The 144,179-nt window shown below is 42.1% G+C and overlaps 2 protein-coding genes across 8 annotated transcripts; one reads left to right on the forward strand and one right to left on the reverse strand.

Moving 5' to 3' along the window:
- Positions 1-4,705: 4,705 nt before the first annotated feature.
- Positions 4,706-94,451, reverse strand: KITLG (KIT ligand). 7 transcript variants are annotated; one of them, XM_065560393.1, is made up of 11 exons: positions 94,107-94,361; positions 54,866-54,973; positions 48,038-48,179; positions 36,603-36,665; positions 27,093-27,263; positions 24,412-24,574; positions 21,490-21,573; positions 15,959-16,068; positions 12,545-12,621; positions 10,449-10,528; positions 4,706-9,222 (listed from the first exon to the last, which is right to left on the reverse strand). In XM_065560393.1, exons 4-10 carry the CDS (start codon positions 36,639-36,641, stop codon positions 10,489-10,491), a joined length of 684 nt encoding a protein of 227 aa, XP_065416465.1. In that variant the 5' UTR covers positions 36,642-36,665; positions 48,038-48,179; positions 54,866-54,973; positions 94,107-94,361; the 3' UTR covers positions 4,706-9,222; positions 10,449-10,488. The 7 variants fall into 7 exon arrangements, with proteins under 7 accessions (XP_065416465.1, XP_042715773.2, XP_005279182.2 ...); XM_042859839.2 differs by lacking the exon at positions 48,038-48,179 and adding an exon at positions 64,596-64,747 and having other exon boundaries at positions 94,107-94,246; XM_005279125.5 differs by lacking the exon at positions 48,038-48,179 and having other exon boundaries at positions 94,107-94,451.
- A 1,734-nt stretch (positions 94,452-96,185) lies between these two features.
- Positions 96,186-99,764, forward strand: LOC135974080 (SRRM2 protein homolog rsr-2-like). The gene is made up of 2 exons (XM_065560188.1): positions 96,186-97,163; positions 98,232-99,764. The coding sequence occupies exons 1-2, from the start codon at positions 96,617-96,619 to the stop codon at positions 98,744-98,746; spliced, it is 1,062 nt and encodes a 353-aa protein (XP_065416260.1). The 5' UTR covers positions 96,186-96,616; the 3' UTR covers positions 98,747-99,764.
- Positions 99,765-144,179: the final 44,415 nt, after the last annotated feature.

A 144,179-nucleotide genomic window follows, 5' to 3' on the forward strand; every position in this document is an offset into this window, starting at 1 on the left:
AGGGCCGGACCGCAGACTGGCAGCAGGCTGAGTGGGGCTGGTAGCCGGGATCCTGGCTGGCAGGAGCTGGCAGACGTAACCCCAGACCTGCAGCGGGCTGAGCGGCAGTGGGCTCAGCCACTCAGACCACTGCCGGTCTGGGGTTCTGGCTGCTGGCCCCTTGCCAGCCGGGGTCCCAGCCGCAGGCCTCACTCAGCCCGCTGCCGGCCTAGGAGAACGGAACCCCAGGTCGGCTGTGGGCTGAGCAGGCCGGCAGCGTAAGATCAGCATTTTAATTTAATTTTAAATGAAGCTTCTTAAACATTTTGAAAACCTTGTTTACTTTACATACGACAGTAGTTTAGTTATATAATATATAAACTTCTAGAGAGAGATCTTCTAAAAAATGTTAAAATGTATTACTGGCACGCGAAACCTTAAATTAAAGTGAATAAATGAAGACTCGGCACACCACTTCTGAAAGGTTGCTGCCCCCTGCCCTAGAGAAAGGAATCCTCAGGTAATCCGTGCAAGCAGTTTACTATAGCTGAAGGGTGTGGAAATAATTTAATCAAGGAAGTTTCAGTTCCTAACAGCCAGAAATTTTCTGTTGTGAATGGATCCACTGACTTTCCTTTTGAAAGATCCAGTGTGGATAGCTTTGAGAAGGTCTCAGATGGAGTGAAAGCTGTTAAGAAAGTCGAACAATCTTGTAACCCCAAGTGGCTGTGTTTGGCCAGCTTGTTGGGGAGACAAAGTTGTTGAGAGAGGAATGTCTCCATGCTGATTCTGTAAGTGAACAGTCTGTCTCAGGTTAAGAGGGAGGCCTGGGTAGCTGAGTTTGCAGAGCAGAACAGCTGTGTAGTTAATCTCTTGGGAATGCAGGGGATGGCAGGTATACTCTCATCTCTAGACACTTTGAATATGACTTGTAGTCTCACAGTGAATTTAACATCTGATTCCATTTGGAAGCAGAGGTTGTTAAGGGAAGGACAACAGAACTTTAAGTCTAGCTTGTTAGTGAAAATGGATGGTATCTCTTTAAGACAGAGTCCAGCCTTGGAATTGGTAGCAGTTAAAGATCTAAAAACTGAACTGGCTCCTGTCTCTCGCTGCAAATCACCTGGCTGGCAGGGAGAAGAAAGACTTGCTAATAGTCTTGCGTCTGATGAAGTGGGCATTCACCCACGAAAGCTTATGCTCCAATACTTCTGTTAGTCTTAAAGGTTCCACAGGACCCTCTGTTGCTTTTTGCTAATAGCTGTTAGCAGGGAGAGCACACCCAATCAGCCAGTGAATTCTCTTAAGCAAGAGAAATCAGGGTTTGATCCTTCAGGACAAGGAGGAAAGAGAGAACTTACTTTTGCAAAGGGAAGCCACAGGTTAACCCTAAAATGCCCAAACTCCAATGGCATTGAGCCAAAGGTATGGCATGACACACATGATTGTAAATGGACACTTCAATGAATGTTGTTATTGCTAATGGGAATTTTTGTAACTAATGTGTTGCTATTACCAAGAATAGTAATAATTGTAAAAATGTACAATGTGCCTAAGATTTTGGAAAATCCATTGAACATGTTAAGAGTAATGCATAAAAACATACTTTATATTAAAAGGCCTTGTTATACTGATGTTTCTCAGTTAATGCCTGTTAACTGTATTGGAACTTTTCACAGGGGAAAAGATGCTCCAGACCTAATGTGCTGTATAAAAAGGGAAACTGAGGCTTTTCCTCAGCAACCATATTGCTTTCATGGCTAAATGCCAAAATTCCTGTATTATGGACAACATTAATATCTACATTTCTCTTGATGTTAATTGTTAATGTTAACATTTGCCAGCGCTTGTATGGATAAAGTGGCTATGTTCTTTAGCGTTTGGCAAACTCACACAAGACATACAGGAACCATGCTGCAAGAGCAGATCCAATCCACTATTGTTCTAACCAAGTTTTACCTTGAGTTTGTAAAGAGATTCAATCATGTTGTTGAAGGTGATTTTGATAAACTATTTTTGTTATACACTAGTATGGCTTCTAACCCCATACTAGCTATAGTAAGACAGAACCAAGGATGTGGAGCTCTTGGGATGCAGACAGTGATGTTTGTGTCATCCCTTCCTGCATCAATTTTGCGTTGGGGGTGTAATGTTGACATATAGATCATTGTTGCAACCAAGGTCCTTTAGTGGCACTAAATCTTGTATAAAGGGAGTCAAATAAGGTGTCTAAGACAAGGTTATGGTTTCCGGGTTATGATTATGCTATCTGTACATGTGTATCGTTTCTGTAGTTGAAATTATTAATATTGGCTCTATACTGTTTGTATTTCAAACTTATGCTATGCTTAATTGTTCCAATGGTTAATCATTCTCACTGTTAAAAAATGTACACCTTATTTTCACTCTGAATGTCTAGCTTCAACTTCTAGCCATTGGATTGTGTTATACCTTTCTCTGCTAGGTTGATGAGTGTATTAATAAATATTTCCCCCCAAGCAGCTACATATAGAATTAAATAACCACAGGCTGTACTGGAGTGAAGTTGATCAATCACTTGTCTGATACGTAAGGTACAGCATTATAAATAAATCTAGAAAACATTTGCAAGTTTTGCAGTGCCCCAAAATTGTGTAACTGTACGAAACAAGTAGTAATCTATATCCAGGTGCTACAGAGCAATTTAACTACTTCACTGGGATGCTTTTCATCCAAACTTTGGCAAAGGGGCAATTGCCCAAGAAAATTTGCTGTATTGTTCTCAGAGAGTCATTCAAGCGTTTAGACACTTCCTCTCTGCCTTAGTTGAGGCTGTTAATTGGCTTTGTTGTCTACAAAGGTGAAGGTTGTTACCTGTTTTATTAATGCTGACAGCATTGTCTACCAGAAGGGTGGTCTAAAATATTTAACTTCAGGGACATGACAGGTTAAACAGCCAATGCTAATAATCATCAGTCTCCATATAAGTGATGACTAGGAGAAATTTGTAACATGACATTTTGTTGCTTGTAATAGTTAAATTGATCAAAGCTACAGGTAACCTTTAATTCGGTAGATTTTACTATTCTGAAAAGCACAATATGTAACAAATAAACAAAGAAGCTTTTGTGATCTCAGTGGAATATTATTCCATGAGCTCAAGAAAACAGTCACACTGTGACAAAAAAAGAAAGTAATTGGCCTGTATTTGGCTAGAGGCCCAAGCCTGGAGAAAAATCATATCTGTATTTTTAATTCCTGCTTGCTTGTCATGGGATTATGCAGAAAAGGCCATAAATCAGGCAAGCAGTAATTGCTTATGGGAAATGCTCCTGTATTGTTGAAATAACTTTTTTGGGAGTTTGGTGGTGGTCCTTACTCTCCATACCTCTGGGATTCAGCAGCGCATGTGAATTTCTTTTATACATTTTACAATCTAAACTTTTGATTGTGTTAGCACATGACCAGTGCAGTTAATGGGGAAACTTCAGCTCTTTTAGAATAGTTTTGAACTTTGGAAGAATTTCTACCACCAATAGTTACAGGAAAGGGGTAAGAAGCTGGAACTTTAAGCTACAGTAAAATGTGAAATCCTGAACCAACCCATCTTCATTAAAAATAAAAATTGTCAATTGTTATAATTCAGGAACTTACTTTATATTTTTGCAGAAAGTAGTTCCTGCAGAAAACAATTATGTGCTAACACAAGCTAAAATGATCTTGGAGCCAGTGGGTCACACTCTCAGCTGGTGTAAATAAGTGTAGCCTTAACCTGTTAAACTACATTGCTGTAATGCAATTCATATTGTTATAGTGCTGAGTGTTACTTTTCTGCTAGCTATAGGCGAGGGAAACTCAGTTGCCTTCGACTTTGGGGAGAAATCCTTCCTCTGAGGAAAGAAACAATTATTTTCTTATTCATCTTTGACTATAATATGACTTGCATCTTTTTGGAGACCTAAATTTATGTAAAATAAAGTACAAAATAAAGCAAGTAAGGGATTCTCCCAACTGTATAGAACATTTCAGGCCTGACTATAAATTACCTCTTTCCAAAAATAGACATTATAAAATAGGTTGCGTTCACAATTTTTTTTCATGGCAATTGAAACCAAAGTACCAGCATTTGACCCAAATGATTAATATCTATATGGGACTAGGAAGGTTATCTTAAGTGTCTGAGATTTGTATTTGTCCTCCTTTGGTCATGTCTACACAGCAGTTGAACACCCATAGCTGTCCTGGGTCAGCTGACTGATGCTCACAGGGCTTGGGCTGTAAAATTGTGGTGTAGATGTTCAGGCTGAAGAGGGAGCCCAAGCTCTGAGACCCAGGGAGGACCCCAGAGTCCAGGCTCCAGCCTGAGCCTGAATGTTTACACTGCAATTTTACAGCCCACAGCTAAAACCCATAAGCCTGAGTCAACTGACGCAGGCCAGCTGCAGGTGTTTAATTGCTATGTAGACATGCTATGTAGCTAAGGAGCTATACTAATTTTTAATTTAAGTTTGAGGTTTGGGTGTAGTGTCCTGAATCACAAATAAAAATGTGTGTTGGCACTAGAAGCTTGATCATGGGTATAACACATCTTAAGACTTCATAGAACTTTATTTCTGAAACATCTGCACATAACTTTATAGAGTCTCCATGCAAAAGGGTCTGGAATACCATTAAATCCATTTAAGAATATGCAGAGATTTATGACAGATCATGAACATGACTGAGTCAAGACAATGTACTCATATCATGGCAGTGCATAAAATCTTTATTTAGAACAATAAAGTATATGTATATAATGTAATTCCATTTTCAAACCAGTATAAAAAAGGATCAGGGCCTATATCTATTTTTAAGAGGACATATATATACATACACATCACATTTTATAAACTTTGTTGCTTAACCTTTCAGTCAGAATGTAACTATACAAGTTTTTGTCATTTACATCAAAATTTACAAACTCTCTCACATGATGCAACCACCAATGTTTGTGCCTTTGTCTCTAAAGTGTCTGAAATCTCCACATCCCTTCCATTTGCTAATATAATAGCAACATGCCACTCTTACTGTACATTTATTTTTAATACATAGTTGAATCAACTTCTATCTGGAGAAAATTTTTGGATAATTCTTAAATGCAAATCTCATTAAAAACAGCTATAGTAGTATACTGTTAACTTTTCAATAAACGGTTGTATTGTGTGTGCTGAGCAGTTTCACCATATTACAAAGGGATAGCAACAGAAAATACACAGCTTGTGAAGATCAGAGTCGAGAAAATGTGCAAGTTTAAGATTTTATACATGCCCCATGATACAGCACATTGGTTTTTAAAAGCATTCTTATAAGATGACTTCATGACTAAATAAGTACCATTAGTTTATTCAAGTAAAACACACTTCTAAAAGAGCACATTGAATTTTGCAGTATACCATTAGCTGCTTTTTATTCTCACAAAGCTGCTATTAATAGCATGCAAAGTTCAGCTACTCCCAAGGAAACTTCCAAATGTTTCTTCCTTACAAAATCCACTGAGATCTGAGAACAATTTAGATTGACCTTAATATAACAAAACACTCCATTTTAACAAATGGACACTCATTTTTTCTAACCACAACAATGCATGGTCTGATCCTTCCCAAAAATGAAGGATTTGAAAATTGATTTGTATTCGGGAATGCACAACTACTTACAAGATAGGAAAAAGTAATTAAGGGCTTCATTCTGCCACCATTACTCCCATTGAGTAGTAACTTACTCCCCCGTGATATCAACTGCTTTTTGTAAATTGGCAGACACTATGCATGGAGTAAATTCTACACAACAGGTAGAAGAATCAGGCCCTTTATAAAAATTTACATATATCTTATTAGATTTCCAAATGCCAAACAATCTACCATATTTAGAAATATTTAAATATATTCATGTTTGTGACACTCCTGTAAGAAGGCCCAAATACTCAGTTTAAACCTGTTAAGTCGGATAAAAATGAAGGAAAAGCCATAAGCCGTCAAATGGATTATCCAGCTCACACACTTTGTGCTAATGGACATTATTTACATTCCAAATGAGAACAATTATGATTGTGTAAATTTTGTGTTGTCAGAGGATTGTACATGGGAGTTGTTTCAGTGAGATAGATGAATGTCATTCAGCCTTAAATTTAACTTGTTCAAAGATGAATGTCTGTGGCATTGTTATAAACCCCTACGCTTTGAGATTGTTACTGTTTAGTAGCATTGCATTTGGGGGCAAATTTTATATCAATTTATAAATGCATTATTCATTGTTATCAAGGGTAAAATATGCACTAAACAAACAAAAAAACAACAACCCCGTAATTTGAACATGAAAGCCTAATTTGAGACACATCAAGATTAATTACTGCAAATGCTTAGTGTTTTATTACTGTTAATTTTCTCAAATATTCAGTTTGGCAAAATAGCACCTTTATAAACAATTAAGGTAGTTTAATAATATCGGGTTTTGTTCAATTACAGAATCTAAGAAAACGGCTAAAAATTCCAAATGCATTCATTTTTCTTGAGAATATACTGTAGCTTGCAGCAAATGGGAAATGTTTTTTGTCTAACATTTTTGCCAAGTGTTCAGTGATAGTTGTTGCCATTTATTATGGGCACATTTCCTCTTTGTCAGAACATATATTCAAGCAATCTCAACACAACCAGTAAGGTGCAAGTAGAGCCCTGCATGGGGTTATTTTTTTTTAATCCTGCTTCTGCAATACCCACTCTCACCTGCAAAAACCTTAGATTCTGCAAATCCTGCGTGAGAGAGAGAGAGATTCCCCCCCCATCCTATTAAAAACAAAAACAAAAAAACAGTCTTAACACACACACGTCAGATAAAATTTTTACCACTAAAAGAATAAACAAATCTTGCTTAAACCATGTAAAAATACTTTTAACTCCTGTTATAATAGACCTCAAATCTTTCTATCCCTTATTTAAATTTAAGCATTAAAACCTTTATTTAAAATAAAAAGAAACTTGCTTTACATTGCTGAAATTCTATTTATGACAAACTGATGAGAGATTTAGTGTTTTCCCGCAAATTACCAGTCCTTTTTTTTTTTTTTTTGCCCATCCAATCCTGCCAGCAACAAAGTACATTTTACCCACTCCCACTATTATGGCAGCAGGATCCTAGTCCCACTGCAGGGCTCTAGGTGCAAGTTCGCAAACAAACATTAGGTCATGCTGAGATTCTAAAAGTGGAACTTTTAAAGTAGGCTTGAAACACTAGTGTAAGAAATACAGACACATACATTATTGTGTCAGACGGAGCTGCTATAGATAGAGAATTCTACTGCTTGGTTTTCTGTAGTGCTAAAAGTTGCTAAGGGTCTGATTTTTAGAGGTGCTGAGCTTCTCCCATTTATTTCAATTGAAGTGGTGGGTGCTCCAGCACCTTATGAAAGTCAAGACATTAGGGTCCAATTCTGACTTACACAAAAGCCTCTTGACCTGCTGTAGGGACAGATCCTCAATTAGTGTAGATTATCATAGCTCCATTGACTTTAATGGAGCTATGACAGTTTATACCAGCTGAGCATCACTGCTAGAACATTGAAAACTAGACCCTACAGGGCAAATTTTGACCCCATTGAAATCAATAGGAGTTTGCCATTGACTTGCCAAGTTTCCACCCAAATTGTCTATACATATCTAATCTCCATCATTGATCATAATACTTTTTGTACATTGTGGCACTCAGATGTCTTACTAATTAACTGACCCTATGTATAGTAAATTCCTTTGACATATAGTTCATAGCAGATTAAGGAAATAACTAAAGCATCCATGACAGTTCTTCTAAAAGTATCTCTAAAATAGTCAGCTTTATGAAGTCATTAAAACAAAATATTTTAGACATATTTTAATTAACTGTTACTGGGTTAATGGTCAGCTGTTAGGCAGTTTGTCATTTGGGGTGAGACATTCCTTCTTTCTGCAGCAGACAACATTAAAATAGATAAATAAGTAGTATCCATTTTCTGGAAAGAGACTGTACAAATGGGATGCATAAAACGCACGTTGCAAGTTTCAGCATAGTATTTTTAGTGCCTCCTTAAAAATGCATGTCTGACAAAGTCTTAATTTATTATCAGTCTTGTTTCTGTAGTTCATGTATTTAATAATAGCAGTAGACACTGAGGACAACTGGAAATAAAGCTTTCATACCTTGACTAGAATTCATCTTAAAAAAAAAAAAAGAGGAGGATGCCGGATTAAAAAATAAAACCGTATTAGTCATTTAAAACACAATGCAAATAGCTTTTACTGTATGTCAGCAGTAATTAATAAATTCATTCTCAGTATCTTCCACATTTCCTACATCTTATATAAGCTAAGGAATCAGTGGCATGCATCATCAATATTTAGAAAAGGTTTCATGAGTGTACTGTTATTCCAGATGTTGAATGCAATTCAAACTTTGTTTTCCCTCCCCATTCTATGGCTGGGATTTTAATTGGAGTCTTCACACATACAACAGTTTCTCCTAATGCTGTCAAAGCTCCATCCTGCTACTGTCACTTCCGCTTTACTTCTTTTTGATCCATTCTTTGCTTCTTCTAAATGGAGACCACCAGCCAAGCCAAGTTCTGTGGAGGATTTTTGAGGTGGACGTACATCCACCTGGCACAAGATAGAGACCACATTTCATTTTACATATGACCTTTGCTAGATATGAAACCAGTTCCTTAGAAGTGAAAGGCTAGCACACTGGTCCGGTGCACCACCTGTCTTGCAAGTTTTACACAACAATACTGTAGAGTATGTTTCTGTATCCATTTCTGCATTTTTTTTTTTAATTCAGAGAACTCCATTTGTAGGCATCAGGGTAAGCAAGAGGACACAGGATGTAAATTAAGAATACAAACTTCCTTATGACTTTCAAAGATTACATGTTTCTGGAGGCATTTGAAAGATTTTTTTTTTGTTCAGGCCACGTACTTCCTTTGCCAGAATCAGCTGTAAGGACTGTACAGTTAAATGACTCCCCATTCCACACAAGGTAGGTATTCGAATAAAATACAGTTCTGCTCAGAGCACGCTCTTCTTGATGCTGTTCAATTCAGTGCTGGTTTCACAGTAACAAACACACCCTTCGTTCTCATCTCTTTGAATCAGTATGGATCCTGGGGAGCAATCAATGCAGACTCAGTCTGTCACTCCAGAAGGAATATGAATATGCTTAAAGTTGCTTCATTTATGAAGCAAACATGGAACTGTTGGCTGCCTGCGGGGAAAAAAAGGAAATTGTATTTTTGCTGGTTTCTCACACTCATTACTCAGTAGCAGAAGCCTAGCAGAGAAATAATACTTTCTTTATAGAAATAACTAATGAAATAAATAACTTGCATGTACATTCTTTCATCCCAAAGCACATTGCCAAACATATTTTTAAAGGGGCCCAATTGCAGTTTCACGTACAATTCCTCTAGCTTCCCAATCCTGGGCACAGAATACATTTAGACTCTGTTCCTGCACACACACACACGAGTACTCCTGTTGAATTTAATGGGACTGCTCATGTGTGTATTTGCAGGATTGTTGAACAATTGCAGTACAGAGAAGCCTTAACAAAAGAGTTTTTAAAACGACAACAAAGTTAAGATGATACCCAGAAAAGCGAGCTGGTCTACTAGAGTAAATTCATTGGTTATGAAAAGCATGTAGTCAAAGCAAAATATTTTGGCATTTTCTTTTGTTTGAAAATAAAATCTATGTGCTTTTTTTCTCCCACACAACTAGGTGGCCAAGTTAATACCAATATGATACTAATGCATCATGAATGAAGGTCCCGGATAAATATAGAGTTTGACAATGATGCAGAACAGTCCAATAGCATAGCAGTATAGAGTTTCATATCTGGAATCACATCAGTATACTTTGTTTTCCATACTTTGTTATCTCCCCCATTCACCTCTTGCATTCAGGATATCTTTATATTATAAAGTATTCTGAGGCAGCCTGTCTCTTCATGATAAGCACTGCAGCTGAAGAGGGCCTTGGGCAGTGGGAGTTGGGAATTCTCAATGAAGGGCATCTGACTCTTCAATTGGCTGTCACACCAAAGGAGGAAGCAAGACTTGTCTAGAGTGACCAGACAGCAAGTGTGAAAAATTGGGACAGGGGGTGGGGGGTAATAGGTGCCTGTATAAGATAAAGTCCCAAATATTGGGACTGTCCTTATAACATCGGGACATCTGGTCACCCTAGAGCTGTCCCTCATTTTGGGATCTTTGTCTCCCACTGTGATATTGAGAGGTCTGGCTGCAAGACAAATGACTACGTTCAGAACACAGGATAATTATATGTGCAATAAAACGGTCTTACAAGTAGGCTAAGCTGACTAATACAAAGTTAGCTCTAGATGTGGCTTCACAGAATAGACACCGTAAATTACAGCTGACAAAAGTTATGAAGTTTGGTAGGAATCTGTCATACTGTTTAAGGACTTACCAGTACATGAAACAGTAACAGTGTTGGAAAAAAGCAACAGCTACACTTGTAAGAGCTCTTTTTCTTTTTGCTGCAACATACTGGAAGACATAAAATAAATTTAGTTCCATTGTGCTAAAATTTCCAGGGAATGGTGGCCGCATTTGCTAATTAAAATAAATACATTAACAAGCGTCACCGCAATGTTTGCGGTCAAAGTGTTTGAGCATTGTAATAAACATCTGTAATAAACTAATAATTACTGCTTAATCACAGTAGACGCTCAAAACTTTCTTGTGATGGGTGGTAGGAGAAAATATTGTACATGTTTAAAAAGACTTGATGGGGAAAATAATCAATTTTAATTTCTTAGAGGTCGTCTTGCATTGAACTGTCTTTTTTTTTTTTTTTTTTCTCCTTGAGCCAAGGTTTCATTCTACCTGTGGTGTCAAGGGGACAGCTTTATTAGTCACGGTATTAAAGTGGGATGAGTTATTTGTAGCGAATGATATCTATATTAATGTAAGCCTTAATATGTCAACTAGTCTTCCAGGAATAGGCTGATGTTTATGAATTTGTTTGAGTACTCTGAAAATTTCAGCCTAAGGTGACCAATCACAGTTTGTGAACCCAAAGTCATGTGGAATTGTTTCTTCCTTTTTAAAAATTTTTTTTGTCTAATCAGTGAGAAGAGGGAAAAGATTTCAAGATGAACACACCTACCTGAATATTCACATGAACAGGAGTGGTGCCAGGGTTTTTGCCGCCCTAGGCAGCAGCGCTCCTCCTCTGAGCATTCAGCAGCGGGGGTCCTTCCGCTCCACGTCTTCGGGGCACTTCGGCGGCGGGTCCCGGAGCGAGTGAAGGACCCACCACTGAAGACCCAGAGCGGAAGGACCCCCCCCGCTGTTGAATTTCTGCCGAGGGTGGCAAAATGCCGCCCCCCCAAATCCTGCCACCCTAGGCAACCTCCTAGGGTCGCCTAGTGGAAGCGCCGGCCCTGCACATTAATATTACATTTGAAGTTGGTTCATGTGAATTTTTGCAATATTAATCCAGTGCTTCACAGCACAGTGAATGGCAAAATCTGTTTCCAATTGCTGGTCCCCACATAGATCCAATCACATTTTGGGATTGGCTTGATACCACCCGGCTGCTCCCCTTCCTATATGGCAATCTTTCAGCACTGTTTTACCTTGTAGGTCTGATCATTTCCCCCCTCATTAGCAAATTCCACCTCCCTTGTGGAGTAAGCACAGAAGGAAGAAATAAAATCACCTGCTGGTATCTACCAACCTCCCCTTACAGCTGTTGCTGCTACCAAAATTCCCCAGGGGAAGAGAGGCCACCACAATCTGCCTTCCCTTTCCCCATACTAGGAAACACTGGAACATCTGGCTCCTTCACTCCAGCAGCAGGAGGGCAGGAAGTTGTGAGGAGTGCACCAGGGCCTCCTACTGTAACAAAGGATAGGGGAAGACTGACAGTGGCATCTCTCCTCCACAGGGAAAGCTGACATGCAGACAACCAACTTCTATTACACAGAGGGAAAATTACTGATGGAAGAAGGGGAAGTTAGTCTGAAGAGATGAGCCTTTTCTGTCTCGGTACTGAAAACTAGAGGTGAAGATGAAGGATAATCATATATGATGAAGGGATGTGATCCCAGGTGGTATCCCTTCAGCCTACAAGGCTTTCATTTTTAATCTGATGCAGAAGGAATATTAAATCCATTTTACTCTGCAAAAGATCTCCTTTGAAGGGAAGTTGCTGCCACAGGAAGCAGATTTTGCCATTTGAGAGTTCTGTAGCTGAACTTCCTCCCTTGACGTTACAAGTATGGAACTTCTCTCTGGCTTCTGAGTGATTAACTTTGCAACAATAATGTTCTCCTAATGGAGTTTTTTTTGTATACAGAAAAAATAATAATTACATTTAGCGTAGGAGCACACTTTAAGGAACATACTCTGGGCACAAATTCTATCCAATACATTTTTATGACAAGATGTTTCCAAGTGCATCTTTCAGACAGCAAGAGAAAGCATTAAGAAATGGAAAAATGATACTTGATTTTTCGAAGATGAGATGTATGTAAAGACTTCAGTGAAGCAAAATACCTTATCTCATTATCCTCTTGACAGTTATTACACTGTGTTGTTTCATCACTTTCTGGTCTGGGTGTGCGATGTGTTTTCTAAGAGGAAAGTGCATCAGATATAATTACTGTATAGTGACACTTTAAAAAACAAATGATGATTATTCATTTGTGTCCCTTTCTATTTTCAGTATCAATATGTTCTTGTACAAGATAAACCAAATCCCGCTTTCAGATGCACACATGCATCCCACTGAAGTCAAGCAGAGTTATGCATGCAAGTGTGATAGCAGAATTTAACAATGTATTTTATATGCAATGAAGTGTTATGTTTTTAACCAAGCACAATACCAGGTTAATATCTCCTAATTGTTAGAGTGTGAGAACCTGTCCTAAAAAAACAACTGGGACTGCTTGTGTGAGCAAGATTACTCCTCTAAAGCTGTGCAGGATTGGAACCCATAGAAGCTTAAGTCTGATCTATTGTTAAATGTTTTGCTGGGACAGCTATGTCATTAGGAATGTGATAAAAATCACCCCCTAACTGATGTAGCTATGTTGGCAAAAATCCCCAGTGTTGACACAGTGATGCTGACAAAAGAACATTTTTGCCAGGAAACTTTACATCATTTGGTAACTGTTTATAATCTATACTGGTAAAATCATTTTGTGCCTCTGCTAGGAGGGTTTGCTGGTATAGCTTTTTGACCAACTTGAATAACCTGGCACCAGTTATAGCACCTGCTCTACTTTCAGCTGTAGATGCCTTGCTGGTGTCGTCCTCCTTTGGTGCAAATATGACGGGCTCGTGCCAAAGCCCCCCAGGGGACATGCATCCTCTGATGTCGGCAGGCATGTCTGCAGTACACTGTGATAGTGTATTCAATTGTAGCAGGGATCTCCACTAATCCATCAAAATTGCAATCTGGAATGTTGACAACACCTGTGAAGAGTTGCATCAGGTCATCTCGATTACTTATTGTACATCTTAAACATCGGCATGGTCACCTCGCTGTCATAGTAGTCTGTGCACCGACAGAGGAATCTGTTGATTCAAAGATCATTTCTACGATCAGTTGGAATCTCTAGTACACACCGTCTCTCCACATAATAATCTCATGATCCTGGGAAACCTAAATGCAATTATTGGCTCCCTGCGAATTGGGCTTGAATGGGTCATTGGTCATTATAGTTCAGGTACAACCAATGATAACTCTTGCCACTTGCTCACATTCTGTGCCTCTTAGAACCTTTCCATTCTTGGGTCATGGTTCAAGTGATGGTGCATATACCAGATGTCATGGATCTCTCACTATGGCATCTCTCAGAAGTAGTTGGACCACATCATCCCACATGTGACAGGTGTCTCTTCACCTCCTGTAGAGTATATTGTAGCGCGGAATATGCCCTGAACACAGACCACTACCTAGTGGTTGCCCGCATTGCATTGACGCTCCGACGAGCAGGTAAGCCCTCTGCGATGATGAAGAAATTTGACATCGACGCACTTCTCCGCGAGCCAGTTTAGCCAACAGGTTTTGTAGCAACGTCAGCAATAGATTCTCTTCTTTAGCCGACCTTCCAGATGACATTGAGGTTGCTCTCTGCTCACCTCCATACTCCACCCATTTGCTGAGCCAACGATTGGCTATAAGTAGGATGACCGTATTGCCCTATACTGAATATAGGACACCTGGTAAAATTACTCGTGTTCAACGGCAATCAATCAGAACTATGTCTGGTGTGGAGAAGTGGAACCTTGCCAACTGCCTGGAAGGATGGTATTGTGATCTCCCTTTTGTAAGGGCAAGGGACTGCAGAGTGAATGTAAGAGCTACAGACTGATCACCTTGTTGTCCATGCCAAGGAAGATGTTTGCACATGTTCTGCTGGTGCATTTGGAGCCCCTGCTACAGCAGAAGCATTGCCCCCAACAGTCAGGCTTTACAAGGAACAGGTCCACATTAGACACTATTTTGGCCCTTTGCTTGTTGTCGGAGCTACACCATGAGTTCAAGAAGCCCCCACACACTGCGCATATTAATCTTAAGGCTGCGTTTGATTCAGCTGACCAAGTCACACTATGGAAGGCCTTACAGGGCATACATGTTCCTACCACTCTGCTGGACTTGATTAGACAGCTGCATAATGGAACCACTGTCCATGTACATCTGGTGTCAGACAGGGCTGCGTCTTGACCCCTGCACTTTTTTTTTTTTTTTTGGGTCAGGCAATGGATTTTATAATGCAACATTCAGTCAGGTCAGTAGGCAATAAGCTTGGTGATCTCTCGCTCTCAGACCTTGACTATGCTGATAACGTTGTTCATCTAGGACAGAGCCCCAACAGGTTTCGCGAGGTACTCCAGCAAATGGAGAAGAGTTAGCTAAGGTTGGCCTCCATGTTTCATGGTCAAAGACAAAGCTGCAAAATCTAGGATCAGCTCCACCTGTGACTCCAATCTCTTTGAATAATGAAACTGTTGAAGCAATCTCCAGCTTCTGCTATTTGGGTTCTATACTCACCAATTCCTCCAACTCTCACACAGAGGTTCTCCATTAGATTGGTATTGCAGTGCCTGCCATGGGTCGTTTACTACAAATATGGAATCAAGATCATCTCAGCATGACCACCAAATTCAGGATCTATTCAAGCTGTATCCCCTCCGTACTGTTGTACGGCTGCGAAACATGGACAGTATGCTACTCAGACTGGACAAAGCTGGAGGCTTTCCACACAAAATGCCAATGTTGTATATTGGGCATAAAGTGGAATGACTTCATTTGTAATGCAGATATTTTTGGTTGCTGTGGTCTACAGACTACTGGAACCATTGTTCACAGACTCTTATGCTTTTCAGACATATCTCAAGAATGCCATAAGATGTTCCAACGAACGCTGTTCTCAGAGTGGCTTGTAACATCCGGGATAAAATTCCACCAATGAGGGGTGGAGACGGCCCAGAGGCAGCCCCCCATTACATGGGTTCATCAAGTCTGTTCCGATGTTGGACTCTTGGGCCATGAAGCCCTTGCAGCCGCACAGGAACCGACCAAAAAGGGCTAACAATTGCTATTGCTGATTATTCAGCTAAGCGTTGAAGAAGAGTAAATCCTTTCTAGTGCAGACAAGGCCTCAATAAGTGGAAAAGCACTGCCGCATCAAGACCTAAATTGGGAGAACTGGGAAGTTGTGGGATTTCTAGTTCCTACATTTCAGGCCTAGAGTTATTTTTTTTTTTTTTTTTAATTTGGGAGAAAGGGCAGGAGTGAATTAGGAATTAAAAACAGATTCACTGATTATATACATTTGAGAGTTACATAATTCAATGAGGTTCAAATTATATGCCTCTATTTTTTAAAATCAAGATACTTGTTTGCTTAGGGATAAAATGTAACTGGTCTCTGCCTAACCAGGTAAGTTTGATATTTCTCACCTTCCAGCAGATGGCTCCCAAAGTAAAGCCAATAAGAAGAGAAAACAATGACGGCAGTGCTATGCTTATCACTTTCAGGCTGGGGCTGCTAATGAAGTCGAGTGCTTCTTCTGTAATTAAAAGCATGGTTAGTGATGACAGATTTTCTGGAAAAAAATTATTTTCAGGGTACCATTGTTAACAATAGCTAATTTATGCACATAATATGACAGCTCTCAGCATCCCAGGTAACTGAGATAAATACTGCGAGATATACCTTCAAAGTGGGTTTTTTTTTTGAGGGGGGGCGGGAAGGGGGTTGTTTGTGTTTTTTGCTGGCGGTGATATTCATGCCAAAAGCTTACAGGAATTTTTTTGTTGCTATTGCACAAGTCCTATCCTTCATGCACATAAGCAATTTCCACTGATCTCAGCAGGAGTTATGTGTAGGTGGAGGCCAGAATTTGGACCGTTGGTTAATTAGTTAAGGCAGGATATGAAAAGTCCTGTGGGAGTAGCCTAGGGTTCCACCTTCTAAACTGCAAATTGAGCTACAGGACAATCTTTTGCCTTTTACTTAGTATCAGGAGCTGCAGCTCAAATGGTGCATTATCAGGGTACATGAAAACCTTACGTTGAGTATTGGAAAAGAAATGCTGTGGTTAGATAACTATAATATGCAGTTTATAAAATATAGGACCTGTGTTTAATCATGATTCTGATCAAGTCTGAACTCTACTAGAATCCTGCAGGTGTGTAAACACTAAAGGGTAATTTTAGTCAAGCAGAACTGATACCGGATTATTACATTACAGAAAGAGCAGATATTGTATGGAGAAAGAAAGACAGCTAGACATAGTGGAATAGAGGGGAACACTGAACACAGAACCAACTGGTTAATCTGCTGTCACTGGCTGTTTTCCCTCCATAGCACTTGCAGTTTCTGCTAGCTTAAGTCTTCCAGTAAGTCTCTTCTCCCTATGCACTCTTTTATCAAGCCCTCCCACAATTCACAGAGTTAATGTAAGAATCTGGATTTGGGAGGGGTTTGCTGATGTGCATTTCAGAGATTTAGGGCCATGCCTCAACCAATAACTTAACCCCATATCTAGGACTAGACCCAAGGGGTTTTGGAACCAGAACTAGACCTCTTGAATAAACATGAAAATAATTCATATTGCTGAATACACGCTGAATACACACAGATCTTATTTTTAGAATTTTACTCAGGAAGAATGAAGAATTGCTTCTGCCCGGGTAAAGAAATCCTTATTTTGTTCGTTAGCCATATCTCCTTCTTGGACACTTTATGGTTATACATACTCCAGTTGTACAACATAAACTACCCAAAGCTATGGGTGTTCCCATTTTAAAAACCTTACTCTGTATACTCCAGGAAAAAATAATAATAATAATAAAGGAAGGTATGTATGTTGTTGCAGATCTCAGAGAGCAGAAAAGTTATTTGATAACATGTTACCTAAGGTATCATATATAACCTACCACAAATTCTCCCCCTACTCTACAATGCCAATCTCAGCGTGCAATGGCAAGTGTGTAGACTTTTACATAAAACACTTTTAGCAAAAGTTATTCAAAGTATTCAGCTAGATACAAGGATACCTAGTTAATTGCTACATTTTCACATGTGTTAATGTACATATTTCAACAAGTTTTTGGACCATAAACTAGCTTGATTGAAAAGTAGACACTACTGATTGGAAAGTCTCATTTCTGATAAGGCAAAACTGAATGCTGAGGCCGCCTTCATTTAGCATTTACACAAACTTGAAAGGAATACTCAGTTAGGTTTGTACCTTGGGAGCCAGGGCATATGGGACACAGTCTTCTAAATACATGTCAGGTCATGAAAAATTGTAACTTTTGTAAATTTGTTTAAGATAATTTTGAGTTTATAGGTGGTGGTGGATTTGAGAGACTTGGAGAAACTGAATCTAGTCATGGCAGGTTTTATCATGTCCTATTTATTTCTGGTAATGTCTGCAGAGGGGTAGGTACTTCCAAAAACAAAACACAAAATCCTACTACATGATTCCTGCCCTTCCTGGAGAGAAGATATGGGGAATTGGTACAATATATGCAATTATGTTCAGATGTAAAAAGCAACAGAGGGTCCTGTGGCACCTTTGAGACTAACAGAAGTACTGGGAGCATAAGCTTTCGTGGGTAAGAACCTCACTTCTTCAGATGCAAGTCAGATGTTTATATTCTAAATAGATTATATTTACACTGTTCCAATAAGACTTCTCAAGCTTGTCAGTGGGTCAGTTTTCTGTTGGAATCACAGCACAGATAGGTCTTTAAGAGGGAATCTATGCCAAAGAAGTTAGTAGCCTTACAGATGTACTCAGGAAGAGCGTTCAATTGATAGGGGATGCCATCAAGGAAAGCAGAGGCATTTATGTGAGAAGCTGACAAAGCTCACAGTGGGAGAAGAGGGCAGCACAGAATGAGAGAGGGGAATTGACATCATAGTGAATCTTGTCTAACTTCACTTTGAAAAAATGTTCTGCCTCATTTTACTTCCTTACAATAGAAATTTCAAACCCAAAATATGGTTAAAGTCACCAAGACAACACTTGAGTTTCAGCAGGTTTTAGGCAACCCGCCCTTTAAAAATTCCTAACAGGCTCAGACTCCAACAGTCTTTAGATATTTTGTGGTGTGGGAACAGGACTGGCTCCAGGGTTTGTGCCACCCCAAGCGGCAGAAAAAAAATAAAAAGCCGCAATTGAGATCGGCGGCACTCTGGTGGCAGCTCCACCGTGCCGCTTTCTTCTTCGGCGGGAATTCGGTGGCAGGTGCTTCCCTCTGAGAGGGACCCACCACCAAACAGCCCGACGTGCCGCCCCTTCCCCTTAGCTGCCCCAAGCACCTGTTTGCTGGGCTGGTGCCTGGAGCCAGCCCTGCGTGGGAATGCTTAATGATCTGCTTTTCTCCCTGTCTTTAGTGTTTCTAGTCCAGTTTTCTGGGCCCAAATATTGAAAGGCTTAAGTAATATCATTCATGAATCTAAATACGTGATTATGCCCACAAAATGATTCTCAATTTTAACCTGTGGGCAAAAAATGGTATGTCAGATGGATAGCTAAATGCCTATTTTACATTTCTTTCTACCCTTGATCTTCATTTCCTGTTTGAAACTTGGGTTTGGAGATGCTGGTTTGAAAACAGTACTAAAGCAGATAGATTTAATCTGAGTCCAAACTACCTCCAACTCCAGAGTCTGTCACAAATAGTCTATTTTCTGCCCCTTGCACTAATCACTGGTACTTGGGTATGGTGTGAGGAGTCCTGATCTTGGCTGCATTGCCTGGCATCCATCCCATGGTCACTGTGCTGGTCCAGGCTCCTGTTTTGGGTGCAGGCTGCTCCTCCAGCTATGCCCCTGGCCTGCTTCTGGGCCGACCCCATAACCCTAGATACAGGATGCATTTGGGCCTACTCCCCCCCCAGCAGCTGCAGCAAAAAAACTGTAGCTGTTTAGGCCTCAACTATGTGTGTGGTCTCTCTAGCCCTACCCATGTGCCAGCTGATTGGCTTTGGGCTAACCTCCTGTCCTGGAGACATTCCTCTCTTCCAAAGAGAGGTGGGCTGGCCGCTGGAAATCAGGGGTAGGATTGTCCCAATCTCCTACTTAACTGCAGATCTAGAGAATGAAGGCTCTACACAATGGGGTCGGTCTACAGTTGGGAGCTAGGGGTTTGGGAGCCAGGTTAAGGAGACATGCATATCTGTGCTAGCAAAGATTTCACTAGCGGCTAAAAATAGAGCGTAGACATGAGTGGCAGGAGGGGCTAGCCATCCGATTGTGTGCCTAGTGTCTGTGATGGAACTGTACTCAGGGCAGTGAGTTCCTTCCATCACTTGCGCTGCAGCAGCTACACTTCAATTTTTAGTCCATTAGCTCAATGAGAACTAGTGCAGATATGTCTCCTCGAGCTGGGAATTACACCCCTAGCTTGAAGTGCAGACATACCCTAGATCTCCCCGAACCACACCTCTGAAAGAGACAGCAATAGGGCAGGGAGGGCCTAATATCTGAAAGTGGCAATGGTGGGTGAGGGTGAGAATCTTCTGGAAACTGGGGGCTGGTGTGCAGAGCCACAAGCCAAGCAGGGAGCAGAAATGTAGGCAGCCAAGAGTCAGTTTGCCTAAGGGCCTGTAGGGAGTGGGGGAAGTGCCTTTCTCTTAGTAACTTCTCCTGTCTCATGGCCAAGAGTTGCTTTCTTGCTCATCAGCAAGGCAGGCTGCTACAGGCTTCTCTCTCCCTGTGCCTTCCTCAGCAGGAGCAGCACCATTCATCCCACCAGCTTCCCCACCATACCACATAGTCACCCCAGATACATGGGATGTGTATGGAAAGAGACCTACAGCATGGCACGGTTGTTGATGCAAAAAAGGAGCTGGGGAAATACTGTTACAACCTGGGATGCTGGCAAGAAAAGTAGTTGTTCCTGGAATCAAGCCAGAAGTTACTAATGGAGAGTTACTTTTGTGCCCCAGTGTAAACTCTTTTCCCCATTTTCAGTCTCACTGCAGTTCCTGCAAATACCTGATGACTTCTCCTTCCATTCCAACGCAGCAGCTGGCAGATTCAGTGATGTTCCCAATGCCTTTCACAGATAATTTATTAGGGCAGGAGATGGGAAACATCTTTCTCTCCTATAGGCAGGACACTGAAATCAGGGCTCTGGGTGTTCACGCAGGTACTGCTCTAACTTCTGCCACAAATATTAGAGCAACACCTCGGTCTCCATCAGGCTCTGACAGACCCCTCACTCTCCAGAGGTGGGAAAATCAAACACTTGATTTAAATAACATACTAAGAGTTTGTTGGTTTTATGTTAATCCCCTAAGCTCAGGGTTTACTAGGTCTAAAATTTATTTTGTTTAAGTTACTGTAAAAACTAAGAACCACCCTCTAAGGCTGCAGCAATTTTAACTAAGTTTAAAAGTAGATGTTCTGTAGTTTAATATGTGTAACTTCATCCTTAAAAATGTACCCATTAACCTGGGAGTTGTACAAAGATTGAGAAGAGAGGAAAATGAGTCCATCTGAACATGGCCTATTAGAATGTGCTGTATCCAAATAATCACTAGTTCAGGATTATCAAAATTGACAGTGTAAGGCAACAGAGTTAGTATCATGATGCCAATTCAGGAAAACTTCAGTAGTAGTTTGGAACAGTTTCATTTTCTGTCCATTAGAATTAAATGGTGGGGCAGGCATGGTGGTTGAGGTCATATGATTCGTGAGTCCTAAAGACACTAGAAAATCAGCATACAGAGATTTGCATTCTGTCATTTTTGAAAGTCACCACATAGTTGTAATTGTACGGCATCCCTGCAGTCTGACTGAATCAGGTCATTTCATTTTGATGTAATTACGGAAAATACGATGTACCATCAAACATTAGAATGATCCAATTGCTCTGCACAATTAAGACTATTTTCCCCTAAGTGCTCATTAAAACCAATGTTAAATGGAAATATACATATCAGTTCATATACATATCATTTGTACTTACTGTTACTGTCACTGCTGTCATTCTTAAGGGAACTGGCAGCAACAGGAGGTAACAACAATGGATTTGTTACACTGACTCTTGGATCTAAATAGAAAATGAGTATCAGTATTATGCAACTTAAAATACAGATCCCCCTACATAAGGCACTTGGTTATAGGGCTACTCTGGTCTGTTAACATATGATATTAGATTATGGCTATAGGGGCTGGATCCACAAAGGTACTTAGGCATTTAAACCCCACATTTAGGTGTCACTGTGATGCACTAAACCCTTGCCTTGCTGCTGCCTGACCTTGTAGGCACCTAAACTCACTTGGCACCTAAGTTTTTGCAGTAGGAGTTCCCTAAGTACCTCAGTTTCTGCTTCTGGGCTTGCACACTGCTGCCTTGATTAGCCATCCAGGTGCTTATCTCCTGCCTGATGCTCAGAGTGAACCACAAACCAGGGAAAGAGTGAGTCTCTCTGCTGAGGAGCCTGATCTAGTAGGTGTGCTCAGAGGCCAACTACTGGATTGGGTCCCATTCAAAATCTGGCTGGAGGAGGAGGAGGCGGTAGTGACCTTATAATATTTAGTCCAGTGGTTAGAGCACTAACCCGGGATGTGGGGAACCCAGGTTCCATTTCACCTCCTCACATACACGGGGAGAGAGAGATTTTGAACAGCAGTGTCCTACCCAGGGCTGGCTTTATGGGGGATGACTGCCCAGAGCACTGTGGTCAAAAGAAAAGGAGTGGGGCAGCCCTGGAGTGCAAGGCTGCAGAAGGGAGCTTGAGGCAATGGGGGGTGGGAGCAAGGCAGCGGGTCCAGGGTGCGGTGTTGGGCTGGGTAGTGGGCTGGGGGAGGCAGTAAGGGCCATGGGGTGGGTGGGGAACTTAGGGAGGCAGCAGGAGCCAGGGGGATTGGATGGGTAGGGTGCCCGAGGAAGCAGTGGGGACCCTATCCACTTCCATATCTTCCACCTCTCCAGGAAAGTGCTGTAATAACTGAGAATTACAGAACAGAGGGTCCTGTGGCACCTTTAAGACTAACAGAAGTATTGGGAGCATAAGCTTTCGTGGGTAAGAACCTCACTTCTTCAGATGCAAGTACTTGAGTATTCAAGTACTTGCATCTGAAGAAGTGAGGTTCTTACCCACGAAAGCTTATGCTCCCAATACTTCTGTTAGTCTTAAAGGTGCCACAGGACCCTCTGTTGGTTTTTACAGATTCAGACTAACACGGCTACCCCTCTGATACTTGAGAATCACAGAAGACCCCTGTTCAAATCCTTTCTACCCTTCTACCTGAGGGTGGAATTGAACCTCCATGTCTCTCACATCCCAGATGAATACTCTAATGACTAAAAGTTATAATGTGGGCACCGCCTCGAGCGACTTTGCATAGAGTGAGGCAGGTGCCTAACTCATTCTCACAAGAAACAACTTAGGCGCCAAAGCCACCTACTCCAGGAGAGGAGTTCCCAGTTATGGATCACTAGCAGAGATAAGTGCCCAAGTCCATGAAAGGGGCAGGGCTTAGGGCACATCCTGCTTGCCAGCATCTCCCAGTGGCTAGTGTATGCAGCTCCTTCCTACTGACTTTTGAGGATCCTATTCTTAGGTGCCTATCTCTCCCCATTCATTGTATAGGGAGCCTAGTAGCAAACTCAGGCTTTGTAGATTGCATTGATGTTCCTGTGACTTTCTAGGTGTCTAAAAAAGTTAGGTGTTGCAACACTTCAGCCTCTGTGTGGATCCAGGCCTAAAGTACTTTCAGTTCTTATTTGTGTAACTGTGCAACTGGACATGTTACCCTAATTAAAACAACTATAATAATAAATAGAGATATACCTATCTCATAGAACTGGAAGGGATCTTGAAAGGTCATTGAGTCCAGCCCCCTGCCTTCACTAGCAGGACCAAGTACTGATTTTTGTCCCAGATCCCTAAGTGGCCCCTTCAAGGATTGAATTTACAACTGTAGGTTTAGCAGGCCATTGTTCAAACCACTGAGCTATCCCTCCCTCCAATTAAGAATCATCGTGGCAACAAAATTTAAGAAATTCAAAACATCTATTCATTTTAAGGACTGCAATGGGAACAAGTATATGAAACCACAGGAATTTAACCTGAGCTTGTTAAAGTCTCTATATCATAAATCCATGATGCTATTTAATGGGAATGGGCCAAATTCACAGATGACTTTCAACTGGTGCTATTTACACTTAGTTCCAGACACTCAGCCTATAAACTATGCCACCTTAAGTACCTTTAGACCTGCTTACCAATGCTTAGGGGGGAGGGATAGCTCAGTGGTTTGAGCATTGGCCTGCTAAACCCAGGGTTGTGAGTTCAATCCTTGAGGGGGCCACCTGGGGATCTGGGGCAAAATCAGTACTTGGTCTTGCTAGTGAAGGCAGGGGGCTGGACTTGATGACCTTTCAAGGTCCCTTCCAGTTCTAGGAGATAGGATATCTCCATTATTTATTTATTTAACCTACAGCACCTTACACATTGCCTCTGAATTGGCCCAGTATCCCCAAAGACATTTTCAAAAAGATCAAACTGTCATGGTTAAGCAAAAGTCAAGCGTAAGATAAAATGCAGTACTAAGAACATTGTAAAAGAACAACCCAGGATATTTTTGTTGATGTGAAAACAGTCTGAGCACATACAATGAAATAATTGTAGGCTGTATTAATAAACGATGCTATGTAATGATGCCAGTTTTGCTATCAGGCTTAATTCTATAGTACTAGCAGTGGGACTTCAGCCTTGGTATTAGTAGTCACTGTCACAGATATTAAGAAATATGAAGCTAATAGATCAGATCCTCAGACGCTCTGAACTGACATAACTTTATTGACTTCAAAGGAGTTACACCAATTTACACCAGCTGAGGATCTGGCTCAACAAAAATGGGAACAATTTTATGATCTTACTGTTCTCTGGTGTTTCTGTTGTTGATGGCAGAACACAGTCACTATGATCTGATTTTTTTGCAAAATCCGTGTAGGCGTCAATAGTTCTATTAAAGCGCCTAAAGAATTCTTCAGGAATGAACCTGCCTTCTTCATAAAGATGAACATTTTCTTTTCTAAAATTCTAGGAAAAATACAGAATTCCATTTTTTAAAAGTCCAGACAAATACTCATTTTGGTCAATCTGGCCTGAGAGATAGACAATGGCTCTACCAAGGAATACCAACTGGTGACCCAGAAATGAAGTTAACATTTAAAATGCAGAGTTCTGCTTTACTTCAGGAAATCTCAACCTTAAAAATACCAAAAGCTCTGATCCCAGGATTTTGAATTAATTTCTTTCCCTTTGCAAAGTTAGCACTGTTAATCCACTCTTGAAAAATTGTCACAAAAATGTACAGCCTAGGCTTGAAATCTCCTCACTCATCTTATCCTAATAATGAAAAAAAACCATGAGATTTTAATTCTTAATTTAAAAAAAAAAAGTTGTTTGTTCCTGGGTGTGTGGAATTTTATAAGGTTGTGCTTGACCATTTTAATGTGAAACAGGAACACAATATATTCAGTGTTATCATAAGTGTTTTGGATATTGAAACAAGTAACAGTGGTCCAAGTTCCACTATTGGTGTCAGCCTGCCTCTCTGGAGAGGATCTAAAAAGAAGAGAGGGACTCCATAATTGTGCAGCCTGATGGATAATATGTTGTGCCAAACTAACTGAAGACCCTGAGATCCATGTTAATGCTATTTTTTTAACCCATCCTTATCTTTAATGACAGCAGTTATTTATCCCAGCAATTCAAGTTTGGCCAGGGGCTAGTTTTTGGTCCTAATAAGTGTGGCAGGGACAAGAGCATCTTTAAATCATGCACCAAGAAAAGCTACCTAGTGGGCGGTTCTTCAGTTTGTTTTATTTTTCTTGTTACAAGGATAGATCTAGGTTCATTCTTCTTCCAGGAAACAAAATTACCTAGTAGTTACCTCAACGTACAGAGATTACCTTCCTTATTTCCATTTATCTAAAAGTCTTTCTTTTAAGACAAAGATTTTAAGTAAAATCACACTTTTTTTTTTAAATTAAATATCTTGTACCAACAGACCATGGGAAATTCATAGATTGAATTTGCTAAGATAGATACTTTTGAGTGTGTGCTAAAGAACAAAATTAGGATTGTAATGGAAAGGTAATTAAAACCCTAACATACAATCACCATCACAGCAACTACATAATGCACTTAACTGCAGGTCAGGAGATCAGGTTCTACTCTGAGGTTTGTCATAGAGTCTCTGTTTGATAATGGGCAAGTCACTTCACCTCTCTGTGCAACTGTTTCTCTCTGTAAAATGGGAATAATTGCACTTGCCCACATTTGTAAGTTGTTTAAGATCTACTGATCAAAGGTAACTATACACAGAAGGTGAAATCCTTGACTTCAACAGGCCCAGGATCTCACACTTAGTACTTTTAAGTAAGTAATTATTAACAAAACCATTTACTCATACATAGAGTACTCACAGCTGGGCAATGTTACTCAGAATGCAATTAGATATATCAGGGCTTTTACCTAAGTGTTATTAACAAACTTAACTCTTATTACTCTCATTCCTAATAAGGCTAGAATCAGACTCCTGGAGTGAAATTCCTTGAGCACTTCCAGCAACTACTGGAATCAGGAAGGCCCACTATCATGTATAATTTTCCTTGGCTAAATATCCATTAATTCAATATGAAGGTTTCTGAAACTGATTGATTAATATAATCTTACTAGTTCATCACAATTTTTTTCAGATATTTTCAGATTCAAATTAATAATTATGCTCAGGATTCCAGTGTAAGTTAGATGCAAAATGATTCATGCTTATTTGACATAGACCAGTTTGATTTACCTTGAGAATGAGAGTTAAATGTTCGCACTACGCACTGACAATATATTGAATATATCTGTCTGTCTGGGCATACATTGTAATCCCTCTGACGTTTTTTAAGTGGTTATACCTAAAGCTAAGATTTTGTCATGGATATTTTTAGTAAGAGTCACTGATAGGTCATGAGCAATAAACAAAAATTCACAGAAGCCTGTGGTGTGTACATAATTTTACTAAAAATATCTATGACAAAATGGGTAGGAGAAGGGTCTAACACATTCCTGCTGGGGCTCTAAAGTCCCCACACTGCCCATGACAGCGGCAGCGGGGCAGCTGCAGGGGCCCCAGCTTGGAGCCTGGAGGGGCCCCCTTGATTAGCGGTGGCCTGGAGCTCCTGTTGGAGCATCCCACTGCAGTGGCGGCTGGGAGCTGTGGGTCTTGGCTGACAGCTCCAGCCCCACAGCTGTCATATTGGTCTCTGGAAGTCAGATTCCATGACTTTGTGATCTCTCTGACAAAATCCTAGCCTTATCTTATACCTTTTTTCCACTTTATGTCGCCAATAGCTAACATCTCTACATTGTACTCAATATATTTTTAAAGGGGAAGTAGTAGTTGCATTGAATAGGAATTGAAACAAAGAATATAGAACCTAAAGTAGCCTTGGTCATTGGGCTTTTTTGTTGTTGTTACTATATCAAGCCATGTATTCTGCTACAAAAATTCAGATATAATTATGCAGTATAAAGGGAAAAACTCTCTCTTTGAGAAGATTACCTTATTTTTCTCAGAATCTAGACATAACATAATATCATTGATTATCCTCGTGAGATTATTGATGATTGAATAGTTACTTAAAACATCAGACATATCTGAAAATTTTTGCAGAAGATTATGCAGACTCTTTGAAAACTCAGGCACCATCAAATGCAACCAACAGTGATTAGGCTGTCAGGGAAGATAAAAAAGAAGAGAGGCAGATTAAACACCACACTTAACCAATTTTTGCATAAGTAATGCAGAATGTAAAAGTAGATTAAATTGTTCCTTCCAATTTGCATCATCTTGCACTTGTCTAAATTGTAATTCAACTAATATTATGTTGCCTGCTGTTCTCTTGAGTCCTTATGGTGCACCTTGCAATCCTCCTTGATCTTGGCTGACTTAATTATGTTATCAGAAAATGTTGTCAGCATAATGTTACCCCTTCTTCTAGTTTGGGAATAAATGTCAAACCTCAGTTTGAGCATCTGATCTGTGGGCTACTAGAGTATTAACCTCTTTCCATGCCAAAATTGGCCATTTATTCCTACTCTTTCATATCATACCTACTTCTGTTTTTTTTAATGACTTTATTTGACAATTGCTTTCCAGACAATCTTCATTTCACTACTGTTGCTACCCTACACTTATATAGCACCTTAAATCCAGGAGGATCTTTGAGTTAAGGTTCTGTTCTGAAAAATAAGTTTCTAAACTTGGCATTGTGGGATTCCACGATTGTTTTCTTAATTTCTGAGCAACTCTGCATAGTTTACAAGAAACTGCTTCCCCCTCCAGTCTTTTTTTTTTTACTAAATGCCTGCCCTGCAAGCTCATCCTGGGTATGAAAGTCAACCTGAGGTTTTTCCTTCTCATGTACCCTTACCAATAAAAAGAATTAAGAGGCCAAGTTATGACCTCAGTTACAGCTGTGCAGTATTGTACTTCAAACACTTCAAATCATGCCCCAAGTGATACTTGTGCAACCACAAGTCAGTGGGTTTGCACAGGTTTAGCTGATTGCTTCTGTAATTGGAGCCTAGTAAATCATTCTGTTGATGTACAGGAAGTAATAAAATACAGCAGGTGTTGGCTCTGCAGGGCTAACAGGAGTAAAAAGTAGAGAAACCTAAGTCATTATGCTAAGTAGACATGCCTGAATATATACACGGGCAGTAGATCTGTTCAACGAAAAAGGGACAGATTTATATACTGACAACTTTATATATAGAAATCTCTTCACAACAAACCATGCCTTCGTCACACAATGTGCGATTACACGTTGCAGGAAAGATTTTTTAAAAAAGTGAATAATAGATATCAGTACAGTAAGTAAAACACTGGAATTTGTCTAGAACACTAAGCTATTATCTCAGCTCTTTATAAAGTTGCCATGGCATCTTTAGTGACCACCAGTGGTCAAGATTATGTTTTGTATTTCATATGAAACATATGCCTTCAGTAGCACAGTGCCTGTCTCTAACACCTCTTGCAGTACCTTGCATGATATTTGGAGTTCTTCCTTCCAAATACTGACATGCCCGGATTTTCTTCACCTTGTGAGATAGATCACAGTACTAAAGTGTTATATTTGGTATTCCTTAGATGTTCCAAAATTTCTTCTTGTGTTCAATCAGCATCACTTGGAGCTGAATGCTCTTCTAGCCTAGTTTACCTCCTATTCATTACCATTTACCTTACCATTAGTTCACCTTTCTGCATTTTTATGGGGGGGAGAGGCATGCATACCTTCTAAGACTAAATAAACTATTGAGCAGTCTTCAGGATTAGTGAACAGATTCACATTTACAGTTTAGCTTTACCTTACAATCTTCACTAACTGTCATTTTTGTGTAAAAGAAACCACAAAGTAGTATTACAGTATTTGGCATTACAGTATGCCTCCTGGTATGAGTCCCATGTAAGGATGTAACAAGCCGTATGTAATATTGTTGTTGTGTTGGCCTCAGGGTATTAGACAAGGTGGGCGAGGAAATATCTTTTATTGGATCAGCTTCTGTTGGTGAGAGAAGTTTTGAGCTTACACAGAGCTCTTCCTTCCGGTCTGGGAATGGGAAACGTGTAACAAACCATGACATTTTGGGCATTGTGCAATTGACAATGCCTGGCCTTGCCTCTCAGCTCCTTTTGTAGAGGAGCACTAACAGAAGGGCAGCAGAAAGAGCAAAGAATAGAAGGCTTGTTGACCTTTATTCTGTAGTAGAAACAGGTCTGATACTGTGCCCTTCCACACACACCCAGTGGCCCAGACAGCTCATAACCTGCACTGACTCTGCTACCACTAGAGCAGCACTACAAGCAACATCTTGTAGTGTAGAATACAAAAATTCTGTGTTTCCAGCATGATTCTATTTTGTTGCCCTTTCTGCTCAATAAGTGAGATCTCTAGGAGAGTCATGAAGGGCTCTGACTTATAGTGCTGTCAGCAGACTGATGATATTCAGCTCTAAATTTTCTTCTCATCAGAGTCAAGCTGTGCACTTTCCTTGCTTTCTCAGTAGGGAAAGATCAAAGATAGGGATAAGAATAAGCTGGCTGAAGTGTGTTCAAAAACACAGATGTAATAATAGTTGACAGAGAGAAATAGCTAATGGAACTGAGGAATTTACCACTGCTCCATCTGCACTAGTTATTTCAGCCCCTGACAAAGAGATTTACATCTCTGGGTACTTTTTACCTGACTGCTCTTATACTCCCAGGAAGTAGCAGTAGAAGCTTTTTATCTTTCTGCATTTAGCTAAGAGATTGCAGCTTCTTTTCATTGGTTTAGACCATGCCTTTTACCTCCAGGTTAGACTTCTGCAATGCACTCTATTTGGATCTACTCTTAGAGCTATTCAGACACTTCAGTTAGTGCATAATGCAAGAACCCTTCTGCTTAATGGAGTTGGTCAGCTTGAACATGTTACATGCACTGCACTGGCTTCCCATCTGCTTTATATGCCATTTACCTTGCTACTTTTAATCTATAAAGCTTGGGAGCTGCTACAATAGATCCCATTTCCCACTTCATGCACCATTTGAAGTATAAACTAAGGCACTTTCCTCAATCTCTAGATGTGTACTTTTCAGATCTGAAAGCAGGACATTTGCTGGAGAGGCTCCAGCTACGGGTTTCTTTGCTTGCAGGAATCTGTCAGAGCCCAAATCAAAGCCCATTTATTCAGCCAACCGTTTGCCAAAAGTCTCTAAACTGAGGCATTGTCTCTTCCTATTTATGTCTTGGTGAGTTAGTATTGCTGCTCATTGTGAATACATATGGATGTCAGTTTTTAGATGTGATGCAGCCAGATGCCATGGCAATGAAAGCACTGTACTTTAATGAAATACACTGTACATCCAAAGTTTTATAGGCACCAATTCCTAAAGGCAATACTGCTGAAAGGAAACTGGTTGCGCCAAAACAAAACATCATTAATTCTAAACTATATTTAACTAATCAATGTAGGATGCAAACTAGACTAAATCAGATTAATACCTATTATATGATGTTTTGGTGATTACAAAAGTCACATTCTTGTTCACTTTATGAACCAGGGAATCAGGATGGATTAAAAAAAAAATCAATATTTTTTCAATTAAAAACAAATCAGATTAAAAAAAATTAAAGACAGTTATTCTTTTTAAATAAATCTATTTAAAATTAAATGTGAAATTTACAAATTACTTAAGAGCTAAATTTTATTAAAATTTTATATTAAATGACAAATAATATTAAGCAGTACATGTTTTCTGCCAAGTTTTAGAGAAACTAAGAGCACTAAATTGGTGGAAGCCATTGGTTAAGAATCTGGAATTAGAGTTTGCTGAAGTGTTAAACCAGTTTGACAGTAGTAGTCTCTTTTGCAGATGCAGAGAGAATATTTTCTTCAGTCCAGTTCATTAAAAGTAAAAAACAATAGTTGAAAAAGCAAGAAACCTTGTTTTCTTCTTCCAATCTATGAATAAAACTGGGTATGAGAGGATGAGATCTACTAGCTCTAAAATCATGAAGGAACTGGTAACCAGAAACATGTTAGTCTGTATCAGCAAAAAGAACGAGGAAGGAGTACTTGAGGTACCTTAGAGACTAAAAAAAATTATTTGAGCATAAGCTTTCATGGGCTAAAACCCACTTCATTGGATGCATGCAGTGGAAAATACAGTAGGAAAATATATATATACACACAGAGGACATGAAAAAATGGGTATTGCCATACTAACTATAACGAGAGTAATCAAATAAGGTGGGCTATTATCAGCAGGAGAAAAAAAACTTTTGTAGTGATAATCAGGATGGCCCATTTCCAACAGTTGACAAAAAGGTGTGAGTAACAGTAGGGGGAAAAATTAGCATGGCGAAATAGGTTTTACTTTGTGTAATGACCCATTGACTCCCAGTCTTTATTCAAGCCTAATTTAATGGTGTCCAGTCTGCAAATTAATTCCAATTCTGCAGTTTCTCGTTGAGTCTGTTTTTGAAGTTTTGTTGTTGGAGTATTGCAAAATTGAGGTCTGTAATTGAGTGACCAGGGAGGCTGAAGTGTTCTCCGACTGGTTTTTGAATGTTATAATTCTTGACGTCTGATTTGTGTCCATTTATTCTTTTGCGTAGAGACTGTCCGGTTTGTCACGTGTGGCTACAGCAGTCTGTTACTATTTCCTTGTTTCTGGATTATTGCTGTTTGGGACACAATCATAATCTACAATATATTTTAGACCATATAGGATTCAGAAAGGACTCCTTTCTGATGCAAAGAAAATATTTTGTTCTGCTGAGTTTAATTAGCCTAAGATATCAGGTATAATTTGCACTCCTTCAGGTTCAAGTGGGATTTTTGGTTCGTGCAAACCTCCAAGCTTCAATAGAACTCAACAACCATCTATTTTGCCACAGTGCAACACTGATGCCACATACACATTAAGGTTGGACAGACTATTGTATTTTTGGGGTCTAAAAAAAACCCCAAAAGAAACAACAAACCCAAAACAAAACCCCCAGAATCCTCATGGATTTTTGATAAATTCATGGAGGATAGGTCCATCAATGGGTATTAGCCAGGATGGGCGGGGATGGTGTCCCTAGCCTCTGTTTGCCAGAGGCTGGGAATGAGTGACAGGGGATAGATCAGTTGATGATTACCTGTTCTGTTCATTCCCTCTGGGGCACCTAGCATTGGCCACTATCGGAGGACAGGCTACTGGGCTAGATGGACCTTTGGTCTCAACCAGTATGGCCGCTCTTACTTTCTACTTATATATTATATAATGTGCACAATTACTTAGAGACTTGAGACTTTAAGGCCAGAAGGGACGATCATGATCATCTACTCTGACCTTGTGCATATTGCAGGCCACAGAACCTTACACACCCACTCCTGTAATAGATCCCTAACCTCTGGCTGAGTTACTGAAGTCCTCAAATCTTGATTTAAAGAATTCAAATAGCAGAGAATCAACCATTTACTCTCGTTCAAACCAGCAAGTGACCCATGCCCCACACTGCAGAGGAGGGCAAACCCCCTCCTCCTCCTCAGGGTCTCTCCCAATCTGACCTGGGTGGAAATTCTCTCCTGACCCCAAATATGGGGACCAGTTAGACACTGGGCAAAACCCACCAGCCAGATACTTGGTAAATAATTCTCTGTAGTAACTCAGAGCCCTTCCCCTTCTTCTGTCCCATCACCTGCTACTAGCAGTCACCGATCGGCTACATTGTAAGCAGTTTCATATCATCCCCATGACAAATTTAACAAGCTCAATCTTGAAGACAGTTAGGTTTTTTTGTCTCCACTGCTGCCCTTGGGAGGCTGTTCCAGAACTTCACTCCTCTGATTATTAGAAATCTTCAATCAATTTCAAGCCTAAACTTATTGATGGCCACTTTATAGACATTTGTTCTTGTGCCAACTTGTTCCTTAACTTGAACACCAGGGAGGAAGATGAATTATTTATCTTACAATTATATCTTCCCTCAGTCTTCATTTTGTTAGTCTAAACAAGCCCAGTACCTTAAGACTCCTCTTGGAAAGTAGGTTTTCCATTCTTTAGATCATCCTACTAGCTCTTCTCTGCACCTGTTCCAGTTTGAATTAATCTTTCTTAATTGCACACAGTATTTCAAATGAGTCTCACCAGTGCCTTGTATAATGGTACTAGCACTTCCCTGTCTCTACTGAAAATACCTCACCTGATGCATCCAAGGATCGCATTAGCTTTCTTCACACCCAAATCAAATTGATGGCTCATAGATTTGGGTGTATTGGTCGACTTTCTCCTCCTCCGTCACTTCCAACTGATACATCCACAGTTTATAGCAAAAAGTCTTGTTAGTTTCAAAGTGCATCACCTTGCACTTTGCACTGTTAAATTTCTATTTCTATTGCTCCTGTTTTCAAGGTCATCCAAATTGTCTTGTATGATATTCCAGTCCTGGTCCGCATTGGCAATAGCTCCCAACTTTGTGTCATCCACAAATTTTACTAGCACACTCCCACTTCTCATGCCAATGTCATTAACAAAAACATTGAATAAGATTTGACCCAAGACTGATCCTTGAGGAATTCCACTAGTAACCTCCCTCCAGCCTGACAGTTCACCTTTCTGCATGACTCGTTGTAGCCTCCCCAGTTCCTTACCCTCCTTTTGATTCTCATATTAATCCCCATTTTCTCCAATTTAATAAATAATTTCCCACATGGACCTGTATCAACTACTTTACTGAAATCCAAGAAGTTTAGACCGACTGCATTTTTCTTTGGGTAGAAAATTGGTTATCTTCTCAATGGAAGAGATCAGGTTGGACTGACAATCTACCTTTTGTAAAAATATGTTGCATTTCCCCCGAATTACCATTTACTTATATATAACTAACTACTCTCTCTTTCACAATTTGTTCTAAGACCTTGCATATAATTCAGGTCAAACTAACAGGTCTATAGTTTCCTGGATCACTTTTGTTCCCTTTCCTAAATAGAGGTACCATATTTGCAATTCTCCACTCAGTACGACCTCTGAATTTACAGATCATTAAAACTCCTTGCTATTGGGCTAAAATTCATTTGCATGTTCCTTTAATAGTCTTGGATGGAGATTATCCAGGCCCCGCAATTTGGTTCAATTAATATGTTTGAGTTTGACTTCTACCTCGGATGTGGTAATTTCTACTTCCATATCCTTGTTCCCATTAGTCACCCTGCCATGGCCTCCAAGCTCCTCATTACCCTTATTAAAAACTGAGGCAAAATATTCATTTAGGTGTTGGTCCATACCTAAATTATCTTTAATCTCAAACCCATCCTCAATGCTAAGTGGTCCCCTTTCTTTCCTTGCTTTCTTTTTATTTATATGGCTAAAGTGCCTTTCAATATTGGTTTAATTTCCTTTGCAAGGTCCAGCTCTCCTGGTCTTTTGGTAGTTCTCACTTTCCCCCTATGCTTTCTGATCTCCAACAGGTGGCTTCCCATGCTGATCCATCTCTTCTTCCACTCCTTGCAGGTCTTCTGCTTTTTCTTAATAAGCAGTCCGCAATGTTTGTTTATCCAGTTTGGTTTGCAACCCTTACCTACATTTCCCCCCCTTGCTTGGGTTTCAAGCTTCAAATAGCTTCTGTAATTGTCACTTAAAGTAATTCCAAGCCTTCTCCACATTCAGATCCTTGAGTTCTTCAGTCCAGTCCACTTCCCTAAATCTGTAATTTTTTTTTAAAGTTTGCCCTTTTGAAATCAAGGATCCTAGTTGCAGAGGTATTTTTGTTAATTCATTTTAAACTAAATGGAAGAATAAAATCATGATCACTCAAATCAAAATTGTTCTTTACAACCAGTTCTTCTACGAGGTCCTCGCTTCTTACCAATACTAAATTTAAAATGGCATCACGTCTTGTTGGTTTAATGACTGTTTGGTGAAGAAATCTGTCAGCTATCACATCCAGGAATATCTGACCCTACCTTTTATTAGTAGCCCTTGTTCTCTGATATATATCTGGGAAATGAAAGCCCCATAATCACACAATTCCCAGTAGTATTTATCTCATTAAAAACATTAAAGAGGTTTTTATCCATATCCAAATCAGATCCTGGGGGTCTGTAGCAGATCCCAAGCACTATTCCATTGGAGCCTCAGTTACCTTTGTTCCCCAAATATCAGGGGGTAGCCGTGTTAGTCTGTATCTACGCAACCGAAGAAGTGAGGTTTTAACTCACGAAAGCTTATGCCCAAATAAATCTGTTAGTCTTTAAGGTGCCACCAGACTCCTTGTTGTTTTTGTTCCCCAAAGTGTCCCAACAGATTCTGTTTTATCCATCACTTCTAATTTCTTAATAATCTACCTCGTCATTAATATATTATGCTACTCCTCCCCCTATGCCTTTATTTCTGTCTTTCCTGAACAGCACATACCCTTCAATATCTGTATTCCAGTCATGACTATTATTCCACCATATATATTTCTGTTATCTCTATAAGATCTGGTTTCACTTCCTGAAACAGTAGTTCTGTTTCCTCTTTTTTGTTATCCAAACTCCTTGCATGGTTGCACAGACATCTTAGTTGTTTCTGCATGGCTTCATCCAGATTTCTTGCCTAATTAGATACAATCATTTTACTGCCAGTATCGCCTAAGTGACTGTTACTGTCAGTGGTACTGATGCTATCATTTCTCTTGTTCTCCATTCTCCTATCCTCTCTTGTTCCTTTCTCCATTGCTATATCCTCTTTTAATGCAAGTAATGGCTTAGATCATATGGTCATTGGGCTAGCATTAGCCAGGCGTTAGTTTGGTATATTGCTCAAAGTAATTTATACTTTTGGCACTTCTTTCACTCTAAAGATATCTATACCAGGGTTTTCTCAAATCATATATATTTTTTTTAATTTTGAGCTTATGTCTGTGTAGCAATCTTTCAAATGTAATCCTTCATAAAATGAACAGTAGGCCATTTGAGGGAAACTTTAAAACCAGAACTAATATCAGATCACCCTAAGGCAATATTTCCAGGTGTGTATTCTTTAGATCATCACATGATTTATAAACTTTTAAAAAAGCATATTTTAAGAGTGGTTATAAACTACAGTATGATGCAGGAAAAAAAGAGTGATGCAAAGCATTATGTGAGTGAAATACAATATTGTCCTAATCCCTCAGCAGCTTCATTAAGGAAACAGTTACTGAAACAATCAGTCTCTGGATGTTTCTATTTCTTTTAGCAGCTTCTTATGTACATATTGTGGAAATGCTAATAAAGCACATGTTCTTGCCACAAAACATTGTAGAGTATGTTCTCCAACATAAATAAAAACAAGTTATTTATCTAAACAATATGTTCCTCATTCCCACTCAATAAAGTGGATAATGATTGAAATCTATTTCCCAAAGAAAAGGTCTAAAAAAATGAAAGGTTTTGCAAGATTTCTGTAACTAGCAAGATTTTTTGTGACTGAAGCACTGATGTCCAAGACATACAGAGCTGCAGCCATCATTGCCTGGCTATTTTATTGGGATTGATTTCAAGTGATTGTACATACCAGAGTGTCCGTCTTCTGAACATACCTAAGGGTTATCATATAATCATTTGGAAGATTTCCAACCTAGAACAAATAGGTAATAAAGAATATATTAGTGTTTGGTAAGAAAATGAAGGCTTTGTTTTAGTCATTGTAGTTAATATACATTTTATAAAGTATATAACACAATTTCTAGAAATTACTTATCAGTTGCAAATAACTTAAGTCAGTTTTTAGGGATTGTGTACATAAGAACATAAGAATGGCCATACTGGGTCAGACCAAAGGTCAATCTAGCCCAGTATCCTGTCTTCCAACAGTGGCTAATGCCAGGTGCTTCAGAGGGAATCAACAGAACAGGTAATCATCATATGATCCGTTCCCTGTTGCCCATTCCCAGCTTCATGCAAACAGAGGCTAGGGAAACCATCTCTACCCAACCCGGTTAAAAACCATTGATGGACCTATCCTCTTTATCTAGTTCTTTTTTGAAGCCTGTTAGAGTCTTGGCCTTCAAAACATCCTCTGGAAAAGAGTTCCACTGGCTGACTCTGCGTTGGGTAAAAAAAAACTTCCTTTTTGTTTGTTTTAAACCTGCTGCCTATTAATTTCATTTGGTGACCCCTTGTTTGCTTTTCCATTATCTCCCTACTCTTCACAGATCCATGTTGACCTTATTCACAGAGGTCATCTCAAGGCACAATCTAAGATGGTAATACTGTGAAAGAGCAGACAGTTTAAGACTCAGGCTTCAAGCACAGAAGGGACCATTATGATCATCTAGTCTGACCTCCTGCATATTGCAGGCCACAGAACCTCACTCACTCCTGAAATAGACCCCTAACCTCTCACTGAGTTACTGTAGTCCTCAAATCATGTTTTAAAGACTTCAAGTTATAGAGAATTCACCATTTACACTTGTTTAAACCTGCAAGTGACCCCTGCCCCATGCTGCACGGGAAGGTGAAAACCCCCCAGGATCTCTGCCAATCTGACCCAGGGGAAAATTCCTTACTGACCCCAAATATGGTGATCAGTTAGACCCTGAGCATGTGGGCCAGATCTCCAGGCAGATAACTGGGAAAGAATTATCTGTAGTAACTCAGTGCCCTCCCCATCTGGTGTCCTGTCTCTGGCAGTTGGGGATTTTTACTACTGGCAGTTTCCAATGGGCCACATGCCATTATAGGCAATCTCATCATCCTATCCCCTCCATAAACTTATCAACCTCAGTCTTGCAGCCAGTTAGGTTTTTTGTTCCCATTGCTTCCCTTGAAAGGCTGTTGCAGAACTTCACTCCTCTGAGGATTAGAAACCTTCACCTAATTTCAAGCCTAAACTTGTTGATGTCCAGTTTGTATCCATTTGTTCTTGTGTCCACATTGGTGCTTACCTTAAATAATGCCTCTCCCTCTTGTATTTATCCCTCTGATGTATTTATAGAAAGTAATCATATCTAACCTCAGCCTTCTTTTGGTTAGGCTAAACATGTAAGCTATTTGAGTCTCCTCTCATAAAGTAGGTTTTCCATTCCTCGGATCATTCTAGTAGCCCTTCTCTGCACCTGTTCCAGTTTGAATTAATCCTTCTTAAACATCGGAGACCAGAATTGCACACAGTATTCCTGATAAGGTCTCACCAGTGCCTTGTATAACAGTACTAACACTTGCCTGTCTCTACTGGAAATACCTCACTTGATGCATCCTAGGCTGCATTAGCCTTTTTCATGGCCGCATTACATTAACAGCTCATTGTCATTGTGTGATCGATCAATACATGCAAGTCTTTCTTCTCCTCTGTTGCTTCCAACTGATAAGTCCCCATCTTATAGCAAAAATTCTTGTTGTTAGTCCCCAAATGCACTCTGTACTATTAAATTTTATCCCATTTCTATTACTCCAGTTTACAAGGTTATCCAGATCTTCTTGTATGATATTCCGGCCTTCCTCTGTATTGGCTATACATCCCAACTTTGTGTCATCTGCAAACTTTATTAGCACCCTCTCACTTTTTGTGCCAAGGGTATTTAATAAAAATGTTAAAGAAGATTTGTCCGAAGACCGATCCCTGAGGTACTCCACTAGTAACCTCCCTCCAGCCTGACAGTTCATCTTTCAGAATGACCAGTTGTAGTCACCCCTTTAACCAATTCCGTATCCACCTGTCAATTCTCATATCAATCCTCATCTTCTTCAGTTTAACTAATCCCATTTCCCATGTGGAACTGTATCAAAGGATTTACTGAAATCCAAGAAGATTAGATCTACTGCATTTCCTTTCTCTAAAAAAAAAAAAAAATCAGTCATCTTCTCAAAGAAAAAGATCATGTTAGTCTGACATGATATACCTTTTGTAAAACTATGTTCCATTTTATCCCATTTACTGTCCACATCTATGTCCTTAACTACTTTCTCTTTCAAAATTTGTTCCAAGACCTTGCATACATTTGAGGTCAAACAGGTCTGTAGTTTCCTGGACCACTTTTTTCCCTTTCCTAAATATAGGTATTATATTTGCAATTCTCCAGTGATAGGGTACGACCCTCAAGTTTACAGATTGATTACAAATCCTTGGAAGCTTGCAATTTCATGTGCCAGTTCCTTTAATATTCTTGGATTAAAACTATCCAGGCTCCCCAATTGAGTCCCATTAAGCTGTTTGAGTTTGATTTTCACCTCGGATGTGGTAATTTATACCTCCATATCTTCGTGGTCATTTGTTGCCCTGCCACTACTCCTAAACTCTTTATTAGCCTTATTAAAACTGAGGGAAAGTATGTGTTGGGCCATGCTTAGATTATCTTTAATCTCCATCTCATCCTCAATGTTTAGGGGTCCCATTTCTTTCCTTGTTTTCTATTTATATGGCTATAGAATGTTTACTATTGGTCTTAATTCCCTTTGCAAGGTCCAACTCTGCTTGGCTTTTAGCAGTTCTCTCTTTACACTTTGTGTAGTTCTACACTTTCTGACCACCAAGAGGTAGCTTTCCTTGCTGATCCCTCCTATCTTCCATTCCTTGTAGGCTTTGTGCTTTTTCTTAATCACCTATTTGAGATGCTTGCTCATCCAGGGTGGTCTGCAACCTTTGCTTAGGATTTCCCCCCCTTGCTTGGGATGCAGGATTCAGAGAGCTTCTGCAACTTTCACGTAAAGTAATTCCAAACCTCCTCCAGAGTCATATCCTTGAGTTCTTCGGTCCAGTCCACTTCCTTAACTAATTCCCTTCATTTTTTAAAGTTAGCTCTTTTGAAATCAGGGACCCTTGTTGCAGATCTGTTTTTGTTTATCCTTCCTCTTAGTTTAAATTGAATTAACTCATGATCACTCGAACCAAGATTGTCCTTTAGAACCAGTTCTTCTATGAGGTCCTCACTACTCACCAATACCAAATCTAAAATGGTATCACCTCTTGTTTGTTCAGCAACTATTTGTTGAAGAAATCTGTGAGCTATCACATCCAGGAATATCTGGCCCTACTATTATTAGCACTTGTCCTCCAATCTATATCTGCTCAAGGAGCACACAAGAATGATAAGGCCATTGGGAAGAAACTAAATGAATGCTTTGCATTGGTCTTCACAGCTGAGGATGTGAGGGAGATTCCCAAACATGCGTCATTCTTTTTAGATGATAAATCTGAGGAACTGTCCCAGATTGAAGTGTCATTGGAGGAAGTTTTGGAACAAATTGATGAACTAAACAGTAATAATACCATCTGGTCCTGGTGATTTAACGCAAGAGTTCTGAAGGAATTCAAATGTGAAATTGCAGAACTAATAACTGTGGTTTGTAACCTATCATTTAAATCCGCTTCTGTACCAAATGGCTGGAAGATAACTAATTTGAAACCAATTTTTAAAAAGGGCTCCAGAGGTGATCCTGGCAATTACAGGCCGCTAAGTCTGACTTCAGTATCAGATAAACTGGTGGAAACTACCATAAAGAGCAAAATTGTCAGACACATAGATGAACATAAGTTGTTGGGGAAGAGTAAATGTGGTTTTTAAAGAGAAATCATGCCTCACCAATCCACTAGAATTCATTGGGGAGGGGGGGGTCAACAAACATGTGCACAAGGGGGATCCTGTGGATATAGCGCACTTAGATTTTCAGAAAGACTGACAAGCTTCCCCACCAAAGGCTCTTAAGCAAAGTAAGCTGTCATGGGATAAGAGGGATGAGTAACTGGTTAAAAGATAGGAAACAAAGGGTAGGAATAAATGCTCAGTTTTCAGAATGGAGAGAGGTAAATAGTGGTGTTCCCCCAGGGATCTGTATTGGGACCAGTCCTATTCAACATATTCATAAATAATCTGGAAAAAGGGGTAAACAATGAGGTGGCAAAATTTGCAGTTGATACAAAACTACTCAAGACAGTGAAGTCCCAGGCAGACTGCGAAGAACTACAAAAGAACCTCACAAAACTGGGTGACTGGGCAACAAAATGGCAGATGGAATTCAGTGTAGATAAATGCAAAGTAATGCACATTGGAAAACAATCTCAACTATACATATAAAATGATGGGGTCTAAATTAGCTGTTACCACTCAAGAAAGAGATCTTGGAGTCCTTGTGGATAGTTCTCTGAAAACATCCACTCAATGTGCAGTGGCAGTCAAAAAAGCTAACAATGTTGAGAATAATTAAGAAAGGGATGATAAGAGACTACTAAGGGGGAATATGATAGAGGTTTATAAAATCATGACTGGTGTAGAGAAAGGAAATAGGAAGTGTTATTTATTGCTTCTCATAACACAAGAACTAGGGGTTACCAAATGTCATTAATAGGCAGCAGGTTTAAAACAAATAAAAGGAAGCATTTCTTCACACAACACACAGTCAATCTGTGGAACTCCTTGACAGAGGATGTTGTGATGGCCAAGACCATAGCATGGTTCAAAAAAGAACTAGATAAGTTCATGGAGGATAGGTCCATCAATCGGGATGGGCAGGAGTGGTGTCCCTAGCCTCTATTTTCCAGAAGCTGGGAATGGGTGACAGGAAATGGATCACTTTATGATTACCTGTTCTGTTCATTCCCTCTTGGGCACCTGGCATTGGCCACTGTTGGAAGACAGGATACTGGGATAGATGGACCTTTGGTTTGACCCAGGATGGCCATTCTTATGTTCTTACGTTGTTCTTGAAATGAAGGCCCCATAATCACACAATTCCCAATAGTATTTATTTGATTAAAAGAGGTTTCTGTCCATATCCAAATTGGATCCTGGTGGTCTATAATGCACCCCAAGTACTATGTCAGAGGAATCTCTAATAGCTTTCTTCCCCAAAGTGAGTTTGGCCCAAACAGACTCTGCCTAATCCATTCCATTACTTCTAATTTCTTTGAAGTCTACCTCATCATCAATATACAATGCTACTCAACCACCTTTGCCTTTATTTCGGTCTTTCTTGAACAACACATATCCTTCAGGTTTCAGAGTGGTAGCCGTGTTAGTCTGTATCAGCAAAAAGAACGAGGAGTCCTTGTGGCACCTTAGAGAGTAACAAATTTATTTGGACATAAGCTTTCGTGGGCTAAAACCCACTTCCATCAGATGCATGGAGTGGAAAATACAGTACAGTAGGAAGATATATACATACAGAAAACATGAAAAGATGGGGCTTGTCATACCAACTCTAACAAGACAAATCAATTAAAGTGGGCTATTATCAGCAGGAGGAAAAAAAAAACTTTTGTAGTGGTAATCAGGATGGCCCATTTCAAACAGTTGGCAAGAAAGTGTGAGTAACAGTAGGGGGCAATTAGCATGGAGAAATAGTTTTTAGTTTGTGTAATGACCCATCCACTCCCAGTCTTTATTCAGGCCTAATTTGATGGTGTCCAATTTGCAAATTAATTCCAGTTCTGCAGTTTCTTGTTGGAGTCTGTTTTTGAAGTTTTTTTTGCTGAAGAATTGCCACTTTTAGGTCTGTAATTGAGTGTCCAGGGAGGCTGAAGTGTTCTCTGACTGGTTTTTTAATGTTATAATTCTTGATGTCTGATTTGTGTCCATTTATTCTTTTGTGTAGAGACTGTCCAGTTTGGCCAATGTACATGGCAAAGGGGCATTGCTGGCACATGCTAATTTTCCCCCCCTACTGTTATTCACACCTTCTTGTCAACTGTTTGAAATGGGTCATCCTGATTACCACTACAAACGTTTTTTCCCTCCTGCTGATAATAGCCCACTTTAATTGATTTGTATCATTAGAGTTAGTATGGCAATCCCCATCTGTTCATGTTCTCTGTGTATCTATCTATCTTCCTACTGTATTTTCCACTCCATGCATCTGAGGAAGTGGGTTTTAGCCCACAAAAGCTTATGCCCAAATAAATGTGTTAGTCTCCAAGGTGCCACAAGGACTCCTCGTTCTTTTTACGTAACCTTCAATACCTATACTCCAGTCATGACTACTATTCCACCATATTTCTGTTATCCTTATAATATGTGGTTTCACTTCCTGCAGAAGTAGTTCTAGTTCCTCCATTTTGTTACCCAGGCTCCTTGCATTGGGGTACAAACATTTGAACTGTTGCTGCTTGGCTCTGCCCACATTCCTCATCCAATTTGGTACAGTAATTCTACTGTCGGTATCACCTGACTAGTATCAGCACTATCCTTCAGAAGAGTCTGAGTTATTAGTTATCTACATTTCCATCTTTTAACTGAACTTCCGGAAATATCTGAAATCTATATGTGGAAAGTGAAACAGTCATTCTTTAAGTAACATGTAATGCCCAAACAGGTAGACCCTGAATGAGAAATTTTCCTGGGGAGGGGAGGGGGGGGAAATCAATTAAAAAAACTAAACCAGAAATTGCCTGCATCCTGCTCACTAACGCTCCAGTTCAGCAAAGCATGTTCATTTTTGAGCATGTGTTTCAAAGCCATTAAGTCTATTGGATGTAAACACATGCTTGAATGCTTTAACTGGGCCTAAACCTTGTTCAGAAAAGCATCCTCACTTCTTGTGAACAAGAGTCATTCTGTTATGGGCACTTTTACTTAGAAAAGTTTCCTTTTCTGAGTGCTGCTGTAGCAATACCATTTAATTTCCCACACTCACTCATTGAATCCTTTGCACTAGCAATCGCTCTAACTATATAAAAAAATTCAAAGCAGTCACTGTATACACATGGTTCTGGTCAGCAGCAATACTTATTCCTAAATAAGTTCAAAATGTTACTGCATTCACGTCATGGGCTGAGCCATGAGCCTCCCACTTTGATGATCTCCATCATTCCCCTATATATATATGTGTGTGTGTGTGCATGAATAATCACCTTCATGCCCTTATGTATTTATATAATTTGACCCTTATATAATCTGTATATTTTGACTGATTTTTACTTTCTTTGCACATGCACCTTCCAAAAGTAGAGGTTGAAAAGATGCTTCTAAATTCACCATACATATGTCCATATCTATTTCCCTTTGCTTCTTGATTCTGAGGTGCTGACTCAGTAGAATGTGACTTTAGAAAAATAGTGTTGCAGTATATTTGCCTTTGATTTATTTTTAAAGATAATGGTGGTACTTTTATTTCCTCTTTAAAATTGATTTACTTAATCTGAACCCTCTCCCACTCTTTTTTTTGTTATCTTATGCTTTCCTTTCTAATAGCACACCCACACATCATGCCACATTAACAGATATTCTAGTTTCCTTTCCAGTTTATTTGCTATGCTCAAGGATACAGCATTAGCAGCATTTTAAACAGCAAAGACACTTCTGTTGGTGCAAAATTTCCCATACGTAATCTACAGGGTGATACTTGGCACTGTCAGCAATAGTATATTATTTTAAAAAAGGTCAGTTCAAGATTAAATTTGTTCCACATCAATGAACACTACAAGAATTGACATGCATTATGTATACAGTCTACTTTACTGGCATCAAAGCCTGTCAAGCACTTTTCATGCACAATTAAAAAAAATAAAGGGCCAAGATTACAGATTTACTGAGAATTCACATCCTAAGAAAACCCCCTAGAGATCCCAGGTTATCATTAGACATTTTTCTCTAGAATTGATTGTAGATCAGAAAAACATTGCAGAATTTGTAACTAAAAAGGGGAATTTGGGGATGGCCAAACCAGAGCATACATTCTCACTCTAACCAGAGAGCTTTTACTAAGATTTATTTATTAAACACCGTGGGCCAGATCTTTCACTGGCCTAAAATAGCATAGCACAGTTGAAGACAATGGAACTATGCTCTGCCCCAGGCTGGCATGGTAATTTACAGATATATGGGGAGACAAGCTCCCTGCTAAAATAGAGTAGGATATGTTTATCGAATTATTAATTCCATTTTGTATTATGTGTTGAACATCTGTCTCAACTTGCCCAAGGCAAGCCTATGGAATTGCTTTCCAGACAGCTGCCCTGTCTAGGAAAAGTGTTTGATACCTCACTGAAGGACTGTCAATGAGGAGCCAGCAACTTGATTGCCTCTGAACTGCTGACCCACTCCCAAGAGATTTAAAAAAAAAAAAAAAAAAAAAAAAAAAAAAAACCCACACACAGGGATCCAAATGCAGGGCGAGCATGATTGGTGGAGGGGCTGGAGCATCCCAGTGGAGCACATCACAAGGAAACTGAGCCTGGTCTACACTACAAAATTACTTTGGTACAACTATGTCATTCAGGCATGTGAATAATCCACACCTCAGTATAACTAAGCACCAATGTAGACATAGCTACTGCCTCTCCCGTCGGCTTAGAGCATCTTCACCAAAAGCGCTACAGTGTCGCCGCTGCATTGGTACAGCTACTCTGCTGTAAATTTGTACTGTAGACTTAGCATCTATCTGAGGGTATTTAAGAGCAGGGTGTTGCTCTGGCAGGTGTGTGGTAGGGGGAAGGCAACTATCATCACATGTAAGGAGGACTTGCAGAAGTGACTCTGGTTAGCTTGAAATGGTGACAAACCTCAGACTCACAGAAGGGATGAGATCTGACAAGGGGAGGGTGCATTTCAGGACTTGTGTAACTCATGTGCTTTTAAAAGTAAAACTCCTTTACTAAGCCTGTATTCCTTGCTTTCCTGCCATGTTGTCCCTGAAGGAGTTAAACTAGAAGCCCAGAACGGTGGAACTTTAGGAGTGCATGTGAAAGTTATTGGGGGATGCAGGAGACTCAGATTTTGGGATATAAGATGACTGGGCAGCAGCACCGCACATCTGAAAGAAAGACAGTAGGGACCCAGAGCTAGGCCAAACCCAGTTGGCTTCGAAGCACAGTAATGGGGGTCAACTTACTATAGATTGGTGGCCATACAGTGGATACAGGGCCAGGTTGTAATATCTGCCCAAAGTTTCCTATTTATATAAATTAAGCAAGTAAAGACACCATCTGTTGGCGGTTGTTATGGACACTATCAGGTCACATAGGGAGTCTCAATATTCAGTTGAATGCTGTCAAGAAAGACAAGCGAAAAGTTGACTTTAAAAATATAGTTTAAAAAAATATATAGGAAAAGGGATAGAAATGCTGTACAGGTGATACAAATTCCAGTACCCTGCCACACAGAGCAGAAAAACAGAGTACAAGAAGGATGGAATGTTATGTGCAACTCTGCAATGAAATGATCCAATATTAGAGCTTTGGTTTTGAAAAGTCCTTTTATCATGAGCTATTTTGAGAATTTTGAAGTCAAAGAAAAAGAAAACCCTGAATGGAACTAAATGGCAACTTTTTACACATCTGATAATTGCATAGTAGCTATTTACATTTCTCTATAAATTCACACTTCTATAGTTTACACATATCTACACCCCTCCACAGTGATTTCAACTGACAGTGCTGATACTGCAGAACCATCTTCCAAGAATTTTCATCACCTCATACTACAATTATACCTGAAAACCCAGCTGTTGTTTTCTGGTGGCCACATAGATTATCAAGAGCAGCAATCTTACTGCTCATACTTAAGGCTGGTGGTTTTCATGGCAAAAAATTAAAAATGTGACATTTCCTTTTTAAATAAAACAGAAGTCATAACACACCATATTTTAAGCTGATTTTACGTTAGAACAGTATTAAATAGCCATTAGCCATAGTTTAAAAGCAGAAAGAGGTCACAAATCACCAAATGTAAACATGAACATTTTCATAAAATTCTAGCTAATGTTTCTTGTTTGATAAAGTATATTATCCATTCCAAAAATAATTAAAACCATTTTAAAACTTGTCACTCCCTCACAATCCACTACTTTGGACTGGATTTAAAGCAAAATGTGTAAATATTTATGGTAGTCTTGCGGAGCAGCAGGTTGGCTGGACTGACAACTATGACTCCTTACAAAAGCCTGAAAAAATCATTTTTTTCACAGAAGTTATGGCTATGATAAGCAAACAGCTAAGTTCAATATGCAAGCATTCTGAGCTTTGTTTTCTGCTTTTTAACCCTACTCTAGTTTAGACACTCCTGCACCACCCCTTTAAGTTGGCAGAAACCACACTGTCCACTTATGCTGGAAGCCTCCTTTCCAGGTCAGCCTTCTCATACCAATTTATTTCCATAATTAGATTTATCAAAATCTACTGGAAAATAAAGTGAGATCTAGCTCAGTTACTAAATTATCAGACTAATGAATTTGTGCTCCCCAGTGGTATTGCTTTAGGTAACAAAATGGAATAATAAACATTGTGATTCAAGTTCATTTTGGGAAAGAACTTGAAAGTTTTTCATCTTGGGACTCATTAAAAGGCTAAAAGTGATTTTATAACAAATTCTAAATGAGAAACATGTATTAGCTGCTTAGCTCCCGTTTTAAAACTACTTTAATTTATAAAAATTAGCTCATACATTTCCCCGATTCTTTGTGCGAAAAACTCAAAGGAAACACACACACTTTGTTGAAATACTGTTAATACTATAACACGAGAAATTTAGAGTTTGGGGTGAAACTCCTTTGATGGATAATCCTGATGCACGTGGAGTATCTTTTGCAACATAAGACATTTATAGATCACCCACTGTTTGTACATGCTGAAAACATCTTGGAATAAGAATGATGCAAAAAAGAATTCAGCTCAAGCTCTGTAATTGGGGTAATTGTTTGTCAGAGGTCAGTGACGTCACCAATTCCAGAATTTCCTGTTTTTATAGCACCCTGTCTTGCTGTCTGGGTCCCTTGCAAATATCGGAAATGCTGCCTGAGCTCTCTGCAGAGAGCTCAAGAGCTGCCTCTGCTTCCCAACTATCTGGGACACAGAAGTGCAAGGCAGTGAGGGGGGTTGGGGTGAAGTATGTATCATTTTATGAAGATCATAGCGGAGTCAAGACTCCTTAATGAAATTCTGACCCCACTGGAGTCCATGGGAGTTTTGCCATGGACTTCAGTGGGCCCAGGATTTAACCCCCTGATTTTATCAGGGTTTGTTATGACTCATCTGACTATTTTTGGAGGGGCAAAATTCTGTGACAAGTGACCAGCCTTAACTATAAGATGTTAATCTCTGTAAAAAGCCAAGAACTTTAGTTTCTTCGTGAATTTCCAAGACACATCTCCTTGACCTTTGAGAAATCCTTAGATAATATGTAAATGGTCTCATGGTGCAATATAAGTGATTTCATCTGCAGCCCTGTTAATCAAAAAGGCAAAAATGAAAGTTTCAATAACCTTAATATAAATTGTAATCACAGAACAACATTATAAATCCCTAGTGTGGTACAGTATATGTCAGTCTTAACAAAATTAGTTTCATAAATCAGAATGGTTAAAGTCAAGGGTATCAAATTCATTTTTCTCAGATTGCTAAATTCCATTTTTTTTCTGTCCATGGGATAAGGTATACATTTAGGATTTTAATATTTTGAATTCACAGAACAACAACCCACAGACATCAAATGGAAGTCTTCAGAAAGATCAAAAGTAAAATAGGTCATTGAAGTAGTAACGTAGTCATTTGATCAGTACCTTATTGTCTCATTCAATGGGAAAATATACTCCCCTTAAGGGCATCATTTCTGTCCTTTGTTTCTATTCCTACCCCATCCTCCTTGCTTCCTGCCTTAGCATCTCTCCTCCTTGCTTTCTTCTACATTTCCTTCCCTACAGCAGCTTTTACTTTCCACCCCCTGGGGCTTTATTCCTGCCACCTCCTGCATTCTATCTGCAAAAATGATCAGTAATGAAATAGTTAATACAGACATTTTTAAAACCTCATCATTAGACTTAAAATAACATCCCAATTAAATTAATATTAGCTGGGAAGTTCACACTTTTCAGAGTTTATGGCTGTCTGAAGATTCAGGAAGACAATACTAGATTAATTATACTATTCTCACTCATGAAGACTTAGGACATGTCTACACTATAAACTTAATTACTGCAGTGGTTCATATCCACACTGTCCTTCTCCTGTCGGTGATTCATGTCCTCAGCACCACCGACTTAAGAGGGACTGTATGGGGGGCAGAAAGCCAGTGCGCAGCTCTGCATGCAGCTCTCTGCCAGGAGTCCGGCTCCCTGCCGGAAATGGGGCAACTGCACCAGGCTTCTTGGCTCCTCACTGGGAACGGGGCAGCCACACAGGGCTTCTTGGCTCCCCCACCGGCATCCACATTTGACTCCGGGTGCAGAGCTCCCGGCCGGGTGCAGCCATGCTCCCAGTGGGGAGCCAAGAGCCGGGGGGGAGGAGAGGGAAGGAGGAAGGGAATTGATGAAAATGACAGCCAATAGATGTAAGTAACGCAGTGTCTATAGGGATACTGCGTTGCCCTAACTACACCAACATAAGCCCTGCGCCTCTTGTGAAGGTGGAGTTATTACGTTGGTGTAGTAGGGCACTTACATTGGCGAGAGCAAGGCTGTAGGGTGTACACTGACATAATTAGATTGACATAAGCTGCCTTACATCGATCAGGCCTCCGAAACATTTTTTTTAAATATGAAAACTTAAATGCTGCAGAGTCTGAAAACTCCATGCAGGGCTCATAAGTATATTAAATAGAAAAAACAGAATCCATAGGTGAGGTGTTTGAAGCCACTTGTTTAAATGGTTGGAGTCTTGCAAATACCAGATATTACTTGTGCCTCCAACTGAAAAACTTTTTAAATAAGTAGAATACATAAGACAAGAAAATGTAAGATTTATATTCCTAACAGAAGGAGCCTCTTATTTGCATAGATAAATTCTATTTGTGCTGTATAGTGACCTTGATGAAAATTCTATTGGGGAAAAAAAAGTTACCATAGTAACAGTGACACTGACAACCACTATTGACGGGTGCTGCAATTATATTTTGTAACATGAAATATTTGCTCCACAAACAGAGTGCATTTCCCTTATGATGTCTTAATACAAAAAAATAAAAGCCCAGATGATTGGCAGTGTAGAAAGAATTCTCTCTAAAAAAATTACTTCTATAGCCATGAAATTATGGCTTCCAAATGCCCTTAAAAAAGGGCTGACTGAACTGGTTCTAATACCCACTTCTCCTCCCACGGATTAAATTTTGAATATTAAATTAAAATTGTCACTCTAATCTCAGAGAAAACTGTATTTAAATAAAAAGCTTAAAAATTGTGTTAAGGTTTCTTTAAAAAGAAAGCACTTTTGCTCATTTAAATTCTGTGCTTTTTAGGAGCATTTTATAGAGTATTTCTTCATGTTGCAATACTAGATTATAGCGACTTCAAAAATATATCTAAATCACAAAAAATACTATCTATATAGACAAATATATAATTTCTTAATCTCTTTTGACTTGCGCCTGCTGTCACTGAAGTCAATGGTGATATATGCCCACTGACCTAAATTCTGGTAAATGTTCCCCATGCAATTATTTATAGACTGAAAAAAAAAAAAAAGAGTGGGGGGGGGGCTTAATTCTGCTCTGATATGCTAGTGTAAATCCAGACTAACACCACTGAAGCCAATGGTTGCATCACTTTATTACAGCAAAATGTGATCCTCAGTCTATTACTCAATATAAACTTGATTAGTCCAACATTCCACATAGTCAGAGATTACAGGAAGTTCCTCATTCCTTACTTTGATAGTAGAGTGCTGGCGTATAGCATATGTACTAAAATGCTGATTTCCAAACTGCATGCTATATTTTTATGTTAATAGAATAAAATATGGTTTAGTAGACTAGAAAAATGTTTTATAGACCAACAGCCAGGATCAAGGCACTTTATACATGCATTCTGACTCTTTATACCTGAGCAACTCCATTGTCTTCCAAATTACTACTAAGTCTTTATGTAACGGTAATGCCCAAAGACCGCATTTGGGACTGTGTCCCCATTATGCTGGTCTCTTTACAAACACAGGAAAGAGTGAATCTCTGCCCAGAAGGGTTTAGAATCTAACAGAAGTTTATGAACAGTAGGGGATGGGGAAGCAACATACAAGCAAATTCATCCAGTGAAGAATTGGCACATCTTAATTAGTTACATTTGTATTCCATCTAATTGAGGTAGAGGTATAGAGTAGGAAAAAGAAGAAAGGAGAAGAGGAATAGTCGTAGTTCATCACCTGCCTAGCCATGATGATCATTTGTGGTCATCATGGCAGAGATAAGTCTTGGGCGAGAGTAGAAGGAACATAAGAGAGCTTGTTTAGATTTTAACCGGGCATTTTTACCATGCATAAGGGGCAGCATGAAAGAAACCATGGAGATGATTAAGGGAGAAACTGACTGGTGGGTGGTAAAGTCTGAGAACGCTGGCAGAGCAAAGGCAGGGGTTGACAGCACAGTAGGTTATTAGAACAACTAGGCTGGGTAGGGTTAAGTTCTGAAGGGCTCTAAAAGGCAAAGCCAAGAAGTGTATATTTGATTTGGAGATGAAGGTGAGTCAGGTGAGAGACTCAAGGAGGGGGTTGATGTGGTCAGGACATCAAGCCAAGATTATTTTAACAGCAAAATTCTGAATAGACTTGAGCAGAGAGATTGCAGTAGTTAAGGCCAGGAAAGAAGAGGTTGCAGTAGTCAAGGTGTGACATGAGGGCGTGGATGAGAGTTTGGGCTGTGTGAACAGAGGAAAAAAAAAACAACAGATTTTAGAGGTGCTATGTTAGGAAAAAATGGCAAGATTTATGGCCTGAAAATAAGGATTCAGTGAGAGGACAGAGTCAAAGATGACACCCAAGCAATGGGCCAGAATGACTGGCATTGTTCTCCACAGTGAGTGAGAATAAGGGGGAGATGAGAGGGTTTGGCGGGTGGGAGAAATCAAGAACTCAGTTTTCGCCATATTGAGTTTAATTTGATGTCTGGACATTCATGATGAGAGGTTAGAATGACAGGTCAAGATACTAGATTGGATGATGTAAGATGATTTACAAATCTACCTCTGTACTGATGAGCTATCAGCATAAAGACAAACTGAGTTAAAGCCATAATTGTGGATAAGAGCACCTAGAGGTAGAACATAGGGGGAAATGATTAGGGGGGCTAGGACAGAGCCCTGAAGGGCATACACTTACTGATAGTTACATTTAATGTAACTAAAAGCAGAATTTGGCCCTTGTACACAAACAGCAAAGTAACTAAAGGCAAAACAGATATAATTGTGCATTTAGCATTAGCTCCTGTGGCATCCGAGCAACTACGATCTGTTTTAGTGAGAAAGGAACAGTTAAGGTATATAATGTGGAACTCTGAAACAAGTTCCTTTGGGTCAATGAAGAAATAAGGCAAATCTATGCCATCAGAACTGAAACTCACTATGTAGACTTCTAGCACAACGGGGCCCTGGTCCATATCTGGGGCTTCTAGGTGATTCAGCAATAAAAATAATAAAAAAAACAACAGACTTTATTATGCTCCCCGCTTACATATGATTGATCTTTGTAACTCAATCTCCTGCAACCAGTGATAACCAGAGGCATTTTTCATTTCAATTCATATACTTTGCTTTGAAGTGCATAAATGTTACCAAAATGCTTACAGTTAAAAGATTTATATACTTTAATGATGCCGGAACTGAATGTTTGATCACTTAACTCTTTGGAGTATCTACATTTGTATGCATTAATAATACACTATCTCTAGATCATAAAATGTTAATGAATATAAAATAAATGCAACAAATCAACAGTTTTGAAGTATTCTGTGTAATACTGTACTTTGCTATTGCTGTAGTCTGAACAAACAGTGCTCAATATGAATTACTCTCCACGCTTGTATACAGGGTGTGTGTGTGTGTGTGTGTGTGTGTGTGTGTGTGTGTGTGTGTGTGTGTGTATTAAAACACACACACACACACACACACACACACACACACACACACACACACAACTAATATAAGGCCCATGATACTTAGGGCTTGTCTTCACTACCGGGGAGATAGATGCTGCTGCAATTGATGCAACAGGGGGTCAATTTAGCAGGTCCAGTGAAGTTCCGCTAAATCGAGACCAGAGCTCTCTCTGGTTGACTCCATACTCCAACTCCCCGAGAAGAGTAAGATAAGTCAACGGGAGAGCCTCTCCCATTGACACAGCACAGTGAAGACACCATAGTAAGTCAACCTAAGCTACGTCGACTCCGGTTACGTTATTCATATAGCTGGAATAGTGTAACTTAGGTCAACTTACCCCGGTAGTTTAGACAAAACCTTAGGCTCTAAAACCACTGTAGTTTAAGCCCCATCCATGCCATTCCCAGTGCCGAGCTGTCAATAGTGCAGCATACCTAAAAGGGCACCATCAACACGTAATAGTCTAATTTTTTAAAAAAAGAGTTAAAGTAGTTTAAGGTATGACACCTATCTCCAAGTCCTGCTCCCCATTTTTGTGGTTTTATAGAGATGACTTGTGTGTGAAACACCCACACAAACTGACCATAAAGGGGAGAGAATACACAAGTAAGCAAACTGGAAAAAATAGAAAAAAATTCCCTTCTAAGTCTTTGTATTACTCCCAGGCCTAAATTCCACTCACCACACGGGCACAGTCATCTGCCGCATGACTCCACCTGCAGGGTCTAGTCCTTAGGTGCTAGCTCTTGTAACAGAGGTAGATAACAAAATTCATATAGGAGTGAAGTTTTTTAAACTAAGCATCCTTTTAAGATGAGCTATCATGGGAAAACAGTGTGAATGCTCATATTGCATGCAAATTTATTGCTCTCTGTTTATGCTTTATTTAGTTTTAAGCTATATATTGTTAAATTGGAAGAGCGAACAGATTTATTCCATCTGAAAATATGACAATTCATAAAATTGGTGGTGATCTTCTTTCAAAATAGTTTGTTCTTTATTTAGCTAACCCTCATAATCGGTTCTGTTATTTAAAGATACTTTTACAACATTTGAGGAAACAAAGCAGAATGTTCTTCAAATACAAACTATTATCCTGAATAAACATTTAAATATTTTGGAATTAAGCTGAAGGGGACTGTGGTGAAGCATTAAGTTTTTGAGAAGGACCACAGAAAACAAACTGAGGAGTTAGGAGAATACACTATGTGCCTGATGGATATGAACTGCCCAAACAGGATAAGGACATCTGAGATGTGCCAGCACTAAATGCAAGCAACATCACACTGAAGTCTAGAAACTGAAGTATTTAATGCAACCTTAACAATGATCTTGCAACCATTTCATCATATCAGAGCAACAATTTGGACTGAAGGGAAGTTCTAGATGATAGGGCTTGTTAAGGGATATTTACTGCCTTTTACTGCTGAACACTTAAGAGCTATGGACCAGATCCTCAGTTGCTGGAAATCAGCATAGTTCCAGTCAATGAATTACACCAATGGAGCTGCACCAGATGAAACCAGTCAAGGATAAGGCCTTATATCTATACTTAGCTGAAAATTGCACTCATGTGATTAACAGTTAAATCATTTTTATGTTTAATTGAATTTAATTCTAGTAAGTAGGTGCCAGCCTGACAACCCTGAAGAATGAAGTCCTATTGAACACAAACTGGTACAAAAGGATCCTACATGATCACTCTTCCCTATTCTGCTTCAGTTGTGACTTGGACCAAATCTAAGGGTGAAGAGGGAATCCTTATTGAACTATCTGCTAAGCCTGCTAACAAAAGCATCTAATGTAAAGGTGTTTTTTTTAATTATGTGAACAGGGATATTGTAGAAACTGGGCCAATACCAACAATTTATTTCAGATAGGCCAAACATCCTTCAGTTCTAAACCCTTTTGGTCACCAATCTGGTTCACCATTCTGGTCTCAGTTATTCAAAAGGTATCAAAATATTTACTTTAATCTCTCCTTAAAATTTAGGTGTCCTTACTGCCTTCCATTGTTTAATATTTTAAGAAGAGTTTTTTTAAAAAGTCACTTACCAGTTTTGTAATGTCATTCACATCATCTGTCACTGGATTCCCACAGAGACCTTTGACAAGAGGATTAAGTAGGAGCAGTTGAAGATAAAAGCAAGTGATAATCCAAGTCTATATAAAAAAAGAATATTTATCTGATAAACATCTTCAAAATCATACCGAATACAGACAGTAACGTGAAAAACAAGATGATTTCGAAACATTGTTTTGGCTATAAAGATGGGAAGAAAAGACTACTTGCCTCATTGTTTATACTTAAAAAAAAAACAAGGATGACAGTAGCTCTTTATGGTAGTACAGTGGCTTTTGTGCTTCAAGAACACACACGAACAAAAACTTTGATTGTGATACTCAGTTTAACACAATTAGCAGCATAATCAGGTTATTGCTGACTAGTCAGATCTTTTCATTAAATTTCATCCCGGATCATTAAAATGTACAGTATATTCCATTCCAACAGATACATTCTAGTAATAACTAGCCATAGAACTGAAATCTCTGGAAAACAACACTCCTTATGGAAGTCAAAATGCAGCAAAACATAATACACCTTCAAATATATTCAATAATTACATATATGTTCATCTAAAGTGCAGAAAATATGGATAATACTAACCAGTTTCAAAAAGGAAAAAACTATGAACACGTTAACTGAGAAGTTAGCATTTAGCATGGGAAAATAGACAAAAATTACTACTTTATGTGCCATAAATGGATTTTTGTGCAACAGGATCTTGAACAGATTCTTGTGTGATAGAATCAAGTGTTTTGGCAATAGTGGCTTTCATATGTGAAGATTAGTTGCAACATCTTCAACAGGCCAGTAAACAACCTGGATACTAAACCTACTATAGAGTCAGCCAGAGTTTACTTTATTCGCCGTCCACATGGCAGGGGTCATATGAAATACACTTAAATGATTAGACTTTTTCCAGGAAGGATACACTTAGAAAGTACTAATGGGAAAATTGTTTCTTAGCCCATCAGATCTTTCTTTTTGCACAGCTGGATTCTCCAGGCAAACTTATTCAACATTTATATACAGCTGCTAGGAAGAATGGTTGGACTTCATGGACTGATAACGCCAGTACCATTCAAATAACTGTCTGCAATCTGCAGATGGATGAGGAGGAGCAGATTGATGTTAAACCCTAGCAAGACAAAAGGTGATACAGACTGGCAGAAGGAAACCCTCTTAAAAGCTTACATCCATGGTATAGACTCCACTAGTTGGAGACACACATACCACATCAAGTCAACATGCAGCACAGGAGTACTTCTGGACCCCTCACCAACACTGAGCTCTTATGCAGCAGTGTCCATACAATACTCTGTCCTCTCCAGTTGGCTAGAAGTCTCACAGCAAGGCAGAGGAGGACCTGGCTTCAGTAGTACATGTCTTTGTTCCCTCCCATCTGTAATACATCAATGCAGTATACCTAGGTTTGAGAGACTCAGCCCTGAGAAAAGTCCCAACTGGTGCAGAATGCAGCAACTTGCATCTTCAGCAACACCTGTGACAAGCAAATCATCCCAGTACTTTGCTCACTACTGGCTTCCTGTAGAACCCCATGACAAGTTTAAGCTGTAGATCTTTATTTTCAGTGGGCTAGATGATCTGAGCTCAGGACTCAAAAGACTGCCTCAAACTCTGGAACTTCACTCCTGGCACAATGGAACTGTCTATCTGTCACAGACAAAGGCAAGGGCAAAACCTGTTTGTGCAGGAGACTGAGCCTCCATTGGGACTATGGAACTTGTTCCTCCAGGAACTAAGATTTCCCTCAAACCTTTCCACTTTCTAGGCTAAATGAAAAGCTCACTTCTTCTTTCAGCCTTGTCTTCAAACAGTATAGAGCACATTAGCTTTAAAAAAGAAAAAAAAATCCAATACATGAAAATTTTCTCTAGGGAGCTGTATAGAGAGGAGTGATACATGAGAGATATTATGCACCAATTTACTTCATTATTGGAAGGCACTCAGATACCATGGTGAGGATACATGCAGTATAAGAATCTAAACAGAACAGATCATAATAGCAACTATTTTATAAACAGTGGTTAAAATCATTCATCCTAGCTTTCAAGTGAACATTAACTGACCATTCATTCATGGGTGGCGGGGGAACCTCCTCTTTGGGAAGGCTCTCTCCCTCCGAGTTGTATTAGGCACCTAACTACCTCTGAAGTGCTGGACTTGGCCGCACCCCTCTCCAACATTTCCTACTGGCTAGCGCAGGCTGCTCCCTGCTCTGCTTACTGGCTTCTGTAAATCCCTTTTTTAGGCACCTATCTCTCCCTGTCCATTGTACAGGGAGCCTAGTGTCCACTGTGTGCTTAAAAGTTGGATATTGCAACACTCATTGTTGCCACACCCAAGTATCTTTGAGGATGCAGCCCTTTCCCTCTCTATGCTTCAGTTTCCCCCATCTGTAATATGGCGATAAGGCTATTAATCTTCTTTGTAAAGCACATTGAAACCTACTGATAAAACAACACTATATAAGAGCTAGGCATTATTTTTCCTGTGAATGAGAATTACCTTGCCCTCAAAACTGAAGAACTTGGAGGAAACTGAGGAGAACCTCAGATTCTCTCTTCAACAGGGCTCTTTCTGTGGATTTTTCCATGGGACAGCAGGATCTGGGCCTGGCACCAGATTGTTATTAAAAAAATGCAGTAAATGTGACAATACCATAAACAGGCAACAGGTGGTATTTGGCTTCAAAATGCACCACTTCTACTATCAAAGTAAAAGGGCCAATTCTACTCTCAGAGACAATAGCGCAACTCCCATTGCAGTTACCAAGAGCTTTACACATGAAAATTAATCCTGATTAAGGTAGGGTGTGACTTTAGAATTAATTATTCCTGACTAACGATACGCCTTTTCCTGGAATAAGAGTGCTGTAAGCTGAATTAATTTAAAACATTTAAGACAAAGAATAGCTAATAAGAAATAATCTCTATGTAGACAAGCTGTAAGATTCAGGGCTGTTTTCAAACACATTCTTTGGAAATGCAGACTGCTGAAACATTGTCTTATTTACTCACTTGCTCATTGCACCAAATTCTGTTCTTCTTTACTTACTGTATAACAATGAGTCATACCAGTGTACTAAGGCCAGAATTTCACCTCACATATCTAATGAGCAGGGAAGTAATTCAATCTTTATATAGAAGGGTGATTTGCTATCCCAAGTGCCAAGCAGACCTGAACCAATTAGAAGCTCCAATAAAAGTAGTACCACATATTAGACAACAAACTGGACTTCGAGACCTTTTGTTAGTTACTGTACTTCATATGGTAATACCTTAAAGGTGTAGGCCATACATAAATTTTGAGAACAAAAAACTTTACTCCTATGCAACAATATATATATACTCCAAAAGTTGTGGTTCATTTATAACTTTTATAAAATACATATGCTTTGTGCATTTTGAGATATCAAATGAAAGTTTTTTTGTTCATTTCTTTCCTATTGTAGGTGATCTGGGAAGTTTAAACTTAATGCCATCCCACAGCTGCTGAGAAGCTGCAAAACTATTGCTGCTCTGAACAAGTTATCAAAATACTTTGATTATTTATATGTACATATTGATATCACATGTGCATGTACACACACACACACACACACACACGACTGCACAGACTAGAGAGCTAAAGGATATTTGTGTTATTTGTTCTTCATCTGGAGCCAACATTCTGATTTCATCAATAGGAGTTTTGTTAAATCAAGGATGGCATAACATGAGCCACTGTGAACGGTCACGCTGTCTGGAGTGCCTCACAACTGTGAGTGCTTACCTCAGGGCAAACTGTCAGAAAACAGGTCAGACACCCCAAACTGGTGATGTGTTCTATAATTAGATTTCACCAAGCCAGTAAGAAATGTGAACTCCTGGATCACTGTAACAGTCTTATAGAGTCATAGACAGTCCCCTTGACTCTGTCTATATTGCCACTCAGACAAAATGGATTTAGTGATAAATGGTCACTTACACCAAAATCATATAATGGTCAGGTTGCTCCCAGTCCTAAGAGACCTGTCACTTGCCCCCAGATCAATTGGTACCCTAGCTCTTACACCAAAGACAACATCTGTAGCCAATCCTGTAATAAACTATCTAAAGGTTTATTAACCAGGAAAAAAGGAATAAGTGTTATTTACAGATTAAAGCAAGCAAACATACACACACAAATGAGTTACCATCTAAATCCTAAGAGTGACAGAGTTGTATTTATCAATTCAAAGTGTCATTCAGGGCAGACCTAGGGGTAACCCTGGGGACCTCTGCCTCAGCTGAGTGTCCGGCCCTGTTAGAGTTCAAACAGCCAAAAAAAAAAATGGAAAATTTTCTTATGAGTTTGTTTTATTTTCTTCACTCAGCTTCCAAATCCATAGGATGAGCTTCCTTGCACATAGAATTTCTCTATAGAGATAGGGCCATTAACCAGCCTTTATATTGAGATTTTGTTGATGGCCCATCTGATTTTAACAGTGCTTCTGGATGGGTGGGGATGGAGGGAGGACGATTCCCATGCCTGGGTTTTCAAAATGATAAAGCAAAAAATTTACATATTTTCTTATAGCATGGAATACAGACATTGCAAGTGAGATTAATGCATGCAGAAACTTACAAGCATTTCATATAGTCTAAACACTAAATACATTCTTATATGACAAATACCTATTGTGAGCAAAATTAACATACAGGTGAACTGGTCTGGTGTCCAGCTATGAGTTTGTTAGTTCTTAGCAAACGTTTTCAGTCTTGACAAGAGTTGGCATCTGGCCTGCCAGCATCAATCAAGGATAGCATAACATGAGCCATTGTGAACTTCACAAATTTATAAACAGTGCTTCCAGCTTTACATTTAAACAGGTATAAAGAAAGTTACTAGTACAGTATATTTTAAGTTATACTGGAAAAGCGTACAGACATACAGTCTGAGGGTGATATTTTCAAAGCAGGGCATGGGATTTAGCCACACATTCTATTAAAGTCAAAATTAACTGAAGATGTGTGACAAATCACATGCACTACTTGCAAAATCTCCACTTGCCTGCTTTGTAAGCTCCATGGCACTTGTTGACAATTTCATAGTGGAAGGGATGCCACAGGAATAAATGACAGGTGTGCCCGTCAGGAGAAGCATGAATAAATACCACTAACTGTCTGGAAAAAAGATTTTCCTAACTATTTTTTACCAGAAAAATATTCTGAAAGGACAAACATATAATCAAAGAAAACTGCTTTCAACATTGCCTCCTCCCTGGCTTTCTGTTATGCACCGTTAGTTAGCCTCACCCTATTTTTATTTTAGGAATAGGATGTACTCATTTATTTCCTTATTCTGAAGCTCACTGAACTGTGAAAATGTATATAATCCCAGGAAAAAGGGAGAGGCTGAAACTGGACTAGGAGAGATTAGTTCAGAGCAAATTTCATGAATGGGTAATCTGAGTGCTCTCATGCTATAAAGCATCTGCATTTTTAGATAATGTACAGTTTTTTAGAGACTTGGCTAAAGGTCCAAAGTGCAGCAGCCTTCTGTTTCACAATATAACATGTGAGTTACGCTGGTTAATATGTAGCAATTTCATAAGGGGAAAAAAAATAGGGGAATACCAACTTTTTTTTTTTTTTTTAAAAACACACTGGAAAGCGTGGACATTTTCCAAAAGTCTAGCTTGTAGTGATAGCGTGGTTCCAAATGTAACTATGGAGAAGCTGTTGCTGCTCAGTAATAAATTACTTACAAGGAAAGAGGTAGTAACCACCTGGCAAGGCAAAAGAATCCAGATAGAAATAGCAACAAAACAGAAATAAAGAGAGTTGCTGTTCTACGTTACAAAATTTTATAGTGTTCAAACAAAGGCCACTAGCACTTATGTTGGGAAAAATTGTGTTATTCAAGGGTGTGGGAAAAAAAACAACAAACAAACAAACAAACAAAAAAACACAAACCTGAGCGACATGTTTTATTGTCATTAGCGCTCATGTGCACAGCTTCTCCTGCTGACATAGCTACCACTGCTGGTTGAGGTGGTTTTATTATGTCATGCAAATGGGATGGGTGTAGTGGATAGGTAATCTGTTTATCCCAAAGCAGAAAAGGGTAAGAAACCCAGTCTCAGTCCAAAAAACAAAGCGAGGGACTTTGGAACACTGCAGTGGGAACCACTGGTTTAACCAGTTTAGAATCTGCACCTGAGACTGTGTATTCTGTAGAGAAGGAGCCATATTTGACACCCTAACTCCTGCCCTTCAAGCACTGCTCCACACCATTGGTTGAACTGTGTTGGCAGTATTATGTAGACCAGGGGTCCTGAACCATTAGGGTTACCATATTTCAACAATCAAAAAAGAGGACACGGGGGAGCCCCACACTAGCCCCGCCCCCATCCACTCCCTCCCACTTCCCGCCCCCTGATTGCCCCCCTCAGAATCCCCAACCCCCCCCCGCTCCTTGTCCCCTGACTGCCCGCTCCTGAGACCCCCCACCCTAACTGCCCCCCTAGGACCTTACCCCCTACCTGTCCCCTGACTGCCCCGACCCTTATCCCCACCCCTGCCTCCAGACAGACCCCCGGGACTCCCATGCCCATCCAACCACTCCCTGTGTCCTGACTGCCCCCCCCCCAGAACCCCCAACCCATCTACCCCCCCTGCTCCCTGTCCCCTGACTGCTCTGACCACTCTCCACACCCCTGCCCCCTGACAGGCCCCCCCAGAACCTCCAACCCATCCAACCCCCCTATTCCCTGTCCCTTGACTGCCCCCTCCAGAACCCCCCTGCCCCTTCTCCAACCCCCTGGCTCCCTTACCGTGCCGCTCCGCAGCACACTGCCAGAGGCCAGCCACCTGGCCAGTGATTTGAAGCTGCAGGGGAGAGGAGGGGGGAAGGGGAGGAAAGGCTCTGGCTGCTAGAGCCCCACATGCTAGTGGCTCAATCCAGCTGGCCGCCCTATCACCTGCGCTGTGCTCGGGGGGGGGGGGGCGGGAGGGAGAGAGGATGCTAGACATTAAGATAAGAGAATCCGGACGAATGGTAACCCTATCAACCATTTCTCCTTCCCAGGATCCCAAAACCACCAAAGTTCCTTGCAGCAAAGCATACAGTTCTCCAGAGTCTATACAGGCCACAAACGATTGAAAGACTCATTGAAGGATCATAGCAATAAGTTGCAAGTTGTTTGGCACGCTGGGTGTGTGGCAGGTGCTTGACTGGAGCTTCTCCCATCTTCTCACCCACCCAGATTCACCAGCAAACACAGGACTACTTCAAGCGTCCACAGTCTCCTTAAGCACCGGTTCCTTACACCAGAGCAGAACCATGCCTTTGTGTAGTGAGATGTAGGAAAGAAGAGGCAGAAGCTGCAGTAAGTCTGGGTAAGGGTAGGGAGGAGGCAAGACAGGAGCAGGACAGCTAGAGAACCAGCAGGAAGGAGCAAGCTCCTTCTTGCCTCCACTCCTGATGAGCCTTAACAACTGTGGGATTTTACAAGTTTTTTATTTTCTCAAGAAAGGGATGCAACCTAGTGAGTACCTCTTGTGACCCACATCCAAGGCATCCCCAGTCATCTGAGAAATCCTGCAGTAGACTGCAGAAAATGTGAATTACTTATACTGAAGTAATCTTTAACTCAGGAAATTAATCAGCCTTGAAGAGTTTAAAAAAAAATGGAAGATCAAGATGCTTATTTGATAGAACCCTTTCCCAATTCCACTGTATTCAGTAAGCACATGTAACATTAAATCCTCTGTTAATGCTGATTTCAAAAGCAAATACACACTTCCATAGCAACTGAGACTGCTTTTAGTTTGGTATATTTTAACATAGGTGGGGAATGCAGATAAGGATAACAAAACAAATTTAAATAATTCAATATGAAATAAGATTTATTTAGAACTCTGACAAATAGCAGGACTACAGAAGTATTCATTAAACTGCAATTTTGTTATGGTACTCACATGCATTCTGTAAACAAACAAATGTAAATATTTCACGTTATTTTTATATCCATAGTATCTTTGTGTGATATCTAAAATAGTTAACACAAAACACAAATATATCTAATGTTTGTGTGTGTGGTGGTGGGAATTAGTCAGCTAATGTTACAAATTTAAGAGTGGGAGGGGTACAACTAATCTGTATCTACTTTTAGTTCACAAGACTGTTGCCTATAGTAGTTGTTTTAGCCTTATGTAGCATTCTTCCTCTGACTTCCCATAAACTTCACATCCACAAACTGTTCCCTTCATCCTTGTTGAATCTCACTCATTTTCCTTTGGAAGATTTCTGAGGTGCTTAGGAGGGTTAACGGGAGAGGACAAAAGCAGTGTGTTTTGAATGGTTTGTCTGTTTGGTGACGTGACGCTGAAGTGGAGCTTGCCAGAATCCACTAGCTGCATGTAGCGAGGAAAATACTGTTGCCCCAATGAACTTGGCGATTATGGGGCTTAGTTTCCTTTTAGTTACACTTGAAGTAAATCAGAAGTAACGAAATTCAAGTCAATGCATTACTATAGTCTACAAATAGTTAAGTGGAAATAGAAAATGACATACTCCATTGTGGAATACCTTTCCCTCTTTACTGCTACAATTATCTTCTCTACATCTATGCAGATACAGACATCCCACCACCCCCCGGCCCTTTTCCCATAATGGGCATCATAGCGACACATCGCTCTGTCAGTGCAATAACATTGTATTGCACCATTCGTCTTCTACACATAGTTCAGGATCTCAGGATAATCACTCTGCTCTTCTGCACTTCCAGGTTCACGTCATGCTGCCTCAGTAGAACTGCTGCGGCATGCTACGCTTTCTGCTCCCCTGACAGATGCAGCAGCAGCAGGCAGCACCAGCCAATTTGTTACTGCTGCACTTAGTGATATACAGAATTGTACCCGTGCCCCAAAGTACGGTGTCTCTAGTGGCATGTAAGATTTACTATTAAAATACATCATGCACAAGATCGAGTTTAGCTTGAAATAGAGAGAATTTTCAATAGTCTAGTAATTTTTCATTAAATTTATTACAATACAATGTTTTTGCTCAGTTTAATTTTCTGTAGGGATACTAATACAAAATATTACACTGTACTCCACAAAAACACTATTGCCAAAAACACTCTTTGTCCGCTCTATAATCTTGCATGCCAATCTGCGATGCAGGCAGTTTCCTTGTGTCTCTTAATGTGCTTTGGATGACAGCCAGTAAGCTTAGCTTTCAAACACTGGGAAACTTAGTTACCAAGAAACAGGTACTTAGGCCTGGATGCTGGTCTCTTGAGGTCATGTTAACTATATTCATTTAAATATTTACTGATTTTAATCCATCAAATAGCATTCTGATTCTGTCAGGATCTAAGAGTTCTTTGAATCTCCTCTGCACATCCCTACTCTTGGGATGCACCAACCAGCAGAGACCGTGGAATCTTCTGGTAGCAAGGCCTGTTAAGAGTGCTCGTGCACCCTTCCTATCCCTATGCCCAGCATACGAGCACATTCTGAGGGCAAGGCATTAGAAGGAGACTTGGTGCCTGTTGTCCCCTCAGTTCCTTCCAAATGCAGCAGTGAAAGGATGTGAACCTCTAGGGATCTCCCAGCTCCATAGCTAGAGTGCCTTTTTACCTTTTAGACTAGTTATCATTAGGAAGTCTTATAGTTCATTTTTAGGATAGTTCAGATTAGCATTTTAGCTTTAAGTAGGAATATTTACCGGTACTGATATGGCACAGCCTAGCACGAAGCAGCATGGATTTCAGAGATGCGTGTTGTGCCCAGGTGTGTTCCCGGCATCTGAGGTGCATGTTCAGTGCCTGAAAGGCCTACAGGTGAGTCTCATCTTACGCTGGGGTTACATTCCGCTGTCTGTGCGTAAAGCAAAAGTCACGTATAGTCAAAATTACATTGCGTGTAATGGCAGGCGGAATCGCCTGCACTACAGGTACAGTATTTAAATTGTTATTTTTCCTCCTTTTTTTTGTTTTTGCCGACCGCGCAAAGCTGAATTCGCACATGTTAAATGCGGGTAAGATGAGACTCGCCTGTATAGGAGAATCATTCTCTGGCATGCCGTGCTATCTGCAGCACATGTACTCCTCGAGCCTGGAAGGAAAGACAAACAGACTTCAGGCCCTTCTGTTACAAGAGGCCTTGTCAGTCAAGCCTCTGTGATGCAATAATTTTAAGGGATGCAAAAGGAAGGATGGGAGACCTGAATTGGCTCCGGGCACTTGCAGATCCAAGAAAGTATCAGTTATGAAAACTTGGGCCTTGGCACCAAGCTCCAGTTCCAAGACAACTGAGCTTCCAGTAGCCAAATCCTCTGATCTGGAACCAAAAATATTATGGTCTCCATTGGAACCAGTACCAGATAGAGGCCCTAGGGATCTGGACAACGTAATGGGACTAACGATGTCGGTTCTGAAGAAAGGCTAAATTAAAATAGATTTCTTTTCTATCAGTTAGTTCTTTGGACCATTCGCAGCAGGCAGATCCAACACAAAGACTCCTCGAATGAACACTCCTATAGATCCTATGAATCAATCAAGTGATATGATCCTGGATTGGGGGTAACTGGCAGGACTGGCCCATGCCACTGTGGATACCCGGTCCACAGTGGCCAACCCCTACTTAGCAATACCATTTGAGAAAATTGGACTGTCCAGTCCCAGAACAACTTCTGCCTGAACCTATGGATCTGAGACATCTGGATCCAACAGCCAGGGAACATTCCCCAACTTTAGGGCAAGACACTCTCTGATTAAGAGTACCAGGAAAGATCTCTATGGATTTCTCCTTTTGTGAAGGAGTAGCACTGAGGTTATACATTTTTCTATGACCTTGAAATGGGATAAAGATCATTGTTTCTATGCAAGTCTAGGGCCAAGAATGATTGAGAAATAATGTAGCCACAAGAGCTAAAAAGGAATAGATGGAAGATTAGAGTTTAGTTCACTCAACATAACCTTGCATAACCTCAAAGGGAAGATGATCACTTTTTCAGTAGCTTAAGGAACAAAAATTCAGACAGTTCAGTTCTCTAGCAAGTAGGCAGTGATATTCCTGTTAAGTGACACAGTAGAATTAATGAACACACAGGATTAGCTTGGTGGCAAGGATAAGGTTCTCATTATGTGGGGTGGACTGATAAAACAGCCACATGCTGGACAGTTTATTTAATTTAAAATGTTTTAAAAGTTATATTTCAGCTGTCTTGCTTGGTCAGTCAAATGAACACAAATCCACTGTCCTGCACATCTGGATCTTATTTTTGACCAGGAAAATTACACTAGGATTTTTTTCTTCCATTGGGATTTTTTTGGTGTGTGTGTGTGTGTGTGTGTGTGTGTGTGTGTGTGTGTGTGTGTGTGTGTTTTCCTCTTTGTTTGCTTGTATGAAGTGTTGTTGTAACCAAGTCGGTCCCAGGATATTAGAGACAAGGTGCGTGAGGTGATAACTTTTATTGGACCAACTTCTGTTGGTAACAGAAACAAGCTTTGATTAGAGAAGTGTTAAATGGCCACTTCACCTTGACTGATCCCTTGAAATGTGTGCGTAACATTCTGCAGGATACAATGTGGACTGTTGAACAGCTGTGTCCCCTCAATTCTATAATTCTTTTTACACTGCTTTGCTGAAAGAGTAGCCATTCCTGGCCTATTCATCCATAGCCTCCATAATGTAAATTACTCCCAGCTATTTTATAAAAGTGCTCTTAGCCCACCACTCCTGAATTATACTGCAGAGCAACACCAACAGATTCCCAGTCCCAGACTTGTCCCCAGAAATGTGTCTTGTACTGCCCAGTACCCGTCTGGACAATACAAGCTCATATAAAGTTCATCATTTTATTAATAGAAAATTATATGCCCAAACCTGATTATCTCAAATGGGGTTCCCCAAACATTTCAATCCACACACACTGTCTTAGATAAAACAATAAAACAAGTTTATTAACTACAGAAAGATAGATTTTAAGTGATTACAAGTAATGAGGCATAAAAGTTTGTAACCAATTCTAAGAAATAAAAGATAAAATGCAAACTAATACCTAACTTAACAAGCTAAGTGAACTTAAAGCAAAAAGGGTTTTCCTCACCATGGGCTTACAGCAGTCTGGGTGGATCCCTTCAGCCAGGACCCCTCCCCCAGTTCAATTACGCTTTCTTTGTCTTTCAAATGTCATTGATGCCGTAAGTAGAGATGAGTGGAGAAAGGTGATTTGGGGTCTCTGTTCCTCATTTTTATATCTTTTCCTCCTCATTGAGAATTATTTCCAGTTGGGATTCAGGTGACAGCTAGTCCGTTTACATGAGAACCTCCAGCTGTTCCATTGCCAAGATGTAAGTTTCTCACTCAGACCCTTCTTCCTGCCAAAGAATGGCTGTTTACCCAGGTGATACTCCATTTGATTTTGTTGACATCTGGCAGAGGTGCCAGTTTGTCTCTGTGAACTGGCTTGGGTTGCTTCCTCAGATTTGGAATATGCCTTAGTAACATCATAGAGTAGAATCTTTTAACTTCTTATTCTGCCACACATTTTACCAGGACAATAATGGTCACTGAATTATGAGTTTTCAAATTATACCTCACAAGGCATACTTCGTACAAAATGTATCTCAGTCTTGTGAAAGTGGTAAATCATAGGGTAGAGACTGTCAGAATATGTTAACTACTTATGCTAAACCTTGCATTTAGCTGTGATGCTCACAGTACTTTTCCCAGACCTGAAGAAGAGCTCTGTGGAAGCTAGAAAGCTTGTCTCTCTTACCAATAGAAGTTGATCCAATAAAATATATTACCTCACCCATCCTGTCTTTGTTTACTTGTTCTTCAAAGTGTGCCCTTGTTTCTCTGATCTCTCCTCTACAGAGGATGTAAATAGAGGATTCCCATACCTTTTAATAAATGCTGCTGCTAATATACATTGCACATAGCATGTGTTTGCTGTGGAGGCAAAAGGAGGCTGCAGCAGAATCAGAGTAATTTAAGGTGTTGGGTTTTAACTATAACACTTTAAATTGGTGTCAAGTATCAGAGGGGTAGCCGTGTTAGTCTGTATCCACAAAAACAACGAGGAGTCCAAAGTGCCACCGGACTCCTCATGGACTTTAAATTGGGTGGACCTGTTTAGTCAGATAGTCTCTGTTAGTGAGAATACATAGCAGTTAACATAATCGGAGGCACTCCCAGTATGATAAAACAGCAATTTACTTCATTGGAAATTATTTGACATAACGGCACTCTGGATTAACTGTAAAGAGACTGGTGGTAGGACATTTTTCAACAAATGGTCCTCAGTTGTGGGGACCATTTGTTTCTCACTTTCCTCTTTGGTTCACAAAAGCCTGAATTTGCAGAATTTCAGGTCATGGTGCAAGATCCATTTGTTTTCCCTTTGGAAAGCCATGAACTGTATGAGGAGGTTGATAGGTAAACTTTGGCTTTTGATGGGGAGAGATTTTGAGACAGCTCAATTTGTTGGATATTTGTCCAAAGTAGTTTAGTGGGTTTTCATAGTAAGTGGGCACATAACCAGAGCAGTGTCTAACGTACAACATTTTTTAAAAGCAGCTACTGGTTTTGAGTGACTCAGTTTTGGGTGCCCTACATAAGACATATTAAGTATCTTCAATTGGGAACCCTCAAAAATTGGTCTCCCATAATTAGTGCCAACTTACTTATTTAGGCATAAACATTCAAAAGAAGAGCTGCAAACTTATCCCTGGAGCATTTGTAAGATACATTTATAAACCCTAGTCTCAGCTATGTGGCCTTGTCTCCCAAGGAGCTTGTAACAGTGCTTAAAAATATTCCACAATTACACTATTGGAGGCTGTAACTCTCCACACTTAACTCAGTTACAGGAAATGTGCAAATATCCTTCTGCACTAAAACTGTAAAGATTTATACCCAACTCTTTCTGCCTCCCCCTTGCCCTCCTTCCCATTTCTCTAAATCCTGCAATATACTATTTAGGCTATATATCTTTTTATGATGTGTGGGAGGTGTCCACTTTTGTGTACGGTTTAAAATGTTGAATTTTACAGTTTTAGGGTAGCATTTTACAGATTACCTGATTTGCAAAGCACTATGTTTTCTAAGAACACACTGACTCTTTGGTTAGGTAATAATAGAACATGGATGCGCTCTGGCTATATCAACTGTAGTTGTAACTTTACAAAAAGCAATGGATAAAATGCTAGGCGTCACCCAGTGATGTAAACACTAGGCACAAAGGTACCTAGGTACCTAACCTCCAGTTTTAGGCACCCAGCCTCCAGTTTTAGGCACCTAAGTCCCATTTTTAGGCACCACTGCGATCCATAAAACCCCCGCTTGGCTGCTACCTAACTGTGTAGGCACCTAAACTCATTTGGCACCTAAATTTTTGCAATAAAATTTCCCTTGGTGCCTATGTTTTTACCACTGTGCCCAAAACATTGCCTATGCTAACAAACTCTGTAACCATGATTCACCTCATAGAATCATAGAAGATGTAGTGTGTCCTCTCTACAGACTTTTTCACTGCCGTTTGTCCTGAAAATGAAAAATGCTCATCTCGTTTTCCATTGTTGCCACCAGTGGAGCTGCACTGGTGAAAAATTACTGCGATGAAATTTGCTAGTGAAGACACAGCCTAATGCAAGAGCATTTGTATCGTCTTGTGTAACTAGAATTGCTTTCCTGCTTAAACCTTTGTTTACCTGATAGCTCAAACATTCAAATCATAGCAAAAAAATGCCCACCTTTTGCCAGCTGTGAATGTGAAAAGGAAAAAAAAAAAGTGTTACAGGTTAATGATTCTAGTCTGCCATAGCCAGTCTAAGTTAGCAAAAAAGCTTTGTAAAAGAACACTAGTTAAACAGCATTGAGTTTGCAATGTAGAATGCCTTGTGTTCAACCATTCAACAATCATTATTTATGGCCACTTGCTACATAATAGCCTCCTGTCCAACAGGTTTCAGGAAGGGAAAGTACCCTGAAGCCAGCCAATTTAAAAAACAAGCACATTATGGATAAGTGAAGCTATGGATGTTTGCAGCAAAAATCTAAACCCACATGGAACTCTTCTGGCTTCATGTTTTGGTACTCACTTGAAAGCCAGATACTGAATAGTTAAAAGATGTGGGAAAGACCATGAAAATTTCAATCAAGTTGAAATGATTTGCAATTTAGTCAAAATAATGCAAAACTTACGTTCTCACAGTTATACTCTGCAACTTCCTATAGTACTGTAGCTAGTCAAGTGAAACTCATCAGGTTTGACAGTTTTACTCAGCTTTTTTGGGGTTGTTTAAACCCAAAACTTGGTAGTGTACCAACCCACATTTCAAAACCAAAGGAAATGTTTGAATGAGCCCTGAGAAGTGAAATTATTATTAATTATTATTATTATTATACTGCCAAGTTTTACATAGCACTATGGAGAATATGGACTACTAATCTTTAAGACTTCAATGTATTTTCATTCTTTCCTTTTTTCGTTTCATAATAGCCGACCATTTACACTGCATGTTAGGTGTGCACTAAGTAATAGTGTTTCATGCAAGATTAGTCTCAGCTGCTTCCAAATGAAACAAATGAAAGCAAAATAGGATTTGTAACTTAATTTTCTGGCTGACAAGATAGATCCTTTTAATTATTTCAGATTTTGAATTAATTATCCATTTTACATATTTGATAGAAGAAAACTAGGCAATAGTTTTACTTGTACATATCTTTAGTTCTCAAATAGCCTTTTATGTATTGTATAATTTAAGTCAGTGTGTTTAGACATCTTCCTATAAAGAGGGAGAGCTATAGGAGACAATTTAGTCTGTTTATGGTTTATTAGGGTAACAGTATGAAGATAGAAGTATAAAAGGTTATAATATTAATAAAAATGGAAAATGTGCATAAGTGCACATCCATCTGTCCAATGGCTTGCCTTTAACAGTCTGGGAAAAGAGTATTTAGTTGAAGTGATACACTGATAGATGAGAGTAATCTCAGATGCCATAAAGCTAGAGCATGCAGACAAGCACAGAAATCCAGGTAACTGGCACTTGAAGGTAAGGGAATCATCAAATCTTACTAGCAAGACTTAAGTGTAATACAAGTGCTGGATCGGCAGTAAGCCCTTATCTCAGTGCCTGGAGCTGCCAATAAATTATGTTATGTTTTACTGCAGTTTAGCTTGTATGTTAGAAAGAATGGATCAACTGCAATTTTTTTTTTAAAGTTTCCTGTCTAAAAAGTCTTTCAGAAAAAACCCACCCCCCAGACATGCCAACTATTTATACTACCACAACACAGAAAGAAATTAATAAACATTTTTGTTCAGGGGAAATTTACTAATTTGTACCATACCATTCTGTATTTCAGCAGACTGCACAACACTGTTTAAGACCTTCACAGAAAAGATTACTTTCTAAAGAAATCTCAATTATTTTCCTCCTGAAGAAAGCAAACTGGTAGAACAGCTCTTTTGGGGAATTTAAAAAATGGTGAAAATAGGATAGTAAATTTTAAAAGGACAATGGAAAATGGGTGGGAATGGGACAAATCAGAAAAAGTCTCTGTTACATGAGAAGCCACTTACTATCTTATTTCATTAGATAGAGGTCAGCCTATCTAGCGCAATTTCCCATTCAGTATCCCAGAAGGAGAATACATATCTTTTTTCAAAAGAGTTTTTAAAAATTGTATTTCCCCCAAATGTTATCTTAAAGAGTTGTATGTATGAACATTTCCCAGGGATGTACCATAAAGTATTTCCTTTTATTTAAATGGTTGACCCTAAACAAGCTGTCAGTGTCCCTTCAGAAGTGTGGGAGCTATATCAAGGGGTCTTATTTATTTTACACAGACTTTAAATTGAACTTTCATTGTCAAACCTCAAATTTATTTTAAAGTTTAATAGATCAGACTGAAATATTATTCTGAGGGTTTTCCCTGCCTCAGTACCAAACATTGAATTGCTACTGATGGCAATTTTTGAGGAAGGTAGTATATGAAACTGAGCTTAGAATTAATCGGACAAATCTCATTTATGCAATTAAGGTAAGTAGGATCAGGAACATGAGAATTGCTATACCTATTACCAGTCTGCTACTGGTTGGTATCCTTTGCTTCAGAGAAAGGTGCAAGAAACCTAGTAATTGACATTGACAGTTATAGACTAACCTGCCCATAGTGAAAAATTTCATCCCGACTCCATGAGTTAGAGGTTACCTTATGTCCTGAAAAATGAAGGATTAGATTCCTTCTATTTAAAAAAAAAATCATATCTAATGGATATCATAACTATGGATATTCTCATCTAATAAACGTCCAATTATTTTCAGATTTCTTCTAAGCCACATGCCATATGAGATCGATGCAATATTGTAGCCAGGTCAGTCCCAGGATATTAGAGAGACAAGGTGGGTGATGCAATATCTTTTATTGGACCAACTTCTGTTGGTGAGAGACAAGCTTCTGAGCTACACAGAGCTCTTCCTCAGGTCTGGGAAAGGTACTAAAAGTATCACAGCTAATTACAAGATTGAACAGATAGTTTAGCATAAGTAGTTAGCACATATTCTAAGGGAACATTCTGGGTGAAATGGTCTATTAATACCCCTGTAGTCATAGGACAAAAAGGGGTATTAATAGTGGGTTATAGATCAGATTGTTGTAATAAGCCATAAATCCAGTGTTTCTGTTCAGTCTATGATTTTAGGCCTTGTTTACACTACAGAGTTTTGTCAATGCAAGATACTCCAACATAAAGCCCCTGCTATAATTAAATCTGTTGCATGTCCACATGATGCTCCTTGTGATGGTGAAGCGCATCCACAATAGCAGCTCTTGCATCAACACAGAGAGCAGTGCATGGTGGGTAGCTATCCCACTCTGCAACTGGCTGCAGGGTGCTTTGGGGAGGGTTTGCAATGCCTCGTGGGGGCAGGTACAGTGTCACATGATGAAGGTTTCTCAATCCCATTGTTCCATGGGCATCCTACTAGATTACCAGGGCAGTTGAAAAGTTGCTGGCAACCTGCAACCCAGCTATTTCTGCCAGAAAGCATGGATCCTGTACTGCTCTTCAGTATTGTGCTATGTATTAGGAACACAATGCTATAAGAGGAGCCCAACGGGGGGGGGGGGGGGGGGGAAAAGGGTGGCGGGAGGAGGGCAGGGAGGGCAAAGGGGCTATTAAGCTGGGGGATGCCTTGAAGGAGCATATTAACACTGAGCCACAGTAATGTGTGTTGCTGTAGTGTGCTGAGCCTAGCGTTGTTTGTTTGCATCATGTTATGAACCCTGTAATGGTTGCTGCGTGTGCCCAAAAAGTAACACATTTTAAATCACTTTTTAAAGTAGCACTCGGTAATATGACCAAATTGACATGACTCAACACTAACACAAGAAGTCCACAGAGGTAGGTAGGGTGTAAGTAAGTGTGAGTGAGAGAGAAAGAGAATGATGTTGGGGGGAGTGTGTGAGAGACTGTGTGGGGGAGTGTGTATGTGTGTGAGGGAGGGAGTTTGTGTTGTGGAAGTGTGTGTGATGGGGGAGAGAATGTGTCGGCACGCTGTCTCTTTATATTCAGACAGCAGCTGGAAGCAACCAATCCTGAGGCAGAAGCTGGCCAGTACACAAGCAGGGAGAGGGGGACACCCCAACATCAGCCCCCACCTCTCTTCGTGGCTCTGCACAGCACAGGTCTCTTTCCCCTACCCCAACCCACCCAAGCAGGTCCTGCCCGCTGCTGTATTCCTAGTGCCTGGGAGAGCAGGATTCCGTGTTAATGTTTTGATTTTGTGATTTCCTCTGAGTTCTCCCACAACCTCCTCTCCCCACAGACCAAGGAGATCACCTCCTCCTCCTCCTGTAGTCCAGCCAGGAGTGCATTTGTTGTCAGGAGCTGCCATCCTCAGCTGGGCAGTAGCTATATGAACGCTCTACGCTGAGCAGTTTCAAAACTTCCTGGGGCTTTGAAAGGGGAGGGACACATGCGTAGCTGGATGCAAAGCAGTGGAGTTCAGAACAATGAGCAGAGAGGTCACGGGTGAATTGTGGGATAACTCACTGATGCTTTGTCGAACTAGCTTTGCCATCAAAAGCTCTACCCCTCGTCAAGATGGTTTTATTTTGTTGGCAAAGCAGGAGAGTTTTGTTGGCATCAGGAGCATTGTAGTGTGTACACCTCCACTGTTTTATCCATAAAAGCTGCCTTTTGCACACAAAAAAATTTGTAGTGTAGACAAGGCCTTAGTGTTTAGCAAAGTTATGAATTTAAGCTTACAGGCTTGTCTTTTGAAAGTGTTGTGCAGGTTTACTTTGAGTATGAGGACAGATCGATCACTCTATATCTGACCTTTTGTGAAAAGTATTCACCCACAAGTGATATGGTGTTGATTTTCCTGCGTGAGTTCATTCAAGAGTGTAGTGATTGTCTGGTTTCACTCACATAGTTGTTATTGGGGCATTTAGTGTTGTGATAGGCATGTATTGGACCCATGGATCTTGAAAGGTGTGTTGTAGGGTGTGTTAATCATTGCAGCACTGGAGGTGTGTCTTCAGGTTTTTCCATCTGCTGTTCTGGCAGGGTCTGGTGGCTCTTTGAGTTGGTGTGTCCTGGTCTATGGGGAGCTTGCTTCTGATGATGAGCTTGGAGAGGTTGTGGGACTGTTTGAAGGCCAGAAGAGCGGGTTCAAGAAAGATTTCTTTCAGGATGGGGTCCCCATCAAATATAGATGGTAGTTGTTTGATGGTATCCTGTATGAGTTTCAGTGTTGATTAGTAGGTGACACCTAGGGGTGTGCGGTTGGAGGGGGTTTTATTGAATCAGGTTCTTGCCAGGTATTTGAGTGTCCCACTCCAAGATGCACTCTATTTCTCTTGTGGAATGTCCTTGTTTGGTGAAGGTGGTTTTAAGTGTTAAGGTGTATATCTGAGACTTTCTCCTCTGAGCATATTCTGTGGTATCTGAGTGCCTGGCTGTAGATAACAGATTTCTTGGTGTGTTTGGGGTAGTCACTAGATCTATTAAGATAGGAGCATGATCCATGGATTTCTTGTATATAATTGCCTGTAGAGTTCCATTGCTGAGGCTGATTGTGGTGTCCAGGAAGTTGATGTGAGTGTATTCCAGAGAGAGTTTAATGGATAGGTGGTGGTTGTTGAAGTTGTGATGGAATCTATGAAGGAGTTTAAGTTCTCTGTGCAGATGATGAAAATATCATTGATGCATCTCAGGTATAGCTTTGGTTTTGTAGTGCATTTGTCCAGAAACCACAAAACAATAAGGAAAGTATTAACTATTTTAAATTTTCTATCTTTCACTTTCTTTGAATGTTCTTTTGTTATTGGATTAAAAGAGAATGGCCAATTTATATTCAATATATTGCTTTTGTTTACTTCTATTCTATAATTTCACTACTTAGTTACCTTACTAGATTCTTTTGAAGGACTTTACCAAAGTCTTTTGAAAAATTCAAATTAGTTTTCAGCAGTTTCTCCTTATTAACTATTTTCTTGACATATTTAAATAATTCTAGTACATTAGGAACATATGATTTTCTTTTCAAGAAGCTGTGGTTGTTTATTTCCATAATTGATTCTTATTGTACTCTCTCTCTCTCTCATATGTTCCTTACATTAACCATGATACAAATTGAGCAAGATTTATTGGTAATACAACAATAGCAAAAAAGTATAACTTTTTAAAAAAGCATAGACAAGGATCATTATCATGAAGATTATTAAAGTGCATAACAAACCATGAATGGGGTCACAAACCACGATAACCAATTTTTACTAACAGCTTGTCTTCACTGCAAGGTTAACTCAAGTGATGGCCCTAACTCAGGTACCATCCACACATAAAATCCCTTAATCTAAGTGTGGTGGTACATTTAACTTGAGTTGGGTGACTCATCAGGAGGCTTAGGCTAAACAAGGAGCTAGTACAACTCCTCAGCTGCCAACACAATCACTCTGTAGTTTTATCCAGTGCCTTCCTACAATTCCCTTCACATGCCTAAGGGTACATCTACACTACAGGGGGGAGTCGATTTAAGATACGCAAATTCAGCTACGTGAATAGCGTAGCTGAATTCGACGTATCGCAGCCGACTTACCCCGCTGTGAGGACGGCGGCAAAATCGACTTCTGCGGCTTTCTGTCGACGGCGCTTACTCCCACCTCCGCTGGTGCAGTAAGAGCGTCGATTCGGGGATCGATTGTCGCGTCCCAACGGGACGCGATAAATCGATCCCCGAGAGGTCGATTTCTACCCGCCGATTCAGGCGGGTAGTGTAGACCTAGCCTAGAAAGGACAGACAAGTTCTCCAACAATTAATTGGGAAAGAATTCATGGAAAGAACCCCAGGGAAGATCCCAAAAGTTTTAGTGCCAAACAGAAGTGAGTACAGCACCAATGCAGACACAGCAGCTCAAGTATTTTTTCAGAGTCTGGTTTTTCTTCCTTGAGCAAGCCAAACTTGACAGAAGTAACCTGAGTATAGGTAGCGTGAGTTAACTCTGCAGTAAAGACAAATAATTTTGAGTAAACCTAAGGATTTAAGTAAACCTAAGAATTTGAGTAAACCTAAGAATTGTAGAGTAGACATACTGAAATAGGAGTTCAGCTCTAAGTCTGAGTCTCTCACTTTGCTGCTTGATGTGGCTACAGAAACATGTAGCTGCTCCCTTTTCTCAGCTCCTTGTTTTTAGTGCAGCTTCCTTGATGCCATTCTAAAGTATTAACATTACAGCAACTTGAGTTTGGTAAGTAACTAAGAAAGGAGGTGCATGGTCATTACAATGTATATCAAAAATTGGCATTATTTTTTTTAATTTTACCAATGTTTTCTACTAGTTCTGTATACACAGCAGGTAATAGAGATACTAGTTTACTGATCTAACTTCTTCTAAGGTTTCCGTCTTATCAGATGTATTCATATCACACCTGGAAAGAACAGCTACCCGATGTACTGAAGCCAGTCCTCTGACTAATCTTTGTTAAAACCCAGGCTGAAAATCTTGTTTTAACAGTACCTTTCCATGTTGTAATGTGGCCTACCACAGGACTATTTAGCCCTGGTTCCCACAATTCAACTATAATTGCCTTTTTAGAACAAGTGCCTTGCAAAAACATGCAGTTTCCTTGGCTCCCATGAATAGCCTTACAGAGAGCCTGTGCTGTAGTAGAAAAGGCTGGTGCAAACCTACTGAGATGCATTGAATATATGAATGTAATGCACTTTATAATGTACATGCTGTAAGATTTCAAAAGTTGATACTAAGATATTTTCATTAGGAAATAATTTCTAGTTGTGTTTACTCAACCACAAGATGGTAAATGCCGTAAGGGGAAAAAAAAAAATCTTCCTGGTTCTAAACTTATGATTTTTTCCAACTATTCTGAATTAAGGAGTGCTTGCTGCACTGGAAACCTTTGTGTTAGGAAGAGGGTACAGTGAGTCACCCTGTTCAGTGCTGATGTGAAGCTTCACAGTATGATAAATTACTAAACTGTGCTAGGTAACTAAGCATATAGAGCATTAAGCTTTAGGTAGGATATTGTTCTTGGAAGTGGGCTGTAGTCCACGAAAGCTTATGCTCTAATAAATTTGTTAGTCTCTAAGGTGCCACAAGTCCTCCTGTTCTTCTTTTTGCGGATACAGACTAACACGGCTGCTACTCTGAAACCTTTCTTGGATGGTGGCATTCCAAGTTAGGAGTGTTTGGATCCCTTAACTAAAAGAAATAAATCGGTAAGCTATGAACTAGATTAAGTTTACCTATGTCTCAAGACCATTTGTAAAATCACCCCTTCACCCCCCCCCCCCCCTTAGTGGGGAGGACATTTATTTGGACTGTCTCCAGAAGGGAAGTGGACAGAAAAGCCCATGCCCAGAAAATGCCTCCTCCCAGCCTCTTTGGATCAGGGGCATGTTGCTGGTTAGCCCCTTTTTTGGTCCAAGTCGCTCTCAGAGGGAAGGGAAGAGAGCATATGCCAGAGCCTGGCCATGCTCCCTCCCCCTCCTCAGCTTCTATGCATCTGACTGGCGGACCAGAGGAGATAGTGGATTAGTTTAAATTGGTGGTTGAGGTGGGGAAGCCACTCAAGCTCTTATCTCTTCAGCTGCCCTGCCTTCCCTTCCTGTAACGTAGGGAGGGAGTTGCATTTCCAAGATGCTTTGATCTTATCTATAGAAAAACGGGTTTTTGGGGATCAGAGAGGATTTTTTCCTGTCGGACCAAGTTACTGGAGATCGGGTGGGTTTTCACCTTCCTCACTGCATTGTGAAGGTGCAGCTGGAGTAAGGAAGAATATGATTTAGAAGTCTGATATTAAGAGATAACATAGGAATGTATAGTTTGTCACTACTTGCAGCCAGTGTCCAGTGTGGATAAAGGCTAAAAAGGCCAGCTCCCAGAGGTAAATAAGACCCAGGATTTTTGCTGACGTCCTGGAAGCCTACAGGAAAGGCCTGAAGGCTTTGCAGATTGAGCTCCCCCTTTGGTTCTCTCTACTTTGAAGGGGAGTGGGGGGAGGGAGGGAAAGGAGAGGACTTTGAATTGAGCTGAATCCTGAGGGTAGGCTGAGCGTTTTACTCTGAGTTATCAGTTATACATTTGGAGCCCTGTAATCCCAAATTGGACTCAGTTAAGCGCCTGATATGAGAGATGGGGTGATAATAAAGTTGCAGTCTGTCACTTAAAATCCATTCCAGTGTCTGTCTTTTGTTCACCTATGTGTCCTGAGCATAGTCAGAAATGTTCAGAAGTATAGGCTGCAGTCTGGTTACTACTGGTAAGTTTCCAAGACATCACTAGAGCTAGTTTGTGAGAAGAGATTTTAAAGAATATGGTGAGGAAAAGTTAGCCTTGGGAAAATAAGAAATTAACTCTAGTAGAGTCAACAATAGTGTGAAAAAAATGAATCCATTGTTCGTAGAATCTCTGAGCTTTACTGTATCATCCTGCTTTGTTACACAATACTCTTAGAAGATTTTTGTGTATCCTTAGCAAATGATTGATTCTTTGGAATGTAGTATGCCGTATTATGTAAAAAATAAAGATAAGAAATAAGTCAACTACTGAAATAGCATCCAGATACTATGGTAATGAGCACAATATAAGTGCATTAAATAATAAATTATGTATTACACACATGATTCTGTAATGAGCAGAGTTCTACAAAACAGGAATCATTCCTGCCCTAAAGAGCTTAAGTTTACACAGGGAAGACAACAATTCTGTTGTTGAACATATTGAGAGTTCATTGATGAGGAAATCAGCATATGAGCAATTCATGGAAGTGGGTTTGAAAGGAGGAATTTGAAGGAGAGAAAGTCATTGGCAAACTACTGCAAGTATAGTAGACAGCTTGAATAAAGGCATAAAGCTAAGAGTGAGAGGAAGTGAAGAGAATAATAAAGAGTATTTGCCAGATGAGGTGCAGAGATGCAAGTGAAGATAAGAAACTTGTTCTGGATGTGGTAGAAGCCAGAGAAAGGATTCAAGAAAGCTGGGGGTTATACTGTAGGAACAGCAGGAGAGGAAAATAACTAATGTAATGGCTTTTTTGTATAAATGAATAGGGAGATGCCAGGAAGAAGAATGTTCCAGCAACAGAATGAGCGATGATGTGACAAAGGCTTACGCCATGGGGATAGAGGAGAATGAAGGAATTTTAGTGATATAGAAGAAAAAAAGCAAAAGGAACTAGTAATAGACAAGATAGGATGGGAAAAGAAGAGAATTGCTAGCAGTTGCTAAGTACAAGATTGGCTGTGATTGGAGGGCCCAATCCTGCTCTCATTGAAGACAATTGCAAGAGTTTCATGGCCTAATTGAATCAAGATTAGAGCTTCGGTGTCTGGCATTACACCAATTTGGAAACAGTCAGTCACCAATGTTTGGGACTAATCATGGTATAGCCAGGTTAAAAACCTCTGTGCTTTAATGGCTAGAAGTCAAACCTGGGCATGTTATTTTACTGTGACCAAACCAAATATAAATATGTTCTGTTTAAAAGTATAGACAGGCTTTGACCCACATTCCTTGAACATAAAAAAGAGACAAGCATGCCTGTACAAGAAAACACTATTTTTATGACTCAATTAGATTTGGGTCTAATTTGTGCTGGCAGTTTTTGTTCTGGAGAAAGGACTGCTATATATCACTCAAATGTAATAATTTGAAATGGGTAGCAATTCTGAATGTTAGGGATACTATTGGTTTCTCTAAAATAGTCCAAACCTAGGAATTCTGTCCAGTACTACCTATTGGAAGCTTAGATATTATCCAGAGGAGAGTGCCAAGTAGCATTATACAAGTTTTCTAAATTAAATTGGTTGCCTATTGTTCATAATCCCACATATGACTCAAAGTTGAATTTTAAAAAATCTGTTCGCTTGCACTTCATTTCAAACGTGAGCTGACATCCAGATCTGTAACTGTTTAAAAAGGTTTGGTGAATAAACTTGCATTAAACAATGGCATAACTGAATGCATGACACAAACCATCCTGGCTTTACTTTACAATTAGTGACTGGGGCGGGGGTGTGTGGAATTTAAGTCATAGAAACAATAAACCATTCACATGTTTCAATTTTAGCTCCTGTGAGTTTCCAAGCACCTCTCTTCACCTGTTGAATTACTTTGAAGTTATGCAGCACATTTAAATAGACCAAATCTGACTCATCATTGTTACCGCAGTCCATTAAAGTTAGGCCATAAAAGTCAGTGTTAGTTATCATGACATCTTAGTCATGTTTTATACATAACCATACACACACACACACACACACACACACACACACACACACACACACGGAAATCTCCATATTCACGGTACCTTTTAATACTACAGTTTGAAACATTGGGCCTGATGCACCAGTGCATTATTCCTGTTTTACACTAGTGTAATTCCCTCCTATTTGTACTGGAGCTACTGTCACAAAATAGTTTGTGATACAGTTTGTAATGTGTTTGAAATGGTAGTAAACTGTTAAGACAACTACCATTTCAATTTATGGCTTGACAGGTATAATTACACATATAATTGAAGAGCTAAAAAATATAAAGAAAATACATTAAACTATTAAAAGGAAACAAAAGAACTATATAATTAAAGATCATGTGTTAGTAAATCTAAGCATTCATCCAGAGAAATTGCTGTGTGTCAAATTGCTCGCATAAGCAGAGAACATGTATTGCTTTGTTAGTAAGGAAGAAATATTGTTACCTGTAACTTAATTAAAAAAACAACAAACAAACAAACAAACAAAACCCCTTTATTTCCATGTTGTTCCTCAATGCAAACAATTTTGTGATCTAACATATTTACAGTCAATCATCATCATCCTAAACCCCTCTTTCTAAAATACCGGACGATCATTCAAACTGGAATTCTCTTTCTCAAAACAGTTTAATTGGCTTAATTTGAGACCATATTCCTGGTTTCACAGTGAGAATAGTGACACTCAAAGATAAATGCTCAGAACCAATGAAAACAGTGGTTTAGATTATATCATATAGGACTCAAAATAAGGTAAATAATTTCTACTCTGACAAGTTTCTACTGTGTTAAGAATAAAAAATTGCCCTCTGCCTCACTTATTTCAGGGTGCAACATGGAGTAAAATTCACACTTCGAGCTGATTGGGCCCTGAAATTAATCAATTGAAGGAAAGAAGAGCAGAATGAAGGAGAGAGAGGGAGCACACAGATTGCATCTGAAGGCTTGTCTCCACCTCAACAGTTAGCTTGAGTAGAGTGTAGTAACTCAAGCTAACTTAGCTTCAGTGAGAAACAGCCACATCACTCAAGCAACAAAAAGAGTGACTACATAAGCAGTTGATACATTGTGCTAACTCAAGTTTGTAATCAGTAGCTGCATTGCCACTGCATTACAAGCTGGAGCTTCAACTGCATTCCAGCTTCAACTCATACCCTGTATGGGCTAACTAGCTTACATTTAAAGCACCAGTTAACATGAACTAGAGATTTTTGTGTGTGGATGGCAGTTAGGTTAGAGGCAACACTCAAGTTGTACCTGGAACAAATACTGTAGTGAAGACAAGCCCTGAAGAGTGAGTGAGGAAGATACTTATTTGAACAGAGCTTCAAATAGCACTGTCCCTCCACAATACAACATCCATGTCACTTTACTGTTGAGATGTCAACTGTGCTATATCAAATTTATTCCCATTGGGCCAAGCCCACATGATCAAATATTTTCAGTATAACAGCAAGGGAAAAAAAAAAAGTTTGCTTTAGTTCTCCTTAGACTTATTCACTCAGTGCTTAATTTGTGCCAGGGCTGAGCCCCAGCACCTTTAGGCTTCATAATTTATTGCTGCATCAGTTATGAATGTAAAAAACTGCTTGAGCAGGCCCGGCCCCTATTTGCTTGAGCACCAGTACCTCTTTCATTATAAATGAAGCACTGCATTCACTCCTTCCATTTTGCATGTCCCTGCACTATAAAGAAGTTCGACAGCACTTTCACAGAATTGCCTATGCAGTAAAGCAAGCAAAATTTCGTGTTCCAAGACACGTACTTACAGGGATTCAGATCTTGGAGAAGAAAAAAAAAAAAAAAAGGAAAGAATAGAAGACCGATCTTTGAAGTTTAAACACTTTCCCTTCACTCTAGCCTACACATATGATCAGTTCTTATACAATTGAACAATTCCATCTTACATGAGTTTAAAGCACCATTGCCCATTATCTGGTATTGTCAACAGAATAGAAATGCTACAGGAGTAAATGTGCAGTGGTCACCACTGTGCGGGGGAGGGGAAATCACCCTTTGGCAACAGTTAATTCACAGTTAAAGTTATTTCTTATTCTTGGTGTATGAAAAAAACTGGTATCTCAGATACCACAATGTGGTCACTGTTAGCAAATGTTGACTTTATAATGGCAACCACTATCACACGTGGGAAATGAGAATGAGCACCTGGGGGGTTTTCACCTTCCTCTACAGCATGAGGCAAAGGTCACTTGCAGATTTAAACTAGAATAAACAGTGGATTCTCTGTAACTTGGAGTATTTAAACCATGGTTTGAGGACTTGAGTAACTCAACCAGAGGTTAGGGGTCTATTTCAGGAATGGCCTGCAATATGCAGGTCAGACTAGATCAGGGGTTGGCAACATTCGGCACATGGCCCATTAGGGTAATCCACTTTATGTTCTGTGTTGTAATTGAAATCAATATATTTGAAAATATAGAAAAACATCCAAATATTTAATAAATTTCAATTGGTAGTTTATTGTTTAACAGTGCAATTAAAACTGCAATTAAAGCACATTTAATTTTTTTGAGTCAATCATATGACTTAACGGCAATTGACAGCCCTAATAAAAATTTCAAAGGGATTTAGATCCATACTCTTGAATTTTACAGTCCTATAGCTCATGGAAGAGCCTTTTAAAGATTATGAGATAAGCAGGTCTGACAGAGCTTTTCCTGCAATGGGTTATCCCTGAAGAGACTCTCACATGGGGAGAAACACAAGAAAGCAGGATGTTGGGCCATTACACTGGTCTACAATTTTTGAGAAGTAGTCTGCTTCAGAGATAAAATGTGCTATTTATTATGTATTTTGATGTGCTGAATTCAAATATGACAATTAAAACAACTGATTGGCTACTGTTTCTAAGATATTTAAGTTTGTACATGTTATGTCTATGTATATTGTGTAGATAGTAGAGTTTTAATCATAAATTGTAAACCTAGGTCTTTTCATGTGTTTATGGTTGCTTTACATGATAATATTTCACCTGTCCTGTTTATGTAACACTTTAAAAATCAGCAAAAGGGTTATATAAATAAAATTTATTATGAAACAAAAGGCAAAAAACTATTATGTACATAGTTTAGTCCTATTCAGTGTCTACTCGGAGCTTCTTGGCTTGTCTCCTGTATTCATTAAATGGAGCATCTCTTGTCACTGTCCAGCATTTGTCCTGATAGCGTTTCTCCATTGTTGTAATGTCCTGGTGAAATCGCTCTCTGTGCTCGTCGCTCACTGCTCCGCAGTTCAGTGGAAAAAAAAAATCTAGACGAGAGTGCAAAAAATGTATCTTTAGTGACATGTTGCAACCAAGGCTTTTGTATGCCTTGAGGAGGTTTTCCACCAACAACCTGTAGTTGTCTGCCTTGTTGTTTCCGAGAAAATTTATTGCCACTAACTGGAAGGCTCTCCATGCCATCTTTTCCTTGCCACGCAGTGCATGGTCAAATGCATCATCTTGAAGAAGTTCACGAATCTGAGGACCAACAAAGACACCTTCCTTTATCTTAGCTTCACTTAACCTTGGAAATTTTCCAGAGGTACTTGAAAGCTGCTTGTGTTTTGTCAATGGCCTTGACAAAGTTCTTCATGAGACCCAGCTTAATGTGTAAGGGTGGTAACAAAATCTTCTTTGATTCAACAAGTGGTGGATGCTGAACACTTTTCCTCCCAGGCTCCAATGACTGTCGGAGTGGCCAATCTTTCTTGATGTAGTGGGAATCTCTTGCACGACTATCCCATTCGCAGAGAAAACAGCAGTACTTTGTGTATCCAGTCTGCAGACCAAGCAAGAGAGCAACAACCTTCAAATGGCCACAAAGCAGCCACTGATGTTGGTCATAGTTTATGCACCTCAAAAGTTGTTTCATGTTGTCAAAGGTTTCCTTCATATGGACTGCATGACCAACTGGAATTGATGGCAAAACATTGCCATTATGCAGTAAAACAGCTTTAAGACTCGTCTTCGATGAATCAATGAACAGTCTCCACTCATCTGGATCGTGAACGATGTTGAGGGCTGCCATCACACCATTGATGTTGTTGCAGGCTACAAGATCACCTTCCATGAAGAAGAATGGGACAAGATCCTTTTGACGATCACAGAACGTGGAAACCCTAACATCACCTGCCAGGAGATTCCACTGCTGTAGTCTGGAGCCCAACAGCTCTGTCTTACTCTTGGGTAGTTCCAAATCCCTGACAAGGTCATTCAGTTCACCTTGTGTTATGAGGTGTGGTTCAGAGGAGGAGGATGGGAGAAAATGTGGGTCCTGTGACATTGATGGTTCAGGACCAGAAGTTTCATCCTCTTCCTCGTCTGACTCAAGTGAGAATGATTCTGGTGCATCAGGAACCGGCAGTCCTTCTCCGTGGGGTACTGGGCGTATAGCTGATGGAATGTTTGGATAATGCACAGTCCACTTTTTCTTTTTTGACACACCTTTCCCAACTGGAGGCACCATGCAGAAGTAACAATTGCTGGTATGATCTGTTGGCTCTCTCCAAATCATTGGCACTGCAAAAGGCATAGATTTCCTTTTCCTGTTCAACCACTGGCGAAGATTTGTTGCACAAGTGTTGCAGCATATGTATGGGGCCTACCTCTTGTCCTGATCTCCAATTTTGCAGCCAAAATAAAGGTGATAGGCTTTCTTAATCATAGTGGTTATACTGCACTTTTGTGATGCAAAAGTCACTTCACCACAAACATAGCAGAAGTTATCTGCACTGTTCACACAAGTACGAGCCATCTCTGCTCACTTTGGCTAAACAGAAATGTGTCCCTTTGCAAAATCAAAGACTGACAAATAAGAGCACGACACTGTATGATTTCTAGAGCTGATATAGGGCAATTTGTTCAGCAGAGTGATGTAAGCTTAGTTATGATTGCACCATCCATGACTTCTAGGAATAACATGATGCAATTCATATCATGTATGACGCAATACCAGCTTCAGATTGCATCATTCATTGTTTTGCCTAAAAAGCAAGTACTGGCCAAACCCAGTCATGAATTTATTCATAGATCCAGTCAAAGATGTATTTTAGTCATTTCTGGTTTAAATTGAGATCCCTTCCCGTTATAACTCACTTATCCTCCGCCATTCCCAAGTCAAGGGTCATATATACTGACTCAATAGCATATCTTGAAAACTAGAGCCAATCAACAATTTTAAGCATCATTTTCATTCTCAGTGACCCAGAATTAGTAAAGTTTGACTACATTTATTTCAGAAGCATTTTGGATGTAGAGCAGTGTTATTTATTGCCTGCCTTGGCATTACTGTTCAGTAGCAATATCTTTCACTTCTGAAGAGGTCATTGTCAAAGAACTGATACCGATTTTATTTTTGGCATATATTTCAGGTAATCTTTCTTGCTTTTTCCAGAGACAAATTACTACTTGGCATATCACAGCTGTGCTCATAGACTTTAAGGTCAGAAGGGACCATTGTGATCATCTAGTTCAGGGGTCGGTAACCTTTGGCATGCAGCCCATCAGGGTAATCCGCTGGCGAGCCAGGAGACATTTTGTTTACATTGACTGTCTGCAGGCATGGCCCACTGCAGCTCCCAGCAGCCACAGTTTGTCATTCCCGGCCAACAGGAGCTGCGGGAAGCCACAGGGACATGCTGGCCGCCACTTCCCACAGCTCCCATTGGCCGGGAAGAGCGAACCGCGGCCACTGGGAGCTGCGGGGGCGCCGTGCCTGCGGACAGTCAATGTAAATAAACTGTCTCGGGGTCCGCCAGCGGATTACCCTGACAGGCCATGTGCGACCTGCAGGATGCAGGTTGCCCACCACTAGTCTAAAGTTTTATATTTTTTAATTTTTGAATGTAGTTATTTTTTGTACATAATTATACATTTATAAGTTCAACTTTCATGATAAAGTGATTGCACTACAGTACTTGTATTAGGTGAATTGAAAAATACTATTTCTTTTGTTTTTTTTACAATGCAAATATTTGTAATAAAAATATAAAGTGAGCATTGTACACTTTGTATGCTGTGTTATAATTGAAATCAATATATTTGAAAATGTAGAAAACATCCAAAAATATTTAAAATAAATGGTATTCTATTATTGTTTAACAGTGTGTTTAATTTTGATTAATCATGCCATTAATTTTTTAAATTTCGCAATTCATTTTTTGAATTGTGCAATTAATTGCAATTCATTTTTTAATCAATTGTGAGACATAATTTTTATAAGGATATTAGTTGCAGAGAAAATCAAACTTTCCACAGACAGCGAGATCTATAAGCCCACAATTGGAAGAATAATTTCTGGAGAGGACACTGGGTATTGATCTGGGTCCATTCTCCTAATAGGAGAGCAATATAACAAGTAAGAAGCAACAGAGGGTCCTGTGGCACCTTTGAGACTAACAGAAGTGCTGGGAGCATAAGCTTTCGTGGGTAAGAACCTCACTTCTTCAGATGCAGGACTGATACATAACAAGTAAGGAGGCACGTAAGGAATGCTGGAGACAAGAGGGGAGATTGTAAAGTAAAGGGAGCTAGAAAAATTCACAAACTAATCAAATAATTAGATAAGCATCTATAACAAGTTTCCAAACCTTTAGAGCTACCCATCATTAACACCAGTTATATACATTTCAATTAAATATATATCTGGGGAAGTTACTATGTTAGGTCACATTATTTAAAAACAATTACAATTATATTTGGAAAAAACTGAGTATGTTCTTTAGGCAACATTTTTTAATTAATCTTCTATTAAATTGTAATAGAAAACTCTCAGATTAAAAAAAAAAGTCATAGGTCTAACATATCTAAATTATTAGAGACAGATTCTGCAATGCTTACTCACGATGTGCAATATCTTACTAAAAATCAATGGGACTACTAGATGTGAGTAAGGGTGGCGAAATCAGGCCCTTAATTTGAATCAAGTTAAAAAATACAACAATGTTTTAACCATTCCTGTGTATGCAACATTAACGTAACAAGTAAGAGGTCTTTTTCATACTAAAGAAACTACAGAAGTTTCCTCAATAGGGAGGAAAGATGGTTTCAGTGTTTGGGGCACTAGCCTGTAATTCAGGAGATCAGGGTTTAATTCCCTGCTCCACTGCATACCCTTTGTGATTCACTTAGGCTACCATTTTAGAGATAAGTGACTTTCAATGAGACTTAAGAGCCTAAATGCCTAAGTCATTACTGAAAATGGGATTACACTCTAAGTCACTTAGGCCTTGCAATGCCGTTAAAATTCTGGGCCTTAGTCTCTCTGTGACTCAGTTTCACATGTGTAATATAATAATAGTATTTCCATCTCTCAAAGGACCTGGTGAGGATCCATACAGTAAAAGATTATAAGGTGCTCAGATACTACAGTGATGATTGCTCATTAACTGGGTTAAAATATGGTCAGTCTCTAGCACTGTAAATAGAACAAAAACTGTCTTCCTGATAAAAGAAGAACAGGAGGACTTGTGGCACCTTAGAGACTAACAAATTTATTAGAGCATAAGCTTTCGTGGACTATAGCCCACTTCTTCGGATCTTGACTTCAGCATGTGGAATGATTTGGCCACACAGTTCAGTCCTATATGCATTTCCAAGAATGAACTTTGCTTTAATTAGGTCAGGAGACTCAACTTGATATGTGTCATACAGTAGTTTCTGAAAAGCAGATGAGGTCAGAGCGAAGGGGCCAAATCTTATAATTCTTGCATGTCCAGAAACTGTCATTAAAGTCAATGGAGGTTTGGGGTGTGCAAGGACCCAAAGAGATCTAAACCTAGAGTACAGTTCTTAAAGATAGTTTTAGAATGGTTTCCTCATCCACAACCACCATTCACCTAATATAGTTTATCGCCTATGTTATCATGACCCATAGTATTTGCTAATCTAAGTTACTAAATTGGGTAGACACTTATCTCAGTGGAAATAATTTATCAGCCTTCATTAACCTCAACAATTTTGCATGGACATTGTTTTAATCAAAAATAGTTGACCCAGAATTTTATTTTTTCCTGGCAGATCCTAAGTGTATTCATTTTCATTCTTAAACGGATACACATCTGATAATATTTACACTTACGTCTGGTAATAATAATTAAAACCTCCCACCACAATCAATATATGCTGTATACAAGAATTTATTTACTACATTAAATGTGTGTTCATATATTAAAAACTCACAAAATAAAAATTCATAAATACAATTAAATACACTGTCCCAGCTCAGATAATTACCAGCAAATAAAAGTCAAAAAAGTTAACTTCCTCTCTCCACTCACGTTATATTCTTCCATCTCTCTCATCCCAAATCCCAGGAAAAAACAGATTAGTTTGCAGTGTATTTGGAAGGTTAACTAATCTGGCATACCAAAGACCAAATATAGAATAAACTCTTCCATCTGTCAGTTCCCACACCACTCAAATGGAATTGCGTAGAGGGATATTTTTCATGCTTTGCTTTAAATAAATGGGTGCTATGTTTACATGCTACATATTTAGCATTGCCCTCCCGAAGCCAAAGTGAACATTTTGCCAACAATGAACTTTTGCACCATATGGTGATTACATGAGCCAGTGTACCAGTAAGCCACATAACATCAAACTGACAGGACAGCGGTAACTTTAGCTAGCATCTCAATTTTAACTTGTTGAACAAGAGGACAATGTGAATTTCAGTGATAAAGTCAGACTTACATGTCCGAAATAGATTATTGGGACATATTTCATATTATACAAGAAATTTCCCCCTACACTGAATCACAAATTACAGGAACACAAACCCATGGACATGAAATGCAAGCAGGCAGGGCAAATCATCATATTAAATATCCAAAAGCACCCCCCAAAGAGACAGCAGTCTTTTAGACCATCCTGCTGGTGTTTCTTCATAAGCCTTCCCTCAGAGTGTTCATAGTGCACTGTTCACAACAAACTAAGTAAACTGGTCTTCTAGAGACAGAATCAAAACTGGGTGGGGAGGGAACCCTATCTGGACTCTCAGCTCAGTTCTTTGAGGACTGGTCATGGTATGGTATCCTAGCTCCTAGACATTCTGTTCTGTCTCCCAAGCAGCACTTGTGGAGATCCATACTTTACTTCTGTGGACTTCAAGAGGAGAAAGAGAGCTATACACTGCAGGCCATTTGAACAATTGTGCAGGACAGGAGAGACTGAGCAGAAGTTCAACTTTTGTTTGTTGGGAATGCCTCTGAATGCATTGTTTTGCACTGGATCCACATTTTCCTTTTTTGTTTTAGCATGCTATTATGCAGGACAGAAATATATAATTTGCTTCTCTGCTTTCTGCCAGCTTCCTTCTTATATCGTTTGATTGTACTTCATACTAATACACAGGCTTCCTCTCCAGTGGCAAAGAATGTAGTAAAGCTAGGACTGTCCCTTGAATGAAGCCCAGAAGGTCATGTAACCACTGGAAATGAATGCACCCATTCAACAGTGAAAAGTTTCATTTTGCCTTAAGCTCTTTTCCACTACTAAGGTCTCCAGGAGGTTGTGTCTAGCCTGATGCTGCAGGTCAAAATTCTGAAACATTTAGCCATTTCAATAGTGGGTGCCACTATCACTTGCTCCAGTTTTTCTAGTTAGCTCTGTGTGATGACCCCTTCCTGTACTGTTTCTTAATGATTTGAACCAATTTAGATTGTCCTTTAATTAAGCAAAGAATAAGAAAGATAGAGATTTACTAAATATTCTGGTTTCAGAGTAGCAGCCGTGTTAGTCTGTTCTGCAAAAAGAACAGGAGTACTTGTGGCACCTTAGAGACTAACAAATTTATTTGAGCATAAGCTTTCATGGACTACAGCCCACTTCTTTGGATGCATAGTATGGAACATATATTGAGGAGATATATATACACATACAGAGAGCATGAAAAGGTGGGAGTTGTTTTACCAACTCTGAGAGGCCAATTAAGTACGAGAAAAAAATTTTGAAGTGATAATCCAGATAGCCCAGTACAGACAGTTTGATAAGAAGCGTGAGAAAGATTCAATATTCTGGTAAACTGTATTATAGCATCATTACTCACCATATTTCCTCACATTTAAAAAGGTTGTTTTGCTATAAGTGATAGTGTTTGTTTTAATATTAGTATGTAAAAGAATATAGACTCACTTCCAGTATTAATGTTTAATTACTAAGAGCATAATCCTGCAAATCCTCTTATGAGAGTAATCCTTCAATTAGATTACTTCAATGGGACTATTCACATAGTAAAAACTTGCAGGATTGGACCCTAAATGTTAAATCATATTTTAAAAAGAGAATTACCATCATTTTTTGACACAGCCAGGAGCTGTTGGTGTGTTTAAAATAGAGATGATTTTTTTTTAAACCAAAATACATACTTTTTGAAGAAACAGTTTCAGCATTTAAATTATTGATGAACCAATTCTTTGCAGTATCCCTAATTTTGTCAGGTCACAGACTGTATGACTGCTGCAAATAAAATGATAAACTTGATCATGTTCTGTTGTACCAAGTTTAGTTTTTAACAGCGCATTTTTTCCCCACTGTCCATCAGCACTTTATTTGTAGATATGTATCCCTCAACTAGTCCCTTAGCTGAAATAAAAAGAACGAGGAATACTTGTGGCTCCTTAGAGACTAACAAATTTATTTGAGCATAAGCTTTAAAAGCGTTATTTTTGCTGATACAGACAGACTAACACGGCTACCACTCTGTTAGCTGAAATAGTTAAACACCTTATCTTGTGTAACATTATCTTAAACGTAAGAAACCGGGATCCTTTTTCCCCCCCCCCTTCTATTTAAGTAGTTTTTCAAGGCAGTTTGATCCTGTTCAGCTTGACCTTTCTTAACACAGATCTAGTGAACAACTTCCTTCCCAGCCTTCCAATCCCCCTCCTTTTCTCTGCAGCAATCATAATGGATGTTTATGTAAAAAAGGAGTAACAAGACAATACTAACTCACGTCAATGCAATTCCACTATTTGGTTAAACACCCCATTTTGTATCTGTGTTATTAGTTTTCTTTCTCTGCATGTAGAAATGGATAGTTTTAGTGAAAAAAAAATCTTTCAGTTTACAGTTCCCTCTGCTTTGATCTCTTCAGGATGATGATTGGTTTGGTTTTCTCCTCCTGTCGGTTTGCTAACCCATCACTTTAGATCACAGGTTGAATTCAGAAAAGAACAAGCAAAAGCTCTGCAGGATGCAAATTATTGTGTTGTTTGGTGGCTTGTTTTGGGGGAATGGGTTAAGTTTAGATGGGGGAGGCGGGAAAGTTTAGACGGGGAAGGGAAGCTCAACTGCTTGAAGGCTGACAAGTTGCTTCACAGCAGTGACAGAAGCAGTTCCGCAAAGCTAAGCCATGATTTGAAAACCCCTGAGCTAAGCCATATGCTATGGAATGCCAGGACTTCCTGCTTTTCCCAGCTGAATGGGTGGGCTCCATTATGCCTGCTTTGCTCTGTACTTGTGAATTTGGGGAAATGTTTTGATTTTTAAAAAAAAGTTGAACATTTCCTTTCACTAGGACTGTAAGTTACTTTGCCATAATCCTTGCTGAACAATTCCATTCTGTTCCCCATAAACAAGTTTAAAAGTAAGCTGATATGGGTTAGAACAACATGCTGGCTCTTCTGGTATCCAACCCATTTTAAATGAAAGTATAAACAAATATTATAGCAAAGCAACACTAATGAATAATATGTTCACTGCTGCTTTGCTGAGTTTGCTCACAAGGTTTGAAACAATAGTTTGGAGGTGTCAGCGACCCCCATTCAACTCAAGTGAATGTTAAGACATGGCAATTTACATACTTGATCATTTTAGTATAAACATGTGGTTAGATGTCACAGAAATTAAAGATGGAAAAGATTAATTAGTGCTGACACCTAGAGCTATTGCCGGAAAGTTCTTGTCCCTACACAGTATATTTTCTACTGCCATCTCCGGGCCAATTTTAAACATTCCAAATGATGGGGGCTTCCTGTTCCACTACTTCTCTTGGGAGACTATTATCCGCTTAGTAGATCACAGATAGGAAATTTTTCCTGATTTTTTTTCAGCATGAATTTTTTTTTTTTTTAAACCGTAGCACGTTAGTCCTAGATGTACACCGAGGCTCTAAATGAACGATCAGGGAAAGGGACCACGTGTGTGCAGCAGTAACCAAGAGGGAGAAGAGAGCAGCAAAGTGGGGAGACTCCAGATAAGGAGAAAGGGGAACCAGCAGTCACCAGAAGGGTAGCAGCTGCTCACCAAAGGGAGCAGTGAGAGTAGAGCATGAGTTCCACTATTCCTTACCCCTCTCCAACAGCGTGATCTTCTGAGGTACCCTTGGCTTTCTCTGATGTCAGTGGGAGTTGAGGGTACTCAGCAGCTTGCAGAGTCAGGCCCTAAACTCTTGCCTTTAACAAACAGTTTCTGGTGATTTTTTAAATAAGATTATTTTCCTGCTGCCTTCTGACCAACTGTGCCTTCCCTCACCCCCTTTTAAAAATGTAAACAGTACAGTAATTGTAATCTCACATAGAACTTGGAGAAATAATGGCACATACTCCACCAAATGTACAGAGCAATTCTTTATTACTGGGGTGGGAAAGGGCAAGGGGAAGAATGCCAAATAGCCATCTAAAAATTTATCTGACATGCTATATAGTACAAGCTACTTGAATGAAGCTAGTGACCATGAACTATATTTCGCCTCGAGTTATTTCATGTTGTGGGTCCACTGTGTTTAGCACATACCTTTCTAATGTGTCTATCACACACAACATATGTAACTTATTTATTGAGGTCATGTTCCCAACTGACTTCTGAGATCTTCTATGATTGGATTTTTACTTCAGACCTTTCTTGGAACTTTTACACAAATTGCTTGGTACACGAGACATTGCTGATCGGAAGGAATTCTTCAAGCCCCCCCACCTCCGTAAAATAGCAATGTTATTATTAATCATTGGAACCGATCTGCCCTTGCAAGGCGTCCAGAACCTCCCGTTTCCTATGCTAGCACTGTCTCGCGTTAGTGACAGCTGAAACTGAAGCAGCCAACCTGCTGAGGCTTAGGTGGTGGGAAAGGAGTTTACATTTCTATTCCACCCAAATCCATGTGTTAGCAGCTATGAGTCTCTCTAATAACCCAGACTTTAATAAACTAAGCCCTTTAATACTCCAGAGCCTGAAGTAGGTCTTATCGCACAGCAGCTGGTCTCACCTAAAGCCATTTACACAGCCAGGTAAAGCAAGCTGGCTCCCAAATTACCTCTAGCGCCTGCATCTTGAACGCTTTTATTTGCATGGATCTGGCCAGTGAACAGATTCGTCCCCAGCACACAATTTTTTTTTTTTAGAAAAGTTCCCATTGAGCTGCGCGCCTCCTTTAGCTCTCCATCCCCCCAGCACCTCGGATGCTCCCTGCCTCCTGAAGTGCGCTGGGTCTATGTACTCACTTGTGTCTTCTTCATAAGGAAAGACAGCGCTGCAATCCAGCCCAGCCGGCCGCGTGCAATCTCCGTTCAGCGGCACTGTGGCTCCAGCATAGTGCAGCGGCAGATAGTCCACGCATTGGGGTTGCCCGGAGCGAGCGCCCACTCTCTCCCCGGCCCCTTGGCTCGCAAGCCGCGCTGCTCGCTGTCTCCACGGCGTGAGCAGAGGCGCTGACTGAGACCGAAGCCGGCGCCGCGCCAGTTCTTTTATAGCGCCGCTCTGCCTCCAGCAGCAGGCGCAGTAGAAGCAGCGGCAGCCTGAGCCGGGGCGAGACACGCCTTTCCCCTCCCTCTCCTCCCACAGTCTCCAGGAATGGGGAGCAGACGCCGCGCCAACAGAGAGGGAAGTTCAACGCGTTACCAAGCCGGGTTTGTCCGCTCCCACCACGGGCGGGAAACCCAACCTGACCCTCCCCTTGGGGCAGGCCTTAGCCAGGGGCTCGCTGCCCTGCGCTGGTTGGGTTTAATTCCCAGGCCAGGGTGTTGGCTTGTCGAGCTTTCCATCAAGTATGGGGTTCACAGTTTGGTTCAGTGGCTCTCATCACCCCCACTATACAAATTGTTCCAGTAGTGGGTGTATACTGCTGTGCTGTACTTGGTGCAGGCCAAAGTCAGCACAGGGTGCTGACAGATCGGAGTGGGAGCCTTTTACACCCACTTTGCACACAGGGTATGGGGGCAACAATAAGTGGGCCCTTTACTGTTTAGACATCTGTTTGGAGAGAGGTGGCAAGACTAGAGTAGCAGTCACCATTTGGCTTATTGGTCCCTAGAAGCTGTTGCAAGTTAGAAACAATTAGAGCAGCCCTAAGGCTCCTTTAAATCATGCTGGGAGCTGAACCAGCCCCAGGCAGCCCTGAGGAGTGAGGGAGTGCAAAGATCGCTTTTAGCCATAGTTGCCCTCTTTCCTCCCTTGCCTCAGTGCCAAGAAGAGTTCCAGTTCAACTGAGGGTTCAGGCAAAAGAAGGAGAAAATAATATACCTGCATCTTGAGAAATAGTTGCCAGTGCTTTTTTCTTAAGGTTGTAGCATAGCATGTAACCTTAAAATCCATGAACTGCACACTTGTAAAAAATAAAAGAATTAAAAAAACCCAGGATTTGGTACAGAGAAATCTAGCACTAAGACCTTGTAGAGAACTGCAAAGAAAAAATAATTAGAAAGGACAAAATTTTGGATTGAGGTGTGTTACTGTATTTCTACATAGGAAAGAACAATTCTTGTATGTGGAGTTACAGAAGCCAGAGAAGGAGAGAGACAAAGGCTCTAAGATCCCTTAGCTGTCACTTCTGGAAATGGCGAGTTTGTGAGCTACAGCTACTGCACAGTATCAGATGCATAACAGACAGGTGAATGAGCGAAGACTCACCAGAGTGACATGGTGAGAGGAACAAACAACCTAGAAGTGCATATTGCAAGCCGGGAAGTTGGAAGAGGGGAAGGCAAGAAAATTTCACAGATTTAGGAGAGAAGAAAAGGAGTAATTAAGATGACTTGAATGACCTTTGAGTGTTAGACTAGCTCTTACTATGGTAGTCTTGTTCTTTTTGAAACACTTAGGGAGAAATTCTGGCCCCACTGAAGTTGGCAGAAGTTTTGCCATTAACTTCCATGTGGGCAGGATTTCAGTTTTTAAGGATATGTCTACACTTTGAGTTGGAGATGTAAGTCCCAGCTTGAGGAGACATACTTATGCTAGCTCTGATCAACCTAGCACACTAAAAATAGTGTGTAGCTGTGGCTAACCCATCTGAGACCCTAGATATGTACTCGGGATAGCTAGCTCATCTTGCCACTCATGCTCTATGTGTGTGTAGGAAATGTTTCAGGGAAGATTTACTCAGATGTTGCTCCCATTGAAACCAATGAAAGCTCCATCAGTATATCAGAGGGCATAATTTAGCTTTTAGAACAAGAGATTGGGATTAAAAACAAAAGTGTGGTGAAGACACTCTTCAAGGTTTCAGTGTAAACAACACAGAACTCACACATAAAATATATAACACCTCCCCCATTCTAAATTAATCAAGATATTTCTCTTACCTGGCAGGGTTGTTTCAAAGTACCTGGGAGGCACTGGGATACCTGCCTTAGGCCTGGTCTACACTACGACTTTAATTCGGATTTATCAGCTTTAATTCGAATTTACCCTGTAACCGTCCTCACAACGACGCTATTTATTTCGATGTAAAGGGCCCTTTAAATCGATTTCTGTACTCCACCCCGACGAGCGGAGTAGCGCCAAAATCGATTTTAACATTTCGAATTAGGGATAGTGTGGCCGCAATTCGATGGTATTGGCCTCCGGGAGCTATCCCACAGTGCATCATTGTGACCGCTCTGGACAGCAATCTAAACTCGGATGCACTGGCCAGGTAGACAGGAAAAGCCCCGTGAACATTTGAATTTCATTTCCTGTTTGCCCAGCGTGGAGAGCACAGGTAACCACAGATAGCTCATCAGCACAGGTAACCATGCAGGCTGATAATCGAAAAAGAGCACCAGCATGGACCGTGAGGGAGGTACTGGATCTGATCGCTGTATGGGGAGAGGATTCAGTGCTTGCAGAACTTCGTTCTAAAAGACGAAATGCAAAAACTTTTGAAAAAATCTCCAAGGGCATGATGGAGAGAGGCCACAATAGGGACTCTGAGCAGTGCCGCGTGAAAGTCAAGGAGCTCAGACAAGCGTATCAAAAAACAAAGGAGGCAAACGGTCGCTCCGGGTCAGAGCCGCGGACATGCCGCTTCTACGCCGAGCTGCATGCAATTCTAGGGTGGGCTGCCACCACTACCCCACCTGTGATCGTGGATTCTGGGTCGGGGATAGTCTCATCAGCGACGCCTGAGGATTCTGCCGATGGGGGAGAGGAGGAGGAGGAGGATGAGGATGAGCTTGCAGAGATCACACAGCACTCCGTTCTCCCCAACAGCCAGGATCTTTTTCTCACCCTGACTGAAGTACCCTCCCAAGCCTCCCAAGCCAGTACCCAAGACTCTGACCCCATGGAAGGGACCTCAGGTGAGTTTACCTTTTAAAATATAAAACTTGTTTTAAAAGCAAACGGTTTTTAATGATTACTTTGCCCTGAGGACTTGGGATGCATTCGCGGTCAGTTCAGCTACTGGAAAAGTCTGTTAACGTGTCTGGGGATGGAGCGGAAATCCTCCAGGGACATCTCCATGAAGCTCTCCTGGAGGTACTCCGAAAGCCTTGCCAGAAGGTTTCTGGGCAGTGCATCCTTATTCCCTCCTCCATGGTAGGACACTTGACCATGCCATGCTTGCAGCAAGTAATCTGGTATCATTGCCTGACAAAGCCTGGCAGCGTATGGTCCCGGTGTTTGCTGGCATTCAAGCAACATCCATTCTTTATCTTGTTGTGTAATCCTCAGGAGAGTGATATCACTCCTGGTAACCTGGTTGAAATACGGGAACTTAATTAAGGGGACAGAGGTGGCCGTTCCTACTGGGCTGTTTGCCTGTGGCGGAAAATAAATCCTTCCCTGCAGTTAGCCAAGCGCAGATGGGAAATTGGCCCTGAGTTTTTCGCGTTTGGCTAGCAGGGAACTTCCGTGTTACCAGCCACGCGGTGGGGGGAGGGGTACCGTGATCATCCCAGAGAATTCATGGCGGGAGGGGGGCGGCGGGGGGGTGGTGGTTAGTTTGGTGCCTGCAGGGATCTTCCCTGATACCAGCCACGCGGTGGGGGGGAGGGATACAGCGATCATCCCAGAGAATTCATGGCGAGAGGGGGGGTGGTTAGTTTGTTTTCTGCTGCTGCTGCTGAATGTTAACAGAAAAACCGCAGCACTCTACAGGCTATGCTTGGTATGTGGGAAAGGAGGGCGCAGAAGCTGTAAAACAATGGCTTACCATGGCCGCATGCAAGCCGAATTCTGTTGCCCAGACCTGTGATCTCTAGCAGCAAAGCCACAGGCACTCAGCATTAAGAGGCAAAATGCGACCTTGCACAGAAATCACATGTGCTATGTAATGTGAATAGTGTTGGTCACCGTGAAAGAGTATAAGCATTGTTCTGCAAAATGTAGCTTTTTAAACAATTCTCTCTTTTTTCCCCTACCTACAGCAGCTGCAAATTCCTCAAGCATCCCTCCTCCATCCCGAAGGTTATCACAGATAAGGCGTCGTAAGAAGAGAACGCGAGACGAGATGTTTTCTGAAATTATGGAATCCAGCCGCAGTGACAGAGCTAATCTGAATGAGTGGAAGGAAACAGTTTCAAAGTATAGGAAAGAAGCCAGTGAACGTGAGGACAGGAGGGACCAACGTGAGGACCGGAGGGACCAACGTGAGGACAGGAGGGACGCTCGAGATGAGAGGTGGCGGCAGGAAGACCAGAGGAGCAAGGATGCAACGCTGGGGCTGCTGCGTGAGCAAACAGACATGCTCCGGCGTCTGGTGGAGCTTCAGGAACGGCTGCTGGAAAACAGACTGCCGCTTCAACCCCTGTTCCACCCTCCCCCCTCCCCATGTTCCGTATCCTCCTCACCCAGACGTGTAAGAACACGCGGGGGGAGGCTCCGTACACCTTCCCATTCCACCCCAGTAGACAGCCCAAGCAAAAGGCTGTCATTTTTTTAACCTTTTCTTTGTGGCTTTTTCCTTCCCAGCAATCCTCCTCCCAAATACCACCCGGGTTCCCTCCCTCTTTTTCTAATCTATTAATAAAGAATAAATGATTTTTAAATGATAGTGACTTTATTTGGTTTGAAAGAAAGCTGGGGGAAGGGGGAGGGTGGGTTCCTTACAGAAAATGAGTCAATAAAGGGGGCGGGTTTTCATGAAGGAGAAACAAACAGATATTTCACACTGTAGCCTGGCCAGTCATGAAACTGGTTTTTAAAGCTTCTCTGATGCACAGCGCTTCCTGGTGTGCTCTTCTAATCGCCCTGGTGTCTGGCTGCGCGTAATCAGCAGCCAGGCGATTTGCCTCAGCCTCCCACCCCACCATAAAGGTCTCCCCCTTACTTTCACAGAGATTGTGGAGCACACAGCAAGCAGAAATAACAATGGGGAGATTTCTTTGGCTGAGGTCAGAGCGAGTCAATAATGATCGCCAGTGACCTTTTAAACGGCCAAATGCACATTCTACCACCATTCTGCACTTGCTTAGCCTGTAGTTAAACAGCTCCTGACTCCTGTCCAGGCTGCCTGTGTACGGCTTCATGAGCCATGGCATTAAGGGGTAGGCGGGGTCCCCAAGAATAACTATTGGCATTTCAACATCCCCAACGGTTATTTTCTGGTCCGGAAAGTAAGTCCCTTGCTGCAGCCCTTTAAACAGAGTAGTGTTCCTGAAGACGCGAGCGTCATGAACCCTTCCCGCCCAGCCCACGTTGATGTTAGTGAAACGTCCCTTGTGATCCACAAGTGCTTGCAGCACCATTGAAAAGTACCCCTTGCGGTTTATGTACTCGGTGGCTTGGTGCTCCGGTGCCAAGATAGGGATATGGGTTCCGTCTATCGCCCCACCACAGTTAGGGAATCCCATTGCAGCAAAACCATCCACTATAGCCTGCACATTTCCCAGAGTCACTAACTTTCGTAGCAGCACCTGAGTGATTGCTTTGGCTACTTGCATCACAGCAGCCCCCACAGTAGATTTGCCCACTCCAAATTGATTCCCGACTGACGGCGTTGCAAGCTTCCACAGGGCTATCGCCACGCGCTTCTCAACTGTGAGGGCTGCTTTCATCTTGGTATTCTGGCATTTCAGGGCAGGGGACAGCAAGTCACAAAGTTCCATGAAAGTGCCCTTACGCATGCGAAAGTTCCGCAGCCACTGGGAATCGTCCCACACCTGCAACACTATGCGGTCCCACCAGTCTGTGCTTGTTTCCCTTGCCCAGAATCGGCGTTCCATGGATAGAATCTGCCCCATTAACAACATGATCTCCAAAGCACCGGGGCCCGTGGTTTCACAGAATTCTGTATCCGTGTCCGTGTCCATGTCCTCATCATGCTTGTCGCTGCGCTGCCGCCGCCGCTGTCTCCTCGCCTCGTTTTTCTGGTCCTGGCTGAGCATAAACTCCACGAGAACGCGCGAGGTGTTTACAGTGTTCATGACTGCTGTCTTGAGCTCAGCGGGCTCCATGCTTGCCGTGGTATGGAGTCTGCAGTGTTCACCCACCCAGGAAAAAAGGCGCGAAAATGGTTGTCTGCCGTCCGTTGCTTTCATGCAGGGAGGGAGGAGGGAGGGAGGAGGTGAGGCTGTACCCAGAACCACCTGCGACGATGTTTTTTGTCCCATCAGGCACTGGGACCTTAACCCACAATCCCAATGGGCGCGGGAGACTGCGGGAACTATGGGATAGCTATGGGATAGCTACCCACAGTGCAACGGTGCAGAAATCGACGCTAGCCCCGGTACTTGGACGCACACCACCGAATTAATTAATGTGGCCGCATACATTTCGACTTTATACAACCTGTTTTTCAAATCCGAATTATATAAATTCGGATTAATCCCGTAGTGTAGACATACCCTTACAGTGACAAACTCAAGGAGCTCAATCTATTAAACAAAACGAAGAGAAGGGTAAGGGGTGACTTGATTACAATCTATAAGTACCTACATGGAAAAATATTTAATAACGGAGTTCATTAATCTAGCAGAGAAGGTATAATATGATCCAATGGCTGAAAGTTGAAGCTAGACAAGTTTAAAGTGGAAATAAGCGTACATTTTTTAACAGAGAAAGTATTTCAACTGTTAGAACAGTTTGCCACACATCATGGTGGATTCTCCTTCACTGACCATTTTTAGATCAAGGTTAGAGGTTTTTCAAAAAGAGATGCTCTAGGAATTATTTTGGAGAAGTTCTATGGCCTGTGTTATCACAATGGTCTTTTCTGGCCTTGGAATGTATGAGTCTATGATGATGGGGACCTTGTCAGTACCTAAATAGAGCTACTAAAGGAGGAGAAACCATGAACTACCATGTTGCAGTAGAGTCATCTGTGACGGGTTGGATCACAGAAACCCCCTTGGGAGCTGCCACCCGATGTGCAAAGACTACTCCTGCTTCTGTTTTCCCTGCCAGCTCAGGACTCCAGCACCCTGTCTTGCTGAGCCAGACACTCCCGTCTGGCTCCAGACACAGACCCAGGGTCTGAATCACTTGTCCCAAAGCTGCAAGTTTACCTGAAAACAGCTCGCAGTAGCGTGCTTGTCTTTAGCACTCAGATGCCCAACTCCCAATGGGGTCTAAACCCAGATAAATCCGTTTTACCCTGCATAAAGCTTATGCAGGGCAAACTCATAAATTGTTCGCCCTCTATAACACTGATAGAGAGATATGCACAGTTGTTTGCTCCCCCAGGTATTAATACATACTCTGAGTAAATTACTAAATAGAAAGTGATTTTATTAAATACAGACAGTAGGATTTAAGTGGTTCAAAGTAGTAACAGACAGAACAAAGTAAGTCACCAAGCAAAATAAAATAAAATGCGCGAATCTATGCCTAATCAAACTGAATACAGATAATTTCCTCACCAGTTCCAGAGTGCTCCCTTTTACAGGCTAATCTCCTTTTAGCCTGGGTCCAGCAATCACTCACACCCCCTGCAGTTACTGTCCTTTGTTTCAGTCTCCTTCAAGTATCCTGGGGGGGGGGGGGGGTGGAGAGGCTCCTTCTTTAGCCAGCTGAAGACAAAATGGAGGGGTCTCCCCTGGGTTTAAATAGACTCTCTCTTGTGGGTGGAGACCCCCCTCCTCCCTCCTCTGCAAAGTCCAGCTCCAAGATGGAGTTTTGGAGTCACCTGGGCAAGTCACATGCCCCTGCATGACTCAGTCTTTGCAGGCCGACGCCATTGTCCACATGGCATCTTGCATGTCTCCAGGAAGACTTCTCATGTGGATTGGAGCATTCCAAGATGCATTGTTCCCCAAGTGTTTCCTGATCAGGTACTTAACCTGGTGAATTCCTTCCTAAAGAAGCTGACCAAATGCCTCACAGAGCTTACTTAGAAATCAAGCAAGCATACAGCCAGTTATATCATACATACATTTATAAACGTCCCCCCATAAAGCCTTATGGGGTACGCTGTCACATCATCCACATGCTCCCATGTGATTCTGAGCTGACAAGGTTAGGAAAACCATGTTGTGCTGTACTGTATTTATTTTGTCTGCCTTCTGCATCTTGTGGTTCAGGCACTGGTCTGGAACTCAGGAGAACTCTATGTATTCCACAAACTGCAGGTATAACTTCTGTTTCCCATCTGAAAAGTATTGCAAGGATACATTAATTAATGGTTGTGCAGCTTCCCTGAGCACCATGGTGATAGGAGCTATATGAGTACCTAGACAGAGCTATGAAAATTGGGGCTATTCAGGTCTGTCAGGAAGTCATTTCAAAAGCAGCCCAAGAAAAGCAGTTGACAATATGTATAAAGACCAATCCCGCCCATAGGGAGAAGGGCAGATCTTTCCCACTTAGAATTTCTATGGACCAAATTCTCTCTGGGTGTAAATTCAAACCTTGCCCTTTGGAGACAACTGGCTGAACTTTGCTCCCATACCAGCTTTACAGCTCTATAACAGCATTGTTTTTGTTGGGGGGGGACGGGATTCTAGATTTAGACAGGTTTCAGAGTGGTAGCCGTGTTAGTCTGTATCAGCAAAAACAATGAGGAGTCCTTTTGGCACCTTAGTCTCTGAGGTGCCACAAGGACCCCTAGATTTAGACGGGATAGTGAGGACCTGGTGGTCCTAAGGCCTCTCCCCCCTTGCACTATTGCCCTCTTGTCCTTGCCTTGTCACTTCGCACCACTCCATCCCTCTGCCTTTTAGAAAGATATATTTAGTCAAACACAAGTTACTGAGTTCACTACAGTTGTAACTGGGTGAAATTTGAAGGACTATGATATACTGCAGGGCAGACTAGATGATCTCATGGTCCCTTCTGTCCTTAAACTCTATGAACCTATGAATGCATTTACATTATGAACTATAAGAAAAAAATAAAATCAGCTGTGTTTTCTTTGACCCAGACCTCCACTGTGTAGGAAAAATGAAATGTGATACTATCTTCTATCTGTGAATGAACAGCCTGATACTCCTCATTAAAGCTGGGCAGGTTAACCATAATGATTACCTTATAACATGTTATCAGATTTCAATCTTGTTCTTTTGTCCCCTGCAGAACTAGTTTTTCAGAGCAGACTCTAGAGAGCTACATGTACTTAATGGACATAGCATGCGTGAACACCATCATGGTTAAGGTAAGCAACCCCTAAACAATTTTTCAGCCTCACAATTTCTGGATCCCCAATTCAAACATCTGAAATGCATTATGCTCATGAGAATGCAGGTGTGGGACCCAGGAATGTAGAATTTTTTTCATCTTGAAATCCTGGGATTGTCAGTGCAATAGTTTTAAGGTTGTGACATACTGTGGGTATTTAGGATTGTAATCCTTAAGTGTTTTTAAAATAACTTATATGTTAATATTTGTTTGGCTAGGTAGCTAGGCACCTTGGCCGCTGAAATGCAGCAGTGTACACTTTCCCATTTTGATATTTAATTTTCACTTAACCATTATAATAATTGTGAGAGTCACTATAATTGTCTATTCACAATTTATGCAGATCTGCGTGGGGGGAAATCAGTACTAAAGACAATGTAAGGTAATGTCATTTTTCTTCTGGTTTTGTGAAGGCAAAAGTGGATAGATAAAGCAAAATTTTGCAGTGAACACATTGTTAATGGTTCATGTCATGCTATCTGATGATAAAACAAATTCCTGAAGTGGCCAAAGGGCTATACTAAGAAACTGGAAATCAGTGAAGAAGTTGAATGTTTCAGAATGATACAATGGTGTGAAAAGTCTTGGGGAAAAAAGCACTCTTCAAAATCTGGAGTCTTTCTTTTCTGTTGAGTAGATCTAATCTCTATATCTAGGAACAAAGAGTGTAGGCCATACTGAGCCTTGGTCTACACTATAATCTTATGTTGGTATAACTATGTCACTGAGGGGTTTTGAAATCCATACCCCTGAGCAACATAATTATATCAACTTAATCCCCGGTGTAGACAGAGTTATTTTGACAGGAAGGTTTCTCCCATCAATATAACTACCACTTCTTGGGGAGGTGGAGTGTCTACGCCAGTGGGAGAAGCTTTCACATTGGCGTAGGTAATGTCTTCACTAAGCACTACAGTGGAGCAGCCGCACTGATGCAGCTGCAGCACTATAAGAGTAGACAAGCCCTTGCACTACAGGGGATGTTGCCCCAGGAAGCAGTGACTCTGAAAAGGATCATGGTGGATCATCAGCTGAACATGACCTTACAGTGTGATGGTGTGCCCAAAAGGACTAATGCAATCCTCAGTTACATAAACAGGAGAATCTTGAATTTGAGTAAAGAGGTTATTTTGCCTCTGTATTTGGCACTGGTGCAACCACTCCTGGAATACTGTGTCCAATTCTGGTGCCCACAATTCAAGAAGGATGTTGAAAAATAGGAGAAGATTCAGAGACGATTCATCAGAATGCTTAAAGAATTAGAAAACATGCCTTATAGTGATAGACTCAAGAAACCGGTCTATTTAGCTTAAGATAGAGAAGGTTAAGAGGTGACCTTACAATCTCTAAGTACCTATATAGAAACAAGTATTTAATAATGGTCTTCAGTCAAGCAGAAAAAGGTATAACATGATCCAATGTCTGGAAGTTGAAGCTAGATAAATTCAGAATGGAAATAAGGTGAAAACTTTTAGCAGTGAGAGTAATTAACCATTGAGACAACTTACCATTCTCCATCACTGACAATTATTAAATCAAGATTGGATAGTTTTCTAAAAAGATATACTCCAGGAATTATTTTGAGGAAGTTCTGTGGACTGTGTTATAAAGGAGGTCAGACCAGATTATAACAATGATCTCTTCTGGCCTGTGAATCTATGAATACTTTTGAATATCTATGATTGATAGTCCCAAAACAATCATATTTCTCTGGACTTACCAGTTTATTTTGACACATTTCAATCAGTCTTTAGACGGTCTCATGATACTGAAACAGCCTTAATGTAGTGATTGATCCCATATACTAATGGATAATAAAAAACTACCATCACTGATTATGATGAGTCTTTCAATTGCCTTTGATATCACTGGCCATCAGGCATTATTGATAAAACAGCAGTCCCTGGTGGTCCAAGGTCTCAAGTGCAGGGAGTGTGATGGGGTACACAAACTCCATACTGGGCCTGAAGGGGTTAAAGGCAAAATACTAGGCCCAGGTACCCCCCTGCTCCCAGCCCGAGTCCTGGTGTGCATGCTGCAGCTGGAGGAGCCAGTTAAAAGGAGCTCACACACCCAGGAAAGGGGTGGTGGACAAGCTTCACAAGAGAAGAATCTTCTCTGGGAAGCCAGACAGAGGGTAGAGCCTGACAGGGGACCTCAGAGTATGTAAGGCCCCAGGCAGTGCCTTTGCTAACTATCACCCACTTTGAGAACCATCAGGTCTTTCACGGCCTTGCTTATTTGGACCTTTTTGTGTGAAGCTATTGACTGTTTGGACTGTAGGGGCCATGCCCCAAACTGAAGGAGCATGTAGGTAGGAAGTAGCCTGAGTCAGCAGATTTAGACTCTGTATGAGGAGGAACCTGCAGCTGGTACCTCTCAGTGGGCTCTGGACTGGGACCTTGTGGAAAGGGAGGGCCTGGGTTCCCCTACTATACCCCACTTAAGGGGAAAGTCCTAGATGCAGGGGAGGGAGGCCCCAAGCACTCTATACCTGAGGTCAGGAACCAGGCACTGCTAATATCCCTTTCCCCCTCTGACTGACAGAGAGACATCGGATTGGAGGTGAAGTGAACTAACCCCTAGGCCACCTGGCCCTCTCAGCACCCTATCACAGGGAGACTTGGAGCATGATTATAATATTATCTTTCATAGTCCTCACTTAGGATACCCTAGTATCCTATGCTGTAATATCCTGTTCTTTTATTTTGCTGTATGTGCTCATGCAGCTACTGGGAAAGACCATATAAAATATGACTTTTGGTTTCATCATTATGCTGGAAACATCTAACTTTATACCTCTTTTTTGATTAATTGTTTCTCAACTAATAAACTGTCTAGATAATATTTTTAATTGGATGAGAGACAACTGGGTAAATGTAAACCTAGACAAGATTGACGTGTTCATGGGTGGAAACACTGAGAATCATTTGAAGAGGAAGAACTGAGAAGTTTGTTTGTAGATTGCACATATTTTTATTTTGCAAGTAGGGCCATTAGTGAGACAGGTTCACAACCTTTGGGAGGGTGTTACTCATGGCTCTCATAGAATAGGTGCATATCTGAGGTCATTGGGCTGAGAGAGGCTGTTATAGCATCACTGACTTATCTGGAAAAATCTTATGTATAGGTCTCAAGTGCAATCTGTCTTTAAAATAAGTTCTCTTTAATATATAACTATCTCTAGTGCATCAAAAGTGTGCTTTCTTTTGTTTATTGAAAAAATGACTGTACTTCTATAATATTATGAGATCAACTTCAACAATAATGCAATGTAGAAACAAAACAATTTTACTTGCACCTTGTGACGGGTTGGATCACAGAAACCCCCTTGGGAGCTGCCACCCGATGTGCAAAGACTACCCCTGCTTCTGTTTTCCCTGCCAGCTCAGGACTCCAGCACCCTGTCTTGCTGAGCCAGACACTCCTGTCTGGCTCCAGACACAGACCCAGGGTCTGAATCACTTGTCCCAAAGCTGCAAGTTTACCCGAAAACAGCTCACAGTAGTGCGCTTGTCTTTAGCACTCAGATGCCCAACTCCCAATGGGGTCTAAACCCAGATAAATCCGTTTTACCCTGCATAAAGCTTATGCAGGGCAAACTCAGAAATTGTTCGCCCTCTATAACACTGATAGAGAGATATGCACAGTTGTTTGCTCCCCCAGGTATTAATACATACTCTGAGTAAATTACTAAATAAAAAGTGATTTTATTAAATACAGACAGTAGGATTTAAGTGGTTCAAAGTAGTAACAGACAGAACAAAGTAAGTCACCAAGCAAAATAAAATAAAATGCGCAAATCTATGCCTAATCAAACTAAATACAGATAATCTCACCCTCAGAGATGTTTCAGTAAGTTTTTCTCAGACTGGACACCTTCCAGGCCTGGGCACAATTCTTTCCCCTGGTACAGCTCTTGTTGCAGCTCAGGTGGTAGCTAGGGGATTCTTCATGATGGCTTCTTCCTCTTCTCTGTTCTCTTCCCCCCCTTTATATATCTTTTGCATAAGGCGGGAACTCTTTGTCTCTCTGGGTTTCCACCCCCCCTCACTGGAAAAGCACCAGGTTAAAGATGGATTCCAGTTCAGGTGACATGATCACATGTCACTGCAAGACTTCATTACTCACTTGCCAGCACACACATATACAGGAAGACTCACAGGTAAATACAGCCATCTGCAGACAATGGGAGTCATCAAGATTCCAAACCATCATTAATGGTCCACACTTTACACAATTACAATAGGCCCTCAGAGTTACATTTTATATTTCTAGTTTTAGATACAAGAGTGGTACATTTATACAGATCAGATGATCACACTCAGTAGATTATAAGCTTTGTAATGATACCTTACAAGAGACCTTTTGCATGAGGCATATCCCAGTTACTTACATTCACTTATTACCGTATTTTCTCTAAAACTATCTCAGTTACATTATATTGACTTATTATCAAGTTTTTATAAAACCATATAGACTGCACAACGTCACACACCTATTGTCACAATCTGATCCTGTCCCACTTTTGAACAAACATCAGTCTGCTCTGATAAGACCCAGTGGTTAAATCTAGGGCAACCAGATAGCAAGTGTGAAAAATCAGGATGGAGGTGGAGGTAATAGGCGCCTATATAAGACAAAGCCTTGAATATCGGGACTGTCCCTATAAAATGGAACAGGTTGTTTAGGGAGGTTGTGGAAGGTGGTGAGGTCAAACTGAAGGGGATTGCATTCAGGAGTTTGTTGTTTTAGATAAATCTGTTACTTTTCAGTGTCCAGTTATTATTGGTGCAGGACTGAATACTGCCTGTCCAGTGTGTGTGTAAGTGTTATTTTGTGGGGGAGGGGAGAAAGGTAAGGGGGAAGGAAATGTTTGACAGGTTGTTTACAGAAAAAAGTGTCTGTCTGAAGGTGATCAAATCTTTTGCATGTTAAAAGAAGACTAAGGGTATGTCTACACTACGAAATTAGGTCGAATTTATAGAAGCCGGTTTTATAGAAATCAGTTGTATACAGCCGATTGTGTGTGTCCCCACATAAAATGCTCTAAGTGCATTAAGTCGGCGGACCGCGTCCACAGTACGGAGGCTAGCGTCGACTTCCGGAGCATTGCACTGTGGGTAGCTATCCCACAGTTCCCGCAGTCTCCGCTGCCCATTGGAATTCTGGGTTGAGATCCCAATGCCTGAATGATGCAAAACAGTGTCGCGGGGGATTCTGGGTACATGTCGTCAGGCACCTCCCCCTCCATCAGAGCAACGGCAGACAATCGATTTGCGCCTTTTTACCTGGGTTACCTGTGCAGACAACATACCATGCCAAGCATGGAGCCCGCTCAGCTCAGCTCAGCTCAGCTCACCGTCACCATATATCCTGTGGGTGCCAGCAGATGTGGTACTGCATTGCTACACAGCAGCAGCTAATTGCCTTTTGGCAGTAGACGGTGCAGTATGACTGGTAGCCTTCATCAGCAATCTGGGGGCTGGCAGATGTGGGGCTGCATTGCACACAACAGCAGTCCCTTGCCTTTTGGTAGAAGATGGTATATTACGACTGATATCAGTCGTCATCGTACTACAGTGGCTGTCAATCATGGGCACCTGGGCAGACATGCTCAGTCCTATCGAACAGTCTCGACGATGATGGCTATCAGTCGTAGTATGCTATTTTCTGCCAAGTGCCCAGAAGATGCCGAGGGCTATCAGTCATGCTGCACCGTCGTCTGCCAGCTTAAGATGTAAAAAATAGATTTGTTCTGTATTCATTTGCTTCCCCCTCCCTCCATGAAATCAACAGCCTGCTAAACCCAGGGTTTTGAGTTCAATCTTTGGGGGGGGGGCATTCTGTGCGACAGTTGTTTGTGTTTCTCGCTGATGCACAGCCACCTTTGTTGATTTTAATTCCCTGTACCTGTATGCCATGTCGTCACTCGCCCCTCCCTCCCTCCCTACGTCCGTCAGATACTAGTTTCGCACCTTTTTTCAGACCAGACGCCATAGCACTGGGATCATGGAGCCCGTTCAGATCACCGCGGCAATTATGAGCACTATGAACACCACGCGCATTGTCCTGGAGTATATGCAGAGCCAGGACATGCCAAAGCAAAACCAGGACCAGCCAAGGAGGCGATTGCAGCGCGGCGACGAGAGTGATGAGGAAATTGACATGCACATAGACCTCTCACAAGGCACAGGCCCCAGCAATGTGCAAATCATGGTGTTACTGGGGCAGGTTCATGCCGTGGAACGCCGATTCTGGGCCCGGAAAACAAGCACAGACTGGTGGGACCGCATCGTGCTGCAGGTGTGGGACGATTCCCAGTGGCTGCGAAACTTTCGCATGCATAAGGGCTCTTTCATGGAACTTTGTGACTTGCTTTCCCCTGCCCTGAAGCGCCAGAATACCAGGATGAGAGCAGCCCTCACAGTTGAGAAGTGAGTGGCGATAGCCCTGTGGAAGCTTGAAATGCCAGACAGCTACCGGTCAGTCGGGAATCAATTTGGAGTGGGCAAATCTACTGTGGGGGCTGCTGTAATCCAAGTTGCCAGGGCAATGAAAGACCTGGTGATATCAAGGGTAGTGACTCTGGGAAACGTGCAGGTCATAGTGGATGGCTTTGCTGCAATGGGATTCCCAAACTGTGGTGGGGCAATAACGGAACCCATATCCCTGTCTTGTCACCGGAGCGCCAAGCCACCGAGTACATAAACCGCAAGGGGTACTTTTCAATGCTGCTGCAAGCCCTGGTGGATCACAAGGGACGTTTCACCAACATCAACGTGGGATGGCCAGGAAAGGTACATGATGCTCGCGTCTTCAGGAACTCTGGTCTGTTTCGAAAGCTGGAGGAAGGGACTTTCTTCCCGGACCAGAAAATAACCGTTGGGGATGTTGAAATGCCTATAGTTATCCTTGGGGACCCAGCCTACCCCTTAATGCCATGGCTCATGAAGCCGTACACAGGCAGCCTGGACAGTAGTCAGGACCTGTTCAACTACAGGCTGAGCAAGTGCCGAATGGTGGTGGAATGTGCATTTGGACGTTTAAAAGCGCGCTGGTGCAGCTTACTGACTCGCTCAGACCTCAGCGAAAAGAATATCCCCATTGTTATTGCTGCTTGCTGTGCGCTCCACAATATCTGTGAGAGTAAGGGGGAGACATTTACGGCGGGGTGGGAGGTTGAGGCACATTGCCTGGCCGCTGATTACGCGCAACCAGACACCAGGGCAGTTAGAAGAGCACAGCAGGGCGCGGTGCGCATCAGAGAAGCTTTGAAAACGAGTTTTGTGACTGGCCAGGCTACGGTGTGAAACTTCTGTTTGTTTCTCCTTGATGAACCCTCTGCCCCACCCCCCCACCCGGTTCACTCTACTTCCTTGTAAACCAACCACCCCACCTTCCCCTCCCCCTTCGAGCACCGCTTGCAGAGGCAATAAATTCATTGTTACTTCACATTCATGCATTCTTTATTAATTCCTCACACAACTAGGGGGATAATTGCCAAGATAGCCCGGGATGGGTGGGGGAGGAGGGAAGGAAAAGGACACACTGCAGTTTAAAACTTTAACTCTTATTGAAGGCCTGCCTTCTGATGCTCGGGCAATCATCTGGGGTGGAGTGACTGGTGGCCGGAGGCCCCCTCACCGTGTTCTTGGGCGTCTGGGTGAGGAGGCTATGGAACTTGGGGAGGAGGGCTGTTGGTTACACAGGGGTGGTCTCTGCTCCTGCTGCCTTTCCTGCAGCTCAACCATACGCTGGAGCATATCAGTTTGATGCTCCAGCAGCCGGAGCATCGACTTTTGCCTTCTGTCTGCAAGCTGACGCCACCTATCATCTTCAGCCCACCACTTTCTCTGTTCATCCCGCGATTCAGCCCGCCACCTCTCCTCTTGTTCATACTGTGCTTTTCTGTAGTCTGACAATGACTGCCTCCATGCATTCTGCTGTGCTCTTTCAGCGTGGGAGGACATCTGGAGCTCCATGAACATGTCATCCCGAGTCCGCCGTTTTCTCCTTCTAATCTTCACTAGCCTCTGTGAAGGAGAAACATTTGCAGCTGGTGGAGGAGAAGGGAGAGGTGGTTAAAAAAAGACACATTTTAGAGAACAATGGGTACACTCTTTCACGTTAAATTTTGCTGTTCACATTACACAGCACATGTGCTTTCGTTACAAGGTCGCATTTTTCCTCTTATATTGAGGGCCTGCCGGTTTGGTGTGAGAGATCACTCACGCAGTGGCAGGCAACAGATTTCGGCTTGCAGGCAGCCATGGTAAGCCACAGTCTTTTGGCTTTTTTAACCTTCTTAACATGTGGGAATGGTTTCAAACAGTAGCGCCCTCATTTCCCATACCAAGCACCCATTGGGTTGGCCATTTAAAATGGGTTTGCAATGTAAAAGGAGGGGCTGTGGTTCCCAGGTTAACATGCAGCACAAACCCAACTAACCCTCCCCCCCCACACCCAATTCTCTGGGATGATCACTTCACCCCTCCCCCCCACCGCGTGGCTAACAGCGGGGAACATTTCTGTTCAGAAGAGCAGGAACGGGCACCTCTGAATGTCCCCCTTAATAAAATCACCCCATTTCAACCAGGTGACTGTGAATGATATCACTCTCCTGAGGATAACAAAGAGCGATAAGGAATGGATGTTGTCTGCATGCCAGCAAACACCGGGACCATACGCTGCCATGCTTTGTTATGCAATGATTCCAGACTACGTGCTACTGGCCTGGCGTGGTAAAGTGTCCTACCATGGTGGACGGAATAAGGTAGCCCTCCCCAGAAACCTTTTGCAAAGGCTTTGGGAGTACATGAAGGAGAGCTTTCTGGAGATGTCCCTGGAGGATTTCCGCTCCATCCCCATACACGTTAACAGACTTTTCCAGTAGCTGTACTTGCCACGATTGCCAGGGCAAATTAATTATTAATCATTAAACATGCTTGCTTTTAAACCATGTGTAATATTTACAAAGGTACACTCACCAGAGGTCCCCTGTGTGCCCTCATGGTCTGGGAGCACGCCTTGGGTGAGTTCGGGGGTTACTGGCTCCAGGTCCAGGGTGATAAACATATCCTGGCTGTTGGGGAAACCGGTTTCTCCGGTTCCTTGCTGCTGTGAGCTATCTACATTATCTTCATCCTCTTCTTCCTCATACCCCGAACCCTCTTCCCTGTGTGTTTCTCCAGTGACGGAGTCATGGCACACAGTTGGGGTAGTGGTGGCTGCACCCCCTAGCATGGCATGCAGCTCTGCGTAGAAGCGGCATGTTTGCGGCTCTGCCCCAGACCTTCCGTTTGCGTCTCTGGCTTTGTGGTAGGCTTGCCTTAGCTCCTTAATTTTCACGCAGCACTGCTGTGCGTCCCTGTTATGGCCTCTGTCCTTCATGGCCTTGGAGACCTTTTCTAATATTTTGCCATTTCGTTTACTGCTACGGAGTTCAGCTAGCACTGATGCATGTCTCCATATGGCGAGCAGATCCCGTACCTCACGTTCGGTCCATGCTGGAGCTCTTTTGCGATCCTGGGACTCCATCACGGTTACCTGTGCTGATGAGCTCTGCGTGGTCACCTGTGCTTTCCACGCTGGGCAAACAGGAAATGAAATTCAAACGTTCGCAGGGCTTTTCCTGTTTACCTGGTCAGTGCATCTGAGTTGAGAGCGCTGTCCAGAGCGGTCACAATGAAGCACTGTGGGATAGCTCCCGGAGGCCAATAACGTCGAAGTCCGTCCACACTACCCCAATTCCGACCCGCTAAGGCCGATTTTATCGCTAATCCCCTCGGAGGTGGAGTAAAGAAACTAGTTTAAAGGGCCCCTTAAGTCGAAAGAAAGGGCTTCTTCGTGTTAACGTGTCCAGGCTGAATTCGATTTAACGCTGCTAAAGTCGACCTAAACTTGTAGTGTAGACCAGGCCTCAGTGGAAATTGATTAGCTGTCAGAGTCCACAAGGCACACGATAAATGCAATTGTACATGTGGATATTACTGCCACATGTGTTGCATTATATATTAGAGAATATATAACTTGAATAAACCATTCAAACTAAAGGTCCAGCCTGAAAATCCTATGTGAGCACATGAGTTGGTTTGGGCAAAGGCAGCTTGGTGAATCCTGGTGTCTCGACCCAGGTGCTGATTCGAGTATTTCCCATTAAGAAGAAATTGGTGGTAACAGTATTTTGTGAAAAGGCTCAGTTTCAGTTTGAACTTTCTACATCTATGGAAATGGTGTATTGCCTTGAGGAGACTAATGCTACAGCATCTCAAATTGAATAATCAGTCAGTGAGACTTTTTTAGTTCCTGAAGGTGTTAGGAGAACTTAGGTCCACCTCAGAAGTTGTAGAACAATGTCCTCCCCGGTAAGGGAAGGCCCACGGGGAAGTGTTGGACCCAGCGTTAATAGAAATTGATAGTGCCTCCTGTAAGGAGGGCTGGCTGCTGCCGTCTTGGAAAGAAGCATTGGAATGAGCTCTGCTCATAATAACTCTCATTTGACACTGACGATCTTGTCTGTTATCACCCTATATCAAGTCTTGCCTTTGTGGCTAAGATAATTGAAAAAGTTGTGGTGAGACAAGTCTTGCAGTATCCGGATACCTCAGATTTCCTCGTGTGTCTGAGTACTAATGTGGATATGGTACAGAGATTGTTTTTGTTGCCTTAGTTGATGTTCTCCTCCTAACGATGGATGAAGATCAAGTATCTATACTGATATTATTAGCCCTCTCGGCTCCCTTTCATCATAAGGTAATACTAACTTGCCTGAGGACATTAACAGGAGTTGATGGGACTGCTCTTAAATAGCTTCATATCTTCTGGTATCTCTCAAAAAGATAGATATCTCTTTCCTGACGGTGCTCTCATCAGGAGTGCCACAGGGTTCCATTCTATTCCTTCTCCTATTCAGCATGCATATGACATCATTAGAAGGTTAGTGAAGGACCATGGGCTGCAGTGTCTTCAGGATATAGCTGTGGGCCATCACTGTGTTCCTATCTCTGCCAGTATAGGTAGTGCAGTTAGTACCTTTTCTAGGGCCTGGTTGAGACTAGTATTAGTATTGCAGTAGGATGTAAGACCCCAGTCATAGACCAGGACAACATTGTGCTGTGTAGACACAGAACAAAAATGATTCCTGCCCCAAAGAGCTTGCACTCTAAGGCCTGGTCCACACTAGTCGGTTATTTCAGAATTAGCCAAGTTAATTCGAAAAAAAAATGATTCCACCCTCACGACCAAAACGTTTTTTTCGATTTAAAGGGCTCTTTAATCCAATTTCTGTACTCCATCTCAACAAGTGGAGTAGCACCTAAATCAAGATCACAATCCCGGGTTAAAGGTATTGTGGACACAATTCGATGTTATTGGCCTCCAGGAGCTATCCCAGAATGCTCCCTTGTGACCGCTCTGGACAACACTCTCAACTCCGATGTACTAGCCAGGTGGGCAGGAAAAGCCCCGGGAACTTTTTAATTTCATTTCCTGTTTGGTCACTATCAGCACAGGTGACCATCAGCACAGTCCACCATCACAGGCAACTATGCAGAGTCCACCATCGCAAGAGATCACGCAGTCCCGGATTTGCAGACGAGCTGCAGCATGGTCAGAATGGGATACTGGATCTCATCGCATGTTGGGGAGACGAATCTGTTATGGCAGAACTACATTCCAAAAAAAGGAACACAGATATGTACGCTAAAGTCTCCAGGGCCATGACGGAAAGAGGTTACTCCAGGGACACAGAGCAGTGTCGTACAAAAATCAAGGAGCTCAGACAACCGTAGCAAAAAGCCAGGGAGGTGAACAGGCACTCTGGGTCACAGCCCCATACATTCCGCTTCTACCGTGAGCTGCATGCAATTATGAGAGGTGATGCCACCACTACCCACCATTTTCCGTGGACACCTGCAAAGGACGACATGTTCACCGAGCTCATGCAGTCCTCCCTCACTGATAGGGCCCAGCTGAATGCGTGGAGGCAAACAATTGCGGAGTCCCATAAAGCATTACAGGAACATGAAGAGAGGAGGGATGCACATAGGGTGACCAGACGTCGGGACACTGGACAAACAAGGAAATGCCCCGGAGCCTAGAGCCCGGAAGTGCTCGCACCCCCCCCCCCGCCCCGACTCCGCCCCCTCCTCCCCCGATTGGCTCCCTCCCCGAATCCCCGCCTCTTCCCCGGGCTCACCATTCCCCCTCCCTCCGCAAGCGCTGGAGGGAGGCCCGGGAGACTCAGGGGAAGCGCGGGGCCGGGGTGAGTAAGAGTCCGGCCTGGCCCCAAGCAGGCAGGACTCAGTCGGGTGGTAGGGAGAGGAGGGGGGCGGCCCGCGGTGCCAGGCGGCGGCTGTTCTCCCCCCGGGCAGCGGGACTCGGGAGCAGCCGCTGCTGCAGCTCCCACTGCCGCGGGGGAGGAAGCGGCCATGGCGCTCCGTGGCTGCGGCGCCTCCGAACCCCCCGAGCCGGGGCCTGCTGCAGGGACCCAGCAGCGCGTACGCTGGGCCCAGCCCCTGGCCAGTCGCGTCTGGGCTGCTGCCCAGCTGGTGCTATCCCGCGGCGGCCCCGGGGCGGAGGCATCGGCAGCCCAGCCCCGTTCGTTCCCCTGCGGGACGGGGGGACTGGGGCCTGCTGCCCCCACTCCGGGGCCGCCGCGGGATAGCACCAGCTGGGCAGCAGCCCAGACGCGACTGGCCAGGGGCTGGGCCCAGCGTGCGGGCTGCTGGGTCCCCGCAGCAGGCCCCGGCTCGGGGGGTTCGGGGGCGCCAGAGCTGCAGCCGCGGATCGCCATGGCCGCTTCCTCCCCCGCGGCAGTGGGAGCTGCAGCAGCGGCTGCTCCCAAGTCCCGCTGGTGAGAACAGCCCGCCTGGCCCCGCGGGCCGCCCCCCTCCTCTCCCAACCACCCAACTGAGTCCTGCCTGCAAGGGACCAAGCCGGACTGTTACTCACCCCGGCCCCGCGCTTCCCCTGAGTCTCCCGGGCCTCCCTCCAGCGCTTGTGGAGGAAGGGTTTGTTTTTTTGGCCACGCCCCCGCCACGCCCCCCCCCCCCCCGCGTCACCTCCCCTCCCCCCGCGTCCCGATATTTGTCTTGGGTGATCTGGTCACCCTAGATGCACATGATGAGAGCAGGTAGGATGCTATGGTCAAGCTCATAGGGGAGCAAACTGACATGCTCCGCTGTATGGTGGATCTAATGCGGGAAAGGCAGCAAGACCATAGACTGCCGCTGCAGCCCCTGTATAACCGCCCTCCCTCTTCCCCAAGTTCCATAGCCTCCTCACCCTGATGCCTAAGAACACAAGTGGGGAGGCTACTGGGACCCACACACTCAACCCCGGAGGATCGCCTAAGCAGCAGAAAGTTGGCATATGCAAACTTTTGATTTGGTTTCTGGACTTGTCCTTCCCTCCTCCTCCACCCCCCTAACCCAATACCCTCCCTCCTCCCCCGCTCCCCCCCTCCTCCCGATCTACCTTCTGATTTCTCTCAGTGTGTTGTGCAACAAATAATAAAGAAGGGTTTTTAAACAATTGTGACTTTATTTCCTTTCATATATATAGGGGGCAGGTAACTTTGAGAGAAACAAACACAACTGTCACACCTTACCCTGGCCAGTCATGAAACAGGCTTTCAAAGCTTCTCTGATGCTCAGCACACCCTGCTGCGCTCTTCTAATCGCCCTGTTGTCTGGCTGTGCAAAATTGGCCACAGGCGAGTTGCCTCAACCTCCCATCCCGTCATAAATGTCTCCCCCTTACTCTCTCAGATATTGTGGAGCACGCAACAAGCAGCAATTACAATTGGAATATTGGTTGTGCTGAGATCTAACCGAGTCAGTAATCAGCACAAGCACGCTTTCAAACGTCCAAAAGCACATTATACCACCACTCTGCACTTACTCAGCCTATAGTTGAACTGCTCCTTACTACTGTCCAGGGTGCCTGTGTACGGCTTCATGAGCCATGGCATTAAGGGGTAGGCTGGGTCCCCGAGGATAACTATAGGCATTTCAACATCCCCAACAGTAATTTTCTGGTCTGGGAAGTAAGTCCCTTCCTGCAGCTGTTCAAACAGACCAGAGTTCCTGAAGATGCGAGTTCCACGTTGATGTCGGTGAAACGTCCCTTTTGATCCACCAGTTCTTGCAGCACCATGGAAAAGTACCCCTTGCGGTTTACGTACTGGCCGCCCCGGTGTGCCGGGGCCAAGATTGGGATATGCGTTCCGTCTGTCGCCCCGCTGCAGTTAGGGAACCCCAGCGTATTAAAGCCATCCACAATGGTCTGCACATTTCCCAAAGTCACTACCCTTGATAGCAGCTGGTCAATGATTGCGTTGGCTACTTGGATCACAGCAGCCCCCACAGTAGATTTGCCCACTCCAAACTGATTCCCGACTGACTGGTAGCTGTCGCGCGTTGCAAGCTTCCACAGTGCTATGGCCACTTGCTTCTCAACTCTGAGGGCTGCTCTCATTTTGGTGTCTTTGCACTTCAGGGCAGGGGACAGCAAGTCACAAAGTTCCATGAAAGTGGCCCTACGCATACGAAAGTTTCACAGCCACTGGGAATCATCCCAGACCTGCAACACTATGCGGTCCCACCAGTCTGTGCTTGTTTCCTGGGTCCAGAATTGGCATTCCATGGAACGAACCTGGGCCAACGCCACCATGATCTCCCAATCGCCACATGCTGTGCTTCTAGGAACGCCTGTGTCCATGTCCTCATCAGTATAGTAATTGCGCTGTCACCGCTTCCTCGCCCGGTTTTGCAAGTAATGCTGCTGGATAATGCACGAGGTATTTACAATGGTCAAAACTGCAGTGGAGATCTGAGCAGGCTCCATGCTTGCCGTGCTATGGCGCCTGCCTGGGTAATCCTGGAAAAAGGGCGTGAAACGTAGGAGAGCTGTTCGGTTCAACTCGCTAGAGCTGCAAGAGCAGGAGAGCTGCAAGAGCGGAAGCTGTGTGGCTCAGTTCACGATGGCTGAAAAACAGCAGGGAATTGTTGCCTTCTGTAGCTTCCACAGGATCCCAGGACAGACAACATGGAGAAATTAGCTAGCGCTGCAAGAGTGGGAGAGCAGAGTTTGTGGCGGAAGCTGTGCTGCTTGGTTCCTGGTGGCCGAAAAAAGGCGGGAAATGGTCAGATAAAAGAGTAGATAGAAAGACGAGAGGCATGCGAGGTGGATTCATAGTACCAGGAGACAGGCAGTGCACCGTATTGCACCGTCTGCTGGTAGTATGGCATCTGCCGTAGCTTTCACGGAGGAAGGAGCAAGTGATGACACACACCCAGAAACACCTGTGAGAATATTTTTGCCCCATCATGCACTGGGAGCTTAACCCAGAATTCCAGTGGGCGGCGGGGACTGCGACAACTGTAGGATAGCTACCCACAGTGCACCGCTCCAACATTCAATGCAAGCCTCGGTATTGTGGACCCACTCCGCCGAATTCATGTGCTTTAGTAGGGACACACAACGCAGAATGTATAAAATTGCTTCCGAAAATTCGAATAAAATAATTTCAAATTAATTTCGTACTGTAGACATACCGTAAGTAAAGTAAGAAATATTAGGGCATAGATGAGATCAAGCTGTCTAAACAAAGGTGATGTTGATGATTCCAGTAAATGAATTGGAAGACGTATATTTTGGCATATCTGTCCCTCTGAAGGTGTGTTTTTATAAAGCATCATTGGTGATACCCACTTATTGTTGGAAGATCACATTTAATAGCCAAGATAGCTTTACTTTGCATCTGGCTAGAAGGCTGCAACCTTTACTTTCTCATGCAGACTTCACCATCCTGATTCATGCCCTTATGATTTCAGCTATGGAGTATAACAATGCACTGTACTTGGGGGTGCACCTTAAATCCACTTGGAAACTGGAACGAGTGTAGAATGTGGCCGTGAACACATTAAGCCAATGCTCTAGGACATAGGTGCTGGAACTAAGAGTGCTGGGGGTGCTGCCACACCCCCTGGCTTGAAGTGCTTTCCATCAATACAGGGTTTATAGTTTGGTTCAATGGCTCTCAGCACCCCCACTATACAAATTGTTCCAGCACCCCTGCTCTGGGATCTATGCTACCTGCCTATGAATTTCCAGGTGGAGTTTACAGTGCTGGTATTGACCTATAAAATCTGTAGATGGTTTATCTATTTACTTGAAAGACTGCCTCTCTCCTGGTGTCATATTGCTGCAGCTGAGAGCTGAGGGGCTCAAACTGAAAACAGAAGGGGGCTGCTGGCAATGTTCTCTGCTAGGATGCCTTTCCTTTGGAATGTGCTGTTTCCCCATTTGACATCCCCTGTCTGAAATATCCTAAATGTGTTGACTTTGAGGGTGTACTGCAAGGCTCATCTTTTAAGGGACCTTTCAGGGAGGGAAAGGCTGTTTGTAGGGCAATGTTTAACAAAAGGTGGGGTATTTTTCTACAATTTATGGCTTGTTTAATTTTTGTTGTATTTTATGGGATTGCTGCTGCTGCTTTTCTGGTTTATATTAGTGGTGTTTTTAATTAATTATCAAGGCTGCAAGGAATGGAAGGTGGGACATCTCTTGTAGTCTTACACATGTAAATAAATAGCTAAGTTATGGGGGTGGGGGAGAAGATATCCCCCTATATTCTCTTCAGCCCAATCCACCCGCCTTTTACATTACAAAATGGAACTTTGTCCTAAATTATTGTAACACATAGTGGTCTCACTTGAAGTAGTGTCTTTTAAATGTGTAATTAGGCTCTGTGATTTGAATAGTTTCTGTCCCTCAGAATGATTTCTAATTCACGTTATATTCAAATGAACATATGTAATAGAGTTTATATTAAGTTTTCTGCAATACACTCTGTATTTCATACATAGGGACAAATCCTGAAAAATGTTATTAATGGGAATAGTGCTGAGCATAATGCTTAATTCCACAGACACTGCAACTTACTTGTGGTGTGACTTTGAACACAGCTTTTTTGTGACTGTGACTTGTAAAATAAAGTTAATAGTACTTGTCCATTTTTATACATTGGTTTGAGATCCTAAGATGCTATATAAGTGCTAAGTATTATTTTTGTTATACATAATTATGCAGAACCAACCATACATATGGATTCTGTAATGTATGTCACATGCACATTATCACATCCTAAATTTTGATTTAACTGAAAATAACTGATTCTGTTTTTACTTTCTACTAAATACAGTAGTCAGATTAAATATGTACAGATTTAATAATCCCAGCTAAAAAGACTAAGTCAAACCAGCAAAATAAAGGTCAGACCACAAAACCTCCAGGCCAGACTCATAAATTATAATAAAGGCTAATCAGTAAAACTCCAGACAGAAACATCTATTGTTGAGGATTGGTTATAATATATGAGTTTGAACTGGAGGATTTGTGTTGCCTGACAGTGTTGCAAGTGATATGATCTAACATTTACTGATTATAATTCAAATTCTGCTGTGTGGTGGTGGTGGTGGAGAGATGGGGGTGGGGGGAGCATGTTGAACAATTTATGTGCATTATTCCTCTCTCTCTTTTTCTGTCTCATCTTCTATTCCTTTCTAACATGCTTTTACTGAACAGATGGGAAGGAAGTATAAGCACTGGAAAAGGTTTATTTATTTTCTATATGTGGTTTCTATAGTTTTGTGCTGTACAGTGCCACTCCTGATAGGGTTAAAACACATTAGTGTGAGAGACCTTTTCTTTGGTAGCACTGTTTGGCTGTGTTTAAAGTTTCACTGCAGTCGGGAAAAGCCATTTCTGCTCCTTCTCAGAGTGCTTTACAGAGCGGATTGGTTTAAATCAGCTATTTAAATCACTGTTTTTAATCCTGGTTTAAATCAGTAACCAATAAATCTTGATTCAAATTGTCAGTTTTCATGTCTTGTATTTTTACTTTTTAGTTATTTTCCTAACGAAAGACTGATTCACATTAGTGAGTAACCCATAAAATGTTTGTAACTAAATACAGCCTTTACATTGATTGTGCTTCTTTTAGCTAATATAGAGGATACAATATATTTATACACATTAATAAGCAGTTGTGTAGCTGTGCTTACATTTATTTAGATTCTTAATTTTTACTTTTTAAATTATGTTAGCAAATGGTGAATGATGTGTAACCCTTCTGCCCGATGAAGCCGGCAGCAACCAGGGCCGGGTTCAATATCTGGGGTTCCTTTTCAACAATATAACATAGAACCGGCTTGAGCCCCCACCCAGTAACCTGGGAAAATTGCACACCATCCCTGGGCGCCTCTGAGAGGCAATACTTCCCCACTCGCAAACAGAGATTCTGAGTGTAAAAAAGAAACTTTTAATGAAAGGAGGGAAGTCACCTGACATGAATTGGGGGAAATGCCACAAGCAGGATTCTCATTTTCTTGAGTTTTACAACCAACAGTTCCTTTTCTGTGCTCCTCTTTGATCCCTCACCAAACCCCAATCACAGTGGTTGTCCTTGGTCTGTGAGGACCTGGGGTTCAGAGGTGCATCTGTGTGAGTTCACCTCCCACCCAGGGAAGAAGGCACCTTGCTTGAGCACTTGCTCTGTCTGGCCGCCCTGCCAGCCACGGTTCCTCTCCACTGGCCACCCCAGCAGCCGCGGTTCCTCTCTGCTGGCCACCTTGCCAGCTGCTCGTTCTGCTCACCACCTCACCAGCCGCTCGTTCGCCAGCCGACTATCAGTCATCTTCTGCTGCCACCTGCCTCTCTGTTGAGACCGCTGCACATCAGTCTCTTAGTGATTTTCAGCTTTGTAGATTGGGCAGAAATACTGCCCCCCAGAAGTCATTTCAGTTCTCATTTGAGCACTTTAATATAATAAAAGGCTCCTAATGAAGCCTGTTTCACTCTCTGAACAGTGGAGAGGATCAGGTTAAACCAGACTGTGGACCCTTGGGGAAGAGTCCACACCTACTGGCTGGGACACCTGCCCCTCACCTCCTAGTTTCACAGGGGTCTTGCATTCGAGCCCTGGCTTAGCAAGTTCCTGTCAGCTGAAGGTGACCCCTCAATTGGGACAAGCTCATCACAGTTCTGCTCCCCTTTGGTCATACAATGAAGATAACAACATTTCACTACACCTGCATTCAATACTAAAATGATTTGTAACCCAACACCAGCCAAAGCTGATCACTTGGAGCTACGCAACTCCTGTCTCTAGATACCTACACAGTGTAGGTGTGTTCACATAAATACAGTTTGCTCCTGAAGTCTCTCCCCTCCTGAACTAACTGTCAGGGGATAGATCATTCAGATACTGCTTACAGATGCATTTCTTACTAAATGATCAATTTTTTACTTGTTCATTGTATCAAGTGCTGTTTGGATTAAAATTCAATTAAATAAACAAAAACAGCATTTTAATTTTATTACTAAACTGGCCCTAAAAGTGCTAGATACTTTAAAAAAAGTTTATCAAAACATGTTACATTTAAAACTAACCCATTTATTAAACAAAGAAAGTATTTTTTTAATTTTTATTTTTGGTTAATGAATTGAACTAATTGTTTCTGGTCACCATGCCCATCAAAACTCTAGAATTAGTAGATCTGATCCTCACACCTAATTTTTGTTCACTGGTTAGAAGTAGGAAACAAACTTTCTTGCCTTTTCAACTATCGATTGGTATTGAACTACAGTAGAACCTCAAAGTTACAAACACCTGGGGAATGGAGGTTGTTTGTAACTTTGAAATGTTCATAACTCTGAACAAAATGTTATGGTTGTTCTTTCAAAAGTTTACAACTGACCATTGACTTAATACAGCTTTGAAACTTTACTAAGAAAAATGCTGCTTTCCCTTTATTTGTTTAATAGTTTGCATTTAGCACAGTACCATACTGTATTTGCTTTTTTCCCCTCCTCTGCTGCTGCTGCCTGATTGTGTACTTCCGCTTTTGGTTCCAAATGACATATGTGGTTGACTGGTCAGTTTGTAACTCTAATGTTCATAACTCTGAGGTTCTACTGTAGCTGAATAAACTGAAATGAAGAAAATATTCTTTCTGTATCTGCAGAAGAGGCTATTGCTGTCAAAAGCTATCTAAGCACTTCACACTCTGGTTGCAGGTGCTTAGCCAGTGATTTCCAGCAGTTCAGTTGTTTGACTTTCTTTAAAACTTGCAGCAATCATATACTGATTAATATATTTTTGTATTTAAATGACTTTAATAGATTATAATAAGTTTAAGTCATACAATAGGTTGTCACTTTCAAATTGAATTTTAAATGGATTTAGTTTGAAAAAGTGAACCGGTATTAAATTAAAACAAATTTAATTTTAAACAAAAAAAAATCATTAAAAAATCATTTATTTTTATCCGACCCCAGTGCTTTAATGTTATCAGGAGTTGCACAGTGCAGTAAAAGCACATCCAGAGAGTACATGATCTACTAGTCAGAGAACCAGAGGGGTAGATAAGCTAGGCCATGAAGGGTTAAAATCCATGTGCATTTTATGTAATAACTTGGTATATGGATTGTGCCAGCTCTTTTCCAGACCCAAAGTCCAGAGTTTGGTCAAGAGACCAGAGGCGTAGCAAATAGTGATCAGCTAAGAGAAAGCTGGGGTAAAAAGATAACCTTGCTTTGCTAAAATAAGCCTAGTCAGCAAATTGCCAGGTGTTGAAGCTGAGTACTGAATAATTGTGTCTTATTCAGAGTTGCAAATTGAACAAAGAAGCCCTGTTTCCATTGTGTTAGTTTCTTTTGTAGGGAGATGTTCTTCCCACATATCCAACCTTGAGTTTGTGAAAGGTTGGAACATGTCAGTATAAGATATGACCACTTCCCACCTCCCTTTCCTAGGGACCAATGCCTGCCTTAAGACACAAAGGAGACAATCTTTATTGCCATATACTTTCACTGTTTCTTTGCTTTAACCCCTAGGAATGTATCTGTTCGACAATCAGAGGAGTTGCTTCATTCCTATGGACCATCAGAATTCAACATATATATATATATATATGTATGAGGGGGAGACTGCCACCTGTGAGTGGGGTGGCAGAGGGAATGCAGGCCCACCAGCTCCACTGAGTCCCAGTCCGGAGCCCTATCAGCAGCAGAAGACTCGCTGCTGCGTCAGGGGGGATCCTGACCGCAACACAGACATTGGTTCTGGCCCTGCTGCGGCCAGACCAGGGTCGGCTGCCCCCGGGCTACTTCCGGACTCCCCCTCGTAAGGTAACTGGGTTTGGCTGGCGTCCTCGGCGGTTTCCAGCACCATCGGTTCCTCCGGGTAACTAGCGAAGAGTAGGCTCGGCTGCTCCTCGGGGTAGCTGGCGAGGGGTAGACACGGCTCCTCCTTGGGGTAGCGGGCGAGGGTAGGCTCGGCTGGCCCGGCCAGTCCTTGGGTTGGCCGCGGCCTGCTGGCGTTTCCCAACCCGGAGCTAGGCCACAGGCATCTGGCCTTTCTGGCGGCTGGCTTTCAACTGAGCTTTGCAGCGGGGCTTTTCTACTTCCTGTCCTGCGCCGTGACCTCTGGGGGGCGGGCTCAGGGTTTGCTGGCTCTGCCCACTTTGGTGCTAGGGAAGGCTTGTCCCTCAGCAGGGCTGTGGGGTATCCCACCGCCTCGCTACCGCCTAACAAAACTATTAAATGATATTGAAAGCATAAAAGAGAGATTAAATGGACCAGGATGGATTTGATTTAAATCACTAGTCAGGAAGACTTGATTTAATCATAGATTTCTACATAAAAGTGCATTCTTGTTGGTTGTTATAACCTTAATACATATTCTTCACAACTCAGAAATAGATGTAGGTTTCATTTTTAGAAGGTACACACTAGATATTTTTAAAGTGATTTATTTTGAAAACTTTTCAGATTAGTTTTACAGCTATATCAGAAAATGAATGATTGTTTGGTTATTTCATTTACCAAAGGTAACTGAAGCAGATATTTATGAAGTCGTTGGGAGGTGAACTATCTTCAATTCAACAGGTTAATAATTAATATTTGGAGGATTTTCTTGCCATGCTGTATTAAGAGGAGAACATCACCAAACAGACATTTAAATTGTTTTATTTAACTAAAACAACGTTATGTATTCTAGATTTTTTTCTTCAACAGCAAACATATAATATTTTAACAAAACAAGCATGTATATATAATATTTTAACAAAACTAGCATACAAATTTTTGAATTTAGTTAAACATTCAAGTTTTTTAAAACCAGGTTTGTTTTTGTTAAAATTGTTTTTAACTAAAATAGTTAAATTAAATATTTAAAAAAAATTAAATGGACCATGTCAGTCAGGTCAACATGAGAAATTTAAAATATTGGCTTCTGCAGCTAACTCTGTCGTCTTCACCTTCATTTTCCTGCTTGTTCATAATCTGGAAAAGAAAAACAAGCTTTCCTGCTTTTTCAGGTCCCAAACGATTTCTCAGTTGGGAACGAATTAGTCCAAAGGAAGAGAATATTCTTTCTACACCGGCAAAAGAAGCTACTGCTCTGAATCCAAGTGCTTAAATGACTTCCATCAGTTCACTGGTGTGACTTTCTTTAAAACATCATCAGCAAACATATATGTCTTGAATGGTTCATCCTTAGCTCTGAAGTTTATTATAGTTGGAATTATGGAGTGATGATTGCTGGATGTCCATGTCATAGCCAACTCCTCTTCTTCAGCAGTTCAGGTTTGACTCTGGTACGAGTATTGAGAATATTTGCAAGAAAATGAGCAGGAGATAGTGCTTGTCCCATTCATTTTTTTAATGCTTGTAATTTAACTCTGTCATTGCATATTTCTCTTTTTAAGATCTCACTCAGTTTCTTCCAAATTTCAACAACGTCAGCAATAAAACAGCTATTTCCCTGCATTTTGTTCAAGGCTACAGAAATAGGCTTCAGGGTACTCAGCATGTCTTCAACATTTCTCTTAAGCCCAATGTTGAGAACTTTGGCTGTGACAGTGCCATCTATTTTTTAACTATTTTGTTCACAAACTGTCATCAGATTAGGCCAGTTCTTGATATAGTGCTCAAAACAGTCCACTACTGAGTTCCATCATACGTCTTCTGGGAGAGTTAACTTGGTTCCTCCCACTTTTTTTAGAGTAGCTGCTGCAAAGTGGTTGTTACAGAAGTATTTTTCAATTTCAACAACATTAGCCTTTATTTCTGTAATAATGAAGTCTTTGGCTAGGAGATGCATCAAATGAGCACTGCAACCGTATGTTATTAGCTTGGGACTCTTTTCACTCTCTTCTAAATAATTTCTTCTCATCTTGGATACATTTGCAGCATTGTCTGTGACCTGCTGCATACTAGACATTTGAATTTTTTTCACAGTTTGTTATAGCTTTTACTGCTACTTCTTGTAAGTATTCTGCTGTGTGTGCATTTCCTGATGTATCAATTGTTTCTGTAAGGAAGACATTCCCTTCTTCTGTTGCCACACAAGCACATACAACAGGATCATTGTGGACATTGCTCCACCCATCAAGACTCAAGTTAACAATTTTACTCTCTAGACCTTTTGCACACTGCTTAATTTCTCTTTCATACACTTTATCTAGCAATTTGCCTGCGACATCTGCTCTGTTGGGTGGACTGTATCCTGATCTTAATGACTGAACCATGTTAATGAAGTGTAGGTTCTCAATCATACAGAAAGGAGAGTTTGTGCATAAACAAACCAGGCAATTTTTTTATCAATTATCTTTTTTTGTAATCTGCTGGTTCTTATCACAAACTTATCTATGGTTGTTTCTAGATGATGGAAAAAAAATTCTTTTTGCACAGATGATATACTGTGGCTATGTAACATACATGATGTGACTGAAACACTATCATTGGCAGATAACTGTGAAACTATAGAAAATGATGGTGATCTTGAAGTTAGATAGTCTTCTGAAACCTGTATGGTGAGGATGGATTCTCCTAAACAAAATAAGTCAATGCAGTTATTTAATTATTATTACCATACTGCTCATTTAGTATTATTCATTGCATTCACTGATACTCAGTTCTACTTTAAAGGTGAAATTGTAAAAGGAAGATCTGCCTGTTTCAGCGATTTATTTTTTAACACAACTGCTTCTAAAATGACAGTACCATAGAGTAAAAACTGTATTTTTGGCTCAAACATGAGAATTCAAGAATAGTCCAGAAGGAAAAAAGGCAGCCCTTAAGAAAGAAGTATGAAATTAAAAAGTTTACCAACCTGAAGATCCTGCATGTTCAGACATGTTCCTTTCATCATCTTCAACGCAGTGTCCTCTTGAGAAGGAACACTTCTCATGATGTTGTTTTATTGGGGTAACCAGGCCTTGCATTTCTTTGTTGCACTGTTTGCATTTTGCACGCATGCCTGTCTTACCCACAGGTAGAGGAACTTCATTAAAATATTTCCAAACTGGGTCTATTTTATGGCCTGCTGCCATTATAGGTTTTCCCTTCTAGTGAGAGAATGGTATGGTAGTTCTCAAATCAATGAAGGCTACACTCAGAAAGACCTCAGACTTCTGGAATATGCTGCTCAAACAGTTTCACTTTTGTTTTTACTGCCTGTCCCTCCCCTCTCACATTTATCTCCAGACTTCTTCTCCATGTTTAGATCTATTCCACCCCCAACAATCTTCTATTCATTGAACTTTTTGAAACTTTGCACTTTTAGAGAGAGGTAAGGAATTGATTCTGTGTACAGAAATTTGCAGAGGGACAATAGGTTTGAGGTCTGTTATTTCTCACCTCTCTATATATATTTATTTATTTAAAAACATTTTTGCTGTTAACAAGCATGTTATCTCTGGAGACGCAAATCCACAGTTTGAGAACTGCAAAACTAAGCATCTCTGATGATATCTTCTAGACTGAGCCCCATTGAGTAGATAGAAAGATTAACCTAAATAATCTATAAGAAGGCCATGAAACCCCATAAGATTGGGTCCCTAATCCATGAACTATTGGAACTCATTTACAAAACTTTTCTTAAACATTACATGAATATATTATCTCACACTATAGAATTAGAATTTATAATCCCTATTCCATGATGAGATATCTTTGAACTATAATGTATCTTAATTAAAACTACTGTATCTTTAGATAGGTTTTTCCCTCAAAAAGCATTTTATCAAAAAAATCTGATTTAAATAAAAAAAATCTGATTTTTTTTTTAAATCATTGATTTTTATTCACCCTGAAATGGACTAATGCCTGACCTTGCAAAAGTTGAAACTTTCTGCAGATGCCTGAGTCACTGGATTCCTTTCCAAGGGTGTTCCCAGGCTAGGCCATTGCACTCACCTAGACATCTGCTCTGTGATGTCCAAGTGTTCCACCATGCCGGTGCAGTCAGAAGTGGCAGAACAGTCTGCTCCTTTGGGAGTTGTCAGCAAACAGAGAAAGAAATTAACACAAGTGAATTGTCTCAAGGGTGAAGGTAAGGCTCTTTTTTCAGAGTGCTTGTGTTTAGCTGTGGCCCCAACTAGGCTCACGGGCTAATATGTCAACTTGATGAGGAGCTTCAAATGCTTTTTAAGTTAAAAAAGACAATGGTCACTCAGGGTATACACTTCTGGTTTTCCCATTTAATCCAGTCTAGATGTTGCATATTTGATCTTTCAAAACTACACAAGATACATAGAGCCTGATCCTGCAAGGTCTTTAGCATCATCAACTCTCAGTAAAGTCAATGGGAGTTGAAGATACTCAGCACCTCAATATTTGGCCCATTAACATCAGTGGAAGTTGAGGGAGTTCAGTGCTTTTTGGGAATCTCCTTATAGAGTATCAGGAATGACAGTGAGGGAACACGCCTCATTACTTTCAGAGGCTTGCCAGGTTCTAATTCAAAGAACAAATCCACTCCAAACATGGTTTCTCTAGAATTTCAGTTTAAAAGTAGTAGATGTCAGAAGACCAAAAGAGCATGACCTCAGGGAACAAGCAGGTAGATTGTTAGGCCTAATTCTGCAAGAGTGCGAATTTTGAAAAAAGATTGTCATAATAATCTGAGAATTTGGGATTTCTGGGGGGAGCTGAGAGGGGGAAACCCCTGGAATTCATACCCTGATTTCTTGCAGGGATTCTGGACTTGCCAGAGGATTATGCCTTTGTAGAAAGGACGTAAAGGTCCCTTGCCTGTTGGTGTGCCCATGGGGATAAACCAAGAGCTAGTATTGTCAATTTCCTGAAAATTATTGTTAATGAACTTGTTATGCAAAAAGCTAGGGAGAGGAGAGAACTCTGGTGGGGTGCTTTGAATGCTAAGATCATGATTTTTCAGAATCTCATTAGAGATGTTGAGTGCAGGACTGCCTTTAATCATTCAAGAAACATGGCAAAAAGGCCTTAAATACTATATGGAGGTTTCAGCCATGTCTCACGTAAAGCACCGAGAGAAGACTATAATTAGTAAAAGTTTCAAAAGGTAGAAAACTTGCTTGATGGGCTCCAACAAGATTATCTGCCTCCTCTCACTACTTGCTTGGGTTTAAAAACAAACAAACGACATTTGTGATCTCTAATGAACTCCTAACAGACTTAACTATCCAGAACTAATGGCCTGTGGATTAAATTTCTCTCCCTATTTCCTTTTTTCTGTTGGGCTCCTAGAATTCTAAATGTCTAATGTGCTCTAATTTGTAAACCCATGGGGGGAAAGTACTGCAATTTACCTTAGCAAAGAGAGAGCACAGCAGATTGCCATCTGGCAAAGATTGCATCCTGTTCTTTTCTTGCTCTCTTCAGGGATAATCCATTAGGTGCCATAATCCAATTCAAGACTTCTTGCCCTTTGAGTACTCCTCAGTGGCTAAAACGCCCTGTTTAAATTATATCGGCTAGCTACTTAAGGAGGAGGACTTGAGATTCTTGATCTTTAGCTGCTTCATCATTGTCAGGAAGCCCAGCTCCCTCAATGTAAAATCCAACACAGATTATGCAGGAACTTCCCAGTAGCTAGACTGAGTACTACCAAGATCCTGGAGTAAGGTTTTTTAAATGAATATAATGGCTTTTTAGTGTCTGATCTTTCTTCATTGGTGCTATATCCACAGACCTGGCCAATACAGAGAGTTGCAGTGAAACTCTGGTGTGGTCATATTGGCTGAAAGAACAGATTCTTTGGGTGTACTTATTTCCTGACAGTGCTATTTGCCATGGTTTGATCAACTAGTCATAATGTAGAGTGCATTCAGTGACTTTCTGTGCGTACAGCTGAATGTCTGTCTGCTATGCTCTGCATGGTATTTAAACTTGACCACTTTTCCGTCTACCACCCATCTCTCCTTCCTCCCTTCCCCCATTGAGTTGCTCATAAGCCAGTGTTGATAAGATGTCAGATGTTAACAAAATATGTATGAGGTATACAGTGGTCTCAAAGAACTGCAAGTATATCCATTGAATCTTCTTTAATAAGTGTTATAGTTTGGTTTTGGGGGGCTGCGTATGTGGCCTGGTCCATGTATCTGCGGAACCTCTCTGTTAAAGGATACCCCGCAGATACTGTTGTCTCAATCCTTGCCTACCTGGCGAGGACTTGTTGTGCTTGATACTATGGTGTATATCAGTGGGCTGACCGAAGCAAAATATTAGATTGTCCACCTTCAAGTAGCAAAAAAACAACCCCCCACCCATTCCTCCTCCCTCCGTAAGTGCTCGAGGGAGGCCTGGGAGACGCAGGGGAGCGCGGGGCCGGGGTGAGTGTGAGTCCGGCCTGGCCCCGAGCAGGCAGGACTCGGGCGCGGTACCTGGAGGGAGAGTAGGGGGGCGGCCCGCGGGGCCAGGCGGTGGCTGTTCTCCCCACCTGGGCAGCGGGACTCGGGAGCAGCCGCTGCTGCAGCTCCCATTGCCACGGGGGGAGGAAGCGACCGCTGGCCAAGCACGTGGCACTCAGTGGCTGCGGCTCTGGCGGCCATGAACCCTCCTAGCCTGGGCCTGCTGCGGGGACCCAGCAGCGCACACGCTGCGCCCAGCCCCTGGCCAGTCGCGTCTGGGCTGGCTGCCCAGCTGGTGCAATCCCATGGGCGGCCCCAGAGGGGGGCAGCAGGCCCCAACCCCCCCATTCCGCTCAGGTCCCGCTGGGGAACAAGCGGGGCTCCCGATGCCTCCGCCCCGGGGCTGCCTGCGGGATTACACCAGCTGGGCAGCCAGCCCAGACACGACTGGCCAGGGGCCGGGCATAGCGTACGTCTGCTGGGTCCCCGCAGCAGGCCCGGGTTCGGACCCGGGCTCCAGAGCCGCAGCCGCCAAGCGCCACGTGCTTGCCTGCTTCCTCCCCCCGCGGCAGTGGGAGCTGCAGCAGTGGCTGCTCCTGAGTCCCACAGCCCAAGTGGGGAAAACAGCCACCGCCTGGCCCTGCGGGCCACCCCCTCCTCTCCCTCCAGGTACCGTGCCCGAGTCCTGCCTGCTCAGGGCCAGGCCGGACTAACACTCACCCTGGCCCTGCGCTCCCCTGCGTCTCCCAGGCATGGCGTGCTTGGGAAGAGGCGGGGATTTGGGGAGGGAGCCAATGGGGCAGTGAGGGGGCAGGGATTTGGGGAGGGATCCAATGGGGGAAGGAGGTGGCGGAGTCAGGGCAGGGGGGAGCGCGAGCCCTTCTGGGCTCCGCCTGTGCGCAGGAGCCTTGCTTGTTTGTTCCGTGCATTGGTTGGGACACGGGACAAACAAGCAAATATCGGGATGTCTGGTCACCCTAATGATGTGGGACATTGCACCTTTGTTATTGCTGTTGATTTCAGTAAAGTGGTGGATCCAATTCTGGATCAATCAGCATATATTTCCCTCTCTCCCTCAGTAGGAATTCTAGAATGCGCCAGGTGATCCAGTTTTGAGTCTGCATGAACCTTGGATGCTGTGTAATCCCACAGCCCACGATTATTCTTTCTTTTCTATAGTATAGTCCAGCTACTCTCATCTAGGTTACTTTATAGTAACCCCTTATTTGTTTGGATTACAGCATTGGAACAACTGCTGTGAGATCATGCACATGTACTTATTTCTTTGGCCCTCATTGGGCATACCCCTCTTACCTGTATTAAGTTGTTAAGTACCTCTTTACTCTCTGATCCTGCATTTTTAGCATACCTACAAAAAGGAGCTTGAAAGTTTTGAGACTAATGCTCCAACTGTTCCCCATGTCTCGATTCTCCTTCGAGGAGTGTTCCTGTGGGTGCTCCACTTCAGGTGAGTGTGTGCCCCAGTGCCTTTGATTGGAGAATTTCAGCACAGCGCTCGTCTGAGTCGCGCATGCACTCTCCCCGTCTCAAGCCATTGTCAGTGCCTATCTAGCACTACATGATCAGACCCTTCTCAGTTCCTTCTCAACTGTCCTCGGCCTGAGATGGAGCTCCCAGCAGAGTTACACTTGATAGTTAGCTTTAATCTTAGAATAGCCTATTTAGTACTCTATTTAGATTTAGTTAATCCTTTCTCTCCATTTCTTTCTTTTTTCTCTTAATTTCCCTCCCTTCTTTACCCACATTTGATTACCGTTTAGAGTAGTGCACCCTTATGGCGGACCCACTACAGTTCAAACCATGGCCAGTTCACCAGGCTTCAAACACTGCCTTTCTTGACGGGAGGTGATCCCTGTCTTCGATGGACACTCCCAGTGTGTCTGGTGCCTTGGTGAGATACACGTCCCACAAAAGTGCTCTCACTGCCACGCCAGGAAAGTCAGAGATCTGAAACTCAAACTTCTTCTAATGGAGAAGTCATTGCGCCTGGCATCCGACTCCAGACAGCAGACTTCATCTGGACACTGGTCTCCAATGACCCCTTCTGAAAAACAGACTTCACCTTCTTCACAGAGGAAGGCTTCATCCTCTAAAAAGGTGGCAAGGAAACAGGCATCACCTTCTCCTCTAAAAGAGCCACCAAAAAAGAAACTGTCTCCAGCTGTGTCCTTGGTACCATCTGCGCCACACTAAGTACATACGAGGCACCGGGATCCTCCGGTACCACACATACTAAGAAAGCTAACGACCCCAAGCGGGCAGGCTCGGAGTCGAGAGCCAAAGGGAAGCCTATCTCCACCACGGTACTGATGGAGCCACCTACACATGCGACACTGATACAGTGGCTATGGCGCCACCTTCAGGTCCCATAGCTCAGAGTGCTCAGATGTTAGCACCAATGCCTACAATTACAATGGTGCCAATGGCACTGATCGCTTCTGTACGGAAACCATCGGTACCACACCATTTCCTTCACCACAAAGACCTACTTGTCTCATCAACACCAGACTCACCACTCTTTGGCACCAATGTTACTCCAGTATGCACAGTACCATGTCAACCCAGCTCATCTCTGTCCCCTCCATTTCCAGCAAGGATGAAGATGATGACGAGGAGGGTGTTAACTCATCATGCCACTCCTCTTCATCCAAACTAGTTGGACATTAGGTCCACCTGTACAGCCCAAATATCACCATAGGGCTGACACCAGACATGGTATGGGCAACTATGGCTGCCACAACCTATGCTAGTCCCTACTGGGACCCCTAGGGGGCATACAGGAGACAATACCCAGGCCCCTGAGCTCCTACAGAGAGAGGAATAGATCTCCCCCACCACCCTCAGTGGCTGCACCATCAAAGCTCCCTGAGGAGAGTTTTGAAGAACAGAAAGAGACCCTGGTACAAGAAACTACCTCAGCAAACAGCATTTCTTCTTCGAGTGCTGTCCCTGTGGGTGCTCCACTTTAGGTGTTCGTGTGCCCCTGCGCTCGTAGTCGGCGACTTTTGGTAGCCGTGCCTGGTTGGGTCACACATGCGTGGTCCCTGCCTCGCGCTGCTGCAGACAGTTAACTGACCCTGTGCGACCAACCCCCACTCAGTTCCTTCTCTTCCGCCCTTGGCTCCGAGTAGGAGCAATCAGGAATGCCTTACTGCTTTGTAGTTAATTAGTTACAGTCAGTTACTTGGTTTCCTCGTTAGCAGCTACTTAGCTTGTTTCCCTTTTCTTTTCTCCTTGGTTTATTAAAAAAAAAAGCAGCCCTCACGGCCAGGAACTTCAGAAAAACAGCTATTTTAAGGGCGAAAGCCCCCCCACCCCTCCCAACAGGAATGCCCAGTTTCCCGGGTTTTCAGCACCTTGCCTCCAGGCTCGCAGTGCCTGTCCCTGATAGCCACGGTCGGTGTGTTTCCTGCCTGAGCGAAGCAGGCATGCCACAAAGTGTTGCATTGCCTCAGGCTCACGGCCAGAATGGCACAGAGTGGAGAAGTCTCTCATACGTGCATCGGGGCATGAGGCTCAGGGACTTCCTTCCCTCACTTTGCCAACTGCGGCTTCAGACAGGGGTCCTTTCTCCACATCAGAGTGCCCTCCGGGCGTCACTCAAGGAAGCACCCGTGACCTGGGTCCACACCGCAGGAATCGGCAAAAATCAAAACAAAAAAGCACACAGCTGCCGGCGGATAATAACAGTACCAGCTGTGCTGTCAGCGCCAGGAGCTGGGGTGGCTGAGAGCTCCAGCACCGCTGCAGACAGAGACTCTGCGGGGGACGGCTCCGGTGCAGGCACTGAGGCAGGTCAAAGCCCCATGCCTCCATGCCACAATCTACAGCTGCTCCGTGGGTAGGCATCCATTACCTGCACCGCCTGGGCTGTCAGTGCTGGGAGCCAAGGTGGTGGAAAACCCCAGCACCGCTAGAGCCAAAGACTCTACAAGAGCAGTCTCCGAAACAGGCAGTAAGGGGAAATCAAAACCCCGTGCCTCCACACTGCGATGTATATTCATTCCGTGGGCAGGCATCTAATACCAGCACTGGGTGTGCTGTCAGCACCGGGAGCTGAAGTAGTGGAAAATCCTGGCACTGCCGGCACCGCTAGAGCCAGAGACTGTACAAAAGCGGGCTCCGACACAGGCACTAGGGGGAAATCAAAATCCTGTGCCTCCGCACCACGATCTACAAACAGCGGCATGGCGCTGCTACAAAAGGTGACTTCTTCAAAGGAGCACCTGACACTCACAGAAGTGCAGCCAGCAGCGCCGCCTTCTCCTCCTCCGCAGCCCTGGCACCGACAAGGAGGCAGCCACAGGGGCCAATCAAACCAGCACAGCAGCAGTTCCTCAGGCAGAGGGTTCTGGTATTCGGCTCTGCCCCGATCCCCCTATCTGCGGTACCAATACGAGAATGACACCCTCGGCACCAAGTCTCCCCAACACCACTTGCTGTCTCACTCCTTATTTGAAGGAGGAAGATGAGGAAGAACAGGGAACTATTCCCTCACTGGCTCCTATCCATCAGGAGTCAGTCAACCCTGGAGTCTCTCCTGGGGCATATTATGCTGTCCCCGGGTACTTACAGTGGCCCCTTTGCTGTTCCCATCCCAATGGGCATACTGGAATCCATGAGTCGTATGCCCCACACAAGGAGGACTGTCCGCCATGACCAGACCCAGCACACAGTAATTCCCCACAGCTTCTGTAAGCCTCAGTGATACTAAGGGAAGAGGAGGAAGAACCCCCGCTCCTGCAGGGACATCACCTACCCACTTGCCATCACTGTCCACAGAGGACACCTTTATGCCCCCTCCCCCTAATATAGGGGATGATTTCAAACTATGCCATGGCTTATTTGAGAGGGTGGCCCTCTCTGGACATCTCCCTTGAGGAGATCCCCATGATACAGCATGGGCTAATGGATTTTTCGCATACATCCACTTCGTTAAAAAAAAAATTGCCCTTCACATGAATGAAGCACTGATGGACCCTGTAAGGGTCATTCTGTGGACCCCTGTGGCTGCCCCTCCAGCTGGCGGGAGGTCCAACAGGAGGTGTGTACCAACAAAGGGCACAGAGTTCGCATCCAGCACCTAATTTCTTAATGATAGACGTAGTCCAGCGACGTAGCATGCAACAACAGCCCAGAAACACAGCTCATGATAAGGACTGGAAAAGACTGGATCAGTTTTGGCAATAAGGCTTACTCCTTGGCTACACCTCACCTCCGCATAGCCATCTGTGCGACATTACTAACGAAATACAACTATAGAAACTACACAAAAATGTCCAAATTGATTAATTTTATTGCCAAGGACAAGGGAGAACAATTTGCAGCACTTTATTCTGAGGACAGGGCTGCAACATCTGTGTCGATGGTGGTGTAACGAGAAGGGCCTCTTGGCTCTATCTTTCTGGCTTCCCTGAAGAGATGCAATCCACGGTGGAAGACTTGCAGCCCAAATTATTCGCCAGAAAGACAGACGACTCACTCCACTCACGGACTCACAAGCGACTCTCCGATCCTATAACCCCAAACTCAAGAGGAAACGGAGGAATTACTTTACATCCCAACGATACCACTGGCCAATGTATTCACAACAACAGCGGTGATTTGACTCTCAGAGTCGCAGACACAGGCCCTGATGGGACAACAATCTACTTCTCAAGTTGCTGCATCCCAACCATCAACCTCCCCGAACAAGAACTCCACTGATGGAGACCAATACTCAACCTCTGATAATTCAACAGGTTCATCAGAAACACAACGATTCAAGATGGTCACACTATACATTATAAGCGACTGTCTGCTAAAAGCGTCAACCTAGCAGGCAGCATTGCAAGCCACCGAACAGGTGGTAACCCTCTTCACGAATCTGGGCTTCCTAATAAATACCAACCAGCCCACTGTAACAACAGTGCCAGAGTTGGACTTCATTGGAGCCCATCTCAACTCTATCGAGGCCATAGCCTTACTATCGAGACAACGTTCTCTCACTCTCACCAGCCTCATACCCACTGTGCGAAATAACCCACAGGTATCTGCCAGGACTTGCCCCCAACTCATTGACCACATGGCAGCTACAACATTTGCTGTCAGACACAACAGATTAAACATCCATTGCCTACAAGGAAGGCTATGTATCATCTTTATTCCACACAGGCACATCATAAACAAGCACCGATACCGGGCAAAATAAAGGACTCCCTTCTCTGGTGGGTAAAACCGACCAACGTATGCATTCATTCAGACCACAAATGCCTCACCCTTGGGATGCGGCACACACCTGCACCCACATTCTATACAGGGCCGCTGGTCCCCTGCAGAATCCCTTTGACATATAAACACATTGGAACGTCAAGCTGTCCGCAACAGTTGCTCCCAATTCCTGCCACTCATCTGGCTATTTGAAGCCTTAGCTGGTATGTATTATATATACAGGCAAGGGAGAGCACACTCACAGTCCCTCTGTGTGCAAGCCATAAAACCCTGACGATGGTGCATCAGACACAATATCCACACCACCACAGCAGATACCTCGGCAGACAAATTTCTCAGGACCGCGAAGGGAGCTCGATAGCACAGGACTCCTGCATGTATTTCAACACTGGGGGTTCCCCACAGTAGACCTTTTTACAAACTGCACAAAATACCAAACACCCGCGATTTCGTTCCAGTGCAGGTTTCGGTGTGCAGTCATTAGGCGATGCATTCCTCCTCGGGTGGAACGCTCCCCTTCTCTATGCCTTCCCTCCTATTCCTCTCTTGAACTGAGTGATCCACAAGATCAGGCTGGATGGGCCACAGTAATTCTACTAGCATGATCCTGCCAAACTATGGTATCCTTACCCCTTCAACATGACCGTGTGTCCATGAATCGCACTCCCACTTCTGTCTCACCCGCTGTCCCAGGACTCAGGCCGTGTCCTGCATCCACAGAAACTCCATCTCAGAGCATGGCTCCTCCATGGCTCACGGAACCTGAGCTGATCTGTTCAGAGGAGGTACAAAATATACTGTTACACAGTTGAACAGAAATGAACTGTCACCCATACACCCTGAAGTGGAGACGAGTTAAGGCCTGGTGCCAACTAAAACGGATGACTTCCATCCCAGGGACATTACCCCTATACTGCGTTACCTATTAGAACTCAAACAGTCAGACCTATCCATGAGCTCAATAAAAGTCCATCTACCTACCATCAAAACATTCCACCCCAAGGTGGATTGTCATCCCGTCATTACCCATTTACTGACCAAATGTTTCCTCAGAGGACTCAATAATGCCTACCCTGAACTACGTGAGCCTACTACACCATGAACCCAGTCCTTCGGATCCTCACCTCTTCCCTGTTTGAACCCATGACGACATAATCACTGCTACACCGTTCTATGAAAGTAGCATTTCTTGTGGCAATGATATCCGTCAGACGTATGGGAGAACTGTGGGCTTTCATGGCGGAACCCCCATACATGGTCTTCTTTGAGGATAAAGCCTCCCTCAGACCACACCCTTAAACCCTACACAGATAGAACACATTACACACTTCATAATCTTGATGTTTGGATGGCATTGGCTTCTTACATATACAGGACTAAACCATCCCATAAATCACCCAGACTGTTTCTATCTATCACTGAAAGCTCCAAAAGGAGCACCATCTCTAAACAAAGACTTTCCAAGTAGATCCATAATCACACAAAACTCTGCTATCGTCAGTGAGACTGCCAATCCCTCATGGGGATTTGCTCACATCCCACTAGAGCCTTAGAAGCCTCCTTAGCTTCCCTGCACAATGTACCTATCTATCATGGATATTTGTAGAGTTGTTACCTGGGCCTCAGCCCATACCTTTAGACAGTACTATGCTTTAGAGCAACAGGCAACATCTGATACTTCCTTTAGATGCTCTGTACTATTGGAGGTCATGACTTCAACTCTGAAGCCCCTCCTTCCATCGGAGGGCACTGCTCTGAAGTCACCTAAAGTGGAGCACCCACAGGGAAAGCACGTGAAGAAGAAGAGGAGGTTACTCACCTTGTGCAGTAACTGAGGTTCTTTGAGAATATGGGTCCCTGTGGGTGCTCCACTACCTTCCCTCCTCCCCTTTACTTTGGAGTTTCCTTATTAGTCTCTGAAGTAGAGAGGGAACTGAGTGGGGGTTGATCACACAACATTGGTTAACTGCCTGCAGCAGCATGAGGCAGGGACCACACATGTGTGACCCAACTGGGCATTGCTACCAAAAGTCTCCAACTAAGAGCACAAGGGCGCACGGAAACCTAAAGTGGAGCACCCACAGGGACACACATCTCAAAGAACCTCAGTTACTGCACCAGGTGAGTAACCTTCTCTTCCTCTTCTTCTCCAGATGAGGCCATAATGCCTCCACCACCCACAATTGCAAATGATTTCAAACACTTCCAGGAGTTGTTCAAAAGAATTGCTGATTCCCTAGAGATCCCCCTAGAGGAGGTTCCAGAGTCCTAACATAAATTACTAGACAATCTGCAAATCTGCAAACATCATCTTCATCAAAGATCGCACTTCCAGTAAATAAACCACTTATGGAACTGGCTAAAAACATATGGCAGACCCTGACAACAATCCCGCCCACTTACAAGAGAACAGATACAAAATATTATGTCTCCTCAAAGGGGATGGACTTTTTATTTTCTTACCCCACACCAAATTTATTAGTGGTTGACGCCATCAGTGAACGAGGCAGACACACCACTCCAGATCCACCCCCTATGACAAAGAGTGGAAATGGTTACCCCTCTTTGGCTGCAAGGCCTATTATTCGGACACTCTTCTTTTTCTGATTCCCATTTATGCTGCACTGATGGTGAATTATAACTATATAAATGATTCTAAACTGTCAAATTTTATTGAACACATACCAGAGGACAAAAGAGAACAATTCAAAGAGATCATTGTGGAGGGCCATCTCCTAGCTAAAACTGCCCTACAGGCATCTCTAGATGCAGCAGACATGGCGACATGTTCCTCAGCTACAGTTATAGTTATGTGTCGGGCTTCATGGCTTCACCTGTCCAGCTGCCCAAGAGAGGTACAATTAACTGTGGAGGATCTCCCCTTTGATGGTCAGAAGTTGTTCGCTGTCAAGACCAACAAGTCCCTTCACACCTTGAAGACCTCGAGGGTGACCCTTCGCTCCCTTGTGATATACACACCTGCACAGAGAAAAAAACAGGAAATACTCTTCGACCCAGCATGCAAGATCTGTTCCATATGCCCAACAACAGAGACAAAATGATACACAAAGCACAGACAGAGACCTCCAAGGCATCAACCACTTCTGGCTCAATCATTGGCATCCCAGCAACCCTCTGCAAAACAACAATTTTGAGGGTTTCATCGAGGACCTGAGAGACCTCCCCCCTTCCCCCATTCCTGACACCATTACTGATCATCCCCCGTTTTGGACACCGTCTGACCCTTTTCTGCTCAGTGTGGAAGACCATGACCATGAACAAATGGGTTCTTTGATACCGTTCACCTCCATCCTCCCTCCCCGTCTCTCTTCAGGGACCCCTCTCACGAGCATCTTCTACAAAAAGAAGTAAACCACTTCCTACATTTGGGCACTGTGAAACTGGTACCATCACAACACAGAGGGAAGGGTTTTTATTCTCACTGCTTCTGAACCCAGAAAAAGTATGGAGGATGGAGACCTAGTCTCAACCTCAGAAAACTCAACAAATTCATAAGGGTCCAATGGTTCAGGATGGTCACATTAGCAACAATACCAGCACTGGAACAGGGGGACTGGTTCTAGGCCATCGACCTTCAAGATGCCTATTTCCATGTAACTATACATCCCGCTCACAGGAGCTTCCTCAGATTTACTCTGGGGACAGAACATTTCGGGTTTTTGACAGCACTGCGGATGTTCTCCAAAGTTCTTGCAGTAGGGGCGGCGTACCTCCACAAGGGGGTAATAATATTTCCCTATTGGGATGATTATTTACTAAAGTCCCCCACCCAGGAAGATGCCCTGGATATTACTCATGGGCCAATCTCTGTATTTTCATGGCTGGGACTACAAATAAACATACAAAAATAAACGCTGACTCCTGTATGAAACTGGATTTTATTGGAGCCCAGCTTGACGCCCTGGAGGCCAAAGCATCACTACCACCAAACAGATTAATCACTGTAGTCAATCTGATTTCAACAGTACTGAACAGCCCACAGATATCGGCAAGAACCTGCCTGCAACTAGTAGATCATATAGCAGCAACCACATTTGTGGTATGACACGCAAGGCTTCACATGTGCTGCGTTCAGGGATGGCTAAGAAGGATTTACATTCCACACAGACACAGCCTGAACAAGTGCCTCACCATGTCACTCAAAGTCAAACACTCTTTGCACTGGTGAACTCAACCCCACAATGTGTGTGTTGGAGTCCCTTTCACACAGACTCCATCTTCAATGATACTCACAACAGATGCCTCTTGATAGACTGGAAAGGCTCACTTACAGCACCATATAAATCAGGACAGATGGCCCCTTCTAAGGCATTGTTGTATATTTACCCTCTAGAATTATGTGCAGTTTGTAATGCGTGCTTGCACTTTCTGCCCTTGATCAGGAACGAGATCATAAGGGTACTGCATGTTTCATAGAAACTGACAGGAGGAGTAATATCACACTCCCTATGCACCGAAGCCATGAAACTATGAAACTATGGAACTGGTGTATCCAGCATAATGTCAACATATCAGCCTTGTATCTCCCAGGATGTCAAAACACTGAAGCAGATGCACTGAGCAGAGAGTCCTCTCAGGACCATGAATGGGAGCTAAACAACACAGTCCTGAAGAATATATTCAAACACTGGGATCATCCATCCATAGACCTCTTTGTGACATGCCAGAATTACAAATGCCCATAATTCTGCTTGACAGCAGATGCCTTTCTCCTCAAATGGAATGTGCCTTTGCTGTACAAGTTTCCCCCATCTCCCTGCTATTGAGGGTAATACATAAATAAAGAACCAACAAGGCCAAAGTTGTGAAGGCCAAGACTATAACAGGGTTATAACAAGGTTCAAAAAATAACTAAATTCATGGAGGATAGGTCCATCAATGGCTATTTGCCAGGATGGGCAAGCATGGTGTCCCTAGCCTCTGTTTGCCAGAAGCTGGGAATGGGTGACAGGGGATGGATCACTTGAGGATTATCTATTCTGTTCATTCCCTCTGAAGCACCTGGCTTTGGCCACTGTCAGAAGACAGGATACTGGGCTAGAGGTACCATTAGTCTGACCCAGAATGGCTGTTCTTGTGTTCTAAGTCATTTTGGTAGCCCCCACGTGGCCCAGACTAACTTGGTACTCGTACCTGTTGAGGATGGTGGTATGTACACTGTGCATTCTTCCCCTTCTGCTGAACCTTCTGTCATAGGATGCCAGACAGGTTTACCACCCAAACCTAGAGAGGCTTCACCTGAGAGCATGGCTCTTCCATGGTTCCATCATGATAAAATGACCTGCTCGGAAGATGTGAAAGACATATTATTAAACAGCAGAAGGACAACCATACATAATGCTTACTTGCATAAATGGAAGAGATTCACCATATGGTGTTAGAACAAACAAGCCAGGGCCATTACCACCCGCTTACCAATAATATTAGAATACATATTGGAGTTGAAGAAATCTAGCCTGACAGCTATTACCACTTTTCATCACAAGGTGGATGGAATATCTATATTTGCCCATCCTATCATGAAACACTTTCCTAAGGATATCAGAAACATCTATCCCAAAATACGAGTCCCTACCTCACCTTGGGACTTGAACCTGGTACTACACTGTTTACTGGGCCTCCATTTGAACTATTAGCAACATGCTCTCTGATATATCTCTCAATGAAGGTGATCTTCCTAGTCACTATCATGTCTGCCTGCTGCGTGGGAGAGCTAGAGGCCTGTATGACACATCCACCATATACCATCTTTTTCAAGAACAAGATCACCCTAAGACCTCATCCTAAATTTTTATCCAAAATACCTTCTTCTTTCCACTTGAACCAACCAATCCCCCTTCCCTTGTTCTTCCCTAAACCTCATGGGAGAAAACAGGACTCAATACTACATGCTCTAGACATCAGACGTACACCAGTGTTCTACCTTGAAAGAACTAAACCCTTCAGGAAGTCACCGGGGCTCTTTATTTCAACCTCGGAATGATCTAATGGCTCCGCTATATCCAAACAGAGACTATCTAAATGGATTTCTGGGTGCCTCCACCTTTGTTACCATCAGAAGGATCTACAACCCCCAGCAGGGATCTGAACCCACTCCACCAGACCCTTGTAAACTTCAACAGCCTTTCTAAACAATGTACCGATCATGGACATATGTAAAGTTGCCACCTGTGCGTCGGCACACATGTTCAGAGAACACAAGCAATTGTCTGGGGCTCAAGATCGGACACATTGTTAGGACATACGGTATTATCATCAGTTATTCATACAACCTCCGAAGCCTCTTTCATCCACCGAGGGACACTGCTCTAGTCACCTGAAGCGGAGTGCCCACAGGAACACTCCTCAAAGAAGAGAAGGTTACTCACCCTGTGTAAAGCAACAGAGGGTCCTGTGGCACCTTTGAGACTAACAGAAGTACTGGGAGCATAAGCTTTCGTGGGTAAGAACCTCACTTCTTCAGATGCAAGTAATGGAAATCTCCAGAGGCAGGTATATATCAGTGTGGAGATAACGAGGTTAGTTCAATCAGGGAGGGTGAGGTGCTCTGCTAGCAGTTGAGGTGTGAACACCAAGGGAGGAGAAACTCTTTCTGTAGTTGGATAGCCATTCACAGTCTTTGTTTAATCCTGATCTGATGGTGTCAAATTTGCAAATGAACTGGAGCTCAGCAGTTTCTCTTTGGAGTCTGGTCCTGAAGTTTTTTTGCTGTAAGATGGCAACCTTTACATCTGCTATTGTGTGGCCAGGGAGGTTGAAGTGTTCTCCTACAGGTTTTTGTATATTGCCATTATATATATATATATTATATCCCTGAAAGAGTTTCTC

Source organism: Chrysemys picta, chromosome 1 (genome assembly GCF_011386835.1).
Source record: "Chrysemys picta bellii isolate R12L10 chromosome 1, ASM1138683v2, whole genome shotgun sequence".
Classification (NCBI taxonomy): domain Eukaryota; kingdom Metazoa; phylum Chordata; order Testudines; family Emydidae; genus Chrysemys; species Chrysemys picta.

What these genes read in the sequence shown, in the direction of transcription:
- LOC135974080 (XM_065560188.1), top strand. Translation starts at nt 96,617, where the DNA reads ATGCAGGCTGATAATCGAAAAAGAGCACCAGCATGGACCGTGAGGGAG. An exon ending in CCCCATGGAAGGGACCTCAG is followed by an intron (nt 97,164 to 98,231) that starts GTGAGTTTACCT and finishes CCCTACCTACAG; the next exon opens with CAGCTGCAAATTCCTCAAGC.
- KITLG (XM_005279125.5), bottom strand. An exon ending in TGAATGACATTACAAAACTG is followed by an intron (nt 36,666 to 54,865) that starts GTAAGTGACTTT and finishes TATTTGTTCTAG; the next exon opens with GTTGGAAATCTTCCAAATGA. An exon ending in TGACAGCAGTGACAGTAACA is followed by an intron (nt 16,069 to 21,489) that starts GTAAGTACAAAT and finishes TTTTAATTACAG; the next exon opens with AAGAAGCACTCGACTTCATT.